We start from the raw sequence: 144,179 nt of genomic DNA, 5'->3' as shown, positions 1-144,179 counted from the left end.
CAGACTTTAAAAGCCCCCGCCGTACCACCTGGCCCCAGTTCCCCAGCTGCAGGGTCTTAAAAAGACGGTAACAACTTTGGGCACAGATAGATACAGAATACATTAACCTTTTGAGTTAACCATGGCAACAGATGACCTGTGTGATAGTGTCCATGGTTAAGTCCACTCCTCGATCACAAGCCCATCTATATGTTGCATCTCTTCCTTGATGGCATGAGGTGTCATGGACCCACTGAGCCATAAATAATTCACCCTTATGTTGCCAATCCAAATACACCTGAGCCACTTCAATCCCAGAAGCCTGATCCACCTGCTGGTTGTTCTGATGTTCTTCAGTGACCCGGCTCTTGGGTACATGAGCATCTACTTGACATACCTTCATAACCAGATTCTCCTCCTAGACAGCAATATCTTGCCACAATGCAGCAGCCCAGTTATTCCGCTTCCATTGCTGCAGCCACACCCACAGGGCATTTGCCACTATCCATGAATCACTATCAAGTATTGGCCACTTTTCTCATTCAGCAATGTCTAAAGCCAGCTGGAGAGATTTCACCTCTGCAAACTGACTCAACTCGTCCTTCAGCAGTTTCCACAACTTGTAGAGAACTCCATACGGCTGCCTTCCATCTCTGATGCTTTCCTACAATATGACAGTGTCATGGGTTAGCATAGCTACGGTTTCTGAACCGAACCCACTACAGACAGGATCCATCAGTAAACAAGGCATATTGCTTCTCACTTTCTGGGAATTTATTATACAGTGGCGCTGCTTCAGCATGTGTCACCTCCTACTCTGGTGACGTTCTGAAATCTTTGCCTTCTGGCCAGTCCATGATCACTTCCAAGATTCCTGACTGACTGGCCTTGAAGGGTTAAAGAAAATAACAGATTTTATTGGAATGTGCAAGATTAAACTTCTAGTTGTTATACTTGTTTAGTTAAGTTACATTTGATTAGTTGTTGCAGATTGTGATGCTTGCATATTTACTTTGGGTGCCAATTTATGCATTTCCTCACATATTCCTCCTCTGACAGTGGTCCAGAATTTCTACCTTCTGGCCACTCCATGATAGCTTCCAGGATTCCTGGGCTCTTGGGGTTTTCCATTCAAGCCCATTGTGTAATTAGTGCTAACCACTGGTTAGCCATTTAATAGCCCCATATGGGCAGTGCGAAATTCTAATGGAGAGTGGAGACTAACAGCAGATTATTGTGGCCTGAATGAAGTCATGCCACTGCTGAGTGCTGATGTAACAAACATACTAGAGCTTCAATACAAACTGGAGTCAAAGGCAGCCCAATGGTGCAAAAATTGATATTGCTAATGTGTTTTTCACAAGTACAGACCACGGTTTGCTTTCTCTTGGAGGTGTGCCCAGTACACCTGGAATCCACTATCCCAGAGGTGGAAGCACAGCTCTACAATATGTTATAGACTGATCTAGACTGCACTGAAACAGGGTGTAGCTCCAGAACACTTGCAATACATTGATGACATCATTGTGTGGGGCAATATGGCAGGATATGTTTTTGAGAAAGGAAAGAAAATAATCTGAATGTCTTGGGGTGGCTTTGTGGTGTGTATCCCCTATCGCTGCCCTATGCCCAGAAATTAATTTTGTGCCTTTCTGTGCCTTTAAACTGAGCCTGAGAGGGGGGAGAGACAAAACCAAGGAAACTTTCTAAGCAGTTTGTTTTCATGTGTTCAAGGACACAGGGATAAAGACGGCTCTGTGTTCAGCTGCGGCAGCAGAGCAAGAGTGGGGAAAGCACCCTGCTTGCTTTTGGCCAGTTTTTTCGGCTCCTTTTCTTTCTCCGGAGAGACAGAGAGTTGAACTTTTGTTTTCCTGGGACTTTATTTTTTCCCTTTTCTCTCTGCTGGACTGTTTCAACATCAGAATACATCGGGAGGAATTTCCACCGAGGCGTTGGCCCTGGAGGTGGGCCCACCACCCCGTCCCAGCTCCAAGGAGGGGGAGAAAGAGATCTACGGAAGGACTCTGAAATTTTCCCAGGTTTCTCTCAGCAGAGTGAGATAAGCATTTGAACAAATTCAACAGGAGATAGTTCATGAAGTAGGCCTTGGGCCACTCCATGCAGGACAAGATGTAAAAAATGTGCTCTATACTGCAGCTGGGGAAAATAGCCCTACCTGGATCCTCTGGCAGAAGGCACCAGGGGAGACTTGAGGTCAACTCCTAGGCTTTTGGAGTCAGGGGTAGAGAGGATATGAGTCCTGTGACACTCAAACTGAAAAAGAGATGCTGGCAGCTTATGAAGAGGTGATGCATGCTGAAGAGGCCCCAGAAAGTGAGAAGCAATATGCCTTTTTTACTGATGCATTCTGTCATACTGTAGGAAAGCATTGGAGATGGAAGGCAGCTGTATGAAGTCCACTACAAGAAGTTGTGGAAACTGTTGAAGGACAAGATGAATTGAGTCAGTTTGCAGAGGGGAAAGCTCTCCAGCTGGCTTTAGACACAGCTGAGCAAAAAAAAAATGGCCAACACTTGATGGCTCATATTCAGCCCGCCTTCTTTGGTCTCTAAAAGAAATTTGGAACATTGTTGGGGTTTTAGGAGCTCTCCTGTTTTTTTTTTTCCGTTAAAGGAATTTTCCCCATCCATGTTGCCAGAAGAACAAATTACTGAGTGCTTAAGAAAAACAAAAGGCCTAGCCACTGAAGGAGGGGTGCATCTGGCTACTCTTTTGCTTCACCTGGGTGTGTGGACAGTCAGTTCCCGGCGTTTGGACGGAGAGAGAGGCTGTGTTTTCGGCTGCCTTCCTTCTGCCAGAGAAACCTGGGGATCCCAAGCCCGCCTTCCCTGCCCCACTGGGAGCTGGGCCATGGCCACCCTGCCCCCGCTTTTGCTTTGAGCCTTCGCTACATTGTAGCCGTGCTCACCCTGCCTGCCCAGACCTCTGAGGGGTTCCCACCGCAAATCCTCCGTTTGGATACATCTCATCTGCCACCCAGGATTTGTGCTCGTCCCTGCCGTTCCAGTCTGCTGTTCCCAAGTGTCCGGCCGGACACCGGGATCGGCTGCCCAGGGGTTTGTAAAGCCTTTGTTCCATCCCTTCCCAGGATCCCAGGCCACCAGTGCCGCATGTTCCCGGAGCTCCCTCCGGAGCTCCCCCTGCAGCCGCAGGGGGAACCATCGAACCTGCCCTGATCACCGGGAGCCACCAGTGCTCCTGCCGGCTGTGAGCAGAACTGCACCCAAGGGGAAAGGGCCTGACAGCCGAGAAGGCTGGCACTGGGTTTGTGATTGTTTGCTGTTACTGCCATAGTTATTGTTGTTTGTTTGACTTGTTTAAACACATATAGATATATAATAGTAAAGAACTGTTATTCCTATTTCCCATATCCTTGCCTGAAAGCCCCTTGATTTCAAAATTATAACTCAGAGGGAAGGGGGGTTGCATCTGCCATTCCAAGGGAGGCTTCTGCCTTCCTTAGCAGACACCTGTCTTTCAAACAAAGACAAGTACTCACTTTAGGTGCCTTTGCATCTTCTCAGTGGGTGAGGGGTTGAGCCTCGAGGAGTGAGGGTATTAGCCCAGGATCTATTGTCATCGTTCGGTGATCCTCCGAGTATAGCAATCTTGAGAGTTTGCTGGCACTGAGAGGCCCTACTCAGAGGGAGGTTGCTGGCCACAGAGTGCTGTGATCGAGGAGACCTCAAAGGGTCTCACTTAGTACCATTATTTATAGGATTGCAAGAGAGTTGGCTTTAGTCGTAATAATGTTTCATGCTGGCTGCACTTCGGGTCAGAAAATTTATTTGAAAGTATGAGAACAAAAATATCATTCCACTTGAGTTGTTATTCAGGCAAAAATCTTTCCAAGGCTGTTCACTAAAAAAAAAAAGCAGGAGCTTGTTTGACAGCACAAGTTCCTGGGAACAGACAGTGTTTCTGATAAGCTCAAGAGGGGCTTAGTCCAAGTACAATTTGTCAAGGCCAAGGCCTAATGAGCATTTCTGAGATCATAGTGTGGCCTGGGGGGGGGGGGGGGGGGGAAGAATGCACCACCACACCCTCCAATGGCTGATGACAGTCTGTATTTACTTTCTCCTTTTCATGTTGGTGTGAGTTTAACTTTGCTCCTTTTTGGTGTTTCAAAAAAGCTTTGGGCCTTTGAAAATTTTGTAGCATTCTCTGGCTTCAGTTCTTTTTTTTAGAAGGAATGGGGTTTTGAAAACTACATTCTGAAATTATTTCAGCAATTCAGCTTGATTAAAGCAAGCATCACCTTGAAAGGCAGGGACCATATTACAAGAACCACCATGCTGTATGCTCTTCAGATTGTCAGCAGAATGTGGGGCGCAGAAAGTCTGAAGCTACTAAAAAAACCTCCTAAAACAAAGAGAAGAAACTGATTCGTAAAATATCTGAATAGAGATAAGGGAAGGTGACAGACCCAGTGAGTGAAGTCTTGGCCATGTGAAGTGAATGGTAAAAATCCCACTGACTGCAGTAGCATCAGGATTTCACTTGATTTCTGCCTGTGAAGTATATTTGCTATAAAGCTCTCTGAAATGAAGCTTCCTCCAAGAAGGGCTCTTCCTTTTGCTATTAACTCTTCCTAATTCAGTCAATTTTACTGACATTATGATTCTAACATGATCTATGAGGAGGCACTTGGTCAGCTACTAGATGGTATTGTCAGGAAATCTCTCATGACATTGTTGAAAATGGTGGCTACCTGCCATAAAATGGTGACTGAAACAACCTGGTGAATCCTGTGTATTTAGTGGGAGGGAAGCTTCCTGTTCTGATATCCTTCTGGGATAAAGAGGAAGAGGTGGCTGGTCAGCCAATCATAGAGGTGCCTGAGAACATGTGGATATGACAGTGTCAAAAAATAGCCGTTAGCCAATCACAGAGCATTATAAAAACACATGGGTTATGATGTTTAACACAATGGCAGCTCCCTGCCATAAAATGACAAATGAAACAAAATATCAGGTCTCCTGTGTATGTAGGTGTAGGGGGAAGGTACTTCCTAGTCTGATTTATTTCTGAGTAAACTGGAAAAAGCAGCTGATACTGCCATGCAATCATAACAGACCACAAGCGCAGAAGAAGAGACTGTCTTTTGGGGCGAGTGGAACACATCGCTGCGTGCAGCAGGACAGGACTTCGGATGGAAATAGGTGGCATGGCACTTGTCACTTCTCATCTCATAAACCAGTTGTCCCTATACTCTGCCTGTGGATTCTCTATACCCATGGTTCCAAAACCCTAGAGGTTGACCTTGGGCCTATTCAGGTGTTTTCTGCTGTCATGGTTTAACCCCAGTCAACAACTAAGCGCCATGCAGCTACTCAGTCACTCCCTCCAGGTGGAATGGGGGAGACAATCAGAAGAGTAAATATGAGAGAACTCGTGGGTTGAGATAAAGACAGTTTAATAGGTAAAGCAAAAGTTGGGCATGCAAGCAAAGCAAAATAAGGAATTCACTCACTACTTAGAATCATAGGATCATTAAAGTTGGAAAAGACCTCCAAGATCATCAAGTTCAACCTTTGACCAAATACCACTGTGCTGCTTTTGCACGGCCTGGTTTTTGCTAGCAGGGGGGCCACAAAGGTGGCTTCTGTGAGAAGCTGCTAGAAGCTTCCACCATGTCCAGCAGATCCAATCCCTGATGGCTCTGAAGATGGACATGCTGCTGGCCAAGGCTGGGCCATGTAGAGATGGTAGTAACGCCTGTGATGACATATTTAAGAAGAAATGAAAACAAAAGTAGTGGTGCAGTTTTAATCTCAGCTAGAGAAATGGAGGAGGTGAGAACATGTGAAGGAAACAACATGGAGGCACCAAAGTCAGTGAAGAAGGAGGGGGAGGAGGTGCTTCAGGTGCCTGAGCCAAGATTCCTCTGCAGGCCATGGTGATGACCATGGTGAATCACGCTGTCCCCCTGCAGCCCATGGAGGTCCACAGGGGATGCAGACATCCACCCACAGCCTGTGGGGGAGGTGCAGAGAAGAGGCTGTGATCCAGTGGGAGACCTGGTAGAGAGAGGGGGCCCCTGCTTCCAGGCTGGAGCACCCTGTCCTTGAATGACTGCATGTGGATGCTAAAAGCAGGAGCAGAGGAATTTTACAGCTGCTGAAGCATTTTGTGAAGTTTTTCTTTCTCATGCTTTAGCTGAGAAACAGTGAAAGATGGTTTTGTAAACTAATTCTTTATCTCTGCACCTGGGTTTGTTTTCCAGCCTTGTTTTGGTACTCTGGAAAAAATATTTTGAATGGGTGTTAGAGAACCTCAGCCAATCCCTCTAGGGGGTGGCTGGTCAAGCGACCAATCATATCATACTCTCTCACGTACAAAGATATATAACCTAGCGTGTAAATAATAAAATAATTCCTTTTCTCCTTGGATTTGGATTGTGTCGTTTCTTGCCGGTTCTCGGTAAAACAGCGACAACTGCACCCCGTGGAAGAGTAACCCAGGCTGCAGCAGTTTTGGGACGACCTCTGCTCTTGAGATTGGAACCATGCTGGAGAAGTTCGCAGAAAGCTGTCTCCCGTGGGAAGGGACCCCACAGTCTCACAGGGGAAGGACTTCTCTCCCTAAGGTGGAAGAAAACCTTAGGTAGCAAACTGACCAAACCCCCACCCCGTCTCCCTGCGATGTTGGTGGGAAAAAGGGAGGGGCTGGGGGAGGCAAAGGTGTTTTTAAGTGTCACGTGACGGTCGGCGATGGAAGAGACGGGGCAGATTACTTGGATGCAATAAGCTGATTTTATTGATACAGAGCTGAGTATTTATACCTTTTCAGCAGTAACTAAAAATAGATTCTTATATAAGCAACAATCACTATAACAACCATATCGATGTTTCTTAATAACATTGCAAAACTAAAAGCTAGCACTAACTGACACAGGTACATATCAAGCATGCTGTTCCCTTATAGTAGCTATTTCGTGGTAGGTCGTACTGCCTGCCATGGTTTGCGGCCTAGCAGTGTTAGCACGTCCACTTCTGACATGAGTTTAGCAGTGCTCTCACTTCTGCTTTCTAGCTGTATCTCCACATCTCCCCCTTTCTTATCTACGAGTAAAATTTTCTTTGTTGACTTATTGATCAGTCTCTGAACACATTGCAAAACACATGGCAGACAAATCATCATAAGCAGCAGCATGGCTGAAATATAAATTCCTGCTTTAGCTAAATGCTTAAGTCAGCCAGTAAGTCCCCATCCTCCAAGTATGTTTCCAAGCCAGTCGTTATCACTGACAACTCTCAATTTGGTGACACTATCTCAAAGGGCTTGTATGTTAGCATGAATAGACAAAGAGTGATCAGATAAGTTCATGCAGCATAAGCCTTCAAATTCGTCACAACTGTGCCCATGTGCCAAAAACAAAAAATCAATTGCCACTCTATTCTGCAGTGTAGCATGTCTCACGCTAATAACGTCTGTTAATAAGCCTGTTAAAGCAGAGCTAGTAGCATTAGTTTGTTTTGCAAGCCAGCAGCCAAGGTTACTCGGGGTTTTAAGTGCATGTGCTGTTCCAATAGATGGAATAATAGAGGCAAACGCTCAGGCTCCTAGGTTCCAAGATTCAACATTATCATCACAATCCTGGCTATATGTGTGTGTGCTGCCTTTTGCTCCCACCAACTTGTGCAAAGATGGTAAGTTTTCCCGAAAAGAGTGAAACATGGTTAGTCACCCAAAAGTACAAGGACCTCCTATGACCCTACCTGGTATTCCCTTCCAAGCTCTGTTTCCACATATCAAAAATATGTTGTCTAACAACCCAATAGCAGCGCTTCCAGGAGTAATTGGTTGGGGCAAAGTATGGTTACACCAGGCAGAAGCATTGGCATAAATTCCTGTTCCTGAAACATCTAGGCCTAATTTTCTGCTGGGACTGTTAGTATAATTTAGATAAAAACACACAAAAGACTGCGTGGACCCAAAAATATCCAATTCTTGAGGTTGCATAGAAAGAGGGGGAAAGTTAAGAACCTTATTTACTCCTAAACCCTTGTTGTTGGAAAAGTACCATCCGGCTGATTCACCGGCCTTTTTGCGCCAACTTTCCTGGCACCACCAGGTCAGCTCAATTCGACCCATAGCAGTACACTCTCTTTGAACTGTTAAATTGAATAAAACATCCCATTCACTTTTTAGTGAAAAGGGCATAGCTACCTGTACTAGTTTGAAAACAAACCAGTGGGAGGCACCAAGTCAGAATAACAATTTAATGGGGAAGTTAAAGAAAAGGAAAGAAAAAAAACTAAAAGAAAACACTGGTTCAAACTGACAGAGTCAAGATACAACCTGAGTCCCTGTTGTGGGTGGTGGTAGCAGTCTTCTAGAATGGTGGCTGCAGTCCTCTGAAGCGGTGATCCTGTAGAAAAGAGGGTCTGCTCTTCCTCAGAAGGTCCAGTGGTGGCTGTGTAGCTCCTGTCCTCTGGAAATCCAGTGGAAAGGCCTTGTCTCTGGTGTTCAGCCTCAGCTTATATCCACGCTGGGATGCTTGGTTCCTCCCTCTGGGTGGAGCATCTCACAATGGGGTAATGAGTCATGAGGCCAGGTGTTGATTGGGCTCATTAACAGATGATAGTCCACAGGGAGTTATCTATGAGTCATGCGGCAGGACAATGATGGGCAATTAACAGAAAGATAGTCTGGGGGGAGGAGGCAAGGAAACACTGCCCCACCTGATTTCAACGGCTGATGGGGATGGTAATAGAATACACTGCAACCCAGGACACTACCAAACAGGTTTGGAAAGGGTCACCAGGGGAGGTCATGGACAGGCACAGTGTAGACTTGTTTAAAGCTTCAGCGAGCGTAAGCCAAACATTGCGTTCTGGGAGGGGTGGCATTGCGACCACCTCTCCTTTGTCGAGGAGTCCTACAAAGAGGACCAACCTGAAAAGGCAGATCTGGCTTCCAAAAATACCATTGTGGAAGCCAGCCATACTCTCGTCCACACACAAATTTTAAAATAATACAGTTACCATAAGAATAGCACAAAGGATCACATTGTGGACAGTTGCCATGGCAGTGATGCGATGTGCAATACCACCGCTTCTGACACTTTCGACACTGATGCAAAACCCACACCTAATGGGAATAATTTTTGCAAATAAAACAAGGTATAGGGTTATTCTCAAGTCCAAGTCTCTCCTTAAACCATTTCCAATACTGCTCACGAAGAGAGACTTGATCTGCAATTATAGCTTCTACTTCCCCTGGAGTGGGTCGTCCCCAGAAATCAAAAGGTGGTGTAAAGTTGATAAGTCCTCTGGAATCAAGTAGAAGCTGGTTGAGCTGGTGGTCAGGCAGAGGTGTCCTCGGTAATCTCTGGAACTGAGGCAGAGACTGGAATGGCTGGGGTGTCTGCTGATAGTGTGCCAGGGTGGTCAAGATCCTCAAGAACCTCAGAAGTTTTCAAGGATTCTCTGAAGGGTCTTACGTTCTTAGCTGGGATCCAGCTTGGGCCATTCTCTGTGGAAACACAGGCAAAACCCCTTCCCCATGTGATGAGGGGATAAGGTCCCATGATCTTACCTGTTTCTGGGTCCTTAACAAGGACTGGGGACTTCTGTTTAACCTCTAACTGCCAGTTGTTGCCGAAGTGCCTTACAATCGAAGGGTTGGGATTCATCAGGGAACAATTAAAAAAATTAAAAACATACAATGCCTTCTGTAATTGCTCAGCCGGGGTAGCATTGCCCATTCCCCCTTTCTGTTGTAATAAAAGATGCTTTAGTGAACAGTGGGCTCACTCAACGATAGCTTGGCCTGTAGAGGAATGGGGAATCCCTGTTTTGTGTGTCACTCCCCAGAGGGCAAGAAAATTTGCAACTCTCTGGGAAATATACGCTTGACCATTATCAGTTTTGATCTGTGAAGGAATTCCCAAGACTGCAAAGGCACTCATAAAGTGACGGCAAACATCTTTTGCCGATTCTCCTGTATGACAGGAGGCAAACAGGGCACCTGAAAAGATGTCTATAGAGGAATTGTAGCGGCTTGGGTTTGTTACCAGGCGGAAACACCAATTTAGTGTAGTGGTTTGGTCCAAGATACTCGTTACTGTTTACCTTCTGTGAGATAAGAATTAGGAGAAATGCAAAGCAGGCACCAAACTTGAAAGAATATAAAGAAGTTTATTAACAGACCTAAAGGAAGGAAAAAAAATCATACCACACTGTAGGTGCAGGGTGTTCAGTCTGGACCGGGCGTAGACGGTGACGGATGGTGACGAGAGATCTCTGTAGTCAGATCTTGGAACATGCGGTTTATTGCAAAGGGCGTGGGTACAGGGGCACTGCTTAGAGCTGCAGCTGCAGGCCCAAGAGAGCAAGAGAGTAAGTGGGTAAGCAAAGAGAGAGAGGGGGAGAGAGAGGAATGAGGGTGAAGAAGTAGTGAGAGAGAATGGAAGTAGAGTATAGTAAGAGTCTATAGTAAGAGTAAGAGCGTAGTAAGAGTGAATAGTAAGAGTCTATAGTAAGAGTCTCTGAAGTCCTGGTTACAATACAATAAATCATCTTCTGTACTGAATATTCTAATTGTCACTAACCAATCTAATACAAGATACAAATCCTATAGCATTTACATATAGCCTATAAGAGTTCTTATATTACCATAGAGTGTTACATCTTAACTTCTAAAAACTACTCTTTGGACCCCTTCTGCTGAGCTAGTAGGGTCTGCTCTGACCCTTGGACCTGCCTGCAAGCAGAGGGTATTGTTCAATCAAGAGGGGATTACCTTCAGTCGGCCATACCATTGTTTTCCAGTTGTTCAGTAACTAAGACTTGGTATCTCAAAGGTGGCTTTCATTTCGATGTTGCTTATAGTTTTCATATTCCCAAAATCTTTTGTCAGGCAATCATATTTATAAGGCTTTCCTGTTTCATCTTCCCCAACACCACACCTTCAGAACTCTTCTCCCCCCACCTTCCTCCCTTCTCCAAGTGACAATGTAAAAAGACAACCCTTGAGAAGTTCAGTCTGTTTATCACTTCCATAATAACCTTGTTCAGTTCATTTAGGAAGAGGAGTCTCTCTTGCCCATGCTATGAAAACATTATCACAACGAGACAGCCACCCAGGTTGGTTCTCTGCTTGCATGCGAGTCCCTTCCCCCAACTTGCAGCTTTTACCACAACTGCTTTCGAGAGTCCACTCTTGAAATTACTGGCGTAAAATTTTAAGGTTGAGCCGTTCAGAAATAAAAGTTCTCTTCACCCATCTCTGGGAGCATTTCATCTCTAAGAATAGAGGCCCTTCTCCTTCCCTGGGAGCAAAGGGTCTTCTTCAGCTTGATCTTTAGGACTATCTCTGGGAGCATCTCTAGGAACTGAGGTTTTCTCCTTTCCCATTTGGAGCAAAAGTCCTCATCGCTTCCATCACTCCCTGTTCAAACTTCTCATGAAATTACAGCTGCGTCAGCATCTGCCTATCTCAGCGCAGGTGCTTTTGCTTACGAGTTGAACACTCCACCCCCCATATCTTCATGAAATTACAACGGGATACTCTGATATATCATAGCTTCACAACAGAATTTCAGCTTTAAGCATCTCCTCTTTCTCTTCCCTCAGGTTTTCAGCTCTTCACAGCACTAAAAGGGTTAATCTCACCTCGGCCTTGCAGCTGGAATGTGGCTTATTGCAGTTGAGAGGGGGGAAGCCGAGCTGCTCCAGTTGCCCACAGCCCTGCTGTGGGGGGGTTCCACGGGCGGAACAGGCCCATCAACTCCAGGATGGCCGTGGCCCGGCCTGGCCTGGCCTGAGCAGGGCCTTGGCTGGGCCCACTGGTCCCCGCACAGGGCCCGCAGCCACCTGTCCCAGCACCGGAAACGAGAGAGAGATGTGTGTGTGGGGGGGGGTTGTCTCTTCTTAAGTGTGCATCACAGAGGTGGTCACAACTTTAAGTGGCTTAAAGAATTGTCCATATTCGAACTGGCCAGCTGATAGGTTCTATCAGGTCCCAGAGGAAGCAGTAAGCACCCCTTGGCAAGGACATCACTTCTGAGACTCAGCTTGCTAACCTGTGACAGGAATGTATATACTTAAGTCTGCCAAATTTGGGAAAGTGAGTAACATCTGTTTGCCAAATTTTGAGGCTCTGGAGTCCTCTAGGGTTAACACCTCCAGCAAGAGAAGGAAAGAAGTGTCTTTGACAGTCTGGGCACACAGCCACAATGCTAGAAGCTTGGCGAGAAGGTGTAGCAGGTTGGGTTTGTTACCAGGCGGAAACACCAATTTAGTGTAGTGGTTTGGTCCAAAATACTCATTACTATTTACCTTCTGTGACATAAGAATTTGGAGAAACACAAAGCAGGCACCAACATTGAAAGAATATAAAGAAGTTTATTAACAGACCTAAGAGAAGGAAAAAAAAATCATACCACACCTTCAGAACTCTTCTCCTCCCCCCACCTTCCTCCCTTCTCCAAGTAACAATGTAAAAAGACAACCCTTGAGATGTTCAGTCTGTTTACCACTTCCGTAATAACCTTGTTCAGTCCATTTAGAAAGAGGAGTCTCTCTTGCCCATGCTATGAAAACATTATCACAACGAGACAGCCGCCCACTTCCAAATAACTCTGTTCAGTCCATTTAGGAAGAGGAGTCTCTCTGCTCGCATGTGAGTCCCTTCCCCCCAACTTCCAGCTTTTACCACAACTGCTTTCGAGGGTCCACTCTTGAAGTTTTTTGGGGTACAATTTTAAGGTTGAGCCGTTCAGAAACAAAAGTTCTCTTCACCCATCTCTGGGAGCATTTCATCTCTAAGAAATCTCTGGGAGCATCTCTAGGAACTGAAGTTTTCTCCTTTCCCATTTGGAGCAAAAGTCCTCATCGCTTCCATCTCTCCCTGTTCAAACTTCTCATGAAATTACAGCTGGGTCAGCATCTGCCTATCTCACCACAGGTGCTTTTGCTTACAAGTTGAACTGAACACTCCACCCCCCCATATCTTCATGAAATTACAACGGGGTACTCTGATATATCATAGCTTTACAACAGAATTTCAGCTTTAATCATTTCCTCTTTCTCTTCCCTCAGGTTTTCAGCTCTTCACAGCACTAAAAGGGTTAATCTCACCTCAGCCTTGCAGCTGGAATGTTGCTTATCACTGTCGGTCACATGACCTCTGCCGGACAGCGGTGCAGCTTTAGCTGAAATCTTGGCCTTGGCTGCAGTGGGGGGGGGGGGGGGGGGGCAAGCCACTCCGGCTGCCCACAGCAGGTCTGTGGGGGGGGTTCCGAGGGTGGAACAGGGCCCATCGTCTCCAGGATGGCCGTGGCCCAGCCCAGCCTGGCCCGAGCAGGGCCTGGGCCTGGCCCGCTGGCCCCCCACGGGCCTGCAGCCACCTGTCCCAGCAGCAGAAACGAGACAGAGCCTCTGCCTCGGGGTTTACTATTCTTAAGTGTGGATCACAGAGGCGGTCACAACTTTAAGTGGCTCAAAGAATTTTCCATATTCAAAGTGGCCAGGTGATAGGTTCTATCAGGTCACAGAGGAAGCAGTAAGCACCCCTTGGCAAGAACATCACTTCCGGGACTATGCTTGCTAACCTATGACAGAAGGCAAAGCAAAAGTTCTTGCAAGTGCAGCAGCATTCTGATGAAAAAATGAGTGACTGATTTTTGCCTGGGAAAAGCGATCAGGTAACGCTTGCGCAGGTAGTGTAAGTAGATCCACCTGGCGATTTCCTTCTGCAATAAAACCAGGTAAGGTAGTGTGAGATCTAACATGCATTACAAAATACGACTCTTGTCTATTATCTAAAAGGAAAACAAGTTGTTGCAGCCAATAAAACAAGTCTGCATTAGGCACATCTTTCAACACGGCAGCTTCAGCTCTTTCCACAAGTCCTGCAACATAAGTAGAATCAGTTCTTAGGTTAAAAGGAATAGACCAGGGCTGAAAGGCTCATACAATGGCTGCTAATTCAGCAATTTGAGGTGATCCTGAAACAATGGTGACATCTGAGTCCCATCAGCTGAGATTTGAGTTCCACCACAGCATCACAGATTTGTGGGTGCGGCCAGATCTGTCTGTAAAAACAGTTAACGCAACGGGACTTCACTTCTCTTGGGTCGTGTTAAAAGAGTAAAATCTGCTGCCACGAGCTTGTGTTTTGGGGGATGTGTAGAAAGTTGTCCAGAGAAATCAGTGAGAGCCATCTGATACACTTCAGACTGTTGAAGTAGCCACTGTAAATAAACAGCAGTAATAGGCAAGCAAATCAAACATAAATCTACACCTGCAAGTGCGACAAGTCTCTGTCTACCTTTTACAATTAGCAAAGCAAACATTTCATGTTGGGTACTGACAGTTTTGGACATGTGGTGTGGCAGAAAAATCCATTCAATGATTAATAGTGGGTCTGGCAAATTAGGGTCCCACTGAAAAATTAAAGCATGGGCCTGCTTTGCCGGATTTAAAATTATTAAAGAAAGGGGCAACTCAGGAGCCCATCAGGCCGCTTGCTGGTTTGAAATAGCATCAGCTACTTTTTGCAATGCTTGGTGAGCTTCCAGTGTAAGCTGCCGAGGTGATAATAAATCTGGTTCTCCTTTTAACAGAGCAAACAAAGGGCTCAAGTCTGTGTTTGAGATTCTTAACAGGGGATGAACACAATTAATTGTCCCCAAAAGTTTCTGGGCATCATGCAAAGTAGAAATACTGGTTTGAATTTGTAAAGGTTGAGGAGAAATACTCTGGGTCCTAATTTGCCAGCCCAAGTATTTCCAAGGGGGTTGATGCTGAATTTTTTCAGGACCAACACAAAGTCCTGCTTGGGTGACAGCATCGCTGACAAGGGCTAAGGCTTTCTCCATAACTTCTTGTTTTTCTGCAGCAATTAGAATGTCATCCATATAATGATATAAAAGAGTGTCAGGCATGTCCAGGCGAATGGGGCTGAGGATTTTTGCAACAAACCACTGGCAAATAGTAGGGCTATTTTTCATGCCTTGGGGCAAGACAACCCAGTGATATCTTTGCAAGGGTGCCTGCATATTGGTGCTCGGGACAGAAAAGGCAAATTTTGGTGTGTCCTCAGGATGCAAGGGAATATCAAAAAAGCAATCCTTTAAATCAATGACTGTCAAATGCCAATTTTGAGGGATCATGGTAAGAGATGGGAGGCCAGGCTGGAGGGCTCCCATGTCCTCCATAACAGCATTAATTTTACGGAGATCATGGAGTAAGCGCCACTTGCCAGTTTGTTTTTTAATGACAAACACAGGTGAATTCCAAGGACTAGTGGAGGGGACTATGTGTCCCTTTTGAAGCTGTTCCTGGACCAATTCAGTGAGTGCATGCAGTTTAGGTAATGTCAGGGACCATTGGTCCACCCAGATAGGGGTATGAGTTTTCCAGGTTAATTTCAGGGTGTTGCGTGCTTCAGTGGTCCCCATTAAAAATCCGACTGAATTCTGAAACCCCATTGAGGGAGTACATCTCATCCCATAACACTATGGGTACAGGTAAAACAAATGGCCTTACAGAGGCTGTGTGGTTTTCTGGTCCTGTCACTTGAATCAGATGGCGACTTTGATAACTGCATCTGCTTCCTCCTATCTCGGTGAGGGCCATGGGCACCTCCATGAGGCCCCAGTTAGGGGGCCACTTATCTTGAGAAATGAAAGTAACGTCAGCTCTGGTATCTAAAATACTGGTGTGTTGCTGCCTGTTCTGAGCTTCCCCTCCCCCTCCCAAAGACACTTGCTCCTGCCATGTGCTCTGAGCTCCTTTGTTCTAAGCCCGGGCAAAACCAAATGTAACTCAAACTCTTCAGCAGTGTCTCATTGGCCGGTCACCCCGGGTCCGCCCCCAGTCCTCCCCTTTCCCCTTCTCCTAATAAAAGGATCGAGGGAGGCCCCACCCTCTCTTGGCTCAGCTACCTTCCTGTGAACATCTCTTGTTGTCTGTCTCATTTGAAAGCTTCTAACTGAAGGAAATTGAGCGAGCAGGGAGCTATATTTCTCCCTCTTTGCTTCTGCTGATGGTATTTGCTTTGCAGCTGATACAGGTACCAATTTTAGAGCTACTAAAGTGCTAGATCGCCCATGCTACCTATCTAGGCTGCTCGAGGCTTTCTAAGGCATTAAACCACTAGCTTAGCCGGTAAAAAGCTGAAAAGATACCTTCCATACCGGTGAGCGTTATTTGTTGCCCCCGTAATGACAGGGTGCATTGACAGCTAGGACACTTATCTGAAATTGTTTGTGCCAATAGTATTTGTGGGGTCCCTATAGAACCAAGTCCTCCCACCTTGGTGCTATATTTTTCTAGAGAAGATGGTGAATCATGTGGAAGAGGGATTAATTTAGCTATGCAAGTGCCTCTCAGGATAAAACACGGTAGATTAGGGGTCCAAACCATGATCTTAAGTTCATCATTAGAATCTAAGTCCATGACCACAGGGAGAACAGAAAGTCCAGGAAGGTAAGTTGAGGACCTTCCTAAAAGTAGGGCACTTTTTTGGGGCCCTAATGGTCCAAAAATTCCTGTAGGCAGTAAATGAACAGAAGAATCATTTAACATTACTGTGGCTGAGGTGTACAAGCCCAATCCGGCACCTCCTGCAGTTGCTGGGCGAAGACTTGAGGGAAGCTTCCGTTGGGCATCTGTGGGGCTGACATCTGTGAGGCTGGCTGTTGCAGTGGGGTCTCCTGCAACATCCATAGACAGCGAGGCCCATGGAAAGAAATAGGGAGTGATTTTTGATAGAAGTTTCAGAGATCTTTATTTTCCAGCCACATGGCCAGGGGACTGCCCAAAGACTCCGGAATCACCGGACAACCAGGGTCCTTCCCGGGCAGGGGAACGCAAAATAACCAATGGGGAACAGGATTAGGGTACATGTGACCAGGGAGCAGGGAGACCCCGTGCCTAGGCCATGCCTCTACTCCAGGGTCTCCTCTCCCAGGACCCCATGGCAGGGGGGAGGAACCCCAACAGCTGGCATCTGCAGAGGTGGCTGAGGCATCTGTGTCAGGGCGCGGCACCCTGGTTCCAGTTTCCCTGGTATCCTTGGAGCAGGCGACCTTCGGAATCATACTTAGAGCGACATTGGTTAGCAGAATGTGGGCCTCTGCGGCACCATGAGCACACAGGAGTGGTTTTGGGTTTATCCCTTTTCAGAGCAGATCAGTCCCTTAAGTGACTGGGTTTGCCGCAGCCGAAACAGACTCCTGAAGTTGCAGGGAGCCCTCTTATGGCTGCAAAGGCTGCAGCCATGGCTGCATATTGATGTTCTAGGGTGCCAACACTGTTGCACACTTCAATCATTTCAACTAAAGTTGGATTTTGGTTAGGCAGGGACTTAAGGAGTTTTTTACAGTCTGTTTTGGCATTCTCAACAGCAAGCTTCAAAAGCAAAGTTTCATGAGCTTCTGCATTATCAATTTGGCATTCGAGCGCCTGCTCAAGGCAGTCGACAAACTGCATATAAGATTCTTGGGGCCCCTGGACAATAGTCGTGAATGATTTCTTAGGTGTTTTTGCATCAGGGACCTTCAGGAAGGCTTGGTGAGCCGCATTTCGGATTCCCTCAAGGGCTTCCTTGGGAATGTCTAGGGCTTGGACAGTGGGATCGGTATATGGTCCTATTCCCATAAGTTGTCTAATCGTGAGGGCCACCAGGGTCTGATTAGCATGACTCACATAAGATAAAAGCAGATTCTGTAGACCTTTTTCCCACTCCTTTTCCCATAAAGTGTTTTGAGTGGGGGATAGCAACAGCCGCGCCAGTGTTTTTAAATCATATGGTGTCATGATATGAGCTGCAAACACAGAATCTAGCAGGATCAGAAATATACGGTGAACTGATGCCGTGCTCTGTGGCCTCCCCGCCGAAGTTCTTTAAGCTCTGGGAAAGATAGCTGTTCCCAATGGGCATTTCACTTTCTTGGTCCCGTATATAAGACCGGTGCCACAATTTTGTCTGCAAAGTCTAGATCCCCTTCCTTTAATGCTTGTTGTTTCAAGTGGACCCAGTTATCGTGAGGGTCGGGGGGAAATAAATCTGGTTCTTTTTCAGGATCGATGGGTCCGTGGTCAAAAGGATCCTCTCCTTTATCCTCGCTGCTGTCAGCTGGACTGTAGCCAGGGGTAAATACATTTATAGATCATGAGGAGCCCTTCTCCCTTTTTGTTTCAATGGGGCTGGAGCCTTTAGTGAAAGAGGCACAGTCTCTTCAAATTGCAAAGAGTTCTGAGGCTCCGCTTCTTCAGAGGGGGGGCAAGGGGCATCCTCTTTAGTAAAATATTTTTCTTGAGCTTTTAAAGCTTCAAAAATTACTTTCCAGGAGGGAATCATCTCTGCAGCAGCTTTATCATCGTCAGCTACAGCATTCCAAAGTTCCACTCCTACTCTATCCCACAGATCTGCCCTAAAAATTGTGGACTGAGTTACTCCTTGCAGTTTAGAAGCAGTCCATTGGAGTATAATTTTAAAATCGTGCGCAGGCAAAGATTTGCCTTGTTTGTCTAGCAGCTTTGACATAAGCTCAAGCATGTCTCTTTCTAGGGTGGTCATCCCCTGACCCTGGCCCATAGTTCCCTGCAGCAACTCACTTCTTTTTCAGAGGATCAGTTGCCGGTCGACGTGGCTCCTGCTTCTCCTGCGGCTTAACCTTCGGTGAAGTTACTGAAGTTCTGCAGGGCGTCGCCAACTGTCACTTAAGAGCAGTCCCAGTCCTCGCATGGGGGGCACCAGTTGTCGCGTGACAGTTGGCGATAGAAGAGACAGGGCAGATTGCTTGGATGCAATAAGCCAATTTTATTGATACAGAGCTGAATATTTATACCTTTTCAGCAGTAACTAAAAATAGATTCTTATATAAGCAACAATCACTATAACAACCATATCTATGTTTCTTAATAACATTGCAAAACTAAAAGCTAGCACTAACCAACACAGGTACATATCAAGCATGCCATTCCCTTATAGTAGCTATTTCGTGGTAGGTCGTACTGCCTGCCATGGTTTGCGGCCTAGCAGCCTTAGCGCGTCCACTTCTGACATGAGTTTAGCAGTGCTCTCACTTCTGCTTTCTAGATGTATCCCCACATTTAAGGGCTTCTTTTACTTCTCATTATCCTCCTCTGATTTTGTTAGTAATAAACTCACTTTGTACCTCTAAGTTGAGCCTGTTTTGCCCTTAGAGTGTTTTCTCCTGGTTCTTATCTCAACTCATGAACCCTTCATTAAATTTTCCTCTCCTCTGCCCAGCTGTAGCAGGGGAGGGTGAGTGGCTTTCATGGATGCCTGGCGTTTGGCCAGTGTCAAGCCACGACAGTCATGTCAACTAAACCATAGCACTGAGTGCCACATCTACTTGTTTTTCAAACACTTCCAGGGATGGTGACTCCACCACTTCCCTGGGAAGCCTGTTCCAATACTTAACCACTTTTCCAATGCAGAATTTTTTCTTAATATCCAATCTGAACCTACCTGGGCACAACTTGAGGCTGTTTCCCCTTGTCTTGTCTCTAGTTGCCTGGGAGAAGAGGCCAACCCCCACCTCACCACAACCTCCTTTCAGGTAGTTGTAGAGAGCAACAGTGTGCCCTGAGCTTCCTTTTCTCCAGTCTAAACACCCCCAGCTTCCTCACCTGCTCCTCATATGACTTACTCTCCAGACCCATCACCAGCTTCGTTGCCCTTCTTTCGACTCACTCCAGCACCTCAATGTCCTTCTTGAAGTGAGGGGCCCCAGAACTGGACACATTACTCAAGGTGTGGCTTCACCAGTGCCAAGTACAAAGGGACAATCACTTTCCTGGTCCTGCTGGCCACACTATTCCTGATACAAGACAGGATGCCATTGGCCTTCTTGGCCACCTGGGCACACTCTGGCTCATATTCAACCAAATGTCAGCCAGTACCCCCAGGTCCTTTTCCACCAGGCAGATTTCCAGACACACTTCCCCCAGCCTGTAGTGCTGCATGGGGTTTTGTGATCCAAGTGCAACACTTGGCACTTTGCCTTATTGAAACTCAAAACATTGGCCTCTGCCCATTGATGCAGCCTGTTCAGACCAGCAAATCAACGCTCCCACCCGACTTGGCGTCATCTGCAAATTTACTGAGGGCGCACTTAATCCCTTCATCCAGATCCATAAAGATATTAAACAGGACTGGTCCCAGTACTGAACCCTGGGGAAGACCACTTGTGACGGGCTGCCAACTGGATGTAGCACCACTCACCACCACTCTCTGGGCCTGGCCATCCAGCCAGTGTTTACCCAGCAAAGAATACACCTGTCCAAGATGTGGGCTGCCAACTTCTCCAAGGGAATGCTGTGGGAAACAGTGTCAAAGGCCTTACTGAAGTTGTCGTGGTTTAGGAATGGTACTCCCCAATTTAGTTCTCCAAACCATATTGCAGCTTGCTTGCTCCCCCTCCCCCTCTTCTGCCCCTCCGCACTCCGCAGGTGGCCAGAAAGGAGTGTTGATGGCACAAAAGTCAAAGATCACAGGTTGAGAAAAAACCAATTTACTGGAAACAGCAATGAGATGAGAAAACAAACAGTAACAGACACAATATTAATAACAAAAGTGTACAAAAGAGAGAGTGATTCACATGCAAAATGCTCAATGACCCCAATGCTTGCTGACTTCGGCGGGGGAAGACATCCAGACAATCAATGTGATTGATAAAGCAAGCTTCGTTTATTGGCAATACAGAGGCACTTATATAGTATGAGTATACATGCTTATCAGTTCTTAATTGGTTTAAACTTACGAAAGCGCATTCTTGTTTCTACATAATTGGGTTAGATAAAAGATTGCATTTGGCAAGCTTCTACTATTTATGTTTTGAGAAATCAAAGTTCTTCCTCCCTTCTCATGGTCAGTACATCTTATCAGCACAGCACTGTACCTCCTTAAAACTCCCTTTTGGTTCTCAGGCCTGTTTCTCACGCAGGCATTTTCTCATGCAGGCCTTTGCTTGTACAGCTCTTTTATTGATCTGTACCCTTCAGCTTTATCAATGATCCATGTCCCTGATCCTCTAACCATTCTTCAACACCCAACCTGATGAGATGCAACTTCAGCCAGCACCCCCCCACCACGACTGCTCTGTCCACGCTGCTTGCTCGCCCAGAAGGAATGCCCTTCTTCTCAGAATCAAGAGAGTTCCTTTCCCCACCCCTGGCAATGACATGAGATTGTATCAAATAACATTAAGGTCTTGGCCACACCCCCTTCCACTGATCTGGGCCAAAACCAGGACAGAAGTCTAGGTAGACTACATTCCTAGGCTTTCCCTCATCCACTAGGCAGGTCACCTGGTCATAAAAGCTCAGGTTGTTCAAGCAGGACCTGCCTTTCCTAAAGCCATACTGGCTGGGCCTGATCCCATGGTTCTCCTGCACTTACTGTGTGACTGCACCTAAGATAATCTGTTCCATAACCTTCTCCAGCACTAAGGTCAGTGTCATAGGTTAGCAAGCATAGTCCCAGAAGGGATGTCCTTGCTAAGGGGTGCTTACAGCTTCCTCTGGGACCTGTTAGAACCTATCAGATGGCCAGTTTGAATATGGACAATTCTTTAAGCCACTTAAAGTTGTGACTGCCTCTGTGATACACACTTAAGAATAGAAAAACTCCCCCCCAAGCTCTCTCTTGTTTCCGGTGCTGGGACAGGTGGCTGCAGGCCCGGTGCCGGGGCCAGTGGGCCCGGCCAGGCCCTGCTTTGGCCAGGCCGGGCGGGGCCACGACCATCCTGGAGTCGATGGACCTGTTCCAGCCGTGGAGCCCCCCCACTGCCTTGCCGTGGGCAGCCGGAGCGGCTTGGCTCTCCCCCCTCTCCACTGCGATAAGAAAAATTCAACATTCCAGCTACAAAGCTGCAAGGCCGAGGTGAGATTAACCCTTTTACTGCTGTGAAGAGCTGAAAACCTGAGGGAAGAGAGAGAGAGGAGATGCTTAAAGCTGAAATTCTGTTGTGAAGCTATGATATATCAGAGTATCCTGTTGTAATTCATGAAGATATGGGGGGTGGAGTGTTCAACTCGTAAGCAAAAGCACCTGCGCTGAGATAGGCAGATGCTGACGCAGCTGTAATTCCATGAGAAGTTTGAACAGGGAGTGATGGAAGCGATGAGGACTTTTGCTCCAAATGGGAAAGGAGAAAACCTCAGTTCCTAGAGATGCTCCCAGAGATAGTCCTAACGATGAAGATGAGGAAGACCCTTTGCTCCCAGGGAAGGAGAAGGGCCTCTGTTTTTGTTTCTGAATGGCTCAACCTTAAAATTGTACCCTAAAAACTTCAAGAGTGGACCCTCAAAAGCAGTTGTGGGAAAAGCTGCGTCGGGGAAGGGACTCACATGGGAGCAGAGAGACCTCTTCCTAAATGGACTGAACAATATTTGGAAGTGGGCGGCTGTCTCGTTGTGATAATGTTTTCATAGCACGAGCAAGAAGAGACTTCTCTTTCTAAATGGACTGAACAAGGTTATTATGGAAGTGGTAAACAGACTGAACATCTTAAGGGTTGTCTTTTTACATTGTCACTTGGAGAAGGGAGGAAGGTGGGGGGAGGAGGAGAGTTCTGAAGGTGGTATAATTTTTTTTTCCTTCTTTTAGGTCTGTTAATAAACTTCTTTATATTCTTTCAAGTTTGGTGCCTGCTTTGCATTTCTCCTAATTCTTATGTCACAGAAGGTAAACAGTAATGAGTATTTTGGACCAAACCACTACACTAAATTGATGTTTCTGCCTGGTTACAAACAAACCCGCTACACCTTCCCACTGCCAAGAACCAGGCCGTGCAAAACCAACACAGACACCCATCTACAAAAAGGGTCAGGAGGATCTGGGAAACTACAGGTCTGTCAGCCTTAGTGTAGTGCAGGTGCTTTTGCTCACAAGTTGAACGCTCCACCCCCCATGCCTTCATGAAATTACGAGTACTCTGATATATCATGGCTTTAAAACAGAATTTCAGCTTTAAGCATCTCCTCTTTTCCCTCAGGTTTTCAGCTCTTCACAGAACTAAAAGGGTTAATCTCACCCAGGCCTTGCAGCTGGAATGAAGCTTATGGCTGTTGGCCACATGACCTCTGCCGGACAGCAGTGCAGCTTTAGCTGAATCTTGGCTGCAGTGGAGAGGGGGGACCCGGGCCGCTCCGGCTGCCCACAGCCCTGCTGGGGAGGGGGGTGGGGGTTTCCGCAGGTGGAACAGGGCCCATCGGCTCCAGGATGGCCGTAATCCGGCCTGGCCTGGCCCAAGCAGGGCCTGGGCCGGGCCCGCTGGCCCCCGCACCAGGCCTGCAGCCACCTGTCCCAGCACGGAAACGAGAGAGAGCTGTGGGGGGGAGGTTAGTCTGTTCTTAAGTGTGGATCACAGAGGCGGTCACAATTTTAAGTGGCTTAAAGAATTGTCCATATTCAAACTGGTCAGCTGATAGGTTCTGTTAGGTCACAGAGGAAACTGTAAGCACCCCTTAGCAAGGACATCCCTTCTGGGACTATGCTTGCTAACCCATGACAGGAGGCCACAAAGGTGGCTTCTGTGAGAAGCTGCTAAAAGTGTCCACCATGTCCAGCAGAGCCAATCCCTGGTGGCTCTGAGGATGTGACACTTTATTGTGTCATAAATTGAGTCTCTCCTGATGGGAGAGAATTTGTTGAAAGTCCTTGCAAGGAGTTTAAAAGATAAAGCGAGACGTCTTCTGTAGTTTCAATGCTTCTAGATGGTTGTTTATTGAGTCTTATCAGAGGAACTGAGCCACTAGTGTGACCCAGGTACAGCATAGAAGGAGGAAAAGTAGGAGTGAGAGTGAGAGAGAGCCATTATCAAGATTTACACAGCCTTTTAAAGATATTTTAACCAATAGTTACTAAAAACGTACATTATTTTCACTTTCTTACCAATTATTCAGTAACACGACTAGGAACTGCGGAATTTTCTATCCAGTAAATCCAAACTACTTTTACTGCAGAATATGGAGTAACAGAAGAAGGAAAAGAAGGGCTAGAGAACAACAACAATCTTCCATTTTGATATTTTTTACTCTTATCTATTTACTATAAAGAGAAGCCTAAAACCTCTAAATTTTTCACCCTGTGACAATCTTACATAGTAGTCTATCACCTAATTCACACCACTGTATTTTCTAGTTGTTGTCTGACTGTTGGTAATTTTTTCCAAGGTTTAAAGCTATACCAGTGTTGTCCAGGGGGGTAAAAACCCTTAAAAACAGGCAGAGAAATATTCTCGGCACTCTGGGTTCCTACAAGGATGGATGTGCTGCTGGCCAAGGCTGGGTCAATTAGAGATGGTAGCAATTCCTGTGATGGCATATTTAATAAGAAATCAAAACAAAGGTTGCAATTTTCCAGCCAGAGAAGAGCGGAGTGAGACCACGTGACAAAAACGACTATGCAAACACCAAGGTCAGGGAAGGAGGGGGAGGAGGTGCTCCAGGTCCCTGAGCCAAGATCCCTCTGCAGCCCGTGGTGAAGACCACAGTGAAGCAGGCTGTCCCCCTGCAGCCCATGGAGGACCACAGGGGATGCAGTGATCCATCTGCAGCCCCTGGAGGAGGAGTGTTGTGGTTAGACACTAGTTAAAATGCCAGGCACTCACGAAAATCATTCACTCACTCTCTTCTGCTATAGCTGAGCAGAGGAGGGGGGAAAAAACCGAAGGGCTCATGAGTTGAGATAAGGACTGAGAGAAAACACTCTAAGGGCAAAATAGGCTCAAATTTAAAGATAAAAAGTGAATTTATTATTAACAGAGTCAGAGGAGGATAATGAGGAGTAAAATAAGCCTTTAAAACACCTCTTTCCTCCCAGCCCCTCCCTCCTTCCTACTGACAGCACAGAGAGCTGGGGTGGGGGGGAGGGGATTTGGTCAGTTTGTCACTCAAGATCTTCTGTTCACTTAGGGAGAGGAATCTTACTTCTGCTATGCCATGTGGTCCTTCTCACTGGAGACAGTTCTCCATTAACTTATCCAAGGTGGTTTTAATTTCATGAGTAACAGTCTTGCTAAAATTGCTGTAACGTTAGGCCCTCCCATGGGCAAATACTCTTCCCAAAACTATGGCGTGGGTCACTAATCCATGGAGTACAGTCTTTTAAGGATAGGCTGCTTTAGCTTGGAAGTAAGGGCCCTCTATCTCTGGAAGCAGGGGGTCTCTCTCTTTCTATTCGGGTCTCCCACTGGATTGCAGCTTTCTCTAGCCTCCATTCGCTGTGGCGTGGGCACCTTTTCCACGGGCCATGAGTGGATTTCTGCATCCCCCCGTGGACTTCATGGATTACAGGGGAACAGTTTGTTTCACTATAGTCCTTACCACAGCTTGCAGAGGAATCACAGCTCTGACTCTTGGAGCACTTCCTCCCCCTCCTTTCCTTCTCCACTGACTTTGGTGCCCCCATGTTTTCTGTTACATGTTTGCACTTTCTCCTCTTCTCCATCTAGAAGAAAAACTGCTGCCTGTAGGTACCATTTCCAACAAGTTCCACTAATTCAAAGATTCTTGCAGCATCTTGCAGTGCCCAGGGGTTTGATTTAGTTTAGGTTTTGCGTCGGGGAATCACTCACCATGTTTCCGCTGCTGGCCAGTGGCCCCAGCTGCCACTGTGTGGGCAGTGGAGGCTGCCGCAGTGCTGGCGCTATCTTTCACCTCTCTTCATGCAGGGCATCGGGAAGGAGAAGCTGCCATTGCCGCCCCTGCTGGAGGCGGCCAGGCAAGCAAAGCTCACCGTGGGCCACGCCGACATAGTGGCAACTGCAGCAGCCACATTGCCATGCACAGCACTGGGATGGCTCCCGGCGGCTGTGCCTCGCCACCCCTGGGAAAAAAACTGCACTTGCATTGTTTTGATTCTTTTCTTAAATATGTCATCACAGAGGCACCACCAACCTCCCTAATTGGGTCAGCAGCATGTCCATCTTTGTTACAGTGGGGAAACTGCAACACACATATCAATCAATGAGGCCCGTGGAAAAGAAATATATATATGGACCGATTCTTGATAGATGTTTCAGAGAGATGTTTATTTTCCCCAGCCTCATGGCTGGAGCTCTGCCAAGGAACTGAAGCAATCAAGGTACCCCAGGGTCCTTGCCCACGCAGGGGAACACAAAACAACCAATGGGGAACAAGGCTGACCAGAGGCTAGGGAAACCCCGTGTCTCCCCCCGGGGCCCCTCTCCCAGGACCACATGGCAGGGGGAGGGCCCCAACATTTCACCCGTTTATTTTTAACAAAAAGAGATTTAAAACTTAACATAGAAAACAACTGGATAAACATAACAAGAACAGTTTCAAAACAAAACAAGCCACCCTCCTGAGTCTTTAAATGTCCAAACAGATTCTCTGGAACATCTTAAGGCTGACAGAAGGGAGACAGGACTCTCCGAGCATGCTTTGTGGGGAAACAGAGGCAGGAGAGGGTTTCTTCCATTTGTACCTGTTGGAACTCTAAACAACAATAGTTAATTTCTTCCCTCCCCCTCTTCATCCCCCCCTCGGCATTGGAGAGGAGTTGTAGGGAAAGGGAATTGTATAGGGAAGCCATGGGGTGAAAAATGGACTAGGGATAAATTGGGGATGGGGTAAACTTAGGAAAGGGTTCATATTGGGTATAGGGTAAAAGGGGAAAGTAGGCTGTGGGTAGGGAAGCTGCTGGGATGGATATTGTTTATAATTTTGTGCGTAACGGCTGCCTTTGACTGGAATACCCCCAGGCCCAGTAATATTTACTGCTTTGTAGATACAAAAATGCTGCTAGCAAGGATTTTCTTGCTATTTTCTAAGTCCATGACAGACTTTTCTCTCTCACAGAAGAGGTAGCAGAGTATGTAAACAACCAAGCCACCTGCAACCTTGAAAAGTCTTGTTTATGGTATAGTAGAAAAATATTTTGACAATGGATGTTTCAGGATTTTAGCCAATCACCCCAAGGGGTGGCTGATCCTTTATCCAATTAGACTATGAAGAAAAAAGTCTATAAAAGAGTTTGTAAAATAATTAAATAAATCAATCTTGCTGCACAATTCCCGCCTGCTGGATCTCTCTTCTCCTCCTCCTCCCTACGGCTGCGGGACACGGTGATATACCGTAGGAACCAGGCCTGCGGTAATACTGCTTGTAAACCCTTCTTTCCTTGCACTATATCAAATTGTACAACTTCCCCATCTCCTACACTTTGCAGGTAATTTTTAGGGTTATTCCTTTTAATGGAAGTTCTATGGATGAATAAATCTTCCCCTGTGTCAGCTTGTGTTATAAATCCATAATTTTGTTTAACATTATACCATTTTACTATTCCTAAAACCTTAGCTACAATGATTTTTTCCTCTTTCCGAGTGGCTGCTGTTTTCTGTCTTGCTGCATTCCTGGTTTCACTTTCACTTTCACTCGCTCCCGTGTTGGAATTGCCAGGGTTGTCAGTGCTGCCGGGGCCGTCGGGGCTGCTCGTGCCTGCACGCTCTTCCTGGGGTCACATTCCTCTGCTCTCAGCTGTGCTGCCGCTGCCTGAGGCCACACCCACATCTCAGCCGGGCCCCTGAGCGACCACCCCCCCACACCCTGCTCCAGCGTGCGTTTCAGCTAGGCGGGGCTATGCTCCGCTGCTGGCCGCCGCCCACGCACCGCTCCTCTCACGGGGCTTGCTCCACCACGCGCTGCATGGGGCTGGGCGGGCTCCCGCCGCGCCTCGCTCCACTGCTGACACTGCAGCTCGCGTCACTCCTCCTGTGCGCAAGAACTGCCTCACTGCTGCTCGCAGAGTGCTCAGTCCACGTGGGCGAGGCCGCACAGTCCCTGAGGCAGGCTTCCCTTCACCAGGACACAGCTGACATTGCTCAACAGTCTCAGTAATTAAATAATATTCATGAAAATAATCTTCCATCGGCATATATTTTGACTCAGAAATTAACTGTGTCCAAACGGTCTTCCAAAAGTCTTTGGTAAGAATCAGATCCCAAGAAACATAGAAAAAGTTTTTAAACAACCATGAAAGGAAATGTTTCAGTTCCTTTTGAGCTTGAATTAAGCTAAAATTTACAAATCAGTGTTCAAGAATCTTTTCAAGTTTACGATAAATGTCCATATGCGGCTCGGAGAGCCAAAAGTCTTTCCATGGTTCCTCCATAATTTAGAGATGGAACAGCAAAACAAAAACAAGAAGAGAAATCCAGAGTTTACTCACAAATCAGTCGCTGTCCTTAGGGATTGGGGATCGTTCTGCTCGCAATTCACCACCATATGTCACAGTGGGGAAACTGCAACACGCGTATCGATCAACGAGGCCCGTGGAAAAGAAATATATATATGGACCGATTCTTGATAGATGTTTCAGAGAGATGTTTATTTTCCCCAGCCGCATGGCTGGAGATCTGCCAAGGAACTGAGGCAATCACGGGACCCCAGGGTCCTTGCCCGCGCAGGGGAACACAAAACAACCAATGGGGAACAAGGCTGACCAGGGGCTAGGGAAATCCCACGTCTCCCCCCGGGGCCCCTCTCCCAGGACCACATGGCAGGAGGGAGGACCCTAACACATCTTCATAGCCATCAGAGATTGGCTCTGACGGACATGGTGGAAGCTTCCAGCAGCTTCTCACATAAGCCACCTTTGTGGCCCACTCTGCTACCAAAAACCAGGTCATGTAAAACCAATATAAGGAGCCCATGCCAGAGCAGGTGGATGCCTAGAGGAGGCTGTGATCCAGTGGGAGACCTGGTGGAGAGAGGGGCCCTGCTCCCAGGCTGGAGCAGCCTGTCCTTGAAGGACTGCACCGCATGGAAGAGGGACCCACACTATAGCAGTTTGAGGGGTACTGCTGTCCATGGGAAGGACTCACATTGCAGCAGTTTTGGGAGGACTGTTGCTCGTGAGATGGATTCACATCAGAGAAGTTTGTGGAGAACTGTCTCCTGTGGGAGAGACCCCATGGTCTCACAGGGGAACAACTTCTTTCCCTGAGCAGCAAGAGAAACCATGGGTGAAAAACTGACCAAAACCCCCATTCCGTCTCCCTGCACTGTCGGTGGGACGGAGGGAGGGGTTGGGGGGGAAAAGGTGTTTTTACGGGCTTATTTTACTTCTCATTATTCTCCTCTGATTTTGTTAGTAATAAACTCACTTAATATCTCTAAGTTGAGCCTGTTTTGCCCTTGATGATAATTGATGACTGTTTTCTCCCGGTCCTTATCTCAACTCATGAACCCTTCTGTCTTGGTTTGAAAGACAGGTGTCTGCCAAGGGAGGCAGGAACCTCCCTTGAAATGGAGAATATAACCTCCTTCCCTCCGAATTGTTATAACTTTGAAATTAACGGGCTTTCAGGAAAAGATATGGGAAAAGGAATAACGGTTCTTTACTGGTATGTATATGGATAACAAGGCAGACAAACAAGAACAATGGCAGCAACAACAAACAAAACCAGAAAACCAGTAACAGCCTTCTCTTGGCTGCAGGCACTTTCCCTTTTGGTGTAGTTACAGTCACAGCCGGCGGGGGCACTGTGGCTCCCGGCCAGGCAGGGAAGTTGCGAGGACTCTTCCGCTGCTGCAGGGGGCGCTGTGGCGCGATTCAGTCTTCTCTCTCACTTGGTAATCGCGGACGCAGCCAGCGGAAGGGATGGAAAAGGAGCTTCCGTTACAAACCGCCAGGGGCAGCAGATCCTGGTGCCCCTCTGGGTAGCAAAAGGAGCTGTAGCAGGAACCTCGGAAGCAGCAAGCTGGAACAGCAGGGACGAGCAAAATCCCAGAGTGGTAGACGAGATGTATCAGAAACTCCGCAGCTGTAGCTGGAACCGCGGGATGTCCCGGCAGGCAGGGGGTGCAGGGCTACAATGTAGCAAAAAACCCAGAGCAGTGGCAAAGAAACAGCACGGGCTGGGCAGCAGCAGCCTGACTCCCAAACACGGCAGGGAGAGGCTCTCTGGGAGCGGGAAAGGGCTCGGGATTCCGGGGTTTCCCCTGAGGCACAGGATCAGATGGTGAAAGTCCTTCTTTTAGCGAGGTCAGGTGTTAATAAGGTCCCAGTTCAGTGGCTGATCTCACGAGCAAAGGCTCACACACGGCAGAAGAAGCAAGACTGGGCTGGGGTCCGGCGGTGGCAGCAAATTCCCCCCCCCCCCTCCCCCAGTAAGCAGCAACTCCACTGTCCTCCTCTGAAGCTGAGAGAGCAAGAGAGCTAGGAGCTGCACCCAGCCCCCTTTTCCCCAGCCCAATTCTCTCCATATCTCTGCCCCTCCAAGAGAAACCCCCCAGCTAAGAGAGTAGCCAGCCGCACCCTTCCCGGGGCAACTTCTTTTGTCTCTCTTAGGTACCCAGTCATTATTGTATCTTAGCAGCATATAGGAGAAAATTCCCTGAGACAAAAAAAGAAAAGGAAAAATCCTAAACCCCAACACCTTCATTATACTTTCTCTCCTCTGTCCAGCTACAGGGGAGGGTGAGTAAGCTGCTTTTGTAGGTGCCTGGCATCCAGCCAGCATCAAACCATGGTAGTTTGGTAGTTGGCCAACCTCCACGGTTCTGGTGATGCCTTAAGAGGCCTCCTAGAAACAGAGACTAGACAGGAGTAAGGGAATAAAAGTAGGTATTGATTTGAAAGGCCTTCAAAGGTACCCCCTGGGCGAGCCAGAGGCTATGGCCAAGATGGACCCCAAGATAGATGACAGGTCACGAGTTCTTCACACTTTTATAGGTTTGGTTCATTTGCATATCAGGGTTAATTCTCCAATTAAAGCCTCAGTTTATAGATGTAATTCCCCTCCGCTTGCTCCCCTTAGAGGCTCTTTGGTTTATACTTTTGAGCCTAGGACAGTCTAGGTGTCCTTGAAGAGCAGGCCTGGAGAGGCTTTGTTATGTCTACCTAGCACGAGAGAGCAGAAATTAACAGGCTACAAGAAACTTCAGAGTTACCCACTAAGTAGTACAGGATTTGAAAAATTTAAAAGTTAAAACCTAAGGCATCATTTCCCCCCCTTTAGAGGCTTGACAAAGCCTCTACCTTGTTGAGACTCTATTCCAAATATTCTAAATATCTACTAATAATATGTGTCTAACAGCAATATATACCTATAAACAAGAATTATAATTACAATCCTTATAAACAATCTTTAATTCAGGGCCAGTTTGGTAACCATGAAACCAGGGTGTGGAAGATACAATCAGCTTTGAATGTTATCCAGTATAAGATCTAAGTTAATTCTCAAATTGTAAACAAATTTTGTTGATCTTTTCACTTCAGTTCACAGGTCAATTATTAGTTTTGTATCCAAATGAATGTCTTTGGATATACTTTGGACTAGAATCATATGCAAAATTTGGTTCCAAACCTGAGCCAGGGTTACCAACTGTGTAGATAATAAGCACAGGAAAAAAATCATTTAAACTACATCATCTTCGTTTGTATCAGTCTCTGTTTTCTCAGCTGTTTCAGGAGCAGAAGCCTTCTTAACTCTGGAGTAGTGAATCCAGGGTCCTTTGCCAGCAACTTTGACTGCGGTGAGGGTGGTCAGCAAAATCTGGAATGGTCCTCTCGGCCTGTAGAGGATCACTGTCCCACCACTTAACATAGACCTAGTCTCCAGGCTGGAAGAGATGTGCAGGGGTGTCCAGTCCTATGGGTCTGGATAACACAATGTAATTCTGGAGCTTCTGCAAGTAGAACCTAAAGCCAATAGATATCTCTACAAATCAAGTTTTCCCCTCATGTGAATTTCACCTGGAACATGTGGAATTTGATATGGCCTGCCATACAATATTTCATAGGGACTGATGTTATCCCTCTGCCTCGGTTGTATGCGGATCCTCAGTAAAGCTATAGGCAAGGCCTGAACCCAGGTCATGGATGTCTCTAGACAAATTTTGCTAATTTGTGCCTTAAGGGTCCCATTCATGCATTCCACTTTACCGTTTGCTTGGGGTCTGTAAGGTGTGTGCAGATCCCAAGCAATTCCCAACATCCGGCTAACTTCTTGAATCGCATTTGCAACAAAATGTGGTCCTCTGTCTGAGGACATACCCAAAGGAACCCCAAACCTTGGTATTATATGATTAAGCAAAACTTTCACCACCTCCTTGGCTGTGTTAGTGTGACAGGGGTAAACTTCAGGCCATCCACTGAAGGTGTCAACCAACACCAGTATGTACCTGTATCCTTCTTTGCATGGTAACTCAGCAAAGCCTATTTGCCAGTAATCTCCAGGAAGATCCCCTGCCTTTGTTACTCCTAACACAACTCTTTTCCTCGTATCAGGATTGTTTTTGCAGCAGATTTCACACATGCTCACTACTGATTGTACAATATCTGTCATTCCCTTTCCTATTACTACCTTTTTCAGATGTTTCGGAAGATTTTCAACCCCAAAATGTGTGCTTTCATGTTCTCTTTGAGCTAGTTCTCGAAGAATTAAGAGATGGGACTACAACCTGATTTGCAGGTGTAACAGCCCATCCATTTTCTGGGATCTCAGCCTTAAGAAACTTAATTAACTTGTGGTCAGCCTGGTCATATTTTGGGGTGAAACCTGACAAATCAATTTTTTTTGTGGAATTACTACAAGAATACCTTTTTCTGCAGCCCTTCTTGCTGTTTCATCAGCAAAGCGATTTCCCAATTCTGGAGTGGTTTTCCCTTTCTGGTGACCCCTACAATGCATGATAGCTACTTCTGTGGGTTTTTTAATGCTCTCTAAGAGGGCAAGGATTTGTTCAGCATGTTTGATCTGGTTACCTTGAGCATTCAACAGTCCTCTCTCCTTCCAGATGGCTCCATGGGCGTGGACAACACTAAATGCATATTTAGAGTCCGTCCATATATTTACCTTCTTTCCTTTGCTCAGGTCTAGGGCCCTCGTTAATGCAATCAGTTTGACTTTCTGCGATGACACATCCGCTGGCAGGGCCTTTGCGTCGATCGCCTTGTCCTGGGAGGTTACTGCATAACCTGTCATTCGTTTACCATTTGTATTGGGTTGACCCTGAGTTGATGGACAGTCTTTAAGACCAATTACGCTTCTCACAATTTACATATTTAAACCGCACAGAAAGGCGGGACTTCCCTTTGGTCGGAGCTCGCTTGCTGGGAGGTGGGGGCAGCTCGGGGCCTCCCGGCCCCGCCGGGCCGGGCCGGGGCCACTGCCCCTTTCCCCCTTTCCCAACGCTGCGGCACGGACCCTGGGTGGCTGGGGGGGGGACTGCCTCAGAGCCACAGGCAGCTAAAACCAGCCATGGACTGCTCACAGCTAAGCCCATCCAGCGCGGCTTCTGGGGACCGGCGGGTCCCTCTCCTCTCCACGCGGGGCCGGCGGAGTCAACGGGAGCCGGCAGAGCCTCCTGTCTGCAGCCAGCACACTTCGTGCTGAACTGAAGAAGACACCACGCAGCCAGCAGCACAAAGGGAGCGAGGCTTTCCCCACCGTAAAGGCTGAACAAGAACACTCTTCAGCATGGCGGTGTCAGTCAGAGAGAAAGAGAAGTGAGTCACATGGGACAGAGCTGAGCATGGCGACTGGGAGAAAAGAGGGCGGTGCCACGATTCTGGCGGGCAGCTTAAAAGAAACCTTCTTGCATGCCGTGGTAAGAAATTGTAATACCACAAACTGTTTGTCTCTTTAATCCATTTGAAGAACATGGGGGGATGGAGTATCTTCGTGTGCCTGTGAAGATTGTGAAGAATGCCGATGCCAGGCTTTATAGTAGCAAGAGGCTGTTAGAGACTTGTGGCAAAGAAGAGCCTTTGTGTGCAGGCCAAAAGAACTTATCCTTAAAAAGATGAATAACCCCATGTGATGGCCCATGTTTTGCAGTGTGAAAGAACTGTGAGATTTTTCATGGGAGAGATGTTCTACACACAGCAGATTGTTTGTTTCCGGGCAGAAATGCTGTTAGTGGCAGTTTGGGAACCACGTGCAACTGAAGGAAAAACCCTTTTTTTCCCTTAAGCATAAGAGAGAGACTTTTCAAGAACTGGAACACTGACTAACATCCCATGTTCTGTTATCCCTTGTGTGAGCTAGGTAAAAGGAGAGAAGTGCTGGCTGGAGGGGGGGGGGGGGATTTGCTTTAATTTTGTTTTGTTATTGTCTCTTTACTTTTAATTCTATTAGTAATAAAACTCTTTCATTGTACTGCAACTGTTTAAGGTTTGTGCCTGCTTTGCTTTTCTCCTAATTCTTATCTCACAGAAGGAAAACAAGTAAGTAATGAATATTTTGAACCAAAACCACTACATTTAATTGGTGTTTCTGCCTGGTTTCGAACTCAACCCGCTACACCATTTCTCATGAAGCTGCTCGTGTCTGTAAACAGCTCCCAGTCTGGATTTTCTAGGGGCACGTCCTTCAGGTCTGGTCTGCTGGAATAGACCTCCTCGATTGTCTGCAGTCATGCTCAGGCACATCGTCAGTTAAGGTAGAGGACAGAAACATGGCAGGGTTAACAACAGAAGTTGTTTTCAGGGTAACATCATCCTGTTCTAACAGCAGTGACTGATATCTAAGCATTCGGTTGCCAGACAGCCAATGTCCTCCTTTCTGTTCCAGTACTGCTGCTACTGTATGTGGCACATATACCACAATGTGTTGTCCAAGGGTGAGTTTTCAGGCCTCTTGAATCAGGATGACAGTAGCTGCCATGGCCTTCAAACACCCAGGCCACCCTTGGCTAACATTGTCTAGCTGTTTGGAAAAGTAGGCCACAGCCCTCCATTGGCTTCCGAGGCGCTGTGCTAGTACGCCCCATGCCACATTGTCTTTCATGTGTAAAAAGTTCAAAAGGCTTAGTCAAGTCTGGTAAACCCAGTGCTGGAGCTGACATTAGAGAACAGATGGCTTTTTTCTGTTCCTTGCTGAGCTGTCGGTGTCCACAGAAGATCTCAAGTTCCAAGTAAACAACTTGTATTAAATATTGTTTATAAGGATTGTAATTATAATTCTTGTTTATAGGTATATATTGCTGTTAGACACATATTATTAGTAGATATTTAGAATATTTGGAATAGAGTCTCAACAAGGTAGAGGCCTTGTCAAGCCTCTAAAGGGGGGGAAATGATGCCTTAGGTTTTAACTTTTATATTTTTCAAATCCTGTACTACTTAGTGGGTAACTCTGAAGTTTCTTGTAGCCTGTTAATTTCTGCTCTCTCGTGCTAGGTAGACATAACAAAGCCTCTCCAGGCCTGCTCTTCAAGGACACCTAGACTGTCCTAGGCTCAAAAGTATAAACCAAAGAGCCTCTAAGGGGGGCAAGGGAGGGGAATTACATCTATAAACTGAGGCTTTAATTGGAGAATTAACCCTGATATGCAAATGAACCAAACCTATAAAAGTGTGAAGAACTCGTGACCTGTCATCCATGCTCGGTTCTATCTTGGCAATAGTTTAAATAAAGTTAAAAGTTAAAACCTAAGGCATCATTTCGACCTCCCTGATTACCCAGGGCTGATGATAAATGATGGCGAGTAGCTTGGCAAGCTCCTCTGCCAGTTCCCTCAGTACCCTCAGGTGGATCCCATACTTCCCATGGGCAGGCAGGTGTTCAGCCATCTCCAGGAGAGCAGGGCTTGATCACATATAACAGTTACTTGGGAAGACAAATGCCATCACTCCAAACGTCCCCCTCTTCCTCCTTTCCCCCTCCCTTTATATGCTGAGCATGATGTCATATGGTCTGGAATATCCCTTGGGTCAGTTTGGGTCACCTGTCCTGGCTGTATCCCCTCTCAATTTCTTGTGCACCTCCAGCCTCCTCCCTGGTGGGGCAGTACAAGACACAGAAAAGGCCTTGACGCTGTGCAAGTGCCTCCCAGCAAAAAAAAAAAAAAAAAAAAGTCTATATTATCAGCACTGTTTTCAGCACAAATCCAAAACATAGCCCCAAACTAGCTACTGTGGAGAAAACTCTCCCCCAGCTGAAACCATCATACTGCCAGAGGCTCCAGCTGAATCCATGCTCCCTGGCTGCCATGTAAAGCACTGATCCCTAAACCATTTTTCATTGCACACCCCTGTCAGTAAAAATTTTTGAGCGTGCACCCCCAATATATCTGTATTTATTTATTTATGAATTATATATATGTGTTTCTGTTCGAATATACTATATACATTATAAACTATACATTGGACCCCTCAAGGAAACAGTAATTTGTCTAGGAGATATCATAGAAAATTTCATGCAGGGGGAATTCTCAGAGACAGAGGCTCCATTTTGGATAGAAAGCAAGTAATTTTTATATTGCTGTATTGGGTTTGCATGGAAAGGTTTTGGTAGCAGGGGGGTGTGGATGCTAAAAAGCTAGTAGAGAGCTTCTCACAAGCTTCTCACAGCTTTCCTGTGAGAAGCTTTCGTTCTCACGCAGTCTCTCATGAGAAAGCAGTTAGAGAAAAGTAAACTCTTTGCAGCTGCATAATTGTTATGAGATCTGCATATTGTTTTGGGTACATGGAAAAATAATATTTACAGATGGGCGTTATACTGCTCAACCTATCACCTTGAGAGGTGGTGGGTGAATAGGCCAATCATGTGATTTCTTTATTGCAAACCACACTATAAAAGATGAGCTTTCCATTAAACATGGTCTTAGCTCTTGCTTCGGCCATATCATCTGACCTGCCTTATGTCGTGATTCTTCTCGTCTCCCTGGGGATAACAGCGACATCTGGTGACCGACTGACGTGCACGTCTGGTGACCCCGTGACATGTACTGCAACCACAACCGGACCAGGTTAGTTGGACCGCGGCTGGCCCCCCCCTCCGGGGCCGCGCGGCACTTTGAACTGGGCAAAATGGAACAGCAATCCTCAAAAGACAGCACGCTGTTTTCTGCATTCGAGTCAGTGATACAGACCGCAGGAGTTAAAATAAGTAATGAGGAGCTCACTGCGTTATCTACCTGGTCAATCGGACATGGATATTTTACAGACTTTGATACTGTTTTGTGAAAAACGAAGTTCACTCTTTGTAAAAGTTTAAAAACAGTTTAATAAAAGGGGACAATTAGGAGACAATAGCAAAAAGGGTATTACGGCCAGGTGCTTTGGCAGAGCCAAAGGCACACCTCTACATCCAAAAGATCGTCTTTAAAAGTACATCTATTATTGCATATTCATCACAATCATGCATGATTCATAAATTCTTTGGAGTTTCTATGTATCATCCCATCAGCCTTATCTTCCTCCTTGGCTCCATTCCATCTCTGCTCCCTCCATAAATTCTTCTCTCTCTGGTTTTTCTTCTTCTCTGATAAGATACTCCAGGAATGTGAAGACTTTCTCTGCCTATCTTTTCTAAATTGACTATATAAACAATAGACATTCTATATCATGTATTACATTACAGAACCTAAGTAAAGTTTTTCTAACATTATGTAACATGCAAAAAGCCAACATCACAATACATTCATAACAATTATGTAACATGCGAAAAGCCAACATCACAGAACATTCATAACAGTTTTGAACCCAGACACCTGGAGGGGACTGGGGGATGCCCTAATCCATGCATTTTCAGTTGGCGAAGCGGAGGCAGTCAATTTGATACGTACCTGGGGGACTTTACACGACGCAATGAAAAAATGGACGAAAAGCAGAGACAGAAAAGTCAACCCAGGCTCAGATGCGTCTGGGGGCTTCCCTAGCTCGGATGGGGATGATGAGTTCTCAGAGGGTGGCGGTACCCCGAGTACCGCGGGGAGTTCCGTCGTCCAGCTCCCGATACCCTCCCGGGGGAAGACGAAAGGTTCATACCCCTGCCCCCAGAAATATATCCATCCCTCACCGGCAGGAGGTTCGGGGCGCCCCCCGTCTTTAGCCCCTGCTTCGGTTACCGCAGTGGAATCTGCCCTTCCCGCGGCTCCGCCGCTGCCGTCTGCAGGGGAGGCGGGGGGAGTTATGGCGGCTGCCGCTGCGGTGCCGATGCCTGGGATTGCGCAATCGGCCGTGCTGCCGCCGCAGGTGGCTTCCACGCCGTCAGCCCTGTACTCGGACTCGGTGCAGTACCCTTGGTCGCCCGCGCCCGCGTGTTTGGTGCCCTATTGTTCTGCTTCGGCCCCTGTGGGGCTTGGGTACCATACACGTCCCAACAGCTGGGGATTTTTCGGCTCAAGGGGAGACGCGGCTGCGGCCATGCTCGCTGTTATCGGACTCTCTCGGGGAACAGATCTTAGCAGTTTTGCATAAGATATTGCAGCGGTTCGATGTACAGCAGGAAGTGTCGCAACAGCTTGCAGCGTCTGGGTCCCCGCTAGAGCTGGCAGTGGGGTCCGCGGAGCTACGAGCGGCGCCAGCCATTCCAGCCACGCAGTTGACCGCGGGGCCGGACATTCCGCGCGCACCGCCGGAGCAGGCCGCGCATGCGTCAGAGTTGGCCGTGGTGCACACGCAGACTGCAGACCCAGCTCCTGTTGTGGCCACCGCCGGTCTAGCCGCCGAGGCTCTGGGCTCCGGCGCTGCTTCGCCCCCGGACCCGGAGCCGGTGCAGGCGGAAGCGGCGCTGCCGGCCTTGGCCGTGGAGCCGGCCGGGGGGCCAGCGCCTTCGCCCCTGAAGCCCGCACCGCGGGAGACGGGGGCGGAGCCGACCACGTCCGTAGTGCTGGCTGCCGTAACCCCCACTCCTCTGCGAAAGCGGCGGCGAACTCGAGCCGCAGGGTCCCGTGCGCCGGGCGCCGCCCGGATTCCAGCCTCCGCGGTTTCACCCCCTGCTGCCCCACCCGCCGAGGCTCCGAGCTCCGGCACGGCCCCACCTGCCATTCCAGCGCTGGCACGGCCGAAAGCGGCAGTGGCAGCCCCGGCCGTACGACGGGGCACGGCCACGTCTTCTGGCCCAGGGTCGGCATGCCAATCTCCCAGGGGCACTCTTCTGGCCGGAGGGGTGAGCAGCGTTGCCATGCCAATGCTTGCTTCACCGCAGGATTGCGTAACGGAGCCTAGACGCAAAAAGCAAGCCCGCAAATGAGATGCAACAATGAAACAAAGTAGTGATAATAACACAGATGGGATGGTCCAGGTTTTTTCCTGTGCAACAGGTTTTTTTCCAATTCAGGTCAGATGGGATAAACCTGAATGTTTTGACTGGAAATATTTAGGACAAAAGAGGCCTAGAGTTAAGAGCACTCCGAACCAAATTAGAAAAAAGCAGAGAAACAAAGAGAACAGGGTTATTCTCTGCAGAAGATGCAGCAGGATATGTCATGTTGTGTGGATACAAAAATGCTGTTAGCAAGGAATTTTCCTGCTGTTTTCTAAGCCGTGGGATACTTTTCTCTCTCATGAAGAGATTAGCAGAAGTTCTGTAAACCATGAACACCTGCAACCTTGGAAAAGCCTTGTTTATAGTACAGTAGAAAAATATTTTGACAATGGATGTTTTAGGATTTTAGCCAATCACCCCCAAGGGGTGGCTGATCCTTTGTCCAATTAGACTATGAAGAAAAAAGTCTATAAAAGAGTTTGTAAAATAAATAAATCAATCTTGCTGCACAATTCCTGCCTGTTGGATCTTCTCCCCTCCTCCCTACGGCTGCAGGGTACGGTATAATTACTACGGTAATATTTACTGTGTTAATAATGTTGCAGAATACTGCCAGTCTATATTTCATGCTAATGGTCAACCTCTAATACGTTTAGGGAATTTGACCAGGAATGCAAAGGGGAGTCAAATGTTTCCCCAGGGCATAGCTCCCCTGACACAGGCCTGCTGTGCCAGCTTGCAGCTAGCACCTGGGAATCAGCCAGGGTGGATTTTACACAGCTGCAATAGGCATCTTAGACTCCAGCCATGCTATAAGGATCCTTTTTGTGAGCATTCATCTCTATCTAATCCGAGTAAGTTGTTTCCTCATAGTCACTGAGATCTTTCAGGATCTCTCCTCTGTGTGACTCCGCTGGTGTATGAGGAGAGTGGAGCTGGTCTGATATTTTCCCACATTCAGGACACTCGTGACTGCTCTCAATTTTTTCTTCTTTAGCTGCAGATACATCTCCTTGGACAGGCTCTCCAGCTGTCCCCTCTGCAGGCTCTCTTCAGTCTTTAGTCCCTCCTCCTGTTTCACCAGGTTTGCTATGGCTTTATCCAGTGCAGCTTCGTGGTTTTTCAGTGCTTCCAGAGTTCCAGGGAAAGATATCTGAGCTTCATCAAAAGCCTCCTCCAAGCTGATGATTTTGTGGTTCTTGTGGGAGAGGATGGAGCACAGGATGCAGATACATCTCCTTGGAAATACTTAGGAGTCAAAATTCTGGATTAGAATGCAACATAAGGAGGTGCAATTCTCGAATTCTATTAAGACTTTGAGTGATGCTCAGGGGTTGCTGGGTGTCATTAATTGGTTATGTCCTTATTCAGGGCTAACCACAGCACAGCTATCCCTGCTTTTTTGAATTTTAAAAGGGGGACCCCAAGTTGAATTCACCTTGGAAATTGACTCCTGAAGCACGAGTGCTGCAGGAGGTTCAATAGGCTGTTTCTGCTCGACAGGTTTATCGAGTGGATCTCAGATAGCTTTGAATTTGGTCACTGATTAATACTCAAGCTCGAGTGCATTCATTTTGCATACCCAAAGCTACACTAAATTGCCAGGTTTCATAAGAGAAGGTAATGCTTGGGCTGACATGCTGGCTAACCCTGCATGGGTAGCTCCTCAGCCTGATAAAATTGCATAAGATAAGGCATTGCAAAACAGTTTATTCACACTTTCTCCTCAGTTATGTGGGCATCTGCTCATACTGGAGAGAAAGGTCGTGATGTCATTGCCCACTGGAAACTCGCTTTTGTGATCTTGGGCGTGCGTGCTTCTGTGAAAACTGATACTGGCTTTGTCTATGTCTCTCAGAAGACACAGACAAATAATCATTTTACAGTGCTACCAAATTCAAATAATCCTGTTATCTTGAATTATTTTCTCTCATTGTAGTCTGCAGGCGAGATGCACCTGCCTCGAGCGAAGGTCTGGGTACAGGACCTACTCACTGAGAAGTGGGAAGGCCTGTATGAGCTATTGCTTGGGGGCGTGGGTATGCTTGTATTCCCACAGATACCGGGGTACGATGGCTACCTGCAAGATGCATTCGCTCTGGCCTGGGGCACCAGAAGCAGAACAGGCAACCTCCAAAGCAGCTTCAAATGATGACCAGAATGCAGATCATCCATCGAAAGATCCCTCTGATGATGACCAAGATGTCGACCATCAGCCTGGACCTTCTACAAGCAGAGACTGAATTTCAGAGACTGAATTTTATGTTATGGAGTCAGAATGTTATGTAGAATGTTAGAGCCCTTAAGGCTATCCAGAAGTAGTAATTGATGTAGAGTCATTAAGGCTGTTTGGAATTAATGACTGGACATATAGCCGGGTTCGCTGGATGTATTTCTCATGGCATTGCTGGAGAATCCCTCTGCCTGCTTTAAATTGGTATCTGGTTTGGATTATGTTTGGTAACTGGCCATTACTAAACAGACCCCTTATGTTGTGTTTGTTCTCCTTGCTGCACGGGAACCCACAGAGGATTACAAATGTGACATTTTAGTCAAGACAAAAAGGGGGAATTGTGGATGATAAAAAGCTAGTAGAGAGCTATTACTGCAGGCCTGGGCCCTCTGGTATATCACCGTGTCCCGCAGCCATAGGGAGGAGGAGGAGAGAAGATCCAGCAGGCAGGAATTGTGCAGCAAGATTGATTAATTATTTTACAAACTCTTTTATAGACTTTTTTCTTCATAGACAAGATTCAGCCACCCCTTGGGGGTGATTGGCTAAAATCCTAAAACATCCATTGTCAAAATATTTTTCTACTATACCATAAACAAGACTTTTCAAGGTTGCAGGTGGCTTGGTTGTTTACATAACTCTGCTACCTCTTCTGTGAGAGAGAAAAGTCTCTCACAGAAAATAGCAAGAAAATCCTTGCTAGCAGCATTTTTGTATCTACAATTCCCCCTTTTTGTTTGATAAGAGAACAATTCTACCATTAATCCTAAATAGAAATTTACATCAGTTATTAATTCTAAATATGTGCTTAAGGCTTTAACTATCTGACTCCATAACAAGAAATTTAAAGTTCAGTCTCTGCTTGTGGAAGGACCATCCCAGTCTCTGCTTGTAGAAGGACCATCTGCCTGATGGTCGACATCTTGGTCATCATCAGAAGAGTCATTAGGCTGATGATCTACATTCTGGTCGCCATTTGGATGGTTGGCGTTCTGGTCATCATTTGGAGGTTGCCTGTTCTGCCTCTGGTGCCGCAGGTCAGGGCGAACGCATTTTGAAGGTAGCCACCATACCCCAGTATCTGTGGAAACGCAAGCATACCCACGACCCCAAACGATAAGCTCATGAGGGCCTTCCCACTGGTTAGTGAGTAAATTCCGTACCCAGACTTTTGCCCGGGGCAGTTGTCTCTCACCTGCAGACTGCAATGAGAGAAAATGATTCAGAATAACAGGATTATTTGAATTTTGTGGTACTGTAGATTAATTGTATGCAAAGCTTTTGCTAGTCGGCTTCAGTAACCAAGTTCAAAGGTTCCTGTGAGAATCATTGAAAAGCCATGATAACGGCCCGTAATTCAACTAACTGAGCAGAGCCTGACTCGGATTGGTGTGTTAATGAACCACCACAAAGACAGTGTAGGATACTGTGCGCCCTTATGCACAGTGACCCCTACTAAAAATTTGTCCCAATCCATACCCCACAAGCTGCCAACACGTCCCTTCCCCAAAGGTTAAGGGAAGTGGTAGCAACATAAGGCCTAATTCTAGCTGTGTGCCCCTCTGAGTCCTTCACAACCACAGGCCGTTTGCTTAAATAGCTCTGTGTGGCTCCTCCTAATCCTGCGATGGCCGATCCCACCGGGGCTAAAGGCCATGAGGGAGGCCATGCAGAGAAGGAGATGATAGTTACATCAGCACCCGTATCAATCAAACCTCGAAGCTGAGTCAGGGGCGGACGGGCGTTTGGCAGGATCAGGGTACATGTCATCTGTGGCCTTTGGTCAGAGATGTCTGCAGTCCAGAAGGCCTGCAGAAGTCCTGTAGATCCACTGCCATTATCTTCGTGAGTTTGTTGTTCTATCCTGGGGACACAAGACTTAAAAGGCACTAATTTAGCAAGGCAGGTCTTTTCAGGAATAGTGACAGGGCGTTTTTGCGTGGAGACCATAGCGCAAATCTGACCTTTAAAGTCAGTGTCAATACCTCCTGAGTGCACTAAGATTCCTTGATGGGTAATGTCAGGTTTTCGCACTGGATCCCTGGGCTAAGGGTCCATATGCATCCAAGGGAACCTTATAAATACCGGTAGAGTCTAAGACGACTGCGGCTGCGGTGTGGACGTCAAAATCGTCTGATCCCTGGGTGCTGTCTCTAGGGTGGCTGGGTAGGCCTGTGCCTGTACCTGTGCCACTCTCTGGGGGAGTGACTGCATCGGAGAGCAATTCCCCCTCCTTGCACCCCTGCAGAAGTTTCCCGACAAAGGCCGACCATCGGCATGACTCTGGGATCTACAGTAGTCTGAGCAATGCCCTGGCCTGCCACACCTCTTGCACTGGGGGATCGGTGTGTTCTCTTTCTGGCTCGGCTTAGGCGGCTCCCGTTTTTTCACCTGTTTTGGTTGCTTTGGTTTACTATCAGAAGATGTGTGAACAGGCTGCAGGAACGCAGCCAAAGCAGACGTTCTCTGGTTCCCAGATCCCACCTTAGCACAGGCTTCGACCATGTCTGTTACCTCAGGGTCCCCTGGTAAGGCATCTATGATTTTTCTGCACTCCTCGTTTGCGTTATCTCTCATTAACTGCCTTAACAACAACTGCCTTAACCCGTCATCCTCAACCTGCTTCTCAAGAGAAGCAGCGACTTTCTCCACAAAAGAGAGGAATGACTCTGATTTCCCTTGAACTATTTCAGTATATCACTTTCTAGGCGCAGACAACTCTATGGTTTTCAACAGGGCAGCCATGCCGACCTGTTGGTCTTGCTGCAGGACGCTAGAGGACAAAGTACCCTGTAGGCTGGGATCAGAGAAGGGACCAGTCCTCATCAAAGCATCCATTCCCACTGTCCATCTAGGATCGGCAGCAGGGAGCTGCATATTCCCTAATGCAGCCTTGTTGGCCAGCTTTCTCCAGGTTTTCTCAAAAACTGTAAATTGTACAGGTTGAAATAGAATTTGACCTAAGTGTCTGATATCAAATGGAGCTAGCAAATCTGTATTTATCACCCTTATTATCTGCATAACCTCAACAGAACCTAGCCCATGTTGTGCCACCTTGGATTGCAGGTCCTGGGCAACCTTCCAAGCAATCACCTCATACTTATCACGCTCGCCTGAATTTGGGAGAGCCTTATACACTGGGAAAGCTTGGATCTCCCCTTTCAGGGTGTCACTACCATCCTGAACTTCTGGCACAGCCTGTGGATGGTGTGTAACAGCTTCCCAATTACCCCCAGAATCCTCAAATCTATTTGGTATTCCAAGTGTTTCCAATAACCTCCAGTCACCCTCCTCCAATGCTTGCATTTTAACTGACTCTAAGAAGCGACTGTAGTGGGTCGGCGCACTGTTACCGTGCAGTCCTGAAAGGTCCCGGTGTGAGACCGGCGCAGCCTTTTCCTTCGCTGCCCGGCTACAGCTGCCTTACAAACTGGGGCCAGAACCTCATCTGCCTCACTGCCTGACGATGAGGAATCAGGCAAAGGCAACTCTTAGACACTGGGAGTGAACAGAGGTGGATGGAGAGGGGCATTTTGGCTGGGTTGGCTAACGGCAGAACAGACAGCGCAGACTACAGCTGGCAGCGCTGTCTGTTTGAACAGCAGCCTCTTTACGGGATGCCATCTCGGCCGGTCCTGACCGAACTGGTACTCTAGCTGCTTCAGGCGTCTCTGGGGCTACAGCCGCGCCTGGTGCTGCGCTCGGCCCTTGCTCCGTGGCCACATTCGGCGCCGCTGCCCCCGGCCGCTGCTCTGCAGCCGCGGCCGCTTCCTGGTTTTCCCGGGGCAGCACTACTTCCGGGTTCGCCACTGGCCACGCCGCTCCTTGGTTTGGAGCCGCGTCTCCCACGGGCGGCGCGGACCCGGTGCTCCCAGCACTGCAGGGTGCCTCTGTTATCTGCAGCAGCTGCTCTTGCAGGCTGAGCAATTCTCCCAGCTGCCAGGATATGTTCGGTAACTCTGTCAGCAAAGGCAGATGCTGTATTAAAAGGTCGATGGCTCAGTTCTGCAGCGGTGCAGAACAGTCCAGCGCCAGGGAGGGCAGCGGACCACACCCAGGCAGTCTCGGTGCAGTCATGCCTGGCTCTAAGCCGGCTAAGAAGTTAGGTCCAGGCGATTTTGGCTCTGTTGGTGCATACGCAAATGGGCTAGGAGCCACTCTGGGGGTCCAAGTTGCTAAGCTGCTAATTCACGGCCCTGGATAAGTCGTGGCCGCCACCAAGCTGAGCGGCAAGGCAGGCTGCGTGCCCTCCTGCTGCCCCGACACCCCTGCCTCTGCCGGCGCGGGGTCCCTGGGGGCCGCGGAGTCCTGTGATTGTGCAGGGTAAGGTGGCACAGGCTCTGCCTGTGGAGCCGAGGGTGTTTTTTCTGATTCACTATCACTTGCCCCCTTGGACATTCCTCCGTCACTCATCACTGAAATAGGCGAGCCAGCTCGGCTGCTACAGACAAGGTCTGTCAGCAGCATAAATAACGAACGCCAGGTCTGGTAAATTCTAACACTGATGGGTTCCCAGACAGGAGTTCATGCCGGACAGCACAGCCAAGTTCCTGCCATAAGGCAAAGACCAGGGCAGTATCTCTGTCCATGGAAATCCCTTTTAAGGTAGTGCAATCTAATGATTCCCGAACTGAGTTTTCAGGAATGGATGTGTGCATTATGCTAAACACAACTTTCCAGACCAGTACCACAGCGTCGGTTTGTGAGCCGCTGTTCACCATTTCTCAGTCACGTTGCAACTCCCGCGGGGAGGGGGGGGGGGGGGGGGGGGCGGGGAAGGGGAACAGTGTACCTCTAGAGAAATTTGGCTTGGCTCACAGCAGCAGGACACATCAGAGAGTGCAGATCACGTCGGGGTCACCAAACATTACCGCAGGCCTGGGCCCTCGGGTATATCACCGTGTCCCGCAGCCATAGGGAGGAGGAGGAGAGAAGATCCAGCAGGCAGGAATTGTGCAGCAAGATTGATTTCTTTAATTATTTTACAAACTCTTTTATAGACTTTTTTCTTCATAGACAAGATTCAGCCACCCCTTGGGGGTGATTGGCTAAAATCCTAAAACATCCATTGTCAAAATATTTTTCTACTATACCATAAACAAGACTTTTCAAGGTTGCGGGTGGTTTGCTTGTTTACATACTCTGCTACCTCTTCTGTGAGAGAGAAAAGTCTCTCATGGACTTAGAAAATAGCAAGAAAATCCTTGCTAGCAGCATTTTTGTATCTACAGAGAACTTCTCACAGTTTCTCACAAGCTTCTCACAGCTTTCCTGTGAGAAGCTTTTGTTCTCACAGTCTCTCATGAGAAAGCAGTTAGAGAAAAGTAAACTCTTTGCAGCTGCATAATTGTTATGAGATCTGCATATTGTTTTGAGTACATGGAAAAATAATATTTACAGATGGGCGTTATACTGCTCAACCTATCACCTTGAGAGGTGGTGGGTGAATAGGCCAATCATGTGATTTCTTTATTGCAAACCACACTATAAAAGATGAGCTTTCCATTAAACATGGTCTTAGCTCTTGCTTCGGCCATATCATCTGACCTGCCTTATGTCGTGATTCTTCTCGTCTCCCTGTGGATAACAGCGACAGGGGGGCTACAGGGGTGGCTTTTGTGAAAAGCTGCTAGAAGCTTCCCCCATGACTGACAGGGTCAGTTCCAACCATCTCCAAGATGGACTCACAACTAGCCAAAGCTGAGACAATCAGTGACATTGGTAGCACCTCTGTGGCAACCTATTTAAGAAGGGGGGGAAACTGATGACATGATGATTTTTTGCATTTTCTTTTATACCCCTGTTATACCTTTTTACAACTTCTGTATTCCTAGTGCTTTTTGCCTACATTCTTGGACTTGTTTGTCAAGCTGAGAGACTAAACATTTTAGAAGCTTTGTAGTTAGGGATCAGTGTGCCCCAGACCCCAAGGTCCTCTCCAGAACACATTCTGTAAACTAAGATAGAACCATCCAGGGGAAGGCTCCTTGGGGAGGGGGGCTCATTCAAGCCTCTCATTGGGGAATTTTTAATAGATATGCTAATTAGTAAGACCTATAATGTTATACCAGATCTTTTGGGGGTGCATTGCAGTGTGCATTTCAGTGCATTTGACCTGGATGTGTGCACCTAAAGATCCTTAAAATAAATACCAAGGTAAAATCCCTTTTCCCTTTCTAACCGTGTTTGACTCTTGATTTTAAGACCAAGAAAAGGAATCAAAACTGTCTGCGACATCAGCTGTGTGAGCTCTCTTCAGCTAATTCTGTATGAAACAGTGCCAAAATAAAAATTAGTATTTTATATTTTCAAAATATTAACTGGTTAATTGGTTCATTATCCTATACTAAGAAATTAATCTTCCACTTCCTTTAGTGTACAGGAGCTTGAACAGGGAAGACATTTATTGGAAAAATAAATTTTGTATAGAAGAAAAGCTAGTGGTGCATGGAAGCAGATACCAGGGAGGGACAGGACCATTGGACTGACTTTGAATAGAGGATGGAATTTTGAGAGATTTGAGTTCTGATAAATAAATACCTTAGGTGAAAGTGGAAAAATAAGAAAGGGAGAACAGGATCAAAATCCTCAGAAAAGGAGTAGGTGAAGGAGGGTATGAGAAATGTTAATTCTATGTACTATAGAGGGATTATTATCAAATATAGCAATTCTTTGTTTTTGACTAAAATGTTACTAAATAATTTTTAATGATGTTTCTTCCTTCAAAACTGTGGGGTTTTTAACCTTTTTCCTGCTTTTCCTTTCTTTTTCTGTTTTTCCTTTTTTGAAATTGTCATGATGTACAGTAGTGTATTTTGTATGGTTCTCTCTAGTGTTTCTCACTTTTAATTTGAAAGGAAAGTCCAGAAATGAGGGTGTTAATCTGGAGACCTATGCTAAATTCCCTGCTGTGTTACAGATTGTGTGTGGTCTGGTCTGAAGCAAATTATTCTAATATTTCTAGGTATCTAATATTTCTACCTCATCTCTAAGGGCAACCTGTTCCAGTGTTTCACCACCCTTACTGTAAAAACTTTTCCTCATATCTAGTCTAAATCTACTCTCTTGTAATTTAAAACCATTGCCCCTTTTCCTATAGCCACAGGCACTCCTAAAAAGTCTGTCCCCATGCCTCATATAAGCCCCCTTTAATTACTGTAAAAAAGAAGAAGAAATGTGTGAGTTGAATTAGCTAGAAATATGAGACTCATATGGGTATTTCCGACTGTTATTTTCTAATCTATATCTGATAAATTATTAAACTCAAATACTAACAGAAATTGTCATAGTTATAGGTCTCTTAAATGTCACATAAATCTTTATCCAAATTTTATATTCTTAATCTGTTGTCCTCTAGCAGGTTCTCAAAAATGCTTCTTGAACCAACTTTTCCCAGAGAATTAGACCACATTTCCCTTTTATTTATGCAACACTTGATTATAGAATTAAAATTTCTCTTAATAGCACTGGTGAAATGTTTAGTATCTTTATTGTTGCTTTGTGAGAAAAGCTATTTAAAAAATATAAAATTTTCAGTTATGATGGCTATGCTATTATATTTCAATTCTGATATTAGGTTTCAGTAATTTAACCAAAGTAGTTTTCTTCCTTCTGTTCTTTGGTCCCAAATCCTTGATGCTTTTTACTCAAATATTTATTATCACCAACCAGATTGGAGATAGTCCTTTGATTACCTGTAATTTTTCTGAATTCTATTCTCAATAATACTTTACTACTCTCCTGTTCACCTGATTTTATTTACTTAAAATCAGAAGTGGAGATTACATGAATCTCTCCCAACCTTCTTGCCTCACTTCTTAGTTTAGAGCTCTTAAGAACATTGGACTAAATAGTGAAACACTGTTTTTCACATATTTGGTCCATAATTTAAAAAGAGTGATCACAGAACCAGTCCCGAAGCTATTATTTTACCATGCTTTTGTCCTTCCACTGCAAAAACAAGAAAGGTTCACTTCTGTATCCACCTGGTAGCCTAGAACAGGGGCCTCCAAATTTTTTTATTGTGCACCCCTATCAGTACAAGTTTTTTGAGCATGCACCCCCACTATATGTCTATGTATTTATCTATAAATCATATATACACATTACTGTGCTAATATATTATGCACATTATAAAACATGCACAAAAATAAAGAAAGATGAAAGGAACGCTATTTTAAACTATTTTTATTTCATTTAGTAATGCTACAAAAATAACTCTTGGTCTTGCTAAAAAAATACTAACTTTTAGTGAGAGCAATGTGATTAAATAGGCTTCATTTAAAAAAAAAATCTTGGTTTAACACTTTGGGATACAGTGATTTAAAGGCCTGGTTCTAAGTTCAGTTTATTTTGATACTTGGTTTGAATGGCAGTCATAGCTGGAACAAGACCTCACAAAGATACACAGATCCAAATGGATGGCTTGCACTTACTAAATCATGATAATAATTTTTCAATCCTGTCCAACAACTGCGCAAAATTCTTTGTTGAAATTCATTGCTGCAGTTTAATCCTGGAAGGCAGCTAAGCACTACACAGCTGCTCAGTCACTCCCACTCCAGTGAGATGGGGGAGAGAATCAGAAGGGTAAAAGTAAAAAATTGATGGGTTAAAGGAGGGTTTAATGGGTAAAACAAAACCTGCACATGCAAGCAAAGCAAAACAAAGAATTCATTCACTGCTTCTCATCAACAGTCAGGTGTTTAGCCATTTTCCAGGAAAGGAGAGCTCCATCGTGCATAATGGCTACTTGGGAAGACAAGTGCCATAACTCTGATGGTCCCCCCTTCCTCCCTGCAGCTTTTAGTGCTGAGCATGATGTCATATGGTATGGGATATCTCTTTGGTCAGTTTGTTGTCCCAAACACCAGCTCGTTACCCAGTGTGCAATACCAATTCACACACTGAGGCAAGATATTTCTGTTTCGTTATTCTAGTTTGTGCAAAGTAGGGAGCTGGGTGGTAACCCCTGAAAGGCTGGCTCCCCGATCATCAAAACGTTAAACTGTTGTAGCAGGTTCCGTTCGTAAACTGGGCAGAAACACCAATTAAGTGTAGTGGTTTGGTTCAAAATATCTGTTACTTATTTTCCTTCTGTGAGATAAGAATTAGGAGAAAAGCAAAGCAGGCACAAAACTTGAAAGAATATAAAGAAGTTTATTAACAGACCTAAAAGAAAGGAAAAAAAGTCAGACTAAACCTTCAGAACACTTTCCTTCCCCCACCTTTCTCCCTTCTCCCACTGACAACGTAAAAAGACAACCCTTGAGATTTTCAATCAGTTTGCCACCTCTATAATAATCTTTTTTCAATTCACTTAGGGAGAGGAGTCTCTCTTGCTCATGCTATGGAGACATCTCCACAAGAAACAGTTCTCTCATGGCTTCAATGTCACAGCGAGACAGCCACCTGGGTTGGTTCTCTGCTCGCATGTGAGAGTCCCTTCCCTCAACTTACAGCTTTCCCCACAACTGTTTTCGAGGGTCCAATCTTGAGCTAATGGGGTACCATTTTAAGGATGAGCTGTTCAGAAACAAAGGTTCTCTTCACCTATCTCTGAGAGCATCTTCAGCCCCAGGAACAGAGGTCTTCTTCTTCCCTGGGAGCAAGGGTCCTCATCACTTTCATTTCTCTCTGTTCAAGCTTCTCATCAAATTACAGCTGCTTCAACATTTGCTCATTTCAGCACAGATACTTTTGCTCACAATTGCAATTTGAACGCTCCACCCCCCCCACACTTCATGAAATTACAACGGGTACTCTGATGTATCATAGTCCATCACCATAGCTTTACAACAGAATTTCAGCTTCTAAGCTTGAAGCATCTCCTCTTTCTCCTCTCTCAGGGTTTCAGCTCTTCCTTCTTCACTGACTTTCGTGTCTTTATGGCGTTTTCTTCACTTGCCTTCATCTTTCCCTTTCCTCTGACCTGGGATGTCTGCAGGCTTCATCTGTTCTGGAGAATCTTACAGCACTAAAAGGGTTAATCTCACCCGGGCCTTGCAGCCTCTTGCTGTTGGTCACATGATCTTTGCCGGGCAGGGCAGCGGCCTCAGATGAATTTAAGCCGCACTGGGTGAGGGCTGGCCTGTACGGAGCAGGGGAGGCTGCCTGCACAGAGCTGGGCCGCGGGAGGGCCCGGCCCGGCCCGGCCCCACTGGGCCGCCTGCAGGCCACCCCCCACTTACCTGTCCGAAAGTCAGAAGCAAGAGAGCGTTCCCGGGCTCTGTTTGTTCTTAAATGTGGATCACAGAGGCGTGTCAAGCTTCTTAAGTGGCTTAAAAAAGTTCCCAATATTCAAACTAGCCAGTTGATTGGGTCTATCGAGTCATAGAGGAAGCTGTAAGCACCTCTTTGCAAAAAATCACTTCCGTGGCTGGAGCCCTCTTTAACTATGCTAAACCATGACAACTGTTTATACATTTTAATAAACAAAGGCATCAGCATTCATTTGAAGCTGAGTCAGGGGAGGTTTAGGTTGGATATCATGAAAAAGCTTTTCACCCAGAGGGTGGTTGGGCATTGGAACAGGCTCCCCAGGGAAGTGGTCACAGGATGAACCCTGTCTGACTTCAAGAAGCATTTGGATAATACTCTCAGGCACATGGCGTGATTCTTGGGATGTCCTGTGTGGGGCCAGGCATTGGACTCAATGATCCTGATAGGTCCCTTCAAACTCAGCATATTCTATAATTCTTTGATTCTATGATTGGTTACAGATTACAGAACTTTTTCATTAATTAGTACTCAAACCCTCACTTGCTAGTTATATCTCTCACTTCTAACGCCAATTATATATCTTGCTTCTTATGCTAGTTAGTTTGCATGTGCAGTTCTTCTCTCCATTTGAGCCGAGGATCCATTTTGAGTAGGTGGTCAATGGGTCAGTGGTTGTGATCTCCCTTGCTAGAATTACCTTTCCCCCAGTTACTGCTCAGTCCACCTGACTTCACTCCTGGTGGCTCTTGTCCAGACAAGCCATTTGTAGTGGGTTGACCCTGGCTGGGTGCCGGGTGCCAACTAAGTCGCTCCATCACTCCCTTTCCCACTGGGACAGGGGAGAGAATAAGATGGAGAACAACCAGCAAGGTGAGATAAGGCAATTTTATTACAGTAAAAGAAAAGAAATAAGCAGAGATCTGCACGCGCAAGAGCCAAAGAGAAAAAAATTATCACCTGTCCTTTCACATCCCTCCAGGTGGTCTTCATTCCAGCAGGATGTGGGGTCAGGACAGGAGAAATAGTACACTTGATGGTTGATGGTTGGGCACCGTCACCGTCGCTGTTCATCATTGCTTTTTTCTTGCTCCTCGCCAAAATTCATTCTTTGTCAATTCATGTTCCTCCTACTTTACCTCCTGTAACATACAACTTACACTATACGTTATTCTTACCCCAAGGTTAAATCTCCTTGAGGTACACACTAAATCTCCCCATCCTCCCACATCACCCACCAAGTACACCCAGGTCTTTGGGTAAAGACAATTCCACGAATGGGTTTGCCTTTTCCCATGGGGGAAGAAATCCACAGTGACTTGCCCAGCTACTTCCTTATGTGTAATGCAGGAACCTTGTCTTCTTCCACAATGTCTAAGGGCTTAGTTTGAGGGGGACCAGGGCAGTTAGCAGATCCCCTAGTAGTGACTAGCCAAGTGGCTTCTGCCAAGTTCGCATCTCAGTGCTTCCATGTCCCATTACCTAATGCCTTTACCATAATTTTTAGCAGCCCATTATATCTTTCAATCTTCCCAGAGGCCTGTGGATGATAGGGAATGTGATATATCCACTTAATGCCATGCCTCTTTGCCCAGGAGTTTATAAGATTATTTTGAAAATGAGTCCCATTGTCTGACTCAATTCTATCTGGGGTTCCATGTCGCCACAAAATGTGTCTTTTGAGACCTGAAATCGTGTTCTGGGCAGTGGCATGGTTTACTGGGTACATTTCCAGCCAGCCAGTTGTGGCCTCTACCATGGTGAGGATATAACTCTTGCTTTGGCGTGTTCGTGGCAATGGCCCAATGTAATCAATTTGCCAGGCTTCAACATACTGGAAACCCAGCCACTGCCCTCCGCTCCAGAGAGGCTTCACTCATGTGGCTCGCTTGGTGGCAGTGCATGTTTCACACTGATGAATAGATAACCTGTGTGATGGCCTCCATGGTCAGGTCCACCCCTCAATCATGAGCCCATCTGTATGTTGCATCCCTTCCAAGATGCCCTGATGCTTTGTGGGCCCATTGGGCTATAAATAGCTCACTCTTCCTTTCCCAATCTAGGTCCACCTGAGCTATTCCAATTTTGGCAGCCTTATCTACCTGTTCATTGTTTTGATGCTCCCCAGTGGCATGACTTCTGGGCACATGGGCATCTACATGACTGTTGTGGTTTGACACTGGTTAGGCGCGGAGCACCAATGAAAACTATTCACTTGGCACCCAGCATGCGGCCCGGAGGAAAGTAAAAAACTATGATAATTACATTTTTGTTTTTAATTACTTTGTATTGGGGTAAAGTAGTCACCATGTTGGTTGAGTTCATAATGTCTCTCTGGTTTGAGGTACTAATATCTTTCTGGTCCCTAGGCCTGTTTGCTTATCCACAGATTGCTCCGGTTTTGTCCCTGGTGGTCTAATGGTTAGGATTCGGCGCTCTCACCGCCGTGGCCCGGGTTCGATTCCTGGTCACAGAAATTTTTCCAAACTGCTAAGCTACCACAATGACATACTTTCAGAGTCGTTTTCTATCCGTGCAGCAATGTCCTGCCATAATGCAGCAGCCCAGATGGGTTTACCCCTGCGCTGCCAATTGCTTTTCTTCCACTGCTGCAGCCATCCCCATAGGGCATTAGCCACCATCCAGGAGTCAGTACAGAGCTAAAGTATGGGCCACTTTTCTCTCTCAGCAATCTCTAGGGCTAGTTGAATGGCTTTAACCTCTGCAAATTGGCTTGATTTGCCTTCCCCTTCAGCAGCCTCAATGACTTGTCGTGTGGGACTCCACACAGCAGCTTTGCACCTCCGATGGTTTCCTATCACTCGGCAGGATCCATCAGTGAATAAAGCATAGATTCTTTCATTTTCTGGTAACTCGGTATATGGTGGTGCTTCTTGGGCACGAGTCACCTTCTCAGGCAATGCTCCAAAATCTCTGGCTTCTGGCCAATCCAAAATCTCTTCTAGGATTCCTGGGAAGTTGGGTTTTCCCATTTGGGCTTGTTGTATAATTAATGCCACTTACTCCATGTAGCACTGGTTGCATGATGTGTTGAGGGAAGGTTTCCTTTGAACATCCAGCGTAGGACGGGCAATCATGGCGCCGAGAGGAGACACGCTTCTGTCCCAACAACTTCTGAGGTGGCTCAAACCCCCTCATAAGCCACTAGTATCTCTTTCTCAGTTGGAGTACAGTGGGCTTCTGATCCTTGATAACTCCGGCTCCAAAACCCTAGTGGTCAACCTCGGGTATCTCCTGAAGTCCTCTGCCAGAGGCTTCAGGTGGGGCCCTGCTTCTCAGCTGCAATGTAGAGTATATTTTGCACAGCTGGTCCTGTCCGAACAGGCCCAAGAGCTACTGCATGAGTTATTTCCTGTTTGATCTGCTCAAAGGCCTGTTGTTGCTCAGGGCCCTACTCGAAGTAATTCTTCTTATGGGTCACTCGATAGAGGGGCCCACAAGCTGACTATAACCTGGAATGTGCATTCTCCAGAACCCCACAAGGCCCAGGAAAGCTTGTGTTTCCTTCTTATTAGCTGGCGGAGACATAGTTGCAATTTTGTCAACCACCTCTGTAGGTGCATGATGGCGTCCATCCTACCATTTTATTCCCAAGAACTGGATCTCCTGGGCAGGTCCCTTTACCTTACCTTGTTTTATGGAGAGACCAGCTTTCAGAAGAATTTGGATTATTTTCTTTCCTTTCTCAAAAACTTCTTTATCACGGTATCCCGCAGTGGTAGGGAGGAGAAGAGAGATCCAGCAGGCAGGAATTGTGCAGCAAGATTGATTTATTTAATTATTTTACAACTCTTTTATAGACTTTTTTCTTCATAGTCTAATTGGTCAAAGGATCAGCCACCCCTTGGGGTGATTGGCTAAAATCCTAAGACATCCATTGTCAAAATATTTTTCTACTGTACTATGAACAAAGGTTTGCAAGGCCGCAGGTGTTCATAGTTTATAGAACTCTACTAATATCTTCTGTGAGAGAGAAAAATATCTCACGGGACTGGAAAGAAGCAAGAAAATTTCTTGCTAGCCACATATTTGTATCCACACTTCTTCTGCTATATTGCCCCACACAATGATATTCTCAATATATTGAAGGTGTTCTGGAGCTCCACCCTGTCCCAGGGCAGTCTGGATCAGGCCATGGCAGATGGTGGGGCTGTGTTTCCACCCTAGGTGCAGTCAGTTCCAGGTGTATTGGACACCCCTCCAGGTGAAAGCAAATTTTGGTCTGCACTCTGCCGCCAGAGGGACTGAGAAAAATGCATTAGTGATGTCAATTGTGGCATACCATTTGGCTGCTTTTGACTCCAGCTCATATTGAAGTTCCAACATGTCTGGCACGACAGTGCTTAGAAGAGGTGGCTTGACTTCATTCAAGCCCCAATAGTCTACTGTCAGCCTCCATTCCCCATTTGACTTCCGCACTGGCCATATGGGGCTGTTGAAGGGTGAGCGGATTCTGCTGATTACTCCTTGACTCTCCAGTCGACTAATTAGTTCATGGATAGGAGTTACAGAGTCTCGGTTTGTGTGATACTGCCGCCAGTGCACTGTCCTGCTAGCAATTGGTATTTGTTGGTCTTCCACATGCAGCAATCCTACAATGAAGGGATCTTCTGACAGGCCAGGCAGGGTGGATAACTGTTTGATCTTCTCTGTATTCACTGTAGCCACACCAAAAGCCCATTGATACCCTTTTGGATCCTTGAAGTACCCTCTCCTGAGGTAGTCGATGCCAAGGATACAATGAGCCTCTGGGCCAGTCACAACGGGGTGCTTTTGCCATCTGTCCCCTGTTAAGCTCACCTCAGCCTCTATTACAGGCAAGTCCTGGCATCCCCCTGTCACTCCAGAGATCCAGATAGGTTCTGCACTCTTGTGGCTTGATGGCATCAGTGTACACTGTGCACCGGTATCTACTAAAGCTTTATACTTCTGTGGATCCGATGTGCCAGGCCAGTCCAGTATACCCGGTCATCCCTTTCTTCCTCCTGGCCGAAGTCAGGGACCCCCTATTCCTGTTCCTGGTCAGAGTATTCACTATCTGACCTTTGTGATGCCAGATAAGAAGTTCCCTCATCAGGGCTGTAGGAAATGGTTTTAGTTCTCTTATATCTGGGAGATCTCTGATTGTGTTCTGGTCTCTCTGTGGCAACTACACTGACAGTCTTCTTGGGAGCCCCCTTCTTAACAGGTCTCTTCCCTCTCAGTTCACGGACACGGGCTTTTGTCGCTGTTGTACCAAGAAATGGCCAGAATCACGACACAAGTCCAAGGAGAAAATGGAATTATTTTTATTAAATACAAGCTAGGTTATATATCTTTGTACGTAAGAGAGCATGATATGATTGGTCGTTTGACCAGCCACCCCCTAAAAGGATTGGCTGAGGTTCTCTAACACCCATTCACAATATTTTTTCCCAGAGTTCCAAAACAAGGCTGGAAAACAAACCCAGGTGCAGAGATAGAGAATTAGTTTACAAAACCATCTTTCACTGTTTCTCAGCTAAAGCATGAGAAAGAAAAACTTCACAAAATGCTTCAGCAGCTGGAAAATTTCTCTGCTCCTGCTTTTTAGCATCCACAGGCTTTCAGCTTAGAGGTGGGTTCACCATCTGACTTCCTCATGTCGTCCCCTTGCTCACGCAGAAAGAACCAGAGTTCATTGCGTGGCCTGTTCTTGGGGCTTCCCTTCCCTCTGACCAGGGTTGGAGAGGAGTGATTTCTTGGGCTGCCCCTAAAAGTTGGGGTACTGGCTCGTAGGGGTGAGGGAGTACCCAGAGTTTCTTCTACATTTTGGAGCCAGGAGGACGCCACCTCTACAGTTGGTGTATCCATTTGAGGATAATACAGTGCTACCAAGCTGCTGGAATATGATGCAGGGACGCCTTGAACCACCTTCCTCCACATGGCAAGTGTACAGGGGACATCCTCTGGATCTTTAGAGACACTGTCATTCTTTAGATCATTATGGATGACTTCCAGCACTGCTAATTCTCTCAAGTACTGGATACCTTCATCTGCATTGGTCCACTTCCCTGGGGATTTCACAAGATCTTCCTTAAATGGATATCTTGCCCTCACGCTTGAGAGAAGCCGTGTCCAAAGGCTGCAAATTGCTCCTTCCTTTCCAAGTCCTCTTTCAATTTTCCGATCTTTAGCAAGGGATCCCAGCTGTTGGGTTTCATGAACTGCTGACTGTCGGCCCCATTATCCCAGCATCAAAGCAGCCATGCAGAAATCCGCTCACCTGGCTGGCAGCTGTAATCTTTTCGCAAGTCTCGAAGTTCTGATGAGGTCAGGCACTGAGTAATTTCAGTTTCCTGTTTGACTTGCCTGACTCCCTTCAATTTCTTTGTTGAAAGGCCTGCCTCTTGATCTAACCCCTCCTTTCCTACTATTACTTCCTCTTCTTCTTCTTCCTCTTCTTCTTACTAATCAGTGGTATGGGCCTGAGACTTGCCTTGTCCATTTTTTTGTTTTCACTACTGGGGCAATTACTGTAGTTGTTGTGGTTTGTGTCCCTGCCTCAGCCATAGTGTCCTCAAACACAGTTTGGGTTCCTGCCTCAACTACAGTCCTCTGAGAGTATTGAACAGATGCTTGGTAGGCCCAGGCCAGGCCCCAGTGCAGGGCAAGAAGCTGCTCGAATTCCTGGGAGTAAACAAGACACCCTTCTATCAATCGATGGGCCAGTTTGTTAGGGCTGTTTACCTCTTCAGGAGTAAAATCCCAGGCAATGGGAGGTGATAACTGCCCTAGGAATCTGACCAAATCCCTCCATACACCTTTCCACCCAGGAACTGGGTGCTTCAGGGCAGATTTTAACAGCTCCTCACCCAAAGGTTGTTTCCTCTTATACCAGGATGATGACAAATTCCATGAATTCCATAGTGTAGCAACGGTATTGGCTAATACTATTAATGATATCAGGCAGCTTATATAAGGATTGGGAATGACCATGGGAGCCTGCAGTAAAAAGTTATCCATATTCAAATTCACCCCAGGCAGAGAGAAGGAGTTATATTCATTCATAGTCATTGTTTGTTTCAACATGTTCCCAAACTTAGCAAAATAAAGATAAGCAGTGTGGCTGCCGAAGGCCACGTGCCACACAGGAGCTTACTACTTGAGAATTGCTATTGATAATTACTACAGCATGCAATACATATATATGTGTATATATATATGTGTATATATATGTGTATATATATATAAAACTGCCTTTATCTCTCCCCACGTTCAGGCACCAAAATGACTGTAGCGGGTTGACCCTGGCTGGGTGCCGGGTGCCCACTAAGTCACTCCATCACTCCCTTTTCCCACTGGGACAGGGGAGAGAATAAGATGGAGAACAACCAGCAAGGTGAGATAAGGCAATTTTATTACAGTAATAGAAAAGAAATAAGCAGAGATCTGCACGCGCAAGAGCCAAAGAGAAAAAAAAAGAGTCAATCTCTACTTCCCATCAGCAGCGATGTTCAGACACTTCCTGGGAAGCAGGGCTTCAGCACACATAAGAGTTCCTCCGGAAGGCAAACACTGAAAACTCACAAATGCCCCACCTTCCTCCTCTCTCCCTTAGCTTATATATCTGAGCTGACATCATATGGTATGGAATATCCCTTTGGTTAATTTGGGTCAGCTGTCCTGGTTGTGTCCCCTCCCAGGAGTGTGCCCACTCCCATCCCCTTTGGTGGGGGAAGGAATGTTAGAGGGACAGCGCTGCTCGGCAGTAGCCAAAACACCGGTCTGTTATCAACACCCTTTCAGCTACCAATGCAAAGCACAGCACTGTGAAGGCTGTGAACTTTACCTTGGTCAGACCCAATACAGACAGTCTAGGATGTTCCTGGAGTGTGTGGAAGAGAACTTCCTGATGGAGCTGGTGAGTTAGTCTACCTGGGGTGGGCCCCACTAGAGCTTTTGTTTACAAACAGAGAAGGGCTGGTGGGAGATGTGATGGTTGGAGCTCATCTTGGGCACTGACCACAAAATTAAAGTTTTCAGTTCTTGGTGAAGTAAGGAAAGGGGTCAAAAAAACCTCTACCTTGGACTTCCATAGGGCAGACTTTGGCCTCTTCATGACACTGGTTCAGAGAGTCCCTTGCAAAACAGTCCTTAATTACAAAGGGGTACAGGAAGGCTGGACATACTCTAAGAAGGAAATCCTAAAGGCACAGGAGCAGCCTGTCCCCGTGTGCTGAAAGATGAGCCAGTGGGGAAGAAGACTGGCCTGGCTAAACAGGGAGCTTTTGCTGGAATTCAGGGGGAAAAAAGAGAGTTTATGACCTTTGGAAGAAGGGGCAGGAAACTCAGGAAGGATACAAGGATGTTGTTAGGTCATGTAGAGAGAAAATTAGAAAGCTGAGATAAAACTCAACCTGGACACTGCTGTGAAAGATAATAAAAAGTGTTTTCATGAATAAATTATTAACAAAAAGAGGGCCAAGGAGAATCTCCATCCTTTTTGTGATGCAGAAGAGAATATTTTAACCAAGAATGAGGAAAAGGCTGTGGTACTTAATGCCTTCTTTGCCTCTGTCTTTAACAGTAAGACCGGTTGTCCTGAAGGCAACCAACCCACCTGAGCTGGTAGACAGGGACGGGGAACAGAATAGACCCTCTGCAATCCAGGAGGAGGTAGTTACTGACCTGCTGACCCACTTAAGACACAAGTCTATGGGGTCAGATGGGATTTACTCAAGGACACAGAGGGAACTGGCAGAAGAGCTTGCCAACCTGCTCTCCATCTTAGCCAGTAGTCCCGGCTAACTGGGGAGGTCCCAGATGACTGAAGGTTGGCCAATGTGATGCCCATCTACAAGAAGGGTTGGAAGGAGGATCTGGGGAACTGCAGGCCTGTCAGCCTGACCTTGGTGCCCAGGAAGGTTATGGAACAGATCATTCTGAGTGCCATCATGCAGCGCATACAGGACAACCAGGGGATCAGGCCCAGTCAGCATGGCTTTACAAGAGGCAGGTCCTGCATGATGAACCTGATCTCCTTTTATGACCAGGTGACCTGCCTGATGAGGGAAAGGCTGTGGATGTGTCTACCTGGACTTCAGTAAAGCCTTCAATACTATCTCCCACATCATTCTCCTGGAAAAGTTGGCAGCCCACAGCTTAGACAGGTGTATTCTTTGCTGGATAAAAAACTGGCTGGATGGCCGGGCCCAGAGAGTGGTGATGAATGGTGCTGCATCCAGTTGGCAGCCAGTCACTAGTGGTGTTCCCCAGGGCTCAGTATTGGGGCCAGTCCTGTTTAATATCTTTATCAATGATCTGGACAAGGGGATCAAATGCACCCTAAGTTTGAAGATAACACCAAATTGGGTGTGAGTGCTGATCTGCTGGAGGGTAGGAAGGCTCTGAAGAGGGATCTGGACAGGTTGGACTGTAGGGCTGAGGCCAATTGTATAAGGTTCAATAAGGCCAAGTGCCAAGTTCTGCACTTCTGTCACAACAACCCCATGCAGCACTACAGGCTTGGGAAAATCTGTTCAGATTTCCCCAAGAAATCCCAGAGATTTACAGTGCCTGGAAATCTTCCTGGTGGAAAAGGACCTGGGGGTGCTGGTCAACAGCTGGCTGAACATGAGCCAGCGTGTGCCCAGGTAGCCAAGAAGGCCAATGGCATCCTGGCTTGTATCTGAAACAGTGTGGCCAGCAGGACTAAGGAAATGTTTGTCCCTCTGTTCTTGGCACTAGTGAGGCCAGTCACGAGTACTGTGTTCAGTTCTGAGCCCCTCAATTTAGGAAGGACATTAAGGTCCTGGAGTGAGTCCAGAGAAGGGCAACAAAACTGGTGAAGGGTCTAAAGAGTAAGTCATATGAGGAATGGCTGAGGGAGCTGGGATTGTTAAGTCTGGAGAAAAGGAGGCTCAGGAGACCTTATTGCTCTCTACAACTACCTGAAAGAAGGTTTTAGTAAGATGGGGGTCAGCCTCTACTCCCAGGCAAATACTGATAGGACAAGAGGACGTAGCCTCAAGCTGTGCCAGGGGAGATTCAGGTTGGAATTTTTTCACTGAAAGGGTGGTTAAGCATTGAAACGGGCTGCCCAGGGAAATGGTGGAGTCACCATCCCTGGAAGTGTTCAAGAAACATATGGACATGGCACTTAGTGCTATGGTTTAGTTGGCATGGTGTTGATTGGTCAAAGGTTGGACTGAATGACTTCGGAGTTCTTTTCCAACCTGAATGATTCTATGTTTCTATAATTAGAATTTCTTTCCATATGATCAAATTGAATGATAAAACCATTCAATCGAGAGACCCTGTGCCTTTCTGTTCTGAAAAGTGAATGCATAAATATATCCTTCTTACTCATATGTTTCTTTAGGGTACCCAGAAATTTAAGCATTATTGTGTTTAAAGAAAAACTTCAGAATGGTATTATGATGGGTTGTCCTGGTTTCAGCTGGAATAGAATTCATTTCTTCTCAGTAGCTGGTACAGTGCTGTGTTTTGGATTCAGTATGGGAATAATGCTGATAACACACGGATGTTTTGGTTGTTGCTGAGCAGTGCTTGTCCTGAGTCAAGGGTTTTTCAGTGTCTCATGCTCTGCCGGGGAGGAGCTGCAGAAGAAGCTGGGAGGGAGCAGAGCTGGGACAGATGACCCGAACTGGCCAAAGGGATATTCTGTACCACAGAACATCATGCTCAGTATATAAACTGGGGAGAGTTAGCCAGAAGAAGCCGACTGCTGCTCAGAGACAGGCTGGGCATCGGTCAGTGGCTGATGAGTATCACTTGTTTGTTCTTGCATTTTATTCTCCTCTCTCTCCTTTTCATTACTATTATTATTATTATTGTTACTATTAGCGTCAGCATTATTACTATTTATATTTTACTTTGTTTCAATTATTAAACTGTTTTTAACCCATAAGTTTTTACTTTTTTCTGATTCTCCTCCTCATCCCACAGGGGGAGAAGGGAGTGAGCGAATGGCTGCATAGTACTTAGTTGACAGCTGGGGTTAAACTATGACAGAGGTATGCATGGTTCAAACCAACATAGTGAGGGAAAGGGATACCAACAGGATTGCAGTAGGTAAGCCAAGTGTTGGTATGGCATCACCTGAGAGTGGTAATCCTAGTGGGAACTTAAGGACAGGGCTGCTGTTCAGAGAGACCTAGACAGGCTGGGGGAATGGGGTCATGGGAACCTCATATAATTCAACAAGAGTTGTTGAACTGCAATGCTGCAGGCTTGAGGAAGAGTAGCTGGAAAGCTGCTTGGTGGAAAAGGACCTGGGGGTGCTAGTCAACAGTCAGCTGAACATGAACCAGCATGTGCCCAGGTGGCCAAGAAAGCCAATGGCATCCAGGCCTGTATCAGAAATACTGTGGCCAGCAGGACGAGGGAAGTGATCATCCCCATGTACTGCTGAGGATGCACCTTGAATCCTGTGTTCAGTTTTGGGGCCCTCACTCCAAGAAAGACATTGAAGTGCTGGAGTGAGTCCAGAGAAGGGCAATGAAGCTGGTGAAGGGTCTGGAGCACAAGTGTTATGAGGAGTGACTGAGGGAACCAGGGTTGTTTAGTCTGGAGAAAAGGAGGCTCAGGGGAGATCTTATTGGTTTCTACAACTACCTGAAAGGGGCTTCTAGTGAAGTGGGTGTCAGTCTCTTCTCTTAGGTAACAAGTGACAGGACCTAGCTTTAAGTTCTGCCAGGGAAGGTTTAGATTGGATATTAGGAAAAATTTCTTCACTTAAAGGGTGGTCAGGCATTGGAACAGGCTGCCCTAGAATTGTTAAAAAACGTGCACTTAAGGACATGGTTTAGTGCTGAAAATGGCAGTGATAGGTTAACGGTTGGATTCAATGACCTTGGAGATCTTTTCCAACCTTAATGATTCTATGATTCTATGATTGTAAGAACAAGCACCTAGTCTTGCACCTGGAAAGGAAGAACCCCTTACAAAGATACAGGCTGATGCCTGCCCAGCTGGGGAGCAGCTGTGCTGAAAAGGACTTGGGAACTCTTGATAGACAGTAAGCTTAACATTAGCCAGCAGCGTGCCCTGGCAGCAAAGGTGGTCAGTAGCATCCTTGGCTGTATTAGCAGTAGCGTAGCCATTAGATAAAGGAAAGTGATTATCCCCCTTCACTTAGCACTCATTACACCATATCTGGAATACTGTTTTGGGCACAGTACAATGCAGGAAAAACATTGATCAGCTGGAGCATGTCTAGTGGAGGGCCACTGAGATTATCAGGGGCCAGGAGCACATGCTGTATGAGGAGACACTGAGGGATCTGATCTTTTTCAGCCTGAAGAAGAAAAGGCCTAACAGTAGTCTTTCAGTACCTACAAGGAGGCTATCAAGACAGAGCTAGGCCCTTCACAGTGGTGCATGGTAGAAGAATGGGAGACAATGGGCATAAGTGGAAACAAGAGAGGCCCTGACTGGATAGGAGAAACTTTTTCAGTGTGAGGATGGTCAAGCATGGGATCAAGGTGTCCAGAGAAGTTGTGCAGTCCCCATCCTTGGAGGCTTTTAACACCAGACTGGATAAAGTCCTGAGCAACCTGGTCTAACCCCTAGATGACCTTGCTTTGAGCAGGAGATTGGACTAAAGACCTCTTGAGGTCCCTTCCAACTGGAATTTTACTATGATCCTATAATAATGAAAGTTAAGCCCTGTTGTGTTCTCTTCCTTTCTGGAATGTCTGTGAAATACTTAACTGAGTTTAATAGTAGAGAAATATAGTTCATTATCTGCAGCTTGCAGCTGAGACAGCTGCTGCCTTAGCACATGTAGGGAAAACACATAAGATATTTGTTATCACAAGGACTTAGTGGTCTTGGACAAAGGTCTAACAACATGTTTAATGCTAGTTTGCTCTGTATAAGGAAGGGACATAAAAACAGCACATGATGGAGTAAAAGTGGGGAAGCACCTATCAGCTTGTGTCTCGATACAGACAGGCCTATGCAGCATGCTGTATACCAGAAGAGAGATCTATCTGATGCCATCACCTTGGGGGTCCTGCTATCAGGAGTGTAAGAAAGGATCTAATTCAATTACTATAATTGGTTCCATATAGATTCTGGGTTTGTGTCTATAAACAACCTCTTTTGCTCACATCCTGGATGCAGTTTGTTGTTTCTTTGAGTCCTTTGTCTGCCCAATAGCTAAACAGAACAGCAAATAACCTGAGGATAAAACACAAGTCTTCTAGACAGTAGTACTAGGGCCAAGAAAGGGGCTTCCATCAGCTGATCTATTGCTCATTTTTTACTAATACTTATCCCACTGTATACTACAACAGACAGACTTCACTAAATCAAACTTAGAGTCTACAAGAAAAAAAGGCTAGTGTTGTATAACAGCTAGTTTGCCTGTGTCAACAACTGTGTGGAGGCTCTATAAGAACTAGCTAGTTATACCAATTCATTTACTTGGGTTAGTGAAACTATTACTCTAAAATGCATTCCAAACCCTGCGTGTGGTCAGAGCAATGCAGCAGAGGGCCAAGTAAACAATAGAAGATCTGGCTAAATTAACATACGAATAAGAGGCTCCTGTAAAAACACGTGAAGCAAACATTTATATTGACATTTGAGGTACAGACTCTCCCTTGAAATAGCTCAGCTACAGAGTACATGTTTATGGACAGAGTTGCTACAGAAGCAGCGTTTGAAAAGTTTGGTAGAAATTTTGAATTGCAGAGGCTCTGACACCAGACTTGTTCTGGGAATAGCATTTGGAAGTAAGATTCTAAAATGGAAGGCTTTTAAAGATCTTCCTGTTTCTCAGTACTTGGTAATTTCAGAAAACATTCACTTAATAAAAGAACTTTAGTTTAGCAGTGTATGAAATTCCTGCCAAAACCTGACTTACAAGTGCTTGGCTCCTGACTGTAATCAAGCTTTTTGTTGAAAGTAGAGTCTCATCCTACCCACTGTACCTGAAGGTCCCCTTTTGTTCTCTTTATCAAATGTTTTTCACTCCATTACAGATCTAGCTTTAAAAAAAAGTTTAAGAATTTAGTGAATTTAGACTAAAAAAAAAAAAAAGTTTCTCAGTGACCATACAACCCAAAGATCATATGTAAGCAATTGTTGGGGGAGAACACCAAACAATGTTTTTATGAAAGCAAAATGTAACATTTAAATCCTCTTAGAAAAAGTAGACAGCTAGCGTTTTCATTGATGCCATCCAGATCTGCAGTACTGATGTCATACAAATTAATTGCTATTAATGATAAAAGCAGATTTAAGAGCTATACCAGGAATATAGCAGAAGTATAATTGTGATTTCCAATATTCATAGAATAAGACATAGCCATATCTAATAACAATAGCAGTTTCTACTGGAAATCTATCACTTATTGTAAACATTGTATTTGAGCAATTTCTTTTTCATACTTTAATTCCCAAAATCATAAAAGGTGAATTTAGTAGCATAAAACTCATCCAGTTTCATGTTTGGCAATGAGAACCTTCTTCACAGACAACCAAAAACCTAGCAGCACATTTTCAAACATTATTACAAGCATTTCTGGATTACTCTCCCTCCAAATCCCCTCCATGCTCAAAGCACCAAAAATAAAGTGCAATACCCATAAAAATGTGTCAAGAAAATAGCCACATTTTTTCTTTGTAATAAAAAATGAGTACTTTGCCTCAGTCTTAACAGTGCTATACTGTGTCCATCATTTTGGGTTCTTCATCTTTTTGTAGCATTGAATTTAAATTGCAGAAACTTCTGTTTATGCAACCTTGTAGATCATTTGCATTCTGCAACAAATGAAGAATTGAAAGCTTAATCTCAATACATGCATACACTTACAGAGAATTAAGTCAAGCTATTTTGTCTGTGTTCAGATGAGATAATTTTGTAATAAAATATAATATCTTAAATAAAACCCTAGACAGCATTATCATGTGAACATCAGAAGCTTCTTTAAATTTAGCTAGCATACTATGACCTTATTGTGCATTTTCTCAGGGTTCTGTTACCAGATCTTACCAAACAGGTACCTTGAGCAAATTTATTTCAAAGTACTTTAAATTGTGTCTCCTTCCCTAACATCCAGCTTTTAAAAGCTTTTAAAATTTTCTTTTCAGCCCAAGATGTGAACATCACTAACACTGAAACCAAACACCCCAGTATTCCAAGATAAAGATAAAAACAAGGGGGAAATATCATAACAGTGTAAATTTTCCTTAGATTTAATTACCTGCATATTTCCATTAATGGGATTAGTAATTTGCAGTTGAAAGCTCATTTCACCTCCTGTGATACAAAGTATATTTAATTCTAGTACCTGAAGAGGTTAATGATGCAGTTTTCTATTTAGCACAATTATTCAAGGGCACTGAACTAATGTATGCCTTTTGACACTATAAATTGTGAGAGCTTTCAGAAACAATCTCTCTCCCATACTGATAATAGTGCACACTAGAACAGTGCTCCAGGTATAGAGACCTATTCCTAGATATCAAAAAGTACATCTTCACAAGAGTGTAGCAAAAATTTATTCCTAATACAGTTTTTATATTCATTTTTGGAAATAAAAAGTCTACCTGTGACAAAGACTCCAGTCCTTCTACAATACCAGTATAGACACTGGAATTCTCTACTGACATAGCTTGAAAGCCTTGAGACTGTGAACAGATTCTCACTCTTGATTTGAATGCTTCAAGTTCAGTTTTAAAAGCTTCCAAGTAGCCTTCTTCCCCTGCCTGTAAAGAGAGGAGTGAAATATTTTTCATCTTAGCCAGATTTACTTCTAGTTGTAAGCATACATACTGCTAAAAAGAAGTCCTGCAGTAATGCATATTATACTCATTGAAGGATAATGGTTTGGACAAATCAATAACAATATTAGCACCAGTCAGCTTAAAAAGAAGATTCAGGTATGATGGTTTTTGTTTGTTTGCTTTGTTTTAAAGAGAGACTTTGGCATTTGATTAGTATAGGAACTGTTATTCATTCATCTGAGAACATGCAAGAACAAAACAAATATAATTTTAACCCTTCCTTTATTCTACCTCAGAAGCCAATACCCTTAAGAGAAAAGGTACTCATGGCAGCACTCACTTCAAAAGCAAAGCATGAATCAAAGTGAGTGTCAACTTAAGTCCTTAGGGCAGCATTAAGATCAGCATGACTTGATTCTTCAGTCTTGTATAATTTAATATAGAACCTGAATCAAACCACAGCTTCAGTCTTCTCACATCTCTCCCTCTCTCAGCATTTCAGAGCTAACTATCACTGACTGAAGAGAAACAGACTCCAAATTGGGCCATGCCATGAACTGCATAGAGGCACAATGACAAGCAAAATAGGACACTCAGTCCTTAGACACATTCACATTTACCAATGTAATTTAGGTGGCGCTTCATTATTCCACACTCCTGTAGTTCCCACGCTGTGTTCTGCTTTCCCTCTGGCCTAACAATAATCCATGGAACTTCCATTCTCAAGATCAGAATTACACAAAACATTCATCCTAGAATGAACTGCCGACAAAACAACACTTCCCTATTTGCTTGATTCAGTCAGTAACATTTAACCTCCAACCTCCTTCAGAACATGGATCCCTTGTAAGGGTATCAAGAGTTTTTCTCAGTGATATACAAATTCTGACTTACTTTGGCTTTTTGGAAGAATAGACGAAAACAGCCTCTTGGATCCACATTACAACTTCTGGCCATTTCTATAATAAACTGCATCACAAGTGCTTGGTGTGCTATTTGTTCCATCAGAGCTCTTTTCTGAAGAGAAAGTACATAATTACAGAAAATATCTTTAAAAGTATAACTCTATCTAAAATTCAGCAACATCTTTGCATTTGATTCCTAAAGAGGAAAGAACTGATACTGACAGAAGCAAAGAGACTTAATTAGCTGAGACTAGATCTAATGTAGCAATGTGTTTTTGAGGCTTCCTTCATTTTGGGAAGACACGGAAAAGGGTAATTAAATTGGCTCGTCAATCCGGACAGCTTTTCTGTAGTGTAAGTGGGAAGCTGCATACTTTTAAGCAGTTTAAAGTTCTTCCTAGTACCTGTTCAGCTTCTAGATGAAAACACCATAAGATGAGATATTTAGCTGTCTCTTCACATACAAGATATGGGTGGTCAGACAAAAATCTTTGACTGTCATCCCATCTGCCCAGCATACCTAATTAAAAAAAACAAACATCAACATGAATTAATACATTCAATATTTCAACAATTTAATGCAGTGAGGACATTATTGAAATTTACATACTACTACAATCTCCTTCACTCTTCATTGTTACCTCAGAAGAACTGCATACTAATCAAACTGAACTCATTTTTTTGCTGTTTTTAAAACACCACACAATGCTGAAAGAGCATTGCCAATCAGGTATGCTCAAACTGTAAAGATATAATAAGACCTTAACAGTAGCAGCTAAGTATATTTTAGTATCTCTGGCAGTGTTAAAAACAAGTTAATTGTAAATGGTTTTCAGACATTGTAACAAAGTAGTATCTATACATATTTGTTAAGAATTTGATAGCATACCTAAGTTGATGGATTTACACTCAGTGATTTTGACAGAAAAGTTCTCAAAGTGCTTGCAAGTAAGACAAATAGAAATGAAAGCATAATCATAGTCTAAAATTAATATGCTTCTGACATGGTTTGCCATCTTTTAGGAAATACAAAGCTATTTTTATAACCAAGTTCAAGCATTAAGGTCAAAACAGGAGACCCAACTCAGTGGTTGAAAGTTAACTGGAAGACTGAATTGTAGTAAGTAGCATGAAACTACCTTAATGGAAAGAGCTGCAGGTTGAAAGTTAGAATTCAAAATTCAAGCATTGAGATCACCTTTTTTTGCCCCCCTATTGTCCTTCACATGAGTTAATTGCCCTAAAATATATATTAGTGATATTTCACTGCTTGCCAGTACTAGATACAAAGTTTTACCCTTCTATCACTCATATATCTTTAAAATTAAAAGTGGTTGCATCTCTACATAGTCTTAACAGCTGTTTTGCAGATATTTACCTTTTATCATTCATCCTCCTCATGGATTATGAGACAGTAAAACTCCAGCTACTTATAGGAGGCAGGTAGACAATCCCAGGTACTTTTACATGCAGGAATTGCATCTCCACTAATGCCCCTATCATTTCCCATGGAACAGCAGAAGAAGTTGCTAGAATTTTAATTTTCATGACTTGAAAATTTTTTTCAGTTCTATATTGACACAAGAAGTTTTCATTGATCATAGGAACCAAAAGACTTCTGTGATTTAGTTTCCTTTACTTTGAAATGGTTGTTATAATACTACATCTCCTGTCCTGAGAAACGAGAATCTAGATACTCTACTCGACAGATGTTTCATTTGTAAACACCCATTTTGAATAATAAAAATAATTAAAAAAAAAAAAAATAGACCTACACAAATTCTACAGGAGGTTAAACTGTGAAATGTTGGAAGCAACATACTTACCAAAGTATCTAATCTTTTGTTCATGCTTCTGTATAAATGATTTAGATATATCTTCATCTTCTACTTCTTTTCTTTTATATTGACTAATAAAACTCTAAAGATGAGAAAAAACTATCATAGAATCTCCACATATACCTTTTTGAACTACAGGATTATTTTAATTCATTACTATCTAAAGTGTAATGTTCTAGTTTTAAGCATAGCCCAGCAAACACATATGTAGCCAACACTTAATTGTACCTATGAAGGTTATTTACCAAAACATAGCTTGTATAATTAATAATAGGGTGAAAAATTACTTATCATATTCTTCTTCTAAGCAATAATCTATCTCAAAGTTCTACACACTAGTAGGAACTTACTGATCTATAAATGATGAAAAACATCTATACTGTCTAGCCCCGATGAAGCTCAGTGGAATTATGAAAAATGATGCATTAATGGTTCATATTCAAATTAAGTGCTGAAAACAAAACTGGAATTTACCATGAAGACAGTTTGTGCCAAAATAATCTTTATTAAGAAATTAATGTTCTCAGAGGTCAATTGTGCATGTTTCAAATGTGAGAATTTGGCATAACAAAGAAGCAAATTTCATGTGAAGAACAATTGTTCATCCTTGGTTTTGGCAGAAGTTGCTATAAGGGACAAATAAAATTTCTGATTCCCAATTAAAGGAGAAGTGTCACACATATTTGTGATATCAGTGCAGCATGTCGCCTTTAAAAGCACAAAAAAAGAAAAACATTCAACACATTACAGTAAGCACTACACTAGATATAGAAAACACTCAAGATGAGAAATAAATGAAATATAAAAGGCTTATAATTGTGTTCATACACATTTATATGTCATACCTTATTAAATACCTCCTTACTAAAAGAATCTGTATTCCATAGATTCTGTCTTTCTCTCTCTATTAGGGCTTCTTCTTTTCTCCTCCATTCTTCTTCACTTTGTCTCAGTTCTGAAGCTTCAGTCTGTGCTTTGGCATATTCCTGATCCATGGATTCTGAATTATGCAGTGCTAAACTACCAAGTTTCTGCTGGGCTTCTGCTAGATTCAATTTGGATTCTATGGAGCTCCTCACAAACTCTTCTTGTTTTTGACAGATTAATTCAATCCCTTGATCATAGGTCTGTGTGGAAAACAAAACATGCTATTTAAGGAAGGAAAACTGATAGGATTTATGAAGCATATAGAAACAGAAGGCTTTGACTCCCAAATAGAACACTGAGATGGAAAGCATCTTAAAAGAAATATTATATTCATAACTGACTAAACATAATGTTACCAGATAATAAATTGTCAACACCTGGTGAGCTAAGACAATGCTTGTTCTACCAAAACCACTGGCCTATGGAACTGCACAATGCCCGTTGTGTAACAAGGAGAACTGGAAGTTCACCAGCCCCAGTGCCCTGCCAACTCAGCCAGGTCGACTGGAGCATTGGGGTCCCCAACCACCCGGGACCACCAGAGAGACCCCCAGGACAGAAGAATGCATGCGTAAAGGGGAGGGGAAATATGTTAGTGATTTTGAGGAAATGATTATCATATGTATGTTTAGTCTCATACAATCAATGAATACGTATGTGGAATACAGTATATAAACAGAAACTTCCCTGTACTCAGCATGCACAGCTTTGGGAGGAGCTATCCCATCATGCATGCGGCCGAGTAAAGAATGCCTGCTTCTTAATGCTACATTGGTGTTAAGGAGTTTTTTATTTTACTGAATTTTTGGTAACAGTTTTGGAGACCCAGATGGCACACACTCCTGAATTTTAACTTATCCGAGGGACTGCAGGACCTCCAGCTGACACCCGCTCCGAAGAAAATAGCAGCAAGACCCCTGGCAAGATAAAGGCATTCTTTACTTTACTTTAAAGGTGTTAACTGTTAACCTGCCTGTAAGGCACAGCAAAAGCTATGCAGGATTTGGTTTAAGGGTACCTAAGGTGGGAAACAGGAAGGGTTAGAGTCCCTTCTAAGGAGCTCCTAAAAGGTAATTGGTTATAATGGGAAACAAAACCTCGAAAGGGGTATCACAGGTGTCACCACTGGGATGTATCTTGAAACACTGGAAACAAATTGGGAGTGATCCCTTCACACGTGAAAAGCTTATAGAATTTTGTAATCAATGGTGGTCACTTTACACGCTGGAAGATCAAGAGAAGTGGCCTAAGGATGGAACCTTACAGTATAATACCATATTGCAATTAATGTTGTTTTGTAGGAAGATTTTGGTCCATTTGCAGGATGCACTAGAAGGCAGCAAAGAGATTTTTGGGGAGAGATTGAGGAAGTTCTGATGGCTCCCCTCTGGCAGGCGGTCAGGAATTATGGTCCAGTAATCCTGTTTTTAATAATGAATTTAATGTCTTGGAGAAAGGTGGCAGAAGTTTATCAGGAAGATTCGGATAGAATTGCTAAAGTATTTGAAACCATAATTAGGACTCAGCCCTCCCCCCCCAAAACAATTGGTTGAATGTTATAATAATTGGTGGCTAAAGTATACTTTGGTAACTTGTATTAATTAGTGGCTGAAGTATATATAGCAATTTGTATTGTGATAATTTGTGGCTGAAGTGTATTTTGCAATTTCTGTTGTGATAGTCATTAGCTGAAGTGTATTTGGCAATTTGTAAAGAAAGGGGCCATTGGAAAAGGGAGTGTCCCCAGGCTAGGGGAAATCGAACAAAGAACCTAAACCAGGCTCTTCAAGTCAGCAAGCTTAAGACCTTAAGTGAAAATGAAAAACCCCCCTGAAGGAACCAGGGGAATCATCCTCAGCTGAGCCCTGGTTACATTATTGCTGGGAATGAAAAGGTAAATTTTTTAAATTGATACAGGAACAACTTATTCAATACTGAATACATGCAGAGGCAAACTTAGCTCGAAACCTGTAAACTTTGTGGGTGCAACAAACAGGAAAGAGAACTGGCCTCTTTTTACAACTACTACTATTTAAATTAATAAAACAGTGGAGGAAACACCAATTTGTATATGCCTGAATGCCCAATCCCCTTGTTGGGGAGAGATTTATTGGGAAAATTGGATGTTCAAATAACTTTCTGGGATGGAGAAATACAAATTCAAATACCAGAATCAAAAGCTGTCAAGGCAAAGATTTTTATGTTACAGGAATCAGAAGAGTTGGAAGAAATCCCAGAGGAGGCAAAGAATGCTGTAACCCTGTTGGTATGGGCAACTGAGAAGCCTGGATGATCAAAGGTGGGCAGACTGGTGAGGATGACTCTCAAACCTGAAGCCAGACTGGAAAAGCAAAAACAATATCCTATTAAGTGTGAGGCAAGAAAAAAGTTAGAAAAAACTTATAAAAATTTTTTAGCATATGGGTTATTGAAAGAATGTGATTCAGAGTATAACACATGAATATTACCAGTTATAGATTAGTACAAGATTTAAGGGCCATTAATAAAAAGTACCTGATATTCATCCAGTAGTAGCTAATCTGTACACACTCTTTGTCGCAGCAGGGATTACTGCAACAAGTATATTTCAAACCAGGAGTCCCGTGGAAACGAAGTATATATGGACAGATTCGTGGTAGATGTTTCAGAGATGTTTATTTCTCCAGCCGCATGGCCGGGGCTCAGCTCAGGAACTCCACAGTCACGGGACCCGAGGGTCCTTGGCGTTATCAGGGAATCCAAACCAACCAATGGGGAATGAAGCTGAGCAGGGGCAGGGAAACCCCGTGCCTCCCACCCCAGGGCCCCTCTCCCAGGGCTCCATGGCAGGGGAGGGACCCCAACATCTCACCCATTTTATTTTAATAAAAGGAGAATGAAAACAACTGGATAAACATAACAAGAACAGTTTCAAGACAAAACAAGCCACCCTCCTGAGTCTTTAAATGTCCAATCAGATTCTGTGGAACATCTTAGGGCTGACAGAAGGGAGACAGAACTCTCCGGGCATGCTTTGTGGGGAAACTGAGGCAGGAGAGGGTTTAATTTTTCTCTCCCTCTTTTCATCCCCCCCTCGGCATCGGAGAGGAATTGTAGGGAAATGGAATTGTATAGGGAAGCCATGGGGTGAAAAACGGATTAGGAATAAACTGGGGATAGGGTAAACTTAGGAAGGGGTTCATATTGGGTATAGGGTAAAAGGGGGAAGTAGGCTGTGGGTAGGGAAGTTGCTGGGATGGATAGTGTTTATAATTTTGTGCATAACGGCTGCCTTTGACTGGAATACCCCCAGGCCCAGTAACATTTGCTGCTTGTAAACCCTTCTTTCCTTGCACTATATCAAACTGCACAACTTCTCCATCTCCTACACTTTACAGGTAATTTTTAGGGTTATTTCTTTTAATGGCAGTTCTATGGATGAATAAAACTTCCCCTGTATCATCTCGTGTTATAAACCCATAGTTGTTTTTGACATTGTACCATTTCACAGTTCCTGTAACTTTCGTGGCTACAACTCCTCCTATCACGTGCTTGCGTGTTCGTCCTGGCTGCTGGTCCCGCGTGGCTGCCGCCTCGCTGACTCCGACGTCTCGGCCGGGCCCCCGCGTTGCGGCTGCTCCACGCCCTCCGAGCGGCGCTGCTCCAGCGCGTCTGGGCTCTGCGCGGCCCCGCGTTGCCGTCCCCGCTGGCTCCGTGCCCTGTGAGTGGTTCCACTCGGCCAACTCCACGCTGCTTTGGGTGCGGCCCCGTTCCAGCTCGGCGCTGCGCTGCGCGGCTTCTCGTGTTGCTGTGGAAACCGCCGCTTCTCCCTCCACAGGGCTTTCCGAGCCAGTCGCTCAAAGCGGCCTGCTACACCGATGCCCGGTTCCTGGCTGCTCGTGGCCCACGGCACCCGCAGCGCCTGCGGCATCGCTCACTCACTCGCGGTCGTGTGGCCGGGGACCCCGAGACAGGGATGGGGTCCGTGGTAAGGCGCACGCTCCCGAGGGGGCTGGGCGCATCCAGCACAGGCACCTCCGCCGGCATGGCTGCAGTCATGTGCTCCCGGGATGGCGGCCGCGCGGTCTCAGCCGCGGGACTATGGCCATCCTTTGCTTTAATAGGACCATATAAATGCTCCTGAATAGCTCCACTGACTACCATGGATCCACGCAAGGGTTCAATCACTAATACATGTTCTGTTTGATCTTTCATTTCCCACAAGATCTCGTCCCAAAAACACCCCTGACAAGATCCAGGAGGTTCAATATCAAAAAGTAAGTCTTGAGAAATATAGGAGAAATTTTTGAAAAGCCAGTTAAAAAAAAGTTCTAGATCTCCCTGTGAAGGATACAGGATGTTTTGTCCACTAAATATCAAGTAGCAGGAAACCAGCTGCCTATACCTAGATAAGAGCCAGAGACAAATATGTGCTTGCCTAATCCCTATCTGTACTTGTTAATCAGCTTTTAGTTCCAGGACCTTGAGCATAATGACCATACAAGGAAGGGTCAACCAAAAGACACCAGAGGATGACTACTAACCTTCATTCTGCGACCACCAGGAGGAAAAAAGACCCCCTAGCAACAAGTCACACATGCGCAGAATACCATGAAAAAGACACGTTAACAGGAAAAGAGACTGTATAAGAAGGAACTGGAACTGGCGAAAGGCGCGGCAGTTGGTGGAGCGGAGACTCCCCTGCCGCCCAGCGCTGTAATTGCTTTTGCCTTGCTTGCTTGCTGTTAATAAATAAAATTGTAATTAGCAGATTGAGTCTCGGAATTCATTACAAATTGGTGCCGTGACTCGGATGCAACTTGTACGGCGGGGTAACGGCTCTACCGGGGAGGCGCCCCGCCGATCTGTCGGTGGCCCTGGTGGTCCCGATCCCTACCTCGGTTGCACCGACCAACCTAAATTCAAGGCATTAGGCAAAGGAAGCCGGCAGACCCTGTAAATTTTGTGCACAAAGGTCCGGACGAAGACACAGGATGCGTGAGTATCTGTGCGGAAGGATCCGTTCGGTCTGGGTGAGGTATCCTGGAGTGCTGCGAGTGTGTGCATGAGAGGGGAACCGGCAGCTCGGATTCTCCAAGTGAGTGTGGACCCTCAGTAGTGCGGTTCTCATTGCCCGCGAGGGCGTGAGCCACGAACCAGGGGAAGCCAGTGAATCTGCACCACAGACGCGCTTGAGGGCACTCCAGAAGATGGGACGGGAAAAGCAAGCCCTCCGTACCCATAAAACTTCCCCCGGTGCCTAGAGATAGCCCACTGGGGTTTATGTTAGATAATTGGAGACATTACCCTAGCACAGGGGGTAAGGATAAAGCTAAAATGATTCATTATTGTATAGAAATATGGGGCGGGAAAGAAATTTCCCAGGGTGTTTTCTGGCCTATATTTGGATCATCTGAAGGATGGGTAAAGCAGAAACTTAACACCTGGGTGAATACAAAAACTCCTTTTAGTCAGGAAGAGAGTGATTATGCTAGCGTTTGGGCAGCAACACCTGAGGATGAAGTGCTCCTGTTTCCCCTTAAGGAAGGAAAGCGAAAGAAAGATAAGAATAAGGAAGAAGACATCCCTTTGATCCCTCCCCCCTATGTACTCCCTCAGGATCCCCAACCCCCAAATGCGCCTCTAAGGGAGCCCCAGGGGGTGGGAGGTAACCCCGAGCCCCAAGAGGAAGAACAGGGACCTATGACTAGGGGCCGGGCCAGACAACATAACTTATACCCATTAAGGGAAATGCCCATGGGAGGCCCAGGTCCTCAACCCGCAATAGGATTCATCTCAGTACCCCTTAGTTCTAGTGATGTACAGGAATTCAAGAAGGAGATGGGGAACCTCCTGGAAGATCCACTGGGGGTGGCAGAAAGGTTAGACCAGTTTTTGGGGCCCAGTATATACACTTGGGGTGAATTACAGGCCATATTAAATATTCTTTTTACGGCCGAGGAAAAAAATATGATTAGGAGGGCAGGAATGCGAATATGGGACGCACAACATGCGCAAGGACCTTTAGCAGATACTAAGTGGCCTCTGCAGGATCCCAATTGGAATCACCAGCAGCAGGCAGACCGAGGTCACATGCAGGATCTGAGAATAATCATAATACAAGGAATTAGAGAAGCAGTGCCTAGAGGGCAGAATATTAACAAAGCATTCAATGAAAGACAAAAGAAGGAAGAGACACCCACAGATTGGTTAGAGCGCCTGAGAAAGAATCTGCAGATGTACTCAGGTTTAGACCCCGAAACACAACTAGGACAGGCATTGTTAAAGACACAGTTTGTGGCTAAATCATGGGAAGATATCAGGAAAAAGCTGGAAAAGCTAGAAAATTGGCAAGATAGAGGTTTAGATGAAGTGTTGAGAGAAGCACAAAAAGTGTATGTTAGAAGGGATGAAGAGAATCACAGGAAGCAAGTAAAAATGATGGTGGCGGCAGTTAGGGAGACAAGAGGAAACGATCCTCCCCCTCCTCGCAGACCGCATCAAATGCCCCAGAGAAATGGGGGAGGGGACACACGAGTAGAGAAAAGGAATGTAAATGTGTGTTTTTATTGTGGAAATAGAGGGCACTTTAAGAAAAACTGCAGAAAAAGGCTGAAGGATGAGAGGATGTTTAAAGAAGATTAGAGGGGTCAGGGGCTCTATTTGCTGGGGGCACGGAAACATCAGGAGCCCTTGATAAAAATTAAGATAGGTCCTCAGCAGCAGGAATTTGAGTTTTTGGTAGACACTGGAGCGGAAAGGTCCACAATACAAGTATTGCCCGCCAGGTGCAAAATTTCCTGGGATACTGCCCAAGTGGCTGGGGCAAAAGGGGAACCCTTTGAGGTCCCCATTATAAAGAATGTATTAGTAGAAACAGGATCTAAAATGGGAATAGGGAGCCTTTTATTAGTTCCAGAAGCTGATTATAATTTGTTAGGAAGGGACTTAATTATAGAGATAGGCATTAATGTAGAAGTAGTGAATAAAGAATTAAAAGTTAGACTTTGTCCCTTGAGAGTGGAGGATGAAGAGAAGATTAATCCAGAAGTATGGTACACCCCAGAGAGTGTGGGAAGACTCGAAATACCTCCCTTCTCGGTAACCATTAAAGATCCTGAGGTGCCGATAAGGGTCAAACAATACCCCATTTCTCCAGAGGGAAAAAGGGGATTAAAACCCGAAGTTGACAGGCTACTGAGTAAAGGTCTTTTAGAACCTTGTATGTCCCCTTTTAACACCCCTATCTTGCCAGTAAGAAAGGCAGATGGGTCATACAGACTAGTTCACGATCTAAGGGAAATAAATAAAAGAACAGTAGCGCGCTTCCCAGTAGTGGCCAACCCTTATACCTTATTGAGCAGATTAGGTCCCGAAAATCAGTATTATAGTGTAATTGATCTTAAAGATGCATTTTGGGCATGTCCCCTTGTAGCGGGTTGAGTTCGAAACCGGGCAGAAACACCAATTAAATGTAGTGGTTTTGGTTCAAAATATTCATTACTTACTCATTTTCCTTCTGTGAGATAAGAATTAGGAGAAAAGCAAAGCAGGCACAAACCTTAAAGAGTTGCAGTACAATGAAAGAGTTTTATTACTAATAGAATTAAAAGTAAAGAGACAATAACAAAACAAAATTAAAGCAAATCCCCCCCCCCCCCCCTCCAGCACTTCTCTCCTTTTACCTAGCTCACACAAGGGATAACAGAACATGGGATGTTAGTCAGTGTTCCAGTTCTTGAAAAGTCTCTCTCTTATGCTTAAGGGAAAAAAAGGGTTTTTCCTTCAGTTGCACGTGGTTCCCAAACTGCCACTAACAGCATTTCTGCCCGGAAACAAACAATCTGCTGTGTGTAGAACATCTCTCCCATGAAAAATCTCACAGTTCCTTCACACTGCAAAACATGGGCCATCACATGGGGTTATTCATCTTTTTAAGGATAAGTTCTTTTGGCCTGCACACAAAGGCTCTTCTTCGCCACAAGTCTCTAACAGCCGCTTACTACTATAAAGCCTGGCATCGGCATTCTTCACAATCTTCACAGGCACACGAAGATACTCCATCCCCCCATGTTCTTCAAATGGATTAAAGAGACAAACAGTTTGTGGTATTACAGTTTCTTACCACGGCATGCAAGAAGGTTTCTTTTAAGCTGCGCGCCAGAATCGTGGCACCGCCCTCTTTTCTCCCGTCGCCATGCTCAGCTCCGTCCCATGTGACTCACTTCTCTTTCTCTCTGACTCTGACGCCGCCATGTTGAAGGGTGTTTTTGTTCGGGCTTTACGGTGGGGAAAGCCTCGCTCCCTTTGTGCTGCTGGCTGCGTGGTGTCTTCTTCAGTTCAGCACGAAGTGTGCTGGCTGCAGACAGGAGGCTCTGCCGGCTCCCGTTGACTCCGCCGGCTCCGCATGGAGAGGAGAGGGACCCGCCGGTCCCCAGAAGCCGCGCTGGATGGGTCCAGCTGTGAACAGTCCATGGCTGGTTTTAGCTGCCTGTGGCTCTGAGGCAGTCCCCCCCCCAGCCACCCAGGGACCGTGCCACAGCGTTGGGAGAGGGGGAAAGGGGCAGTGGCCCCGGCCCGGCCCGGCGGGGCCGGGAGGCTCCGGAGCCCCCACCTCCCAGCAAGCGAGCTCCGACCAAAAGGGGAAGTCCCGCCTTTCTGTGCGGTTTAAATATGTAAATTGTGAGAAGCGTAATTGGTCTTAAAGACTGTCCATCAACTCAGGGTCAACCCAATACACCCCTAGACGAGAAAAGTAGGGACTATTTTGCTTTTGAGTGGGAAGACCCAGTAACACATAGGAGACAGCAATTAAGATGGACAGTGCTCCCCCAGGGATTTACAGAGTCTCCGAACTTATTTGGACAAGCCTTAGAGCAAATCCTGCAAGAATATCAGACTAGAGAAGGAGTGGTCCTCATTCAGTATGTAGATGACCTTTTAATTGCAGGAGGAGCAGAGGACGAAGTACGAGCAGAAAGCATCAGACTATTGAATTTTCTCAGTGTTAAAAAACTAAAAGTATCTAAGGCAAAATTACAATTTGTGGAAGAGGAAGTGAGATATTTAGGCCATTATCTGAGTAAAAGAGAAAAGAAAATAGACCCTGAAAGAGTAAAAGGGATTCTGTCCATACCACCCCCTAAGAACAAAAGACAAGTGAGGCAGTTACTGGGTCTAGTGGGGTATTGTAGACAGTGGATTGAGAACTATAGTAACAAGGTTAAGTTCTTATATGATAAGTTAAGCCAAGAGGGTTTAATAAAGTGGAGCGAGGAGGATGACCAACATCCAAGAGTATTGCAGCATGATCTAGTCAATGCCCCTGTCCTGAGCCTACCAGATTTAAAAAGACCTTTCTATCTATTTATAAATGCTGACAATGGAACGGCCCATGGAGTACTAACCCAAGAATGGGCTGGAAAAAAGAAACCTGTGGGGTACTTATCAAAATTGTTAGATCCTGTCAGTAAAGGGTGGCCCACATGCCTGCAGGCAATAGTAGCTTGTGCTCTCCTGGTAGAAGAGGCTAACAAGATTACCCTCAATGGAGAACTAAGGGTATTATCCCCTCATAATATTAGGGGAATTCTACAACAAAAAGCAGACAAATGGATAACTGATGCCAGACTCTTAAAGTATGAAGGGATCCTATTAGACTCCCCGAAATTAACCCTGGAGGTAACAACGCTACAAAATCCTGCTCAGTTTTTGTATGGAGAGCCCGATGAAGCTAAATTGGCCCATGATTGCCTGTTAACCATAGAAGAGCAAACTAAAATAAGACCAGATCTTGAAGAGGAAGAATTAGAAGAAGGGGATAGATTGTTTGTAGATGGATCATCTTGAGTAATCAATGGAAAAAGAGTATCCGGTTATGCAATAATAAGAGGGGAAAAGTTTAAGGTGATAGAATCAGGACCATTGAATAGATCCTGGTCCGCACAAGCCTGTGAGCTTTATGCCGTGTTACGAGCACTGCAATTATTAAAAAATAAGTTAGGAACAATATACGCTGATTCTAAGTATGCCTATGGGGTTGTGCACACTTTTGGGAAAAGATGGGAATAACAGGGACTAATAAATTCCCAGGGAAAGGACTTAGTCCATCAAGATCTAATAAAACAAGTGTTACGGGCTTTGAGGGGGCCAAGAAGAGTCGCTGTTGTACATCTAAAAGGACACCAGAGAGGGCTGGACTTCAAAAGCAGGGGAAATAATGCAGCAGATCAGGAAGCAAAAAGGGCCGCACTATTAGCATTACGACCTACTCCCAAAGAGGATCCAGCAGCTGAGAGAAGGAAGTGCCATACTTGCGGGGGAAATCTACAGGACCCTCCTTGCTATGCTTGTTGGGACAATTGGGGTATGGATGCTATAGAATGCGCCTGTGAGACACCAAGAGCTAAGCATTGTCTTTTCCACGGTAAAATTTGGCAGATTTATAGTTTTACAGCCCAAGAGAAAGAAAAGATGCAGAAAATGGGATTGAGAGAAAATTCTAAGGGGGAATGGAGACTCCCAGAAGATGACAGGATCATGCTACCAAAATCATTAGCCATGGAAATTATGAAGAGAATGCATAGCAAAACACATTGGGGAGCACAGGCATTGGTAGACCAGTTTGCCATTAAGTATATGTGTATCGGAGCAAATGATCTAGCAAAACAAATAGTGAGGGGATGTGTTATTTGCCTAAAGGTAAATAAGACGAACCTAAGGAAATCCCTAATGGGGGGACGGCCTACAGCATATAGGCCATTCGCCAACATTCAGTTAGACTTCACTGAGTTGCCAAAAACCAGAAGATATAAGTACCTACTGGTAATAGTGGACCATTTAACCCATTATGTAGAGGCATTCCCGACTGCAAGAGCAACGGCGCAAGTTGTAATTAAAACCTTGTTAGAACATATTATCCCAAGATACGGGATAATAGAAACCATTGATTCAGACAGAGGACCACATTTTGTGTCAAGAGTGATCAAAGAAATCATGACAGTAATGGGGATAAAATGGGACTACCACACTCCCTGGCACCCCCAAAGCTCGGGGAGAGTGGAAAGAATGAATGGGGAAATCAAGAAGCAACTGACAAAACTTATGATAGAAACCAAATTGTCATGGGTAAAGTGTCTACCTCTAGCATTATTGAACATTCGAACCCAACCTAGGTCAGACATGGGAATATCTCCTTTCGAAATGTTGTATGGAATGCCCTATAATATGGAAGAGCCTCAAGACCACCCAAGCCTAAGAGATCAGAATATAAATATGTACATCACAAGTTTAATGAAGTATAGAGAGAATCTGTAGAAAAAGGGAATGCTAGCCCAGAGACCCCCATTAGACCTGAAACTACACCGGGTACAACCAGGAGATTGGGTGATGATAAAATCCTGGAAGGAAGCAACCCTACTCCCACTGTGGGAAGGTCCTTATCTTGTATTACTTACCACAGAGACTGCAGTTAGAACAGCAGAAAAAGGATGGGCGCATGCTAGCAGAATCAAAGGACCAGTGACGGGCCCAACCCCCGAGTGGCAGATGACCAGCCGCCCCGGAGACCTGACATTAAAAATTCAGAAGAAAAATCATTCATGAGCAAACATCGGGTAGAATATGCACCAGAACCATATTATATTGAAGAAGGACTAATTCTAGCACGGATGTTAAAATAAGGTGTGGGGACCCCAAGTGTCACTGTTATCCGTTTGTATGCTACATCTATAAAGTATGTGCGGACAAGTGGTGGAGTCACTGTAGGTGAAGGGTTCCCCCTAGAGGGGTTTGTATTCCTTGCTGGACGCTCCAGTGGAATTTAACTGATTAGATCCTAAAGTATAAGGTGATGCATGAAGGATTAATAAAAAAGAATCTGAAGAATAGTGGAAGATCTTTGCATATGGGATTGAGCCAAAATATTATTGCTATCATCCTAATGAGCCAATCCCCTTTATAGTTGAAATTATTCATTGCACCTGTCGTACCCACCTGAAGGAAATCCGGTGTGATACACCTCAGGTTAAGAACTGTAACTGGGACTCCTATGTTAAGAGGCAAAAAAAAAAAAAAGAGCGACAGAATTGCCCCCAGGGGTCTCCTGAAGAATACTCTTGCTGCCGAGAAGACGGTGGCTCGAAGCAACTGAGTCGACGAGCGAGGCAGAAGAGTAGAAGGCTGTGGAGGAAAGAACCCCCAGAATGGGATAATAAAACTACGCTCATGGAAATGCCTCAAAAGTAAGATTAAGAGCAAGGATCCCTGGAGGGAAGGCAGGTCGCAGTGTGTAAATTGGAGGAATCCTCGAACATACTTTTGTACTCCCCACGCCTTTAGTGATGCTCGTTGCTTGACCCGGCATATTACCCTTCTTGTGCTTACATTGTATTTAAATGAAGCTAGCGCAACAGAATCCCTATCACACCAACCATTTAAATGGTCATTAATACGGTGGGAAGATCAGAAGGTTATACAAACAGTAACTACGCCAAGTAACCCAAGCTTTAGTTGTCAACTCTGTGATCTTATACAAGTAAAACCATGCCTGAACAAAAAAGGATTTTATTTCTGCCCAGCATCTAACCCAGGGAAAACCTATTGTAACTGGCCTGGACACTACTACTGTGCATACTGGAGCTGTGAAACAGTCGCCTTTAGGTTTTCCCCTGGAGGAGGAAAAGACAAATATATCAAGGTCGGGTGGAGGCCCAGCGGGTGTCAGCCCCCAGAGGTAGGGTCAGACACAGGAATAAAGCAGGGCGGAAATTGTCACGGAATTCAGATAAATGTGACCAATAAAATGGATTCCGGATGGGCAATAGGAAAAACCTGGGGCGCTAGATTATGGGAATCCGGTACAGATCGGGGTGGGCACTTTCTGATAAAAAGGGAAGAGATACCACCGAGTGCTGAAGCCATAGGCCCCAACGTAGTTATTAACCCCCCTATAAAAATTCAGTCCCAGGGTAATCGAGCGGCAGAGGAAGACCACACTGCTCAAACACCGACTATTTATAATCAAACTGAATCAGACCAAAAGGAATTGAGGGAATACAGCACCTTATGGAAAGTAATGCAAGCCAGCTTTGGCATTTTAAATAAGACCAGCCCAGAACTGACAGAAGGATGTTGGTTATGCTATAATATCAGGCCTCCCTTTTTATGAGGCTGTCGGAATAATGGGTAAACCACAAAGACTCAACGAGAGCAACCCAAAACAGTGCTCTTGGAAAAAGAACAAAGTGAGTGAGCAGGGGATAACACTTTCCCAAGTATCAGGACAAGGACGATGTGTAGGTACTGTTCCCGAAGAAAAAAACCATTTATGCAACATCACAGTGAAAAATCCGAAACAGAGACAGCCAGCAGCAGGGTTAATCCCGGCCGCCAATACCAGATGGGTCTGCCAAAGCATAGGAATAACTCCTTGTTTGTCCCTTGAAGTTTTTAATCATACTCATGACTATTGTATTCAGGTAACCATCATACCTAGAATCACTTACCACCCTAAAGACTATGTTTTCAAGCAACATATCACCCCTGAACACCACTTGATGAGGAGGGAACCTTTCACTGCCCTAACCATAGCAACCCTCTTAACAGTAGGAGTGGGAGCTGGAACAGGAATAACCTCACTAATTAGCCAGCAAAAAGAGTTTAAAGCACTAAGGATCTCTGTAGACGAAGATTTAAGAAAAATAGAGCAAGCAATTGACGGATTAGTCAAGTCAGTCAGGTCACTGTCAGAAGTGGTCCTACAGAATCGCAGGGGACTAGACTTACTGTTTTTACAACAAGGGGGTCTTTGCGTAGCACTCAAAGAAGAATGCTGCTCCTATGCCGATCACACCGGGGTGGTAATAAACACCATGAACGAATTAAGAAAACAGCTAGAAAAAAGGAAACGAGACAGGGAAGCATACCAAAGCTGGTATGAAAACTGGTTTAATCATTCCCCCTGGCTGACTACATTGCTTTCAACCATTGCAGGACCATTAATTTTGTTAGTGCTTGGACTCACCTTTGGACCATGTATATTTAATAAACTAATTTCTATAATAAGAAGCCGCTTAGAAGCAGCACACCTTATGCTTGTTAGAGCTAAGTATAAATGAATACTTGAAGAAGAAAACCTAGAAAAATTAGAACTGGCTAAACAGGAATTACAAAGATTCAGTGAACAAAAATGAATAAAGAAGAGAAATGGGGGATTGTGAAGGATACAGGATGTTTTGTCCACTAAATATCAAGTAGCAGGAAACCAGCTGCCTATACCTAGATAAGAGCCAAAGACAAATATGTGCTTGCCTAATCCCTATCTGTACTTGTTAATCAGCTTTTAGTTCCAGGACCTTGAGCATAATGACCATAAAAGGAAGGGTCAACCAAAAGACACCGGAGGATGACTACTAACCTTCATTCTGCGACCACCAGGAGGAAAAAAGACCCCCTAGCAACAAGTCACACATGCGCAGAATACCATGAAAAAGACACGTTAACCGGAAAAGAGACTGTATAAGAAGGAACTGGAACTGGCGAAAGGCGCGGCAGTTGGTGGAGCGGAGACTCCCCTGCCTCCCAGCGCTGTAATTGCTTTTGCCTTGCTTGCTTGCTGTTAATAAATAAAATTGTAATTAGCAGATTGAGTCTCGGAATTCATTACATCCCGGTTCCATAACTTTTTTGTTTTGTTGTTCAAGGATTCCTTTAACTTCTAGGTACATTTCTTTCTGTGGCTCAGAGAGCCCCATTTCCCACGATTCTTCCATAGTCCAGAGAGAATATCCAAACCAAGATGAGAAGAGAGAGGTCTAGAGTGGTTTTTTACTCACGAATTTTCCTCAGGGATCGGTATCTTGCTCGCATTCCTCCACCAGTTTGTCGCAGCGGGGATTACTGCAACAAGTATATTTCAAACCAGGAGTCCCGTGGAAACTAAGTATATATGGACAGATTCGTGGTAGATGTTTCAGAGGTCTTTATTTCTCCAGCCGCATGGCCGGGGCTCAGCTCAGGAACTCCGCAGTCACGGGACCCGAGGGTCCTTGGCGTTATCAGGGAACCCAAACCAACCAATGGGGAATGAATCTGAGCAGGGGCAGGGAAACCCCGTGTCTCCCACCCCAGGGCCCCTCTCCCAGGGCTCCATGGCAGGGGGAGGGACCCCAACAACTCTTGACAGCATATAAAAGGGAATACAAATGGTTCATGGTGCTCGATCCTGAGGATACCTTTTTCTGTAATACCTCTTCACTTAGATAATTTAAAAATTGTTTGCTTTTCAGTGGGGGAATCCAAACACTGGGTGGAAGGTGCAGCTAACATGAATTGTGAAAATAAAAAAAAAAATTTAAAAAAAAATTGGAAAGTATTCTGCCAGCATTCAAGACTGAAAGTAAGTGCCTCAATACTACTGCGTCTGTTAAATTTCTTGGGACAATCTGGATACAGGGTGTCAAAGAATATGGCACAAATAGACAAAGAAGCAGTAATATATCTTGGTTTTGAGATCTTGCAGGAAAAAAGAAGCTTGGGAAGAAGCTGAAAAGAAGCTGTTTGCCAGTCTCCAGAGCCAAGGACTACAAGCTGCCTTAGGTATGCCTGGATGGTGTCGGTTATGGATTGCCAGCTATGGGGTACTGGCAAAACCCTTCCATGGTCCTCCACCGAAAATACTTGGTATGGACTCCTGAGAGTCAGAGGGCCTTTGAAGCCCTAAAAGAACCTTAATAACAGCCCCTGCATTGGGACTCTCACACTTAACCAAACCATTTGAGTTATCTGTGCAAGAAAGGATGCACCTGGAACTAGGAATACTGGACAGTGTTTGAGGTCATGGAAGCAGCCTGTCCAAACAATTGGACAATACAAGTGAAGAATGACCCAAATACCTGAGAGCAGTGGTAGCTGCAGAGAAGCACAAAAGCTGATATGTACCCCACATGGTAATAGATGGTTTTTGGAACAAAAAAAGAAAACATTGGACCAGGTTGTTTAATTGGAGCAGGACAATGTTGAGCTTAAGGTAACCACTACTTTAAACCCCAGCCATGTTTCTCCAAGCTTCAGAAGAAGCCCAGAGACCTTTGTACCATGACTGCCTGGTAACCATTGAACAAGTGTGTTCTGGCAGACCGGATCTCAAGAGCAATCCCATCCAGGACTTGGAACTGGACCTGGACACAGGTGGGAGCAGCACCTTACAGGTAGCTGAGTATGCAGTGGGAACCTCGACTCAGGTAATATAAGCCCAGGCTTTACCTTTTAACACATCAGTACAAAAAGCAGCATGAATGACCTTACACTGAGTGCTAGAAATCACCGAAGGAAAAAAGGTGCACACCAATGAAACCATATGGAAGGAAATGAGATTGTTATCAGCACAGAGGTCTCCTATGAAGTACAAAGAAGAAATTAGTCATCTGCTACAGAGTGTGCAAAAGCTGAAAAAAAGTGGCTGTGATGCCCTTGTAAAGCCCATCAGTTTGGAGGCTCCCCAGTCAATACAGGGAATCAATTAGCTGACAAAACAGCTAAAGAGGTTGCTGAAAAAGGTATCTTTGCACTAATACCTAATAAAAAGTTGAATGTCCTAGAACAAAAACCAAATCAGGACAGGCAGTCAGCTCCATCATTGGAAGCTATGGAAAATCCCAACAGTTGACTGGTAAACTCATGTGGGCAGGTAATTGCACCTCCAAATTAATGTATAAGATAACAGAACTAAAACATCAGGAAACACATTAAGAAATACAGAATATGGTAATTAGTTTACAAAGGAATATAGCAAGCATGAAGATGACAGAAATTAATAGATCGGTTATTGTTGAAATAGTGTGCTCCATTCGTCAGATTAATTAATTAGGAGAGATGGTACTATGCGACTAATCGGATTTATTGCTTAAAATAACAAAATGCATCAGTCTCGAAGCGTAAGATTTGCAATACCTCCGAATAATGGCGGATAGTCACAAGATTTAGAGTTACATTGTAATTTATAACTTTCTAATCCAATAGGCACTTAAAACGACACTTTGTTTTGGATTTATGACCTATCATCTGTGCTACTTTTCACTGCAGTGCGGTTGTGTCTTAACCAATAGCTTGTCATGTCACATCCACACAGAGACTTCTATTATAACATCTGAATTCTTAAACTATATAAAATCACATTATTATATTTAAAACCCTTCACCAAAAACACCCATTTACTTATAACTATAGAAACACAGGCTTGTGATCCTTTTGCTTAAGATCTATAAATCTCTGTCAATTAAGCCAGACCTAGCCTCTTCCAGGGTTGTAAATCAAAACCTCCTTTAATTGCAGGAGTTTCTACTCCTCTGTCTCCCACAGGTTATTGAAAAATAAGTAATTTGTTTTGCAAAATAATCTCAAGGAAGGAAGGAGGCTACCTCCAAGACTAGTAAAACAGAAAAATTCACCAGGTGATTATTAGCAAATTGATTTTGCAGAACTGCCCGGGCAGAATGGGGACTGGCATATTTTGGTATTTTGGTACTTTACTGGATGGCCAGAAGCTTTCCCATGTTGCACCAACAAGGCAAAGGAAGCCTCAAACTTTTGCTGAAATTGATATAATAGTGTTGGGGTCCCTCCCCTGCCATGTAGCCCTGGGAGAGGGGCCCTGGGGGGAAGACACGGGGTTTCCCTGCCCCTGCTCAGCCTCATTCCCCATTGGTTGGTTTGGGTTCCCCGGGGTGGCCAAGGACCCTCGGGTCCCGTGACCGGGGAGTTCCTGAGCTGAGCCCCGGCCATGCGGCTGGAGAAATAAACATCTCTGAAACATCTACCACGAATCTGTCCATATATACTTCGGTTTCCACGGGACTCCTGGTTTGAAATATACTTGTTGCAGTAATCCCCGCTGCAACAAACTGGTGGACGAATGCGGGCAGGATACCGATCCCTGAGGAAGATTCGTGAGTAAAATAACCACTCTAGACCTCTCTCTTCTCATCTTGGTTTGGATATTCTCTCTGGACTATGGAAGAATCGTGGGAAATGGGGCTCTCTGAGCCACAGAGAAAAATGTATCTAGAAGTAAAAGAAATCCTTGAACAACAAAACAAAAAAGTAATGCAACTGGGAGATCTAGAACACTTTTTCATCTGGCTTTTCAAAAGGTTCCCCTGTATTTCTCGAGACTTACTTTTTGATATCGAACCTCCTGTATCTTGTGAGGGGTGTTTCTGGGATGAGATCTGGGATAAAGTATGGGATCAAAGAGAAGCTTGCCGTGCATACCTTATAATCAGGGAAGCCCTTGAGGAGCATTTGAACGGTCCCATTACCCCTAAAGCAGAGGATCCTACTTATCCCATGGCTGAGGCCGCGCGGCCGCCATCCCGGGAGCACACGACTGCAGCCATGCCGGCGGAGGTGCCTGTGCTGGATGCGCCCGGCCCCCTCGGGAACGCGCTCCTTATCACAGACCCCATCCCTGTCTCGGGGTCCCCGGCCACGCGGCCACGAGTGAGGGAGCGATGCCGCAGGCACCGCGGGTGCCGTGGGCCACGAGCAGCCAGGAACCGGGCATCGGCGTGGCAGCCCGCTCTGAGCACACGGCTCGGAGAGCCCTGCGGAGGGAGAAGCGGCGCTTTCCACAGCGACACGAGAAGCCGCGCAGCGCAGCGCCGAGCCGGAACGGGGCCGCACCCAAAGCAGCGTGGAGTTGGCCGAGCAGAACCGCTCACAGGGCACGGAGCCAGCGGCGATGGCAACGCGGGGCCGCGCAGAGCCCAGACACGCGCCAGAGCAGCCACAGCATGGGGGCCCGGCCGAGACGTCGGAGTCAGCGAGGCGGCGGCCACGCGGGACCGGCAGCCACGACGAACACACAAGCACGTGATAGGAGGAGTTATAGCCACGAAAGTCACAGGAACTGTGAAATGGTACAATGTCAAAAACAACTATGGATTTATAACACGAGATGATACAGGCGAAGATTTATTCATCCACAGAACTGCCATTAAAAGGAATAACCCTAAAAATTACCTGCAAAGTGTAGGAGATGGGGAAGTTGTACAGTTTGATATAGTGCAAGGAAAGAAGGGTTTACAAGCAGCAAATGTTACTGGGCCTGGAGGTATTCCTGTCAAAGGCAGCCGTTATGCACAGAATTATAAACAATATCCATCCCAGCAACTTACCTACCCACAGCCTACTTCCCCCTTTTACCCTATACCCAATATGAACCCCTTCCTAAGTTTGCCCTATCCCCAGTTTATTCCTAATCCGTTTTTCACCCCATGGCTTCCCTATACAATTCCATTTCCCTACAATTCCTCTCCGGTACCGAGGGGGGGATGAAAAGGGGGAGGGAAGAAATTAAACCCTCTCCTGCCTCAGTTTCCCCACAGAGCATGCCCGGAGAGTTCTGTCTCCCTTCTGTCAGCCCTAAGATGTTCCAGAGAATCTGTTTGGACATTTAAAGACTCAGGAGGGTGGCTTGTTTTGTCTTGAAACTGTTCTTGTTATGTTTATCCAGCTGTTTTCATTCTCCTTTTATTAAAATAAAACGGGTGAGATGTTGGGGTCCCTCCCCTGCCATGTAGCCCTGGGAGAGGGGCCCTGGGGGGAAGACACGGGGTTTCCCTGCCCCTGCTCAGCCTCATTCCCCATTGGTTGGTTTGGGTTCCCCGGGGTGGCCAAGGACCCTCGGGTCCCGTGACCGGGGAGTTCCTGAGCTGAGCCCCGGCCATGCGGCTGGAGAAATAAACATCTCTGAAACATCTACCACGAATCTGTCCATATATACTTCGGTTTCCACGGGACTCCTGGTTTGAAATATACTTGTTGCAGTAATCCCCGCTGCAACATAATAGTACTAAAATTTAATCTTTTAAGTTTTAAAAGGTACATTGTTATCAACAAATCATTGGGACTAGACTTGCATGTACATCCTTTCAAACCAGAAGATATGGTGTGCATCAGAACCTGGAGTTTTGGACCAATCCAGGAGAAGTGAAAGGGACCATATCAAGTCCCCCTGGTAACCTATATTGCACTCAAAGTGGAAGGAATTGAACCCTGAGTTCATTACACGTGGGTAAAACACATTAAACACAGCAGGAACAAGACTGACTAACACCAGTCATATATATATATATATGTATATATATAAATCCTATTGTTTTAGGTAGAGAATATGATTTTTCTAGGGGAATATTTTTTATTTGATCTAGATGAAAATTATAAATCATTACATATTTATAATAATAATAGAAACTATATTCTTAATTTCTAAGGGAATATAGTCTTAAAGTTAGTGCAAGATCTTGACAAATTACAGAATGTAACTTCTATAACAGGTTGTTTGCCAACACCAATCTCTGCAGAAAATCCAGTTCTGTGTGGAACTTTACTCAACAATTTGACCAAAATTTGGGAACACACGTGGTACCTTACAAAACAGATTAGCTTTAGACCTATTACTGTTACATGAATGTGGAGTATGTGGTTAGTTGAATTTAAACAACAATACTTGTGTGAACATTCCAAATGTGACTGCTAAATTGGATGATCAGATAGGATAAAAATTGGTTGCTGCACCTAGCAGAGAATTAAGGACAGAATTAGAAAATACCTAGTTAAATAAAATATTTAAAGAATTTGGATTTTCTTTAACTGATTGGTTGGCCTCACTTCTGCAAAGTATAATTGTAATCATAGTAATAATTGCGATTATGATACTTGCCTTAAAAAGGTATATGATGCTAGTAAAAAAAAGGTGAGGCTTATGAAGGCTTAAAAAGAAGACAAGCTTCACAAGCCTCAAAGGGGGGATGCTACCAGATAATAAATTGTCAACACCTGGTGAGCTAAGACAATGCTTGTTCTACCAAAACCACTGGCCTATGGAACTGCACAATGCCCGTTGTGTAACAAGGAGAACTGGAAGTTCACCAGCCCCAGTGCCCTGCCAACTCAGCCAGGTCGACTGGAGCATTGGGGTCCCCAACCACCCGGGACCACCAGAGAGACCCCCAGGACAGAAGAATGCATGCATAAAGGGGAGGGGAAATATGTTAGTGATTTTGAGGAAATGATTATCATATGTATGTTTAGTCTCATACAATCAATGAATATGTATGTGGAATACAGTATATAAACAGAAACTTCCCTGTACTCAGCATGCACAGCTTTGGGAGGAGCTATCCCCTCATGCATCTGTCCAAGTAAAGAATGCCTGCTTCTTAATGCTACATTGGTGTTGTAAGAGATGGTCCGAAGATCCCTCATCTGCCTCACAATCATCGCCAAGGACAGAGACTGAACACAAAAGTCCTGGCCTGGCTGAGGTGGGGTGTCTGTCAAGTGTTGCCTGCAGGTGTGCCCACTGGGAATTGGTACGCATTCCTGAAACTAGTGCAGGTCACAATGGACTGCGCCGTTCTTGCTGCCCAGGCAGGAAGGACTGCGCTGAAGTGAAAAGGAATGACCTGTCCTGTATCTGTTTCCCAAAGCAACGGGCCTCATAACAACGGCTGTAGATTTCCTCAACTCTTGGGGAAGAAAGAGGGAGATATGAAGATACAGCTAGAAAGCAGAAGTGAGAGCACTGCTAAACTCATGTCAGAAGTAGACGCGCTAACGCTGCTAGGCCACAAACCATGGCAGGCAGTACGGCCTATAAAAGGAATGCTTGGTATGCACCTGTGATAGTGCTAGCTTCTAGTTTTGTAATGTTATTACGAAACATAGATATGGTCTTGGCCAGTTGCCCCTCGCTTCTGAAAAGGACTATAAAGGGACTTTCTGAGATAACTGAGATGAGATCTCCCCATGGAAAGAAGGCGAATCTATTGGCAGAAGGCCACGAGGACTTCATCTCATCCGTTGGTAGCTATCCCCCCCCCTTCTTCCTCTCTACTCTTTTACTTTGTTTTCTTTATCTCTTTCTTTCTCTCCTCTATCTCATTACTGTGTTGTGGGCACTTAATAAAGGTGCACTGTTCTGATTAAAACTGAAATCCCTTGTGTCCTTTTGCACTCTGAGATCTATAAATGAACCATCACGACCCTCACTTGTATTAGCGGATCGTGACATTAAACTGGCGTCACGGACAGGATCTCTGACAGACAGAAGGGGTTGCAAGGTTGTGTGTAGTCTGTAATAGGGGAAGGACGTTTCGCTCCAGCTGCACCTAGCCTGACACCCCGAAAAGGGTGAGCGGTGTCTAGAACGCAAGGGGGGTGACTCGAATTTCCCGCAAACTGCACACGCCTAGGTGAAAAGCACCCCATACTCAGCTGAGGGCTCTGTCTTCAGATTTTCACAAAAGATCTCTTAGTGTAAAAGGGGGAACCATTTTGGGGTGTGTGTGTGTGAATTTGGACTGCTTGGTGTAGCGAAGAGACAACCATAAGGAGTACCTCCCAGGCAGATTTTGGTCTCTTCACCCACCCAGGGAAGCGAAGGGAGACACAGCAAAGCTGTGTGTGTTGCAGTGTGTAATTAAGTTTTACCTCCCTGTCGTGGTTTTGATCCCTTCATAAAATGACTGAAAACCCTAGTGCAAAAGATAAAGCTGCATTTTATGCTCTGCTAGCAAAACATAATGCCCGGCCCTCTCCGGGAGGGGAAGAATGGGCTCAAAATAACTGGTTTAATTTGGATAATGTGACTGATAGAGTATGTTCTTTACAACATGAGACAAAATTCAAATTTGGCCAAAATAAAACCATAATCTGCTCTGTTTTAGGAGCATGCCTTATGGCAGCTATAGATCACCACTTTAAGCGGTGTAGTGAAGAGAAAGCAATCATAGATTCCCTTCAAAACCTAGTGGAAATTTTACAGAAACAATTAGATGAAGAAAGGAATGAAAATCATTTGCTTCAGGCTGCTTTAAAAGAGGAACATTTTAAGAATTCAAAGAATGCTGACTCACCAAAAGAGACAGAGGGAAAGGAAACTCCTCACATTAACCAAATATACCCCCAGAAAGAACTAATGCTAGTGAAAAATTGTGGAGAAAACTGCTGCCCTCGTATGAGACCTCTGATTAAAGCAGAATATAATTATATCAATGATGAAGATTTTGAACCGCATATCATCACTAAACAAATACCATACACTGCTACTGAATTGGCTAAGTCAAAAAAAGAGTATGGGCGGCTCCCCCATGATTCTGAGATGGAATATGTCTTCCGAGTGTCTCTCACTGGAGGAGACCAAATTCTATTAACTGAACAGGAGGCCAGTGGATACTGGGGACATGGAGTTTTCTTGACAACAGGAGACAAACGTAACACATGGTCCCTGACTCAGAGCGCAGCTTTCTGGGCCAGGGGACTCAATCCTTTAGAAAGGGGAGACCCTTTAGCTATAGTTGGTACCCCTGAACAACTTCTAGAAAGCATCCACAAAGCCGCCTGCCTGCAAATGATACATGAAAGGAAATTGACTCCTGGATATGAATCCCTGATGCAATTACCTGTGAAGCCTGAACTGATGACCCCTTTAATTTGAGGCCTTCCAGAATCACTCAAACCTACAGCAATTGTCCTTCAAAAAACCATAGCAGCTGTAGGTCCCGTAGAGAGGATGGATAGATTCCTTGGAAATTCGAGAGACCAAACTGGATCTACCGATCCTGGGTTTACACCATATTCAACCCCCTTTCAGCCGTCAGGTTCACAATCGAATTCACCTGCCGGTGATCGCAAAGTTTGGACATGGAGTGAGGTTGCAGAAGATTGGATTAATTACAGTAGAAAATATGGACCTATAAAAATCCCAGACGAAAAATCAGAAAAAACAAAAGATGTCAGGTACATTAGGGCTCCTCATAGCAAAAAGCCAGAGAATGTAAAACAGATTTCTAACCGTCAGCATTGGTGGTTATTAGGTATCAAAAAGGGGGTCCCCAGAGATGTGATGGATGGCTTACCCCTAGATAAATTGAGTAAGGTAGTGTCTAACTGGCACTGCCGAAAACCCGTTCTACTGAATCTGTCAATTCAACCCAGTGCACCCCTCCTCCCTCAGAATCTGGGCAGTGAGCCAAAGCAACCTCTCCCTCAAAGTCCAGGCAATGAGCCAAAACAGCTTCTTCCTCAAAACCAGGGAAACTAGACCCTCCGTCTCTTGTCAGTGGGCGAAGAAATGGAGCATGGGTATACCTGAGAATGCTCACTAAAAATAAAACAGGAGATATAATGATCACAGCTATTACAGGCCCTAAACGGGCACCTGTAACTTTTCTGATTGACACTGGGGCACAGATTTCTGTGCTGATAAAGAAAGATGCCTAGAGGTGTGGAATTGTTCCAACAAAGAACTGATATTGTGTTTTAAATGCCTTGGGAACAACAGAATCTATGAATGCGTCCTTTTGCACTCTGAGATCTATAAACAAACCATCATGACCCTCGCTTGTATTAGCGGATCGTGACAGGTGTTAAGGAGTTTTTTTATTTTACTGAATTTTTGGTAATATGTTGTGGTTTGACACTGGCCCAACTCCAGGCACCCACGAGAGCCACTCGCTCACCCTCTCCTGCCACAGCTGGGCAGAGGAGGGAAAAGGAAAAAAGAAAAAATTAACAAATGCTTCTTGAGTGAGATAAGGACCAGGAGAAACACTTCAAGGGTGAAATGGCTCAAGTTGCAAAGTGAATTTATTACTAACAGAATCAGAGGAGGATAATGAGAAGTAAAACAAGCCCTTAGAACACCTTAACCCTCCAGCCCCTCCCTCCTTCCCACTGACAGCGCAGGGAGACAGGGCATGGGGGTTTGGTCAGTTCATCACCGAGATTTCCTTCTGCTGCTCCAGGAGAGGAGTCTTCCCCTGTGAGGCCGTGGGGTCCCTCCTATGGGAGACAGTTCTCCGTGAACTTCCCCGGCGTGGGTCCACTCTCACGAACAGCAGCCACACCGCACCTGCTGAAGCGTGAGCCCCTCCCACGGGCAAACAGTCCTCCCAAAACTGCTGCATTGTGGGCCTCTCTTTCCATGGGGTGCAGTCCTCCAAGGACAGGCTGCTCCAGCTTGGAAGCAAGGGCTCTCTCTCTCCACTGGATCACAGCCTCCTCCAGGCATCCACCTGCTCCGTCATGGGCACCTCCCCCGCAGGCTGCGGGTGGATCTCTGCATCCCATGTGGACCCATGGGCTGCAGGGGGACAGCCTGCTTCACCATGGTCTTCACCACGGCCTGGAGAGGAATCTCAGCTCTGGCGTCTGGAGCACCTCCTCCCCCTCCTTCTTCACTGACCTTGGTGTCACCATGTTGTTTTCCCTCACATGTTCTCGTCTCCTCCTCTTCTCTGATTAGAATCCAAAATCTTGAGACTTTGTTTTGATTTCTTCTTAAATATGTCATCACAGAGGCATTACCAACCTCTCTCATTGGCCCAGTTTTGCCCAGCAACATGTCCATCTTCAGAGCCATCAGCCATTGGCTCTGCTGGACATGGTGGAAAGCTTCCAGCAGCTTCCTCACAGGAGCCATCTTTGTGGCCCCCCTGCTACCTAAAACCAGGCCATTCCAAGCCAATACACAATAATACTGTGTAGCTAGATGATTTTTAAAGGAAACTTCTACTTCATGCTTCCTAACCCTAATTGAAAGATATTTATATAATCATGGATCAAGTATTGCCACCAGTAATACAATCTCCAGATGCATATCATAAAATTCTTTTGTAGATGAAAGGATTTTCCTCACTCGCCTCTGGTTATCCTTACTCTGCAAAATTAACAATAGTCAAAATAGCACAATACAAGACATACTTCTGAGAAGAAAGCATTCGCTTTATGATGGCAAATTGTAACACTAGAGTAACTATTACTACCTGCCTTCCAGCATGGACTAATATTACATGGTGGGTTAACCTTGTGTCATGGTTTAGCATAGTTTGGTTTTTTAGTAAAGAAGGCTCCATCAGCCACGGAAGTGATTCTCTTGCAATGAGGTGCTTACAGCTTCCTCTATGACCTGACAGAACCTATCAACTGGCTAGTTTGAATATTGGCAACTTTTTAAAGCCACTTAAGAAGCTTGACACGCATCTGTGATCCACATTTAAGAATGAACAGAGCCCAGGAAAGCTCTCTTGTCTTCCGGCTTTCGGACAGGTAGCAGGGGGAGGGCCTGCAGGCGGCCCAGAGGGGCCGGGCCGGGCCTTGCTCGGCCCGGCCAGGTCGGCCATGGCACGGCCCTGTTACATCCGCGGCCCGCCCCCCCCCCCCCCCCCCAGCCCTGCTCCGTGCAGGGGCTCCCCACCCCCTCCCCCTAGTTCGGCCAAAGATGCCCCGCTGTCCGGCAAAGATCATGTGACCAACAGCGATAAGCGAACTCCAGCTGCAAGTCCCGGGTGAGATTAACCCTTTTTTAGTGCTGTAAGTTTCCTCCAGAACAGATGAAGCCTGCAGATATCAATCCTCTCCTGAGTCAGAGGAAGAGGGAAGGTGAAGGCACGTGAAGAAAACGCCATAAAGACACCAAAGTCAGTGAAGCAGGAAGAGCTGAAACCCTGAGGAAGGAGAAAGAGGAGATGCTTCAAGCTTAGAAGCTGAAATTCTGTTGTAAAGCTATGGTGATGGACTATGATATATCAGAGTACGTGTTATAATTTCATGAAAACATGGGGGGTTGGAGCATTCAAACTGTAATTATGAGCAGAAGTACTTGTGCTGAAATAAGCAAATGACAGTAGCTGTAATTTGATGAGGACCCTTGCTCCCAAGGAAGGAGAAGACCTCTATTCCTAGAGATAAAAGTGCTCCCAGAGATAGGTGAAGAGAACCTTTGTTTCTGAACAGCTCATCCTTAAAATGGTACCCCAGTAGCTCAAGATTGGACCCTCGAAAACAGTTGTGGGGAAGCTGTAAGTCAAGGGAAGGGGCTTTCACGTGCGAGCAGAGAACCAACCCAGGTGGCTGTCTCGCTGTGACATTGAAGCCATGAGAGAACTGTTTCTTGTGGAGATGTCTCCATAGCATGAGCAAGAGAGACTCCTCTCCCTAAGTGAACTGAAAAAGAATATCATAGAGGTGGTAAACTGATTGAAAATCTCAAGGGTTGTCTTTTTACGTTGTCAGTGGGGGAAGGGAGAAAGGTGGGGGGAGGAAAGTGTTCTGAAGGTTTAGTCTGATTTTTTTTTCTTTCTTTTAGGTCTGTTAATAAACTTCTTTATATTCTTTTAAGTTTTGTGCCTGCTTTGCTTTCTCCTACTTCTTACCTCACAGAAGCAAAATAAATAATGGATATTTTGAAACAAACCACTACACTCAATTGGTGTTTCTGCCTGGTTATGAACTAAACCCACTACACCATGGCTGGCTGTCAGGTGTTCACTAAGTTACCTCTATCACTACCCCTCCTCAGCAGGAGAGGGGAAGGAAATAAGAAAAAGCTCATGGGTCGAGATAAAAGCACAAAGATCACTCATCAATTACTGCAATGGGCAAAACAAACTCAACTCAGAGAAGATTAATTTAATTTATTGCCAATTGAAAATAGAGTAGGATGGTGAAAAACAGACAAAACTGAAAGCACTTTCCCCTCTCCCTTCCCAAGCTCAACTTCATTCCATTGTTCCTGACTCTTCTGTCTCCTCCTCTGTAGCAGGGCATCTCACCCCCCCCCCCCCCCCCCACCAAGAGCTTATCTGTTGATTGTTAACCCGTCAGATAATTCAAACAGGACAAGCTGTCTTGTAGTGAGTTATTTTGGCAACATGGAGTTAATACTGGCCTGGCATCTCTCAACTGCCAATAAACATCTTACTGTTGAAGTGAGATCTGGAATATAAGCTGGATTTCTGACTGACAGTCACCTTACTTTACAAACTATAAAAGCCACACCAAACTTTCATAAAGCAGAAATCTTCCATACATTTTCCTGGAAATGTGTGGAGTTTCTCCCCTGAGCGGGGACGCCTGCTTCGTGGTTACTCCCCAGGGGTTAAGTGAAGGAATCTGTGTACATTATCATCATTTCAGTAGTAAGTTACATTTGACTCCTAATCAATGCTATTTCTTTTGCTAGCTTTAATATAGGTACCTTGATATAGTGCATTATTTTATTTTATGCTGTAATCTACTAGTAGTTCTTTAGTTTTATACTGTGTAGTAACTCTGATTAAGATCTTTCATCTGTTATTGCTTGTCTGTTTAATAAATAATTCATTTTTATAAATAGACCCGATTTGCCTCTGTTAGAACTTGCAGACCCGAATGATTCCTTAAATTTAAACTGTTGACAAAATCTGAGGCTAAGGCAGGGCTTGTCTGAAAGCTTCCATTTGCCCCAAGACATCCTTCCTGTCCTGAGCACCACTGGAGGGATGGGGAATGGGTATTGTGGGTCAGTTTGCCTCTCTGGCATTCCTTTCTCCTCACTTTTCCCCAGCTCCAGCATGGGTTTCTTCCCACAGGCTGCATTTCTTCAAGAACTGCTCCAGTATGATTCCATTCCATGAGGTCCAGTCCTTCAGGAAAATACTGCTCAAATGTGCATCCCCCATGAGCTGCAGCTCCTGTCAGGACTCTGCTCCAGAATGGGCTCTCCACTGGCTGTAACTTCCTTCAGGGCACATCCACCTGCTCCACTGCAATGCCCTCCACAGGCTGCAGTGCCCTCCACAGGCTGCAGTGTGGATATCTGCTCTAGCATGGTCCTCTCCACAAGCTGTAGAGAATACCTGCTCTGCATGTGGTCCTCTCCTTGAGTTGCTAGGGGACAACCTGCTTCACTATGGTCTTCTCCATGGGCTGCAGGGGAACCTCTGCTCCTGTGCCTGGAGCACGTCCTTATTTTTTTCCTCTTACCTTGATGTCTTCAGGGTTGTTTCTCTCACATTTTTCCTCACTCCTCTCTTTCACAATTGCTACACAGTATTTTTTCCCCTTTCTTAAATGTTGTTACAGAGGTGCCACCAGCTTCACTGATTGGCTCAGCTTTAGCCTGCAGTGGGTCCATTTTGGACCTGAATGGAACATGAGGGCAGCCCCTGGTGTCTTCTCACAGAGGCCACTCTTACAGACTCTCCACTACCCAAACGTTGCCACATAAACACAGTACAATTACTCAAGGCATGTCCTAGCATCTTAGCCTGGACTATCAGTGAAAGTGGAATTTAATCTATGCATTAGCTAAGGCACAACAATAGCATCCCTTTCCTTATATCAAAAATACTGAGAGGGCTAGGAGATAGAAGTGATTTCTTAAACCTAAGTATTTATATTGCCTACAGATGTACACTAGAAACTCAGCAATTTAAGAATCTTTTCTTTCTCTAAACCATCTACAGGCTACAAAGAGGTGACAGACTTCTCAAGTAGCCACGTGGACAAGACAAGGGGCTATGGGTACAACTTACACTGGTAGAGGTTTCGTCACAATATAAGAAAGAAATTTTTTACAGTGAGAAAAATCAATCACTGGTACAACCACCCCAGTGATGTAGTAGAGTCCCCATCACTGGGGGTTTTCAAGATGTTATTGGACAGAGTGCTAAATAATCTCATCTAGGCTCCCTTTCCCATTATAGGTTGGGCCTCATGATCTTTCAAGGTCCCTTCCAACCTGGGCTGTTCTATAATTCTATGATCTGTTATGCCCTCCCACCAGAAGTGAGAAATAAAATGTGTGCATTAGCTTCTCAGCTTTCCAGTGCAATATTCTGAAGTTAGTGATGGTGACCATCTTTGGCAGAGGGATAGGAAGGACACTGTAAATTGTGAGAGTTTATCTGGAGGAAACTTCAGTGCAGATTAATCAGAGTGCTCATGCAAACTTTGTTTCAGAATCACAGCAAATCTCTTTTTAAAGAACAATTGACTACTTGCAGTGTGGAAAAAAAATTACAACTTCTTATTGATGCTGATTTTTGTTTTTTTCTTTTATATATTCTCTATATTCTTTACACACATATTTGTAGCTCTGCAGCTGTTGGGGTTTTAGGAGTTCTCCTAGTTTTTTCTGTTAAAGGAATTTTCCCCCATACTGTTGCTAGGAGGACAAATTGCTGGGTACTTAGGAAAAACAAAGAGCTACCCACTGAAGGTGGGGTGCACCTGGCTACTCTTTTGTTTCATCTGGGTGTGTGGGCAGTTCGGTCCCCGAACGCTGGAGAGGGAAGCTGTTTTTCGTCTGCTGTTTTTTTCCTTCTGCGGAGAAAGACCCCAGGATCCCAGGCCCACCTTCCCTGCCTGGCTGGAGGCCGGGCCGTGGCCGCCCTGCCCCGCCGCTGCTTCGAGCCTTCGCTACGTTGTAGCCCTGCTCGCCCTGCCTGCCCTGACCTCCAGGGGGTTCTCCGTTTGGATACACCTCGTCTGCCATCCAGGATTTGTGCTCGTCCCGCCTGCTGTTCCAGCCTGCCGTTCCCGAGGGTCTGGCCAGACACCGGGATCGGCTGCCCAGGGGTTTGTGAAGCTTCTTTGTTCCATCCCTTCCTGGGATCCCAGGTCACCAGTGCTGTGTGCTCCCTGAGCTCGCTCTGGAGCGCCCCCTGCAGCCGCGGGGGAACCATCGCACCTGCCCTGATCACCGGGAGCCGCCAGCGCCCCTGCCGATTCCGACTGGAACTGCACCCGAGGGGAAAGGGCCTGACAGATGAGAAGGCTGGGACTGGGTTTGTGATTGTTTGCTGTTACTGCCATAGTTATTGTTGTTTGTTTGATTGGTTATACACATATAGATATATAATAGTAAAGAACTGTTATTCCTATTTCCCACATCTTTGCCTAAAAGCCCCTTGATTTCAAAATTATAATAACTCGGAGGGAAGGGGGTTGCATCTGCCATTCCAAGGGAGGCTTCTGCCTTCCTTAGCAGACACCTGTCTTTCAAACCAAGACAGCAGCCTATTGCATTATTTGTAACTAGTTTTCCCAGTACTTTTCCCTACTTTTTCCCCAGGCAGAAAGACAAAACACATTCCAGAGCTCCAAGCACCGGGGGGTACAAGGCCCCTATCCTATCTTGGTTCTTCCTGGGAACCAAGGTCAAAAACAGCTCTTTGAGAAACATTTTTGTAAACAAAGTTTAGTCCCATCTGGGGGGGGGGAGGGGGGGGGCAGGATTCAGAGACAGTTGAACCAGGGGAGGAATTACCTCACCTCTTATGTATCTAATTGGTGATTTTTGTCAATTATGCTAATTTGCTAAACTTATAAAACTTTATTCACCCCATATGGGGGTAGGCATTTTGTGGACATTTTCCATATCTGCCCCTGGAGGCCTCCAATAAAGACCAGACTTTATATTACCTCCCATACTAATATTATCTCGAAAGTGTGATGTTTTATTTCCAGGTTCTTTAAGGCATCATTATAAACAATGCAGTCTTTCTGATGCCATGATGATTTTTTGCCTTTTTTTTATACCCCTGTTATACGTTTTTACAACTTTTGTATTCTTAGTGCTTTTTACCTACATTCTTGGACTTGTTTGTTCAGCTAGGAGACTAAACATTTTAGAAGCTTCGTAGTTAGGGATCAGTGTGCCCCAGACCCCAAGGTCCTCTCCAGAACACATTCTGTAAACTAAGATAGAACCATCCAGGGGAAGGTTCCTTGGGGAGGGGGGGGCTCATTCAAGCTTCTCATTGGGGAATTTTTGATATATATGCTAATTAGTAAGACCTATTGTGGGGTATGCCCAGCCCCTGACCTGGAGGGATCTGTGCTGAGATAAGAAATTTTGCAATCGCCCAGCAGGACTCCCTGGAAAGGCAACCACTTTGGTCACGGCGAGGAAAGGCAGACCCACAATCCTTTGGGAGACACTATGCAGATCATTCTGTAACCCATTGGTCTGTTCCCATCCCAGATCCTCTGTAACCCATTGGCCTTTACTGATCCCCTGTATCCCTATAAAAGCAAGCTCTCTGGGCCCCTAGAGAGAGAGGGTTCTCATCCCTGGCTCACCCCTTCGCTGGAGGGGACCCACAGTAAAGCTACCTTCTGTGAGGAACCAGCCACACAAGCCTTCTCGTCTCTCTCTCTGGTCTGGCTTGGCCTGGAGGCTGCCCTGCAGAGCTGAGCTGGAATCACGAGCTGATAATCACTAAAGAGCTGACAGTCTCTGCAAGGGCCCTCCTGCCAGCAGCTGAGGGAAGACACCGGGCCTCGGGAAGGCGATTCCTTTCGGGACCATCTCCCCAGACCGATCACCTCTTCCTGGGTCAGAGCCGCTGACCCCCGTCACCAGCTGTAATAACCTATAATGTTATACCAGATCTTTTGGGGGTGGGCATTGTGGTGTGCATTGAGGTGCATTCGACCTGGACATAGTGCACCTAAGGATCCTTAAAATAAATACCAAGGTAAAATCCCTTTTTCCCTTCTAACTGTGTTTGACTCTTGATTTTAAGACCAGGAAAAGGCATCATTTCTAATGACCTATCTATGCTATTTATAGCTATATAGAAAGAGGGACAGCTATAGGCAATGTTCAAATGAGTGCTGGATGGATACTCCCAAGACTGGGAAAAAAGGAAGCTTCTGACTCCTGGCAATGTGAGAAAGGCTCTTTCTCTGCCCACGGATTTGAATTTATAGAATACATACAGTACCCTAGTAAGAGGTGAGAAGGAAAAAACTTCTGAGTCTCCAAGGTGAACTGCTCCAGTAGACATACTCTGAGTGGAGGATTGCACTGGGAGACCCCGGGGATCTTCTTGAAAACTGGCAAAACTGCAAAGCTAGAGCAGACAGAGAAAGAGAGAGAGAGACTCAGTGTGGGCGAGGCCAGGAGTGAAGGCAGCCAAACCCCACCCATACAAAAGCCACCCCCAGGGAGCAGTGACCAGGAGAGACGCGAACAGTAGGCAAACAACACATAGAATGTTAACCAGGGTGGATGAGGCAGTTTGCACAAGAAGGGCGTGCAGGGACCACGCAGTCCCCCTACTGACTCGAGGCGAGACCAAATAGTGGTCATCACCCTCCCAGATGAAACCTAGCCATGGTTTCCACTTGCCAGAAAGCCATTGCCAGAAGGCATGTGGTGACCCAGACAGAGCTCCTGCACAAACATGAGGCTATCCAGGACTCAGGCTGCAGGCAGTGCCACAGCCTGTCACTGGTATCAGAGGGCAGCAGAGTTAGCACCTGTGTGAGGGACAACCAGGTGGATGATCTGTTCAGCCTGGTGGCAGAGCTGAAAGAGGAAGTAGAAAGGTTAAAGAGTATCAGGGAGTGTGAGGGGGAGATAGACTGGTGGAGCTAGTCTACCATCCCTGAGACAGATGGACACACCACAAGAAGCAGAGGATCCCCTACCCTCTCACCACAAGGCAGAAGGAGGTGACCTAAGAGACAAGGAGGAATAGAAACAGGTTTCTGCTTGGGCAGCAGGTGAATCCCCTCCTGGCTTCCCTCACCTTCCCAGGTGCCCTTACACACTAGGTTTGAGGCTCTGGAACTTGAGGGCCAGGCAAATGATGATGCAGATAAAGGTCCATCCAGGGGGTTGTCTAGGGCAAGTCAGTAAACCTCATGCATTACAACTCCCTCGGTGAAGAAAGAAAGAAAGGAGGGTAATTGTTGTAGGTGACTCCCTTCTGAGGGGAACAGATAGCCCGATATGCTGGCTAGACCCATCCTACAGGGAAGTCTACTGCCTCCCTGGAGCTCAGGTAAGAGACATTACTAGGAAACTCACATGTCTGGTACAGCCCTCTGATTATTACCCACTATTGGTTGTCCAGGTCAGTAGTGATGATGTTGAAGAGAGAAGTCCAAGGGCAATCAAAAGGGACTTCAGGGCATTGGGGCGATTGGTTGAAGGGACAAGTAGCACAGGTGGTGTTTTCCTCGATCCCTTCAGTAGGGAGGGAAGAATACTGAAAGGAACAGGAGAAGCCACCTGATTAATGTGGCTCAGAGGTGTGTCGCTGTTGGGGCGGCCACGACACACATGGACAGTGCCTCGGACAAAGGGCAAAAAGCCGTTTATTAAACAAAGCAGCCTCTTTTATACACCCTTTGTATGTTATCACTCGTGTTACATATTCATTGGCTGCTAAACTACTACAATAGACTCATTGGCTATTATTAATTACAATATACTACCATTGGCTACCTATAGCATAAGCATTCAAGCATTCAGAAAAATAACAGGTGCAGATATGTTGCTGTTTTCTCCTTCTATTTAACTTTCTTGCTTCTGTTGATACTACATTCTCATGGGTAAAAACTAATTGTTTTTCTTCTCGCGGACTTTTCTCACAGTCCTTCTCTAGCCGAAGTAACAGGCCTGAACCATGATTTTACAAAGGCAACAAGGCCTTCATTTTATAAGGTTTTACCTGTATGCAACACAGAGGCTGGTGCCATTGCTGGAATTCTGGGTCTGTATGTTAGGGACTGTTTCGATTGTATGGAGCTCAAGGATAGTGATGATAAGGTTGGGTGTCTATGGGTGAGAATCAGGGGGAAGGCCAACAAGGCAGATTTCCTGGTGGGAGTCTGTTATAGACCACCCAACCAGGATGAAGAGACAGATGAAGCATTCTACAAGTGGCTGACAGATGTCTCACATCTGCTGGAAATTCAGCACAGTGGAGAGAAAACAGTCTAGGAAGTTCTTGGAGTGTGTAGAAGAGAACTTCCTGACACAGCTGATAAGGGAGCATACCAGGGGTGGGGCCCCTCTAGACCTGCTGTTTATGAATAGAGAAGGGTTGGAGGCCGTCTTGGGCACAGCAACCACGAAATTGTAGTTTTCAATTCTCAGTGAAGTAAGGAAGGGGGTCAACAAAACTTCTACCTTGGACTTCCGTAGGGCAGACTTTGGCCTCTTCACGACACTGGTTCAGAGAGTCCCTTGCAAAACAGTCATTAATAAAAAAGGGGTCCATGAAGGCTGGACATTCTTCAAGAAGGAAATCTTAAAGGTGCTGGAACAGCCTGTCCCTATGTGCTGAAAGATGAGCCGGCAGGGAAGAAGACCGGCCTGGCTGAACAGGGAGCTTTCACTGAGACTCAGGAAAAAAACCCAGAGTTTACTACCTTTGGAAGGATTGGCAGGCAACTCAGGAAGGGTACAAGGATGTTGCTACGTCATATAGAGAGAAAATTAGAAAGGTGAAAGCCCAGATAAAACTCAATCTGGCCACTGCTGTGAAAGATAATAGAAAGTGTTTTCATTAATAAATTATTAACAAAAAGAGGGCCAAGGAGAATCTCCATTCCTTATTGGATGTGGGGAGGAACATTGTCACCAAGGATGAGGAAAAGGCTGAGGTAAATACCTTCGCTGCCTCAGTCTTCAACAGAAAGACCAGTTATACTCAGGGCAACCAGGCCCCTGAGCTGACAGATGGGGACAGGGAGCAGAATAAACCCCTCATAATTCAGGAGGAGGTAGTTACTGACCTGCTGTGCCACCAAGATACTCACAAGTCTATGGGGCTGGATGGGATCCACTTGAGGGTACTGAGGGAACTGGCAGAAGAGCTTGCCAAGCCACTGTCCATCATCTCCATCTCCATTTATCAGCAGTCCTGGCTAATTGGGGAGGTCCCAGGCAAGTGGTGGTTGACCAGTATTGTTGGGGTCCCTTCCCCCTGCCATGGAGCCCTGGGAGAGGGGCCCCGGGGGGAGGCACGGGGTTTCCCTGCCCCTGCTCAGCTTCATTCCCCATTGGTTGGTTTGGGTTCCCTGATAACCCCAAGGACCCTCAGGTCCCGTGACTGCGGAGTTCCTGAGCTGAGCCCCGGCCATGCGGCTGGAGAAATAAACATCTCTGAAACATCTACCACGAATCTGTCCATATATACTTCGTTTCCACGGGACTCCTGGTTTGAAATATACTTGTTGCAGTAATCCCCGCTGCGACAAACTGGTGGAGGAATGCGGGCAAGATACCGATCCCTGAGGAAAATTCGTGAGTAAAATAACTACTCTAGACCTCTCTCTTCTCATCTTGGTTTGGATATTCTCTCTGGACTATGGAAGAATCGTGGGAAATGGGGCTCTCTGAGCCACAGAAAGAAATGTACCTAGAAGTTAAAGGAATCCTTGAACAACAAAACAAAAAAGTAATGGAACCAGGAGACCTAGAACTTTTTTTTAACTGGCTTTTCAAAAATTTCTCCTATATTTCTCGAGACTTACTTTTTGATATTGAACCTCCTGGATCTTGTCAGGGGTGTTTTTGGGACGAGATCTTGTGGGAGATGAAAGATCAAACAGAACATGTATTAGTGATTGAACCCTTGCGTGGATCCATGGTAGTCAGCGAAGCTATTCAGGAGCATTTATATGGTCCTATTAAAGCAAAGGATGGCCATAGTCCCGCTGCCGAGGCCACGCGGCCGCCATCCCTGTGGCCATGCCGGCGGAGGTGCCTGCGCTGGATGCGCCCGGCCCCCTCGGGAGCGCGTGCCTTATCGCGGACCCCATCCCTGTCTCGGGGTCCCCGGCCACGTGGCTGCGAGTGAGGGAGCGTTGCCGCAGGCGCTGCGGGTGCCGTGGGCCACGAGCAGCCAGGAACCGGGCATGGGCGTGGCAGGCCGCTCTGAGCACACGGCTCGGAGAGCCCTGCGGAGGGAGAAGCGGCGGTTTCCACAGCAACACGAGAATCCGCGCAGCGCCGAGCCAAAACGGGGCCGCACCCAAAGCAGCGTGGAGTTTGCGGAGCGGAACCACTCACAGGGCACGGAGCCAGCGGCGATGGCAACGTGGGGCCGCGCAGAGCCCAGACGCGCCAGAGCAGCGCCGCTCAGAGAGCGCGGAGCAGCCGCAACGCGGGGGCCCGGCCGAGACGTCGGAGTGTGCGAGGCGGCGGCCACGCAGGACCAGCAGCCACGACAAACACGCAAGCATGTGATAGGAGAAGTTGTAGCCACGAAAGTCACAGGAACTGTGAAATGGTACAATGTAAAAAACAACTATGGACTTATAACACGAGATGATACAGGGGAAGATCTATTCATCCATAGAACTGCCATTAAAAGGAATAACCCTAAAAATTACCTGCAAAGTGTAGGAGATGGGGAAGTTGTACAATTTGATATAGTGCAAGGAAAGAAGGGTTTGCAAGCAGCAAATGTTACTGGGCCTGGGGGTATTCCAGTCAAAGGCAGCCGTTATGCACAAAATTATAAACACTATCCATCCCAGCAGTTTCCCTACCCACAGCCTACTTTCCCCTTTTACCCTATACCCAATATGAACCCCTTCCTAAGTTTACCCTATCCCCAGTTTATTCCTAATCCGTTTTTCACCCCATGGCTTCCCTATACAATTCCATTTCCCTACAATTCCTCTCCGATGCCGAAGGGGGGATGAAAAGGGGGAGGGAAGAAATTAAACCCTCCCCTGCCTCAGTTTCCCCACAAAGCATGCCCGGAGAGTTCTGTCTCCCTTGTGTCAGCCCTAAGAGGTTCCACAGAATCTGTTTGGACATTTAAAAACCCAGGAGGGTGGCTTGTTTTGTCTTGAAACTGTTCTTGTTATGTTTATCCAGTTGTTTTCATTCTCCTTTTATTAAAATAAAATGGGTGAGATGTTGGGGTCCCTTCCCCCTGCCATGGAGCCCTGGGAGAGGGGCCCTGGGGGGGAGGCACGGGGTTTCCCTGCCCCTGCTCAGCTTCATTCCCCATTGGTTGGTTTGGGTTCCCTGATAACCCCAAGGACCCTCAGGTCCTGTGACTGCGGAGTTCCGGAGCTGAGCCCCGGCCATGCGGCTGGAGAAATAAACACCTCTGAAACATCTACCACGAATCTGTCCATATATACTTCCTTTCCACGGGACTCCTGGTTTGAAATATGCTTGTTGCAGTAATCCCCGCTGCAAGTATGACACCCATTCACAAGAAGGGTTGGAAGGAGGATCTGGGGAACTACAGGCCTGTTGGCCTGACCTCGGTGCTAGGCAAGGTCATGGAGCCGATCATCTTGAGTGCCATCATGCAACAAGTACAGGACAACCAGAGGATCAGACCCAGCCAGCATGGGTTTAAGAAAGGCAGGTCCTGCATGACCAGCCTGATCTTTTATGACCAGGTGACCTGCCTAGTGGATGAGGGAAAGGCTGTAGATGTTGTCTACCTCAAATTTAGTAAAGCCTTTAACACTGTTTCCCACAGTATTATCCTGGTAAAACTGGCCTTCTATGGTGTGGATGGGTATACTCTTTGCTGGGGAAAAACTGGCTGGATGGCTGGACCCAAAGAGTGGTAGTGAATAGAGTTAAATCCAGTTGGCAACCGCTCACTAGTGGTGTTCCCCAGGACTCAGTTTTGGGGCCAGTCCTGTTTAATATCTTTATCAACAATCTGGATGAGGGGATCGAGTGCACCTTCAGTAAGTTTGCAGATGACACCAAATTGGGTGGGACTTCTGGAAGTATTCAGAAAATGTATGGATGTGGCACTTGGGGACATGGTTTAGTGGTGAACACAGTGGTGCTTGGCTAATGCTTGGACTCAATGATCTTAGAGTTTTTCCAACCTTAGTAATTCTATGATTCTATTCTATGTGACATATGAGTAGATGATGATAGAGCTGGGTTTCTTCAGCCTTCACAAGAGAAGACCCAAAAGGAATCCTGTTGTTGTCAACAACTGCTTAATAGGAGAATGTGGAGAAGATAGAGTCCTCTTCTAGGAGGTGCACAGGGGCAGGATGAGAGGCAGTGGACACAACCTGCAACAAGGGCAATTCCACTTAGTTCTTTTCCAGTACGGTTCTCAAACCCTGGGACAAGGGCCCAAAGAAGTTGTGAAAACTATTTGTGGAGATATTCAGAACTCAAAAGAACAAGGCCTCAAGCAACCTGCTTTGAGCAGGGGGTTGGACTTAATACCTCCCAACATCCCTTCCAACCTAGTTTGTTCTATGACTATAATTTAGTTATTTAGAGATTTCTCACCTACGGAGAAATGCACTGTATCAGTGTTTATTTTTTAATCATAAGAATGTTTAACTCCTCCACTCCAGCTCTTGTAAAATGCTCACTTTTTACTGTGGGTGTATTAGGTATAAATTTCAGGGTTTCAGTAGCAGTGGGTTGCAGGGGTGATCTATATGGGAGGAAGCCATGAATTGCCTTGTGCCAGTCAGCCAGTTCCAGCCAGCTCTGAAACTGATGTAAACAACCCATTGCATGCCAAAACTTCAGCCAGTCAGAGAAGCACGTGGCACTGTCTGCTCAACCATATTAAAGATATGAGCAGCAGTTGCTGGAGGAAGAAAAATGGATGGGACACATGGAAAAAGACATTGCTAAGGACATGGCTGGAGATGCACCCTTGGAAGGAGGTGCCCCATGCCAGAACAGGTACATCCCCAAAGGGACTGCAGCCTGTGGAAGAACCCAGAGTAAGAAGCAAGGAACAGTAGAAAGAAATTATTACACAACCTCCTTAACCTTCTGTCACCGCATCAAAGGAACTGTTAGGAACTCAGGGTAACCTGATAAAACCAAGCTGACACTTAGAAGAAGGGAGGAGAGTTATTTGACTGAAGCTGAGTCTGGGGAAGGGAGATTGTGGATACAAAAATGCTGTTAGCAAGAAACTTTCCTGTTTCTTTCTAGGCCCGTGAGATAATTTTCTCACTCACGGAAGATATTGCAGAAATTCCGTAAACTATGAACACCTGCAACCTTGTAGAACTATGTTTATGGTACAGTAGAAAAATATTTTGACAATGGATGTTTTAGGATTCTAGCCAATCATCCCAGGGGGTGACTGATCCTTTGTCCAATTAGACTATGAAGAAAAAAGTCTATAAAAGAGTTTGTAAAATAATTAAATAAATCAATCTTGCTGCACAATTCCTGCCTGCTGGATCTCTCTCCTCTCCTCCCTACGGCTGCGGGATACAGTAATATTTGGTGCACGCCGAGGTGATCTGCACGCTGTGACGTGTCCTGCACGCTGCGAGCTAAGCCGAATTTCTCTAGAGGTAAGCTGTTTCCTTCCCCCCCCCGGACCAGGATGTCCGACGGGACTGAGAAAATGGCAAACAGCGGTTTAAAAACCGACGCTGTGCTATCAGTCTGGAAAGGTGTTATCAGTTCAATGAATGCCTCCGAGAACTCACTTTGTGAGTTATTAGACTGGGCCGTCCTACATGGCGTCTCCCTGAACGCAGACACCACCCTGGATTTTGGGCTGTGGCAGGAGATAGGCTGTGCTAACCGATGCGAGCTCCCATCTGGGGATTCAGCAGTGCTAGAATTATTATGCACTTGGCGGTCTATGTTCATTCTGCTGATAGACCTTGACTGTAACAATAAAGCTGGCTCGCCTGCCTCAGTGGAATGTGAAGGAGAGAGATCCAAAAAATCCGCCCCAGCTCCACGGGCAGAGCATGCCCCGGACCCTGCACCGGGTCACCTTGCGCTGCCGCAGGATCCCATGCCACCCGAGGGCACCACGCCAGCAGAGCAACTGGCGGGGGTGTGTGGGCAGCGAGGTGGCGTGCAGCCCGCCTTGCCGTTTGGCTCAGCGGCGGCCACCGCTTTTTCGGGGCCGAGGTTCGGGGGTTTCATGTCTTGGACAGCCATGGCGGCTCCTAGCCCGGCTGCGCAGGCGCCTGCCGCACCGAGGATGCCCGGATGGACGCCTTTGGCTGGCATAGTGCCAGATAGTACTGTGGAAAAGCAGAATGAAGCAATCGACCTTCTAATACAGCATCCGCCTTTGTTGACAGAGCTGCCGAACATATCACGGCAGCTATCGGAACTGCTCAGCTTGCAAAAGCAGCTGTTGCACCTGCCAGAGGTGCCCCACAGTGCGGGGCGCACTGTGCCTGTGCCTTCCGCGCCGCCTGAGGCCCCCGCGACAGAAGCGGCGAACCAGGAAGTGGCACGGCCAGCAGCTCCAAACCCAGAACCTGCGGTGGCGGTGGCAGACCTCTCGGCGTTATCCACCGGCGCAGAGCCAGCGCTCCAACCACCAACGGGGCCGAGACCAGCGACAGAAGCGATGGACGCGGCGGCCGCGCCCTGGCCGGCGGTGGCGCCGGGCGCGACCACAGCACAAGGGCCGGCGGCGGCTCTGAACAGTGCTGCGGCGCAGGAGACGGCTGCAGCACCGGAGACGGCAGCAGCAGCTTCAGCGCCAGATCGGTTGAGACCGGCCGAGGCAGCGTCCCGGAAAGAGGCTGCAGTTCAAACCACAGCGCAGCCGACTGCAGCCTGTGCTGCCAGTTTCTCTTCTGGTCAGTCCGTTCCTCCCTGCCCACGTTTGTTTGTTCACGGCACCTCGAAGTTGTCTTTAACCAACGATTCATCGTCGGGCAGTGAGGCAGAGGAGGCTTTGGCCCTGGGGCATAAAGCCGCTGTAGCCAGGAGGCGAAAGAAAAGGCTGCTCCAGTCTCACCCCTGGACCTTCCCGGACTGCACTGTGACAGTGCGCCCGACCCACAACAACCGTTTCTGGGAGTCGCTTAAGATGCAGGCTCTGGAGGAGGGCGATTGGGATTTACTGGAAACACTGGGAATGCCAAGCAGATTTGAGGATCCTGGGAGTACTCAGGAAGCTGTTACACTGCATCCACAGGCTGTGCCAGTAGTTCAGGATGGTAGTGACACCCTGAAAGGGGAGATCCACGCTTTCCCAGTGTATAAGGCTCTCCCAAATTCAGGCCAGCATGATAAGCATGAGGTAATTGCCTGGAAGGTTGCACAGGACCTGCAATACAAGGTTGCACAACATGGTCTCGGTTCTGCTGAGGTTATGCAAATAATAAGGGTGATAAATACAGATTTGCTTGCTCCATTTGATATCAGACACTTAGGTCAAATCCTATTTCAACCTGTACAATGTGCAGTTTTCGAGAATACCTGGAGAAAGCTGGCTGACAAGGCTGCATTAGGGAATATGCAGCTCCCTGCTGACAACCCTAGATGTGCAGTGGGAACAGATGCTCTTATGGGGACCGGTCCCTTCTCTGATCCCAGTATCCAGGGTACCTTTCCCTCTAGCATCCTGCAGCAAGCTCAACAGGTCGGCATGGCTGCCCTGTTGAAAACCATAGAGCTGTCTGCTCCTAGAAAGCGATATACTGAAATAATTCAAGGGAGATCAGAATCATACCTCTCTTTCGTAGAGAAAGTTGCTGCTTCTCTCAAGAAGCAGGTTGATGATAACGGGTTAAGGCTGTTGTTGTTAAGGCAGTTAATGAGAGATAACGCAAACGAGGAGTGCAGAAAAATCATAGATGCCTTGCCAGGAGAACCTGAGGTAACAGACATGGTTGAGGCCTGCTCTAAGGTGGGATCTGGGAACCAGAAAAGGTCTGCTTTGGCTGCGTTCCTGCAGCCTGTTCACACATCTTCTGGTCGTGAACCAAAGCAACCCAAACATGCGAAAAAATGGAAGCAGCCTAAGCCGAGCCAAAAAGAGAACACACCGATCCCCCAGTGCAAGAGGTGTGGCAGGCCAGGGCATTGCTCAGACTATTGTAGATCTCTGACTCATGCCGACGGTCTGCTGTTGTCAGGAAACTTCCACTGGGATGCAAGGAAGGGGAATTGCTCTCCGATGCAGTCGCTCCCCCAGAGAGCGGCACAGGTACAGGCAGAGGCCTACTCAGCCACCCTAGAGACAGCACCCAGGGATCAGATGGTTTTGACGTCCACACCTCAGCAGCAGTCATCTTAGACTCTAGCGGTATTTATAAGGTTCCCCTGGATGCATATGGACCCTTAGCCCAGGGATCCAGTGCGATGTTGGTGGGAAAACCTGATGTTGCCCATCAGGGAATCTTAGTGCACTCAGGAGGTATTGACGCGGACTTTAAAGGTCAGATTCATGCTATGGTTTCCACGCAAAAACGCCCTGTCACTATTCCTGAAAAGACCTGCCTTGCTAAATTAGTGCCTTTTAAGTCTTGTGTCCCCAGGATAGAACAACAAACTCACGGAGATAGCGGCAGTGGATCTACAGGACTTCCACAGGCCCTCTGGACTGCAGACATCTCTGACCAAAGGCCACAGATGACATGTACCCTCATCCTGCCGAACGCCCGTCTGCCCCAGATTCAGCTTTGAGGTTTGATTGATATGGGTGCTGATGTAACTATCATCTCCTTCTCTGCGTGGCCTCCCTCATGGCCTTTAGCCCCAGTGGGATCAGCCATCGCAGGATTAGGAGGAACCACACAGAGCTATTTAAGCAAATGGCCTGTGGTGGTGAAGGACTCAGAGGGACACACAGCTACAATTAGGCCTTATATCACTACCACTTCCCTTAACCTTTGGGGATGGGACGTGTTGGCAGCTTGTGGGGTACGGATTGGGACAAATTTTTGGTAGGGGTCACTGTGCGTAAGGGCTCACAGTATCCTACACTGCCTTTGAGGTGGTCGATTAACACACCAATCGAGTCAGACTCTGCTTAGTTAGTTGAATTAAGAGCTGTTATCATGGCTTTTCAACGATTCTCACAGGAACCTTTGCATTTGGTTACTGAGGCTGACTAGAAAAACTTTGTATACAATTAATCACCTTACAGTACCACAAAATTCAAATAATCCTGTTATTCTGAATCATTTTCTCTCATTGCAGTCTGCAGGCGAGAGAACTGCCCCGGGCAAAAGTCTGGGTGCAGAATTTACTCACTAACCAGTGGGAAGGCCTGCATGAGCTTATCGTTTGGGGTTGTGGGTATGCTTGCATTTCCACAGATACTGGGGTACGGTGGCTACCTTCAAAATGCGTTCGACCTGACCTACAGCACCAGAGGCAGAACAGGCAACCTCCAAATGATGACCAGAACGCCAACCATCCAAATGGCGACCAGAATGTAGATCATCAGCCTAATGACTCTTCTGATGATGACCAGGATGTCAACCATCAGGCAGATGGTCCTTCCACAAGCAGAGACTGAACTTTAAAATTCTTGTTATGGAGTCAGATAGTTAAAGCCTTAAGGACATATTTAGAATTAATAACTGATGTAGATTTCTATTTAGGATTAATAGTAGAGTTTTTCTCTTATCAAACAAAAAGGGGGAATTGTAGATACAAAAATGCTGCTAACAAGGATTTTCTTGCTATTTTCTAAGTCCGTGAGAGACTTTTCTCTCTCACAGAAGAGGTAGCAGGGAATGTAAACAACCAAGCCACCTGCAACCTTGAAAAGTCTTGTTTATGGTATAGTAGAAAATATTTTGACAATGGATGTTTTAGGATTTTAGCCAATCACCCCAAGGGGTGGCTGATCCTTTGTCCAATTAGACTATGAAGAAAAAAGTCTATAAAAGAGTTTGTAAAATAATTAAATAAATCAATCTTGCTGCACAATTCCTGCCTGCTGGATCTTCTCTCCTCCTCCTCCCTATGGCTGCGGGACACAGTGATATACCGTAGGAACCAGGCCTGCGGTAATAGAAGCCCTTCCTGTTAATCTTTGCATTCCTTGCCAGGTTCAGTTCCAGCTTCACCTTGGCGTTTCTCACTCTCTCCCTATGTTGGGGTTCCTCCCCTGCCATGGAGCCCTGGGAGAGGGGCCCTGGGGGGGAGACACGGGGTCTCCCTGCCCCTGGTCAGTCTCATTCCCCATTGGTTGGTTTGTGTTCCCCTGTGTGGCCAAGGACCCTTGGGTCCCGTGACCGGGGAGTTCCTGAGCTGAGCCCCGGCCATGCGGCTGGAGAAATAAACATCTCTGAAACATCTACCACGAATCTGTCCATATATACTTCGGTTTCCACGGGACTCCTGGTTTGAAATATACTTGTTGCAGTAATCCCCGCTGCAACATCCCTACACTATCAAACTTCATCTCTATATTCTTCCCAGGATACCCATCCTAGCTTAAACTGCCTATGCATTTGCTTCTTTCCCTTTAGTTTGACCAGCAGATCCCTACTCAGCCATGCTGATCTCTTGCCTTCCTTGCCCAATTTCTTGATCCTGGGGTTTGTTAGCTCTTGTGCTCTATGGAAAACTTCCTTAAAGATCTGCCAGCTCTGTTCCACTCCCTTGACCCTGAGGGCAGTCTCCCAGGGGATCCCACTATCTCCCTGAAGACCTGAAAGTCTGCTTTCCTAAAATTCAGGGGCCTGACTTCTTACCTGACCCACATCCCTCAGGACTGTGAACTCCACCAGTGCATGATCACTGCAGCCCAGGCTGCCTCCAATCTTGATGTCCCCAATTAGTTCACTTGTGTCGGTGACCAACACATCCAGTAACACATCCCCTCTGGTAGGGCTGTCTATTACCTGGCTCAAGAAGTTATCCTCCATGCATTCCAGGAGTCTCCTGGATTGCCTACAGCTCGTCGTGCTACTTTCCCAGCAGATGTCAGGGTGGTTGAAGTCCCTCAGCAGTATGAGAGCCTGTGAATGCAATGCCTCCTGCAGCTGGAGCAAGAAGGCTTCATCAATAGGCTCCTGTTGATCAGGCAGCCTGTAGTAGACACCGACCACAAGGTTCCCTTTCTTGCCTCAGTCTCTGAATCTTACCCATAAGCTTTCGACCTGCTCGTGGCTGTTCTTCAGAGACAACTCTTCACACTCAATCCACCTCCTGATGTAGAGGGAAACCCCTCCATCTTGTGGGAACCTAGAATGCAGAGAATATTTGTCTGCCTGTTTTGAAAGGTTTTACCCCCCTGGACAATACTGTTTTTGACCTTTGTCCATGGGAAAATTTGCCTAGCCTCTGGGAAGAATTAGAATCTACAATGGTGTGAATTAGGTGATAGAATACTATGTGAGACTATCACAGGGTGAAAAATTTAGAGTTTTTAGGTCTATTTGCATAGTAAATAGATAGAAGTAGAAAACCTCAAAAGGGAAGATAAGTTGTAGTCAAAAGCTTCTTTCTCCTTCTTCACTAACTCCATATTTTGCAGCAATAGTGGTTCGGGATGATTGGATAAAGAATTCCGCAGTTCCTGTCTACATGATTTAGGAACTTGTTGTGATGCCATGAAGATTTTTGCCTTTTCTTTTATACCCCTGTTATACTTTTTTACAACTTCTGTATTCCTAGTGCTTTTTGCCTACATTCTTGGACTTGTTTGTCAAGCTAAGAGACTAAACATTTTAGAAGCTTCATAGCTAGGGATCAGTGTGCCCCAGACCCCAAGGTCCGCTCCAGAACACATTCTGTAAACCAAGATAGAACCATCCAGGGGAAGGTTCCTTGGGGAGGGGGGCTCACTTGAGCCTCTCATTGGGGAATCTTTGATAGATATGCTAATAAGTAAAACCTATAATGTTATACCCGATGTTGGGGAGAAGACACACACTCACACTGACACTGGGTGGGGTGCATCTCGATGCATTCGACCTGGACGTGTGCACCTAAGGATCCTTAAAATAAATACCAAGGTAAAATCCCTTTTCCCCTTCTAACCATGTATGACTCTTGATTTTAAGACCAGGAAAAGGCATCAGTTGCTGGCGACCACGAAGGGACCCTAAAGACCTTGAAACTCGCAGTCTTGGGTTGGAACACATCTTGCTTTGCCCCTCTCTTTGCCAGCAAATTACAGAGGGGCCGGAGCAACAATCTAAGACTGTGACCAGGACTTTAAGACCCAGCACGGAAAGGCAGAAGCACGGAAACAGGTGAGTGAAAAAGGGATCAATACTACCGAGACTGTGCTAGCACTAGAGAAGGAGATCTCCGAGGGGGTTGGAAAGGTTGGGGGCATAAAAGCCCACGAAAGGGGAAAGCTTAAACTTTTCCCCTGCAAACTGTGGAAAGGAGGGGACGCCCTCCGTGGAGTCCACAGGAGCCCAGAGGCTGCACCCCACGCAGCCGGAGTGGCTCAGAGGTTGGTTGGTTGGGACATCGGGAAGTTGTGGGTTCGAATCCTGTTGAGACCAGATTTTTGCGCACGCGCATTTACTGCTTGCTAAAACTAGTTGCTTTTTAGCATTTTAAAGTGCTGTTTTGAAGTGTTTGTGTAGTAACCTAGATAAACTGCCTGGGAAATCAGAATTCCAAGGCCAGATTGCAGGCTGAATTCTGGAGATAAGAGCTTCCCTCTGGGAGAGTTTTTCTGTCTGTGAGCAAACATGGGTGGTGTGAATGAAAAAATCCCTCCTAACAGCCCATTAGAACTGATAATAAAACACTGGAGATGGCTGACAGGGTGAAAAACTACTTTGGACACCCGAGAATTGATCAGACTGTCCACACGGGTCTGGCTGACTTTAAAATTAAGTCAAGGAAATTGGCCTCGCTATGGGAGTTTGGAAAGTAACATCATTACTGACCTGATGATAGAATTGAGATCATTATGTAGGTTTGATGAACTAAGATATGCAGAACTTTTTACTATGTATCTGAACAGGGAAGAAGCATATGTAATAGACAAAAGTAATATGGAAATGACTTTGAGGAGGAGAAAGAGAAAGAAAAAGCCACAGCAAGCTGACTCGTATACTAATACGGACAGAGAAATTGATACAACAGATACAGATATGGTAGCACCAGCTTTGCGCAATGGCGGGGGGTCTCCCCCCCCGTTCAATCGCCGGGGCAGCCCGCACGGGGGGCGGTGGGGGAGCGGTGGCTCCGCCTCCGCCGGCGGGGCAGCCCACACAAGTGGGGGTAGGGGAGCGGTGGCTCCGCCACTGCCACCGCCGCCGCCACCGGCGGGGCAGCCCGCACAGGTGGGGGCGGGGGATGGAGGAGCAGTGGCTCCCCCGCCGCCGCCACCGACTCCGCTGTCGAGGCAGCCCGCACAAGTGGGGGCAGGGGATGGGGGAGCGGTGGCTCCCCCACCGCCGCCGCCGCCGACTCCACCGCCGAGGCACCCCGCACAAGTGGGGGTGGGGGCGGCTCCGCCGCCTCTACCGCCATTGCCGCCGCCGCCCCCGCCTCCGCCCCCGCCGTCCCCGCCGCTGTCTGAGCGGGGGTAGGGGAGGGGGCGAGCGGCCGGCTCCAAGCCAGAGGAGCGGCGCAGGGCCCCCCCGCCCCTAGCCTCGTCAGGGGCGGAGGGCGGGCGCGGAGGTAAGAGAGATGCGGATTGGCCACCGCCCCCTGACCGCCCCAGAGGCAGAGAAGAGGCAGGTATGCCACCGCCCCCTGACTTTTCCAGAGGCAGAGAAGGTGCAGACTGGCCACCGCCCCCTGACCTTTCCAGAGGCAGAGACGGGGAAGGGGGAGGGGAAGGGGCAGGCTGGCCACCTTTCCCCGAGTACCCTGAACATGGAAGTGAAGGCAGAAATAGACACAGGCAATTGCAGCGGCATTCCCCAATACAGAGAAACGCAAGTTTCCGAGCCAGAGACAGGAAGAGCCGCTCTCTCTCCCCACCCTGCGGCGTGGCCAATGTTAAAGCTGAGGGCAGATGGGATGGCCCCAACCCAGGCGGCTCTTGCAGAGCTAGGGACGGGAGAAGCTGCTTGCAGCCCCTGCCTCCCTACCCCTCCACTGCTACAAAGAGCAAGGCAGTTCCTGATCAACATTCGGCTGGAACAAGTTTTAAAACCAATGAACCAATTTCAATTAAAAGCGAATGGGATCATTTTGATACAGATGGTTCTCACGGGGAGGTAGAAAAAGGGGCAGGATAACCCGAGAAGCTATGAGAGCAGTCAGTCCCATCGCTAAACACACAAGGTCCAAAACAGATAAAGCGGGGGAGGAAGAACTTGCATTAGAAGCACCTCTGAGACAGGCTGTGGGAAATCAAGGAGTCATTTATATAAAAGGCACCATTTTCCCTCGAAGAATTACAGCAGTGGAAAAACTCAATTGGGAAGTTCAGGGACAACCCAGAGAGAGTAGCTATGCGTGTAGAAATGGCCATAAAATCCCAAAACCCAGATTAGGGCAATCTAAATGTTATGCTAGATGAATTATTGAATAAAACAGAGAAAGAAATAGTCAACAAAACTGCTATATCTGCTATAGAAACTCAAATTGCAACTGGGAGTCTTCAAGGGTCAGTTAATGATATCTATCCCCTAGCGAACCCTAACTGGGATCCTAATGTCCTAGAACAGATGGAAAAGCTGAAGCGATACCAAAAATAGGTGGTTGTTGAGTTAAAATGTGCTGTTCCTAAAGCAGTGAATTGGGCTAGGTTATATGAGATCAAACAAAATCCAAATGAGACCCCCACAGAGTTTCTAAATAGGCTTAAAGAGGCTGCACAAAAATACACTACCTTAGACCCTGACTCACCTGAGCAGCAGATCCACCTGGCTTACCTGTTTATAAATCAGTCTGCTAATGACATAAAGAAAAAGCTGCAAAAGATAGATGGGCCACCGGACATAAGTAAATTGTTGAATGTAGCCTGGAAGGTATACCAGAACAGAGACTTAGCAGACAAAAATAAACACCATAAACCCCACTACAAGAAGTATGATAAGGAAAAGTCATTTGAGACATCAAAAAGGGGTCCCCCTTTTCCCCTATCTGAGGACCAATATGCAATTTGCAAAAAACGGGGGCACTAGAAAAATGAGTGTCCATCACGAGCAGAAAAGAAGCTCCCAGTTTCAGAACTAACTGTAAATACGGACTGACAGGGACCGAAGGTAACTACCCCAGCAGAGCCTTCGGTTGTAGCTAAGCTGGGGAATGATGATGTTGAATTTCTGGTTGATACAGGGACAACATATTCTGTGTTAAATACTTTAAAAGGTAAACTGAATCAAGACACTGTGGATGTGATTGGAGCTACAGGGGTAAGTGAAACAAGGCCTTTTTTCCAACCTTTAAAATTTAAATTGGGAAAACACTGGGTCACTCACCAGTTCCTGTATATGCCAAATTCCCCAATGCCATTGTTAAGCAGAGATTTATTGGAAAAATTGGAAGCAGAATTTAAGTTTTCAAAGGAAGGAAGAATGAAATTTATAATCCCAGAATCTAAAATTATCGAAGCAGCTGCTATACTTGTACAGGAATGCCATGGAAAAATTCCCAAGGAAGTTGAAGAGGCTGTCATTCAAATAGTGTGGGCCAATGATTCTCCTGGGAAATCCAAAAAAGCTGAACCTGTGAGTATCACACTCAAAGCAAGGGCTACACCAGTAAAGCAAAGACAATATCCTCAGAAATTAGAAGCTCGTAAGGGATTAGTACCTGTGTGTCGCAGGTTCGGTTTGTAACCGGGCAGAAACACCAATTTAGTGTAGTGGTTTGGTCCAAAATACTCATTACTGTTTATCTGCTGTGAGATAAGAATTAGGAGAAATGCAAAGCAGGCACCAAACTTGAAAGAATATAAAGAAGTTTATTAACAGACCTAAAAGAAGGGAGAAAAGAAAAAAAAATTATACCACCTTCAGAACTCTCCTCCTCCCCCCACCTTCCTCCCTTCTCCCACTGACAATGTAAAAAGACAACCCTTAAGATGTTCAGTCTGTTTACCACTTCCATAATAACCTTGTTCAGTCCATTTAGAAAGAGAAGTCTCTTCTTGCTCATGTTATGAATGAAAACAGTATCACAACGAGACAGCCGCCCACTTCCAAATATTGTTCAGTCCATTTAGGAAGAGGAGTCTCTCTGCTTGCGTGTGAGTCCTTTCCCCCGACTTGCAGCTTTTCCCGCAACTGCTTTCGAGGGTCCACTCTTGAAGGTTTTTGGGGTACAATTTTAAGGTTGAGCTGTTCAGAAACAAAAACAGAGGCCCTTCTCCTTCCCTGGGAGCAAAGGGTCTTCATCATCTTCATCGTTAAGACTATCTCTGGGAACATCTCTAGGGACTGAGGTTTTCTCCTTTCCCGTTTGGAGCAAAAGTCCTCATCTGGTTCATCTCTCCCTGTCCAAACTTCTCATGAAATTACAGCTGCGACAGCATCTGCCTATCTCAGTGCAGGTGCTTTTGCTTACGAGTTGAACACTCCACCCCCCATATCTTCATGAAATTACAACAGGATACTCTGATATATCATAGCTTCACAACAGAATTTCAGCTTTAAGCATCTCCTCTCTCTCTTCCCTCAGGTTTTCAGCTCTTCACAGCAGTAAAAGGGTTAGTCTCACCTCGGCCTTGCAGCTTTGCAGCTGGAATGTTGAATTTTTCTTATCGCAGTGGAGAGGGGGGAGAGCTGAGCCGCTCCGGCTGCCCACGGCAAGGCAGTGGGGGGGGTTCCATGGCTGGAACACGTCCATGGCTTCAGGATGGCCGTGGCCCGGCCCGGCCTGGCCCAAGCAGGGCCTGGCCGGGCCCGCTGGCCCCCACACGGGGCCTGCAGCCACCTGTCCCAGCGCCGGAAACGAGAGAGAGCTTGGAGGGGGAGTTTGCCTATTCTTAAATGTGGATCACAGAGGTGGTCCCAACTTTAAGTGGCTCAGAGAATTGTCCATATTCAAACTGGCCAGCTGATAGGTTCTATCAGTTCCCAGAGGAAACTGTAAGCACCCCTTAGCAAGGACGTCCCTTCCGGGACTATGCTTGCTAACCTATGACACTGTGATTGAAAGGTTTCTCAAATTTGGGTTGTTAGTAGAATGTGAATCCAGGTACAACACACCAATCTTGCCAGTAAAGAAAGCTAATGGCAAAAGCTACAGGTTGGTACAAGATTTGAAAGAAATCAACAAGATAACAGAGGACATACACCCAGTGGTAGCAAATCCTTACACACTTTTGACAACGCTAACAAATGAATTAGGGTGGTTCACTGTTTTAGATCTCAAGGATGCCTTTTACTGCATTCCTGTGCATAAGAATAGCCAAGAACTTTTTGCTTTTGAGTGGGAAAATCCAGAAACAGGAAAGAAGACCCAGCTCACCTGGACAGTTTTACCACAAGGATTCAAAAACAGCCCGACCATATTTGGAAACCAGCTGGCAAAGGAGCTTGAGGACTGGAGGAAACAAGAACCAGGAGGAGCAGTTCTCCAGTATGTTGATGACATCTTGAAAGCGGCCAAGACACGAGATGACTGCATAGAGCTCACTGTAAGTCTGTTGAACTTTTTAAGCCAAAGTGGGTATCAGGTCTCGAAAGAGAAGGCACAAGTTGCCAGGGAAACAGTAGTATACCTGGGCCTGGAAATTTTCCTTAGACATCGACAACTCAGCAGAGAACGGAAAGAAGCCATCTGTCGACTTCCAGAGCCCCATACCGTAAGAGAGATGCAGGCCTTCCTGGGAATGGTAGGTTGGTGTCGCCTGTGGATATCAAACTACAGTATACTGGTGAGACCTTTATATGAGGTCCTTAAAACAGCTGAAAAGGGGACAATTATGTGGACAGAGAATGCCAGGGCTGCATTTAAACAGCTGAAACATTCCTTGATGTCAGCCCCAGCTCTGGGGCTGCCGGACTTGACTAAACCTTTTGAACTCTTTACACATGAGCGACTGAATGTTGCTCTGGGGGTACTGGCACAGCACCTTGGAGACCAGCGAAGAGCTGTGGCCTATTTCTCAAAACAACTAGACAATGTAGCCCAGGGTTGGCCAGGATGCTTGAAAGCTGTGGCAGCAACAGTCCTTCTGATACAGGAGGCCCATAAATTCACCCTTGGGCAGCACATTGTCGTGTATGTACCCCATGCAGTGATAAATGTGCTGGAGCAAAAGGGGAGACACTGGCTCTCCCCTAGCAGAATGCTCAAATACCAATCTGTGTTGTTAGAACAAGATGATGTTACTCTAAAGAGAACTTCTGTGGTAAACCCTGCAATGTTTTTATCATCCACATTACTTAACAGTGTGCCTGCGCATGACTGTTTGCAGACACTAGAGGAAACTTATTCCATCAGACCAGACCTGAAAGATGTTCCTTTGAAAGAGCCAGACTGGGAATTGTACACTGATGGGAGCAGCTTCATGAGAAACGGTAGGAGAATGACCAGTTACGCTGTAACCACCTCAGATAAAATCATTGAGGCAAAAGCCTTGCCTCCAGATGTATCATCACAGAAAGCTGAACTCATTGCACTAACGAAAGCTCTAGAACTGAGCGAGGGGAAGAAGGTGAACATATGGACTGATTCCAAATATGCCTTCAGTGTTGTTCATGCCCACTGAGCTATTTGGAAGGAACATGGCCTGCTGACTGCTCAAGGTAATGAGGTTAAGCATGCTAAACAGATTCTTGCACTTTTACAGAGCATTTGGAAGCCTACGGAAGTGGTTATCATGCATTGCAAGGGTCATCAAAAAGGGAAAACAGCCCCTGAACTGGGAAATCGTTTTGCTGACAAAACAGCCAGGGGGATTGCAGAAAAAGGCATTTTTGCAGTGGTACCACAGAAAGAGATAGATTTGTCATCATTTACCCCAAAATACGATCAGAGGGATCACAAATTAATTAAGTTCCTTAAGGCTGAAATCAAAGAAGGTGGGTGGGCTGTTACCCCAGTAGGACAAGTCGTAGTTCCACCCCTGATCCTTCGGGAAATAGCCCAACGAGAGCATGAAAGTACCCACTGGGGAACAGAAAATCTTTTAAAACATTTGAAGAAAGTAGTGATAGGGAGAGGAATGACTGATATTGTACAATCTGTAACAAGCAAGTGTGAAACCTGCTGTAAAAACAACCCTGACACAAGCAGGAGAGTTGTGTTAGGAGTGACAAAGACAAGAGATCTCCCAGGAGATTATTGGCAAATAGATTTTGCTGAGATGCCACGCAAAGAGGGATGCAGGTATATACTGGTACTGGTTGACACCTTCAGTGGATGGCCTGAGGCTTTCCCCTGTCGCACCAACACAGCAAAATAAGTAGTGAAAGCTTTGCTCAATCATATAATACCAAGATTTGGGGTTCCTTTGGGAATGTCATCAGATAGGGGACCACATTTTGTTGCAACAGTGGTTGGGGAAGTTAGCAAGACTTTGGGACTTACCTGGGACCTGCACACACCATACAGGCTCCAGGCAAGTGGCAAAGTTCAACGCATGAATGGGACCCTCAAAACCCAGATTTGCAAGATTTGTCAAGAGACATCCATGACATGGGTTCAAGCCCTGCCTATAGCCTTGCTGAGAGTCCGCATAGAGCCAATGCGAAGGGACAACATCAGTCCCTATGAAATATTATATGGCAGGCCATACCAGGTTCCACATATCCCAGGGGAAATTCATATGAGAGGTAAAAATGATTTGTACAAATATTTAATGGCTCTGAGTTCCACTTTGCAGAAGCTCCAGAGATTCGTCGTGTTATCCAAACCAATAGGATTGGACACATCTGCTCATCCATTCCAGCCTGGAGACTGGGTCTACATCAAGTGGTGGGACAGCGACCCCTTGCAAGCCAAGTGGAAGGGACCATTCCAAGTTTTGCTGACCACTTTTACTGCGGTCAAGGTTGCTGGCAAGGGACCGTGGATTCATTACTCCAGGGCAAAGAAAGCTTCTGCTCCCGAAATCACCAAGAAGACAGAGACTGATACAAACTAGAAAGATGCAGTTTAAACTGTTTTTTACATGTTTGCTGTTTTCCCAACTGGTAACCATGGTTCCGGGTTCACCTCATGATTTGCATAAGACTGGTCCAAAAAGTGTCCAAAATTCTTAATAAGAGCAATTGCTAGATCTGTACTCAGTTACCGCCCCTAGATGAGAAGGGTCACTGGCCATTGATTGGCATTTTAATAGAAGAATTAAGAAAGATTTGGATGAAATTTGGAAGGGAACTCAAATTCTACATGAAGTAGCTTCTAGAAATAACACCTTAACTTTTGATCATATTTTTGATACCCTCACCTCATGGTTACCAAACTAGGCCTGAGTAAAAGAAATATTCATAATAGCTGTAATTGTAGTTATTATCTGTGTAATTTCCTGTGGAGCAGCCAGTTGTGTAAACCGGTTCTGCAGGTAAAGAATAGAGTAGAATAGAGACTAGAGAAGGTAGAGTTTTGTTAGTCTCTAAAAGGGGGGAAATGATGCCATGAAGATTTTTGCCTTTTCTTTTATACCCCTGTTATACCTTTTTTACAACTTCTGTATTCCTAGTGCTTTTTGCCTACATTCTTGGACTTGTTTGTCAAGCTAAGAGACTAAACATTTTAGAAGCTTCGTAGCTAGGGATCAGTGTGCCCCAGACCCCAAGGTCCTCTCCAGAACATATTCTGTAAACCAAGATAGAACCATCCAGGGGAAGGTTCCTTGGGGAGGGGGGCTCACTTGAGCCTCTCATTGGGGAATCTTTGATAGATATGCTAATTAGTAAAACCTATAATGTTATACCCGATGTTGGGGAGAAGACACACACTCACACTGACACTGGGTGGGGTGCAACTCGATGCATATGACCTGGACGTGTACACCTAAGGATCCTTAAAATAAATACCAAAATCCCTTTTCCCCTTCTAACCGTGTATGACTCTTGATTTTAAGACCAGGAAAAGGCATCAGTTGGACATTGGTAAAAAAGTGAAAATATCTTGTGTTTTAAGCTTTCATTGGGTAATTAACCTTTAAAAAGGCTGTGAGATCTTGATAAGTTGTCTTCTTGCTGCATTCTCTGCTCTGTTCTATATCTTGGCCATATCAGTGGCTTGTACTCCTTAGATAAGAATTAATAAACACCTATCTGGAGACTGAGAAGCATGAAGTCCCATTCGCCTCCTTTTTTCTGCTGGCAAAAATCTGAACGTCTCCCCCATCAGGGAAGACAACAATTAATGATGCGGACAGCGTTATGTGGTGCCCCTGTGTAATGCTTCACTAAGGAAGAGCTAAGCCAGGAGATATCGGACAGCAGCGAGCCAGAGAAAGAAAAAAAAACGCGCGGTCAGCTTTGAAAATCCAGGATCTCCTGACCTCGGTGCACAAGGAACAGGAGGAGCCGTGAGCTGCTGGACGGAACATGGACCAGGACTTCAAAAGCCGGTAACAACACCTAAAATCTGGTGAGCTGTCCAAAACTAGACCTATAAACAATAATGGGAGGGAGTCTCTCAAAATCACAGGCAAATGTAATTAATAACTTCGAGATTCTGTCTCGGAAGCATCCAGTACCTGTTTCCAGGAAGGAACTAGAGGATCTGTTGTGCTCGATAAAGGAGGAGTTCCCTTATGCTGTATTAGGAGACCTATTCGTACCATCCTTCTGGGAAAATGTTAATACTACTCTATACCATATGGCAACTCTAAGAGATTAATTATCTCTGAGGCTACTAACACCTGCTCGGGTGATCTATGAACTAATTAAGACGGCAGCGTTTCCTACTTCCCCTAAACAGGACGTTTTCCAAAACCCCTTATTACTCCAACGCGTTCCCCTGGGATCTGGGACCTCTGAAACCACCGCGGAGCGTGCACAGGAATCTGTGCAGGCGACAGAAGGTTGTAAAACCTCGCTCGCAGCCTCGGGAGTCCCCGGGACGGACATAAAACCCGGTGTTCGCGTAAAGATCCCCGCGAGTCTAAGCAAAGGCGCTTATTCCTCCCTGCGGACGCCACAGGCGGCGGGCGGGTGGGGCGCGGCTACGGCGCAGACAGAAAAGTCTCTTCCACCGGATCCAAATTTAAAGCTTTTAATTGATCCAAAAGAGGAGGATGATACAGTGCTTTTGAGTTTTTTCCACTCGAAGGTGAACGGGGGAGGATGGGGTATCCCCTGCCTGCTCCGGGGAAGCGGAGCTCGCCCCTGAAGGCGTGGTTTCCCCGCCCCTTCCAGCCCGAATCGCGGCAGAGTCATCCGTAGCGATTCAAACGGCGCAAACCCGTACCCGTCGATTCGGGGGTCCTCCCACCAGACCAGCCATGCGCGCAGCCAGGGACGGTCCCGGAGTCAGCACCCATCCCTCCTGCCGTCCCAGCGCGGCCCGAATCCATCTTTACTTCCGCGTTTGAATTGCGCGCCGGCTTCTGACGTCATCGCGCCCGCCGCAGCCGATTCCGCTTTTGTCCCTGGTTTAGAACATCCCGCTCCCGCGCCTGCGCCGTATGACCATAGCCCAGCCATCCCCAGAAGCCGCGGTTACCCCGGTAACAGCGATCGGCTTGACTGCAGCCGTTTTTCGGCGGAACCCACCCCCACCCTTGACTCCAGCCACGTCCCCCGCCACACCCCCGGTCCCGGCTGCCCCCCCCCCCTCCACGCAGGTGCAGGAAGCAGGCGGCACAGCCGTGGCACCGGCTTTGCCCATCGGCACTGCACCTACAGCCAGCAGTACGATTCCAACGGCAACCGCAACCCCACCGGTCAAGCCCTCAACTGCTGCTGCTTCAGCCTTCAGCCTTGCATCGTCTCAGCCTACGTCTGCAGCGCAGCCAGCCTCTACCATCCCACCAACAAAGCCATCTGCTATTCAGCACCACACTGCAGCAGACCTTCAACCCACTGGATCGGCATGACAACTGCAAAATGTTAAACCTTATGTTACATACAGCACAGGACAATTAAACACTATTCTATCTCCACAAGAAACGAAGGACTTTTTTCAATCTGTTTTAACTCCTTATCCAGAACAACAAGATCAGGCTTATATCATCCCTGTTATAAGGGAAGTCTCGGACTGAGACGTCATTTCAAGCACATTCTCCACAAACTTCTCACGGATATTTATCTGAACCTATGGGACTCTTTCCACCTGAAGTTCCTGTTCAACATCTCAGTTGCGAGGATATGGTGACTGTCACAGCTTCAGAAGGCATTCCTATATCTTCTCAAGCCTCGTATTATTTTTCTACCACAGGCAGTGCAGTTCCAACTTTTTGCATGCCTGTTTCAAAACTTCACTTTCAACAACAACTACCCTCGAGTGCCTCATCACATCACCTTCGTTTTCAGGTTTCAGATGACTTCGTCTGTCGTCTTTTTTTCCAACTCAGAGAATGTGCTAGAGATTCAACCTCAACAGGTTGGAGCACTGGGTCCCCATCCCTCAAATTTCCCGCATGGTGGCAGGTCCCCACCCACATCCACTGTACATACTCCTCCCATATCTACATCATTGCCACCTGAGATGGCAAGTTCAGCCAATCCTCCCTTGTTCCCTCACAGTGCACAACCACAGATACCCTTCCCTATTCCTCATCCAGGAGGGGGAGGAGAAGATGGACTGCATGGATTCTTCAGTCAAGAAGAAACTGCATCCAGGCAAGTTACAAATCCACAGGATACTGTTATGGATTTGGTTCCATTCAACATATTCATCCGGTTCATCAGACTGGGCACGTATTAGGAAACAAGGACTCAAAGAGAGAGACTTTACTATGGCAGAAACAGATAGCATTGTAATGCCAGTTACATATGCCAGACAAAATCAAAATCCTGCATGGCCTCCTTTGAATCATCAAGTCATGATAGAAGCATGCAGTAAGGTGTGCACACCTCAGCATATTGCAACTCTTCAAGCAAGCATTATAGGACAAGAAATCAGAAAAAATTCTTAAAGCGCGAAATGAAGATCTTTCAAAAACCCTCGCAGCGCTTCGTTCGGATCTATAACAACTTAACTCCACAGAAGTAATGGCAGCAGAACTCTCAAGAAGGCCATGCTTCAGGTGTAGAAAATTTGGATACATCAAAAGATTTTGCCGTGAGTCTGCAGAGGATACAGGAGTACCGAATCACTGCGCAAGATACAGCGCTTAGAACCTGCTTCAACAATCTGCAGGATCTACAGTAAGCTCTTAGGAAAAAGCTATTGAAACAGGACAATTTTGGAGAACACCAATGATGGACTTGTTCCAGTTTTTGACTTGCTAAGAGGAGACTGTGACATCATGTCTCCCAGGACTCTTACTCCTGAGACTCAAAAGGCTCTTGACAGAGTGGCAAATGCCAAATGCTCATTTTTTGGGAAATATAAAAATATTCATCTGCCAGTGGATATATTTTCCTATGCAGTATTTGCTTTCCTGCATATGGGAGAGATATTAGAACATACATGTCAGCATTTTCTGCAAGCATTTGCATCATTAGGTGTACTTTAGAAGATAAAAACAAACAATAGTCTAGCTTATATAACAAAAGAGCTACATTAATTCTTAATGAGTTAGGGTGCACATCACTCCTCATTCTCTTACAGGGTAAGCAATCATTGAAAGAACATACCAAACTTTAAAATTCCCTTTTGGATAAACAAAAAAAGGGGGGAGGCAGAGGCTACGCCTCAAATGCGCTTGAATAAAGCGCTGTATGTTTTAAATTTTTTAAACAGTTCGTTTGAAGAACCAAATTTGCCTATAATTAGACATTTTCCCAACATCATATAGGCAAAGTTAAAGGCAAACCCTTTGGTTTAGATCAGAAATCCAGAGACAGGGAAAATTGAAAGTCCATTTCAACTAATAACTTAGGGCAAAGGGTATGTTTGTGTCTTAACAGGTGCAGGACCAAAGTGGATTCCAGCAAAGAACTTGAAGCCTGGCTAGCTCAGTTGGTAGAGCACGCAGACGTGAATCAGTGTCAATACTGCTGTTGATGCCACAGACATCAGTTATCTTTCTGTGCAAGAATTGTGGACTGAATTTTATGCAAAAGTGTGAGAAAATTAAGGGTGTAAATTTTGTATGTAAGAGTGTGGTATAAGTTATGTTGCAGATCAGAGATTCCTATGTGGGATAAAGCTGTTGAACATGAAGCTCAATCAGGTATTACACTTGTGCCTTATCATCTCACTGATTGCCTTAAGCAATGCAGCTTTCCCAGTGAAACAACCAAAAGAAAATGTCTGGGAGACTCTAGCCAATGCATCAGGCCTATACACCATTTGTCTCACTGACTCAAGGCCAAAGAAACCATTCTCAACATGTTTGGTTGGTTTGCCAGCAGACAAATGGCCAATTTCAAAACATGCCCATCTGAAACTTCCACAATTCAGTTCAAATCCAGTGGAAAGTTGGGATGTTTGGATCAAATCCCTTCCGGAGGCTCCTTATGAACCTCAGGAATTGGAAATTCTTGGTTCAATAAAGATGGAGTTCTGTGTAATATTTAGTTCTCCAGGGTTGAAACAAAATAAAGACAAGATAACAGATGTCACTCCAAATTAAAAATTATATAGAAATGCAACATCTTGGTGCAATTCAACAGTAAGGATGAACACACTGTTCAACTGGGCTCCATTGCAATTGCCACAAGGGATCTTTCTCATTTGTGGGGACAGAATTTGGCCTGCAATTCCCTCAGATGTCAAAGGCAGCTTTGGAAAGCTTTCTTTGCTAACACCTAATGCAAAAATTATAAAAGAACATAAGAGTAGGGAGAAAAGATTTGTTGAGCAATATAAGTCTGATTGTAATGACAAATTTACAGCTTGGAATTTTGGACAAAGGTTTTCTGCAGCTCTCCTTTTACCTGGTGCTGTTGCAGGAGCAGCCTTAAGACAATTAGATCAATTAGGCTGTTGGCTAAGTAAGAACTCTCATGCTGTCTCTCTTGCACTGAGCGATATGTTAACTGATGTTCAGAGTGTGAGACAAGCGACTCTGCAAAACAGAGCAGCAATTGATTATCTTCTATTAGTGCATGGACATGGATGTAATGAATTTGAAGGTATGTGTTGTATGAATTTGTTGGATCATTCGGAATCCATCCATGAAAGTATACGGCAATTAGAGGATGGAATAGCTAAACTTGGAGAAGAAAGGGGATCTTTGTTAGACGATATATTCAATTGCTTTGACCTTACACCCTTATGGAGAAAAATTTTGAAGATAGGTTTGTATGTATTGATTATTGTTGTAGTTCTTTTAGTATGTGTGCCTTGTATACTTCATTGTGCTGGACGAGCCATGGACAAAGCTGTCAAAGAAGTGTTTTTGGTTCAAACAGGAGGGGGAGATGTGGGAACCTAGAATGCAGAGAATATTTCTCTGCCTGTTTTGAAAGGTTTTACCCCCCTGGACAGTACTGTTTTTGACCTTTGTCCATGGGAAAATTTGCCTAGCCTCTGGGAAGAATTAGAATCTACAGTGGTGTGAATTAGGTGATAGAATACTATGTGAGATTATCACAGGGTGAAAAATTTAGAGTTTTTAGGTCTATTTGCATAGTAAATAGATAGAAGTAGAAAACCTCAAAAGGGAGGATAAGTTGTAGTCAAAAGCTTCTTTCTCCTTCTTCACTAATTCCATATTTTGCAGCAATAGTGGTTTGGGATGATTGGATAAAGAATTCCACAGTTCCTGTCTACATGATTTAGGAACTTGTTGGACATTGGTAAAAAAGCGAAAATATCTTACGTTTTAAGCTTTCATTGGGTAATTTACCTTTAAAAAGGCTGTGAGATCTTGATAAGTTGTCTTCTTGCTGCATTCTCTGCTCTGTGCTATGTCTAGGCCATATCAGTGGCTTGTACTCCTTAGATAAGAATTAATAAACACCTATCTGGAGACTGAGAAGCATGAAGTCCCATTCACCTCCTTTTTTCTCCTGGCAAAAATCTGAACGTCTCCCCCATCAGGGAAGACAACAATTAATGACGCGGACAGCGTTACACCTCTCCTCCTTCCCCTGTCCCTTCTGAACAGCCCGTAGCCATCGATAGTTGCACTCCAGTCATGGTATTCATCCCACCAAGTTTCAGTAATAGCAACAAGGTCACACCTTTCTAGCAAGCACAGTGGCTTCCAACTCCTGTTTGTTGCCTATGCTATGTGCATTGGTGTTTCCCTATTGGCTTTTATTACCTCAGGAGTCTTTGGCTTGTTTCTGTAAGACTGCAAGTGTACTCCAGTGTGGCCAGCACGTCAGAGTCAGAAGCAGAGAACCGTCACTTGCACTCTGCCCCTCTAACCTTTGCCTCTCATCCAACAGTTTGCTGAGGACAAGCCTGATATTGTCCCTCTCCCCATCATATCTAGTTTAAAGCCCTGCCAATGAGCCCCACTAGTTCCTGGGCAAAGCCTCTTCTCCCTCGCTGAGAAAGGTGAGTCCCATGTGATGCCAGCATGCCTGGTGCTGCGTAGGCCATTCCATTGTCAAAAAACCCAAAATTATGGTGGTGACATCAGCCATGGAGCCACATATTAATAGACTGTGTTTCTTCAAATGTTGCTGCCTTCAACTGGAAGTATAGAAGAGAATATAACTTGTGTCCCAGATTCCCTTACCAACCGTCCCAAGGTCCTGAAGTCCTTTTTGATCACCCTTGGACTGTGTTGCCACTTCATCACCCCCTACATGGAAGATCAGTAATGGGTAGTAGTCCAAGGCCACATCAGGCTTGGAAGTTTCCTGGTGATGTCCTTAACCCAGGCCCATGGGAGGCAACACATCTCCCTATGGGTTGGGCCCAATTGGCATATTGGGCCCTCCAGTCCTCTCAGAAGGGAATCGCCTACAACTATAACCCATCTTTTCTTCCTCTTGGAAGTGGTTGTAATACAGAGTTGACCTTTCTCATTGTGGTGACACCTCTGGTGTAACCGGACCTACATCCTCTTCATCCTTTGGCCGCCCTTCCACATACAAAGCCTCCTACCTATTGTGCAGAGGCACCTGGGGTGTGAGGTGGATAAAGAAGGATTTTGTTTTCCACCCTGAGCATGGACAACCCTCCATTAACTCCTTTCTTCACAACTGGTATCTGCTCCTTGCTGTGGGATGAATAGAGAATTCCCATGACCTTGAATTATTTCTGGTGGCTGCTTCTGTCTCCAGGAGTTCAGAGTTTGGTCCCACCATTCTACCTCCCTTGATGATTCTCTAATACTCCTTAACCTTTCTATATCATCCCATTACAGCTCCCAGGCTGAGCAGGTCACATCTGACGCAACTGCTATCTCTGCTACAGTCCAGTGAAACGTTTAGGCATTCTCTACAGCCCGAAACCTGGATGACCATGTGGTTCTTTGGGAGCTCTGTCTGGAGCTCTGCATTTTTTTTGGTGAGCATAGATGATTTGGCTCCCCGCCAAGTGGACACCATACCTGAGCTCTCAACAAGGGCAATGACCACTAGCTGAGCTAACCGCTTGAGCTGCAGCATCTCAACGCCCCACCTGCATGAAGTACAGCATAAACTGATGCACCACATCTTTCTGATGTGCCACGTCCTGTTTGCCTGCACTGTTCGCCACGTTCTGGGCTGCTTGTGCTCCCTAGAGCTGTTTAAATCTCCCACGTTTCTCCTGGCTACTCCCCTCCCTCCCTATGACCTCATAGATGACCCCAACCTCCATTGTGCCACCTGCCACCAGATCATAACCTAGTAAAAAAAAAGGGAAATTGAGACTAGGAAGCAGGGAAGTGTTTGATTGAACTTGGGGAAGGTGGCAAAAATGTTGCTTCCCTGTTTGTTTAATTGTGGGAGTTTTTTCACATCAGTACCTGAATCAGTAATTGAGTTTGTATCGGTTGTCAGTAAATTAAATGAAATAGAATTTCCCAAATTGAAACTGTTTTGTCTGTGACAGTGGGCTGGTGACAAATTCCAATATTGCCCATAGCATTACTACACAATTCCTTTCTGACACACTGTGTTGGGTTTGTGTGGCAAGGTTTTGGTAGTGGGGAGGCTACAAGAATGGCTTCTGTGAGAAGCTGCCAGAAGCTTCCTCCACGTTCAGCAGAGTCAATGCCAGCCAGCTGCAGGACAGATCCACCGCTGGCCAAGGCCAAGCCAATCAGGAATGATAGTAATGTCTCTGTGATAACATATTTAAGAAGGAAAAAAAGTTATTGGACAGATGTAATTGCAGCCAGAGAAGAGGGGGTGAGAATATGTGAGAGGAACAGCTCTATAGACACCAAGGTCAGTGAAGAAGGAGGGGGAGGAGGTACTCCAGGTGCCAGAACTGAGATTCCCCTGCAGCCCATGGAGGTTAATGGGAATGCAAAGATCCACCTGCAGCCTGTGGAGGAAACCCACGCTGAAGCAGGTGGATGCCTGGAAGAGGGCTGTAACCCTGTGGGAAGCTCGTGCTGGAGCAGGCCCCTGGTAGGACTTGTGACTCTGTGGGGAACCCACGCTGGAGCAGGCTGTGCCTGAAGGACTGCACCCTGTGGAAGAATGACCCATTTTGGAGCAGTTCGTGAAGAACTGTTGCCAATGGGATGGACTCATGTTGGAGAACTTTGTGTAGAAGGAACACCATGCTGGAGCAGGGAAAGGACTCTTCTCCCTGAGCAGTGGCAGGAACAATGTGTGATGAACTGACAGTAAGCCCCATTCCCTGTCTCCCTGCACTGCTGGAGGGGAGGAGGGAGAGCTGGGAAGGAGGGAGGGGGAAGGTGCTTTTAAGATTTATTTTACTTCTCGTTATCCTTCTCTGATTTTGATTGGTAATAAATTAAATTAATATCCTCAAGCTCAGTCTATTTTGCCCATGATGGTATTTGGTGAGTAATTTCTCCCAATCCTTAACTCATGAACCTTTTGTTATATTTCCTCTTCCCTGTCCAATTGTGGAGAGTGATAGAATGGCTTGGTGGGTACTTGGTGTGATAGATAAATGTTATAATATTGGCTTTCTGCCAATGTTAAAATGAGTGATGTTAAAGTAGCTTTGTTATTGTAATAGATACACAATAGTGGCTTTCTACAAATAGATCCTATATGGATAATGTTAAAGTAGCTTTGTTATAAAGACATAATAGTGAAATAGCTAATATAGTTATGCTTGTGAACTGTCTGCTTGGTTGGATAACGTCCAACCAACGTGTGTTGAAGACCCCTACTACTGACATGCCAAACTATCAGCAACTACTGTCTGCAGAAACCATGGACCAAAGCCCACTCTGGGGATGATAATAAAAACTGACTAAAACCACAGCCAAGAAATGCGCATGCTCTAAAAAGGCGGATCCAAGGAGGAACCATGCTAAACAGTTCCTGGAACATGTAAATTAATTTAAGGAAAAGTTTGAATATGCATAATTGATTATGAATATGCATTAGGCTGATGCAATAGGACTGGTATGTAAAGGGTGTCTCCGAAATAACGTGTGCTCTTGGCTGAGTGCCAAGGCACCCGGCGCCGTGAATTTTGCTTTATTATCTTTGTCCCTTATTGTCCTTTATTAAACTTTTAAATCCTAACAGGAGAGTGAACCTCGTTTTTCACATTGGCATCCAGCCAGGGTCAACTACACACATCTAAGGATAGCTAAATAGATCCAGGATAAGCATGCACTTCTGCATGCCTATTTACACTCCCGATGCAGCAGACTTGTAATTATTTAAGAAAAAGAAAAAAAAGTTTAATCACTTCTCACTCACATCTTTGCACCTCTTCACTGGTTTCATTTTATATTTTACACCACACAGCGCGAAGAAACTACACGTGTATGAGGTCCAAGCAGATTCGTTTCTCCGTAAATTGATTCTGTAAACTGATAGTCAAATGCCCTTCCCCCAAGAACCCGGAGCGCTGAAACTAGGCACGAACCCTGCAGTTGGAGGCTCTGGCAACGTAGAATGCCCCAGCGGTGGGAGTCACGCGTGCTTCCACCCAATGTTTGGTCTAGCAACGGAAATCCACGCCCCTGGTACATGCGGCTGAAGCCCCCCTGCCGGAGGAAGGAGCTCATGAATTCCCATACAAACTCAGCAGAACAAGAAAACAGCATGACAAATAGTACGGGGAGAAACGTACCTGCCATTCGGACAGGCGCTGGATAGATGTAAGAGTGAATTCCCGTTCCTCATCTTCCTCAACCGAGCCAAGACCCTGAAGGGAGGAAAACCACAACGCCATCTTCACCACAAACTACACAATACTGACTGAGCCTCCCCAACCCTGAACCGGATGTTCCTGTTGCTTGAGGTCGTTACGAGCTTCCCCGGAAATGACACTACACACTACCCCCAACGACAGACGTTAGACAGAGCTGTCCCTCCCTCTTCCGAGCTAGGGGAGTCTCGATTCCCTCTGACATGGGAGGTTGAGGTGTGTCGCAAATGAGTTTTTAAAGGTCACTTAAAGAATCACCGGCAATGGTATCGGCAAAAGCAGGTTTAATACAAAAGTGAAAGCACCACAAAGTTCATTGTCAAGGTTCACTCTACTATTTACTTGAAGGTTAAAGCACACAGAGAAAAAACAAACTAAAATCAATCAGTCTAAAACCAGTATCAACCCAAAAATTATCTATGGGGAGGCTGCAGCAGGGCGGGGGGGGGGGGGGGGGGGGCGGGGGAGGGGGAAGGATAGGAAAGGGTAAGGATAAAAAGGAATAAGGGAGAGCCTTCCATTGAGACACAAGGTCCAGTGTGGACTCCCTTGTGTCAGGAAAATTAATCCACAAACACCAGAGGTTTATGTCCAAAAAGGAGACAGAGGAGTCCTGTTACTGTATTCGAATAAAGGGAGAGGCCATGGGGCATTCCCCTGGGGTCTCTCAAATTTTTGGAGGGCGCAGCCTCCTATTTATCCTAATTTCCCGACTGCATTTCCCTCTCTCTTTCCCCATTGGCTGATGTACTTGAGAGGTACAGACTTCCTGAAATGCCTAATACCTAAGATTCCCTTCTAATGTATAAGCCCCCCTTATTTTAATTCTTATGGAATTTATGGTTCTTCCCATTGTTTCTTTCATCTCTCAATATCCAATTTCATTTATCAGCAGACCTATAGTTTATTTGTAAAGAAAAATCTCTTTCTTTCCATTCATCAATCAGTGGAATCCTTCCCATTGTTTCTTTTATCTCAGTGCTAGTTTTATCTTCCAGCAGGCCTACAGCTTGTTTGTAAAGACAAGTCCCTCATTCCTTTCAATCCCTCCTCTTTTATTTTTTTAATAATTGTCTTTACAAACTTTAGTTATCACTGACTTAATTTTCTGTTCTTGGGTCTTTTTTGGCTTTGCAATTATTTGCAGTGACATCATTTTCTGTCCTTTTGTAGCCATCTCTGGATCTGTAGGCATGGCTACTACCTGCATCCCTTTGATCACATGTTGAATAAGTTGCACTAAGCAAGGGATCATGCATGGTAAAAAGATTAGAGTTGCTACAGCACTTAAGAGAAAAAAGCATTTGTTTAACTCATAGTTCACCAGGTAACCACAAAAACATGTCCCATTCCCATCCTTTCCACATTTGGACCAGTACATGTGTTAACTTTCTTATTCCTTTTATTATTTGTTTCATCACTTTTATATTGTCATCTATTTGCAAACAGCAGTTTGAGTCATTTATTTTTTTACACACTCCTTCTTCTGCTAATAGATAAACTCAAAGTCCAGTCACAAACACTTTTTCCCACGTGTTGGGTGGAGTCGCGGGAGACAAGCACTCAAGGCATGATGTTCAGCAAGTCTCGATTTATTTTTCAAAACTACACTTACTTATAGTACCTTTAATTAGCTCATACATATTGCAAAAGTTGAGCTCCTTATTGGCTGGAGCTATTCCGTGGGATCTGCAAACACGGTGGTCTTATCTTCCTCTTCCATATGGTTTCTGTCTGCTTACTTATCTGAATGCACATTCAGTTATCTATGCAACCTCTTGCTCAAGGACTCAGTGTCTGCATCTTTACTAAACCTGCTGTGTTATCATGACCTTTGCTTTTTAGCCATTCTTCAGAAAGACTCTCAACACTTCCCCTGTTTTCTTTTTGCATGATCATAGTCATATTGACTGACTTCAAAATTAAATTTTTTACACATGACATTATACAGCTAAGCATAAGTAAACCAAGCAAAACAATTATTAGCAACAGCATTAAAGATTTAATCACACTTTTCATCCATCCTTCTAAGCCCATGTACTCTGTAAGTCCTTCTAATCCGAAAAATCCGGAGTCTTTCTTTATTTTTTGGGAGTGTTCAATCAAATTCTTAATTTTGGCATGGATGGACTTAGAATGATCCTCAAGATCCATACAGCACATTCCTTTAAAGTCTTCACAGCCATGGCCGTGGGCTAAGAGTAGAAAATCTATAGCTGCTCTATTCTGAAGCAGGGCGTGTTGGACTGAACTCAGATCTTCTGCAAGTTCAGACAACATTCGGCTGGTACCGTTTGCCTGTTTAACTACCCAACATGCTAGTTTTTCTAAGTGATGATGGGCTCGTGCCGCAGCTGCACCAGGAACAAAAAGGGAGGTAAAAGCACTTCTGATTTGCTCCATAGCGTGAGGTCATCCTGACATTCAGGTGTTATAGTTTCTGTTAAAGACCTCCGCCATCATGTTCGGTGTGTAGCATTAGGATGGTGCTGTGGAAGTGCAAGACTCAGTTGGCCAAAGGTACAGGGCCCACCTACAGGCCTGGATGGAATACCTGACCAGGCACGATTCCCACAAATTAGGAAAAACCCTCTGGGTAACTTTCGAGGGAAAAACGTTCCAGGGGCTGCAAGAGATCGATTTCTCACGGTAACGTTGCACCATTCTAAATCCCACTGTGAAGCATTGCCAATAGGATAAATCAAGGTGGGGTTGGATTCATTCAGTCGACAGCCATTAAGGCTGCCTTCTTGGCATAAATTACGTGAACTATTAATATAAATACAGGCTGTAGCGTTAAGAGAATCAACTAGTTTTATCTCTTGTGGCTCAGGGCCCACCGGGAGTTTATCATCCCAGCTATCATACTCTTGTAGCCCATGCGTAACGTTAGTAGTGGTAGTTAAGGGCCAGAGGCTCCGGGTAGTCTTAAGTGTTTGAGTCTCTGTAACAAAGAGACGCCAAGTACTATCATTTAACGGCACCCCAATCAAACATTAAGAAGGGGGCACTGGGCGAGGCTAAGGAAGCACAGAATGTTGTAGTGTTCAATTCACGTGCCAAGGAGACCCAGATATTATCTCTAGGGTCAAACACTTTAGGAGGATAGGAAAGGGGGTGACCCATTACTGAGCCTGCGATTAGCAGCACGATGCTTAAACCGCCGGCAAACATGATCCTACTTTCTTGGGTCAACTTGCCACTGAATGGGGGCCCTGATATTTGGTTGGCACGAGGATTGCAAAACTACAGAGTAGCTATCGGCTAAGATCTTTTTTGCTAAATGCTGTACTGACCACGCTAATTCTCTTAGCCGCAGATCTTCAAGATTTTTAACTAATTGCAAACTGTCAATGATATTTTTGCCTGTGAGTTGTACTAATGCTCCTTGAGCCGTCTCACGGTGCCAGTGAAAACTGCAAGACTGACACTAAAACCCTTCTGATAGATGTCGCTGGTGGACCCACCACTGTAAATTACAGCCTCTGCAAAGCAATCTTACCCACGCCTTATGATTATTACAATTACATGCAAAGCAACTAGACTGGCAAAAGCGTAAAAAATGTCTCTGCAAATGTGGGAGGAGATAACCCTCTATCTCCTGTTCAGAGTCCACAAGGAAGGTAATGCAAAACCGCTGCTCAACTTCCTGCAGGATTTGTGAGATCTTCCTCTGTACCCTTCTTTTTTTCTTCTGTTGTGGGTTGCTCATCAGTGACAACAGGCTTAGTCCATTTGGCCGGAACCCATAGGGGACGTTTTAGTTGTAATAACAGATCAAAAAGTCGCTGGTTTTTCACTTCCTTGATGACAGCGTCCTCGATTCTAGAAACAATTCCTACAACATAAAGAGAGTCTGAAATGACATTGAGGGGTTCCGAAAAATGAAGGGCGGCCCACAGTACTGCTACAAGTTCTAAGGTTTGTAATGTATCAGTAGGGGTAGCTGCGATCTTATGGTGGCACCATTGTTGATTATAGTGCCAAACAACGGCAGCTGTCCTGGTTCTGCGTCTGGCATCAGTAAAAACTGTCAGAGCATCAGGGATAGGCCCTCGGTGCTGCAACGGTTTGGATATCCAGGTCCAGCTTCTCAACCAGTTGAGTAATTTTGGAGCTAATGGGCCGGTGCGAACTTCTGCTCCAGAAGAGAGCAATGCTTCAGTGAGCTGCGAGGAGTTGAGTAGGTACTAGTCTAAGGTAGGTTTTTCCATGGGGAGGTAGATAACTGCAGGTTCAAGGCCACTAATTTCCCAGGTGCGTAGACGTCCTTTCTTTAAAAGAGTTGCTAAATTTTCAATCTTTGGAGTGACTGTTTTTCTTTGCTGCAAGGGGGGCGAAATCTATTTTAGAACGGAGATGTCCCCCGTTTTCTTTTGCTGAGTAATGGCTCCTAAGAGATGTTCTCTACTGTTCCAGACAGTTAAGGATAAGGGGGTGTCGGGGTCTAGACGGTCAACAAAGCCTCTGGAGATACAGGATGTAATTTGCTGCAAGACTTTAGACTGTTGCGGCCTAAGCGTCACAGGAGTACATGGGTCTGTGCCCTTTAGCAAAGGACGTAGCTGTTCCAATAGCATGTTGGGAATTCCTGTAATGGGTTTAAGCCATTGTAGGTCTCTTAGAAGTTTTTGGGCCTCATTTAGGTTTGAAATAGATGCTTGAATATGTAACTTCTGAGGTTTTATTCTCTGAGCGGTAATAGTCCATCCTAGATATTTCCATGGAGCAGAAACTTGTATTTTGTTGGGTGCCACAACAAGGGACCAGGCAGCCAAGGAGGCAACAATAATTTGCATCTGGGCAGGGGTGAAGGGATCCCTTTGAGCAAAGAGAATGTCATCCATGTAGTGATAAATAATGGCATCAGGCATCTGTCTCCGTAAGGGTTGCAAGGCAGCATCAACATACAGTTGGCACAAAGTAGGTGAGTTTTTCATCCCTTGCGGCAATACAGTCCATTCAAATCGTCTAGCTGGTTCTCCTTTATTCAGGGCAGGTAAGGTAAAGGCGAAGCGCTTGGTGTCATCTGGATGCAATGGAATAGTCAAATTCCTGCGGCTGTACATTCGCGACGAATATGACCGGGTGTCTCACAGCGATAACACTTCATGCGGCCACCTGGAGCTGGGCGGGGACGTGCTGCTGCCACTTGGAGAGGAGCAAGGGCTGCCATAACCTGATTTTGAGAGCTAATAGCCTGTTCTTTAAGCCCTTCACCTAATTTTGCTAAGGCTTGTGCTAAGAATAGTTGCGAGCCAGTGGGCATGGTCGCAGCTTTCTCTAAAAGTTGCTGGACAGTCCAATCCCCTGGGGTGGAAGTAATAAGGGCACGGGTGGCCTGATTGCCATTTTGTAAAAGGCATTGCTTAAGTAACGGGTCATGCATATGCTCTTGAACCCCAGCTTTTGAGATGGCTTCCATAACTTTGTCAACAAAAGAGCCTAAAGATTCTTCTCTGCTTTGCTTAATATTCATATACATCGGGATCCCACCCGGGGCTCGGACTTTATCCATAGCTTTCTTAGCAACTGCCATAGCTTCCCGTAGCTTGGCAGGTCCTAGTGCAGCCTGAGCCTCAACTCTCATATGTTGACCTTGTCCTAGAAGTTCATCTACAGTGATATCTGCTAACGGATCTCTCTGGGGTCTAGCGAGATCTGCACTAACAGCTGCTTCTTCTCTCCAGTAAGCGTCAAAGAGTAATCGCTGGTGCGGGGTGTATATTAATTTAGTGATGCCTTTAATGTCAGCAGGAAGGAGAGTAAAGGCATTAAAAATATAATCAAGCATCTGTTTTACGGGCTCGCTCGTAACACCGTAATTCCCCACCGTTGCTCGTAGCTGAGCTAACAGCTTCCAGTCGAGGTTAGTAACTTGCGCAATATTGCCTCCCTGTGGATTAGGAACAAACAGAACAGGGAAAGCCAAGCTTTCCTGGGCAGCCGCTAGCATCTCTGCATGGCCCTTATGCAAACCGTCACGAGCGAGAGCTGCCCACAGCTCTCTATGACCCTTGGCCATGGCCTCCGCGAGGTCAGAATCTGCCCCAGGGACAGGCTCATGGCTTAGGAAAGGGTTTTGCGAACGAGAGCGATCCGGAGGAACAGACGGCTGCGGCGGCGGCGGCTGCTGCGGCTGCCGCGGCTGCTGCGAGGGGGACGGGGGCGGGGACTGCAGGGGAGGATCAGGGGGCGCAGAGGGTGAGTGTGAAGCCGGGCCGGAGGCAAATGCCTCAGGCGGAACCTCGACTGTAGCAAAGGTGGGGGGGTTAGGGGCAGCGGAGTAAAGGGAAGCAGCAGAATCGTAATTACGGTTTTTATCATGGGCTGCCTTAATTTTTTCTGCTGCCCTTTTCTCTGCTTGTACCATTAAAAGTTCATTGCAGACAACTCTCCATAGTTTAGCCATCTTTTTAGCTGGCTTATCGTCATCTAAGACAAGATCCCAGAGTTTGTCACTATACGCGCGCCACTGACTTAATTCATGAATGGAGTAGGGGTCAGCGAAAAAACCGTAAGAGCGCGCATGCGTTAAAAGAGCGGGGAGGTCTTTATCAAGATTAATCTCCTTAAAATTACGTTTAAGCAAAAAAGCCTTAAAAAGTTCCTGTGCTGCTTGCCTTTCCATACTTACGACGGTACCGTTGCTAGCCCCTCCAGGCTTCGGCAGCACGTATCGGCGAGCCCGCCTGTGCGGTCACTCGGGCGCGGAGGAAATCGCTGCAGTATACGAGACCTCTTTCGCCGTCCGTCTAGCTGCGGGACCCGACCCCAACGCAACTCCCCCATCGCATAAGGCAAGGGCAACTTCTCCTGTTCGGGTGCCAGATGTTGGGTGGAGTCGCGGGAGACAAGCACTCAAGGCATGATGTTCAGCAAGTCTCGATTTATTTTTCAAAACTACACTTACTTATAGTACCTTTAATTAGCTCATACATATTGCAAAAGTTGAGCTCCTTATTGGTTGGAGCTATTCCGTGGGATCTGCAAACACGGTGGTCTTATCTTCCTCTTCCATATGGTTTCTGTCTGCTTACTTATCTGAATGCACATTCTGTTATCTATGCAACCTCTTGCTCAAGGACTCAGTGTCTGCATCTTTACTAAACCTGCTGTGTTATCATGACCTTTGCTTTTTAGTCATTCTTCAGAAAGACTCTCAACACCCACGTATACACCTCCTGTGCTATTTAGACAATAAATGCTTCTTTCAGAAGAATGAAGTAGCCATGGACTTCCTTCTTCACCCCAAAATCCTGTTCTATTATGAACTTCACTTAGGGTGCTGACTCACCATTTAGCTTCGACTGGGCTGGCCACCCATGTCCAGTTTTCAGATCCTCCTGGCCCTCCACAGACCCAACAATTGCTAAGATTAAAGTTTTTGCTACTTCTTCTCCTGAGACTAAAAAGTTATTCTACCACTTTTGCCCCTGTCATAGGTTAGCAAAGCATAGTTCCGGAAGTGATGTTCTTGCAAAGAGGTGCTTACAGCTCCTCTATGACCTGACAGAACCTATCAGCTGGCCAGTTTGAATATGGACAATTTTTTAAGCCACTTAAAGTTGTGACCGCCTCTGTGATGCACACTTAAGAATAGAAACCCTGAGGCAGACTCTCTCTCTCGTTTCTGGTGCTGGGACAGGTGGCTGCAGGCCCCATGCGGGGGCCAGTGGGCCCGGCCCAGGCCCTGCTCGTGCCAGGCCGGGCCGGGCCACGGCCATCCTGGAGCAGATGGGCTCTGTTCCACCAGCGGAACCCCCCCCACAGCCTTGCTATGGGCAGCCGGAGCGTCTCGGCTCCCCCCCCTCCACTGTGATAAACCACATTCCAGCTGCAAGGCCTAGGTGAGATTAACCCTTTTACTGCTGTGAAGAGCTGAAAACCTGAGGGAAGAGAAAGAGGAGATGCT

At 46.0% G+C, this 144,179-nt stretch overlaps 1 protein-coding gene across 1 annotated transcript; it reads right to left on the bottom strand.

Annotated features, from left to right (window-relative positions):
* Positions 1-65,590: 65,590 nt before the first annotated feature.
* Positions 65,591-136,316, bottom strand: LOC309584558 (hsp90 co-chaperone Cdc37-like 1). The gene is made up of 8 exons (XM_082300617.1): positions 136,187-136,316; positions 103,356-103,484; positions 70,737-71,018; positions 69,880-69,973; positions 68,458-68,573; positions 68,043-68,165; positions 66,972-67,130; positions 65,591-66,182 (listed from the first exon to the last, which is right to left on the bottom strand). The coding sequence occupies exons 1-8, from the start codon at positions 136,286-136,288 to the stop codon at positions 66,084-66,086; spliced, it is 1,104 nt and encodes a 367-aa protein (XP_082156743.1). The 5' UTR covers positions 136,289-136,316; the 3' UTR covers positions 65,591-66,083.
* Between the last annotated feature and the right edge of the window lie 7,863 nt (positions 136,317-144,179).

This window comes from Coloeus monedula (assembly GCF_965178545.1).
Source record: "Coloeus monedula genome assembly, chromosome: W".
NCBI lineage: Eukaryota > Metazoa > Chordata > Aves > Passeriformes > Corvidae > Coloeus > Coloeus monedula.
The sequence above is the reverse complement of the archived record's forward strand: the minus strand, read 5'-3'. Positions and strand labels throughout refer to the sequence as shown.

Coding starts and splice junctions, on each gene's coding strand:
- LOC309584558 (XM_082300617.1), bottom strand. CDS start 136,288: ATGGCGTTGTGGTTTTCCTCCCTTCAGGGTCTTGGCTCGGTTGAGGAA. Junction 71,019..103,355: donor CCTTCTCACCTCTTACTAGG/GTACTGTATGTA, acceptor TTTTCCACACAG/ACCTATGATCAAGGGATTGA. Junction 66,183..66,971: donor GACTGGAGTCTTTGTCACAG/GTAGACTTTTTA, acceptor CATTTGTTGCAG/AATGCAAATGATCTACAAGG.